Raw genomic sequence first — 141,385 nt, forward strand, 5'->3', positions numbered from 1 at the left:
TGGAATGAGAGGAAATTTAAAACCAAAAACATTTTATATATCAAAGACTTCCTATTTACTTCAAGCAAATGTTAGAGTTGCATCCATGGATTTTTAGTTATTTTGCAAAATAATTATCAAAACATAGTCTTAAAAATGGTTTTTAAATATTGTTATCGAGTATTTTAAGGAATAAAATTTTATTTGAAAACTTAGATATAAAAAATAGTTTTCTTATACTTATTCTCTATAAAGATACTCATATAATACAATGCAAAAAAAAAAAGCTTTTTCCACATTTTTATTTGTTGCAAATAACATCACAAAAGATTACCGAAAATATTATAAATTTTAGGGTTTAATATACTTTCCCCTCAATCTATTGCATGTTTTGTATATTGTCGTTTCTGATTTAAAATCGAATAAATTGTCCTCCAAACTTCTTAAATACTAATATTGTCTTTTTTATTGAACTGTACTAGTTTGAATAAACGAAAATATTATATATTATGCATGTGACTTAATAAAGATAGATTTGTAAATTGAATCACCAAAACAAAACTCTCCCTCCTTCTTCATTGTAATTCTAAAACCCTAAATCTTCAAACGCCCACAAGTTAATCTCAATCCCCAAGCCACTATGGATCTAGCAAAAGCTTGATGGCATAGGAAGTCATTGTCATATATTAATGAATATCTCCATTAGTGAATATTTCCACTAATGAATATCTCCATTGGAATGAGTTAATCTCAGTCCACAAACCACTATGGACCTAGCAAGAGCTTGATGGCACAAGAAGTCATTGTCATATGTGAATGAATATTTCCATCGGTTGGACATTTTTTGTGTGGAAATTGGAAAGAAGGTGTACTAGTTGAATTGGAAATTGGAACTGATTTTTTTTTATTCTTTAATGCCAACTAGAATTTTAAACAACTTTGTCTCATATGATTCTAGATAAACCAGAAACCTCTAAGCCCAATTGTGTTTCACCATGAAGATTTACAATTGGTCACATGCCTAATAATACCCAGAAAAACGATGAAAAAGACAAATAACAGGATTTCGTTTATCACTTCTCTTTTTCTTTAATTTCCCAACAACCAAACAAAGTTAAAGGAGATGAAAAACGAAAATTGTCTTTACCCAAAAACAAAACTGCCTAAAAAAATAATGAAAAAGACAAATAACAAGGTTTCATTTATCCTTTATCTTTTCCTTCAATTTCCTAACAACCAAACGAAGCAGAAGGGCATAAAAAATGAAAACCCCCTTTGTTTGAAAACAAAACTGCCCAAAAAAATGATGAAAAAAGACAAATAACAAGATTCCATGAATCCCTTATCTTTTCCTTCAATTTCCTAGCAATCAAATGGAGCAAAAAGGTATAAAAAACGAAAACCCCCTTTGCCTGAAAACAAAATCTAATCAACGAGTTAAAAGTCATAGCTCTGTTTTAATGATTCAATTTACAAATCTACTCTTACTTATTAAGTCACATACACAATGCATGACATTTCTATCCATTCAAATTAACATCGTCCAACAAAAAAAACATAGTACTAATATCTAAGAAACTTGGAGGGTAATTTATTTGATTTTAAACCTGAAAGGGACAATGTACAAAACACGTGATTCAAAAGGTAAAGTATATTAAACCTTAAATTTTATTTTAAATAGCAACATATTTTCATAATAAATTCTTACAAACTATTCAAGTGTCTTTCAAGGGCCTCAATATCTTGTTACTAATCTAAAAGAAAAAATTGATTGTGGCATCCAAGGGTAATAGCGTATACAAATACGGAGGGGATAATAGCAAAAAAACAAATTTAAAGAATAAAATCATATAACATAGGCAACTTCACAAATGGGCATTTGGTCTAGTGGTATGATTCTCGCTTAGGGTGCGAGAGGTCCCGAGTTCAATTCTCGGAATGCCCCTTCCAACATTTTTCTGCTTTCCCTCTTTCCAAACACATACTTCAGTTTTGTTTTCCCTTTTTCCCAAAAAACAACTTAAAAAATCCACTCCACACACTCAAACAACTTCAAGCTTCCATAGTGCGTATAGTACCTAACTCTTCAGATTTTTTCCCTTCTTCAAGCTGATGCTTCAGTTCCTGGTGTAGTTGCTCAACATTACTGCTTTCATTCTCGATCAATCCGTAGCTCTCATTGACATCTTTCCACTCATTCGAGCCCAGTAGGTGGCCATGCCGCCCCAAATATCTTTTTAGTTCATTCCGAATGTTCCGAATCGGCTACATTATTAACCCAGAAACAAATCAATATGGTCGCTTCAAACATGAATTAATTCATCAAAATGCTTGCTTAAATAAAAAGTTCCGTCATAATGTTAATCAAATGTTTGGAAGAACGTGGGTTTTCTTTTCTAGAAAGAAAAATGATAGCGATGATTGTAAGAACTAACAACTAATAAAGAAATTTCAAACCTCCGCTTTACACTCCAGAGCAAGTCGAAAAAACGCTGCTGACACGAAATGCTTCCCTAAAGATTCCGACAACTTGATCTGGGCCAGCCAATACGTCGCCGTTTCGAGCCTGTCGAACCGGCATTTGCTGCAATTCTCTGCTGTATGATACGGCGTGCCAACTTTGGGCTTGGCCGCCGGAGTTCGAGGCCCATCAGCATGCTGCTTTGCAGGGCTTTCCGCGACTTTCTCTTGAAAGCATACACTGTTTTTCTTCAATCTCCCTTTATTTTTCTCAGGTAGTTTCTTCTCTTCTGCGGTGGCGCGGGACGATTTTGACTGTTTTTGGGTGGCCCCGGTTGTGGGTTTTATCGCAGGCTTCTCAGTTTCAGTCTTCGCAGGAATGTTTGTGCTTCGACTTGTGCCAAAAGCTCGCTTTTCCCTGAAGCAGAGGAGTGGATAACATGTGTGAAGAAGTAATTCAATGCAAACATAAAAAAGAGAAATAAAAATCACCTGGCAATTGGGGGATCCTTGGAATTGTTTTTTCCTTCTCTGACATTTTTCCCAGCAGTTCTGGATTTCAAGGACTGAACTTTACCTGCAAATTTTTTGCAGCATTGGGTTTTTGAAGACAAATTTGGAAGACCCAGTACAGATTCGATGAAATTAGAGGAATGGGCCATAAAAAAACAGCAAAGCAAAACAAAGAGTACCTGCAAATTGGGTGGAATGAAGGTCCATAGAAGCGAGAGTGTGAAGAATATTTGTGGAAATTGGAAGAAGGGTGTGCTTGTTGAATTGGGTTAAGAGATTTTAAAATGGAGAAGAGAAGAGGAGAGGAGTGGAGGAGTGTAGAATTTTTTGAAGTTTGAAATTGAATTGAGGAAAGCGCGGCAACAGTTGTGAGTTGAAGCCGCTCCCATTGGGTCCCAACCATTCTATACTTGGGTTTCAAGTTTTGAGCCGAAGCCCATCCATGGTGGGCCAGTTGACAAAACAACATTTTGCGGAAAGCATCATGGAAAATCATTCAAAAAAATTGTGGGAGTTTTTTCTCAAACTTTTCCATTTTCCAACCCTGCTCAAGCAAGATGGCAGTCCATGGGTTCCATAGGACTAAACTCAGTGATAACATCATTCTTAGTTTTAACAATTTCTAGTGGGCCTGTTGAGTAAACCTTTGGGCCCATTCAACATTAAGCCCACTATGCTTACGGTTGCAGCCCGGATCTTATGATTGTCGACAACCCTTGTGGTGTGTTTGGATGTAGGACTACAAAATGTGATTTGAAAAGTAGAATAGAAAATGGAAAAGGAACATGATGCTGTTTCATTGGATTACCCTTACCTTGTTTAGAATAGAAAATACACAAGTCGACCATAGGTTTGCCGATTTACTTGCCATCCTTGATGAAATAACTTTTAATGCATTATTATTCAAATTCACGTATGACTTATTTTCTTTGATTTCTTCCTCCATCTTATCTTATAGCCCTAAGTCTTCATTCTTTAGTAATACTACTTATTGTATTGTCCTTCAAAATAAAGTTTTATTAAATACTATATTTCTTGATACATATCGATAATCAATTATCAAATTACAATATCACTATAAATTTCTTTTATTGTCTAAACCTGCAAATATATAACAAATTATATTTTAAGCAAATTTATTTTACAAGCAATTAGACATAAAAATCCAAAACATGAAAACAACACATCGTAAGTGTCATGTTCCGCAATTTCTAAACAAATGAAGCGAACTTTAATTTTTTATGTGATGACCTATTTAATGACATATATGGACTACCTTTTTGTTATATTGATACCAAAACCTACTAAGTAGCTTTCGACATATTTTTATAATATATCGATTGTTATTTTAGTTTACCCTTTTTGTTTTTGTCAAATCCTCGACAAGTTCACCATGGAGGGATTCGAACCCCTAACACTATGGTTCGAAGTCACATGTCTCCATTAGAGTTGTTCCTGAGGGTACCTAAAAAAAAAGAAAAAAAGGGAACCATTCCTCTCCTCAGACATTTCGGGTTAAGAAGATGTGAAAACGCGTTCTCTTTATAACTATAAAAAACGTGCATTCCAAGGTGTAAAGAGAGAGAAAATAGATGTCACAATTAGGTTTTGAATAAAACGACCACTAGATTCCAAAATTTCTCAAATATTTTGATAATTCATACTATGTGTACTACATATTATTTTTTTTGTTTTTGGTTGGTGTTGGATTTTCCTTTTGACTTTACCATGATTATTTAGATTTGTTCACAACTATTGAATTTTCAATTTCATATGGGAGTTGATATGTCCTATTATGCTTACACATGATACATCAAATCAGAGGTTGGGAGAGATGATAATTAGGAATTGATCTCAGTAGTAGGGCTTGTCTAGGAGGTCGTCTTGTTGTTCAGCGCTGAAGTTAAGGTATAAAGTACCCGTAAGCTTCGAGAACAAACTATAGAAAAAAAAAACAACTTTAAAAAATATTATAAATACAGTTATAATTGTAATATTATGAATTAATAATAATGATTAACACGTGGGGTTATTAATTATTACAAGCATCAGGTTTAACACATGAGATTAAAATATTTGTTGAAAAATTGTAGAGAAAAGGGTGGGTACAAAAATTCATAGCGGAGAGATCGGATGAAAATAAAGTAGTGGACATTAGCCTTATTGGACCAAAACTTTTTGTTTCAAAGAGTGAATCTATTAAATTTGGTCATCCATTTCTATATATATATATATATATATATATATATATATATATATATATATATATATATATATATATAGTGATATTTGAAAATATTTTAAAAAATTATTATTAAAAAGGGTGAATACAAAAATTCATAGTGGATATTATCTTTACTAAACCAGAACTTTTTGTTTTAAAGAGTGAATCTATTAAACTTAATAAACCATCTCCATATATATATATAGTGGTATTTAAAAATTGTTATTAAAAAATGGTGGGTACGAAAAATTATAGTGGATGCATCGGATAGACATCAAGTAGTTGATATTATCCTTATATGATCAAAACTTTTTATTTGAAATGATGAATCTATTAAACTTTATTAACCATCTCCATAGAACTATGTATAATATAAAAGTTTTAAACGTATTCTCTAAGATAATTTTAACTTCAAAATAACATGTTTTGAAATCAAATTCTTAAAAAAAAAAAACTCTTTTCTTTTAAAAGTTTTCCCAATGTAATTTCCTAACTTGCACAACTACTAATATACATTATAAAAAATCGTTTTTAAAAATTGTTTAAGGTAAAACCCTAAATTTTCATTTTTACTAATCATACTAAATAAGAAAATTTTGTTGAACAAAATTAAAGTATTGATTCAATACCTACCAAAATCTTAAGCCCTCTATTTTAACTATTTTCAAAAGTAATTTTGAAAAATAATTTTTTAGAACGATTTTTTAAATTTATTTTTTTATGTTTTATAAAATAAAAGTCTGTTTGAAAAGCTGAAATACTTTTAATCTACTTTTAATATTTTTGAAATATATTTTAAAAATAATTTTTATATTTAATGTTTTATTTTTAATCAATTTATTTTTTTGTATAATTATTTTTTAAAATAGTCTAAAAAAATAAAAATAATTCTAAGATGTTTTTCCAAAATATCTTATTTTCTTTTTCTTTTTTTAAATAAAAAATAATTTTCTTATTATCAAATCTATTTTCATATTTTTTTATTTAAGAGAATAGAAAACTATTCTAAAAAATAGTTATCAAATAAGTTTTTAATTTTCACGGTTTTTTTTGTATGTTCCATAAAATAACAATCAACATCACCAAACTACGAAAAACGAAAAAACAGACTACGTAGAAAGAGTACCAAGAAGATTACAAATGAATACAAAGTAATAAAATCTAAAGATAAGTTTGTTACAACCCTATCATGTAGCTGGACCCAATTATCCAAGTTTGTTTCTTTATCCTTTCCCACTCGACGAGTACCATTGCAGTTGGCACCGTGTGCCCATAAACTATTGCTTGCAGTGATCGACGGACACCAAAAGAACGCGCATTAACCCAAATTTCCACTGTGTTCACACTTATGATCAGCCTGTGTTTCTAAAAGTCTTTCACCATTTGAATGGTCACTATCAAACTATACATCCAAGCTACCACTTCAGACTGCGGACCGTCCAAAAATAGCCTCATTTTCCTACGATTTGGACCACTCCGAAGACCTCTACAGGCTACACCTCTTGAATTGTTTCATCATTCCACACTTTTATCAATAGGCTAAAAGAACTCCAGACGAGAAACCCTTTCTAAATAATGTGGAGACGGGAGATTGGGGAATCATACCGGTTAATTCAAAATGAAAGATGTGTCTGTGGATGAATTGGAAGAGAGGCCTGGAATCAAAGCGCACTTCTGGACCACTCTGGACCACTCTTTTTTCTGGTCCAGTGACATAAATAAAGGGTCATTATTGTTATTAAAGTCCATGGTCGATGACTTGCAATCAGCGGTCCAAATGGGTCTTGTTGGGGCCTGGGGAAGTAGGCTTGAAAATGGCTGCCAAAACTATATTGCCTAGGGTGGTACCAGTTCAATTTGTCTGGCCAGATTTTGAAGACCTAATGAATAAAATCGTAGATTCTAGGGATGTCTCATCCTGGGAAGGCTCTGATCAATTGTCTAGTTAGGGTGTCCATTATGTTCAATCAGTGCCATTTTTCATGGTCCTTTTCTTCATAATTATTGTTAACGTCTTGATATTAAAACCGAATTTTGACAAGCGTACCATAGTTTTAAAAATAATTCATAAATTATGATAATGGAAAAACTATTTCAAATCCATCGTAATTTTTGTCGGAAAGAAAGATCGAATTTGTAGTAATTATCTAAAATATATATATATAAAAGCAAAAATCATCTCTTAAGAAGGCAAATTCTAAAAATTCTTTAAAATAATTTACAAATTAAAATCATCTTTTAAAAATAGGATTTCTATTTAAAAAAAAAAAAATCTCTAACAAAAATCATTTCTTGAAAAGACAATTTCTAAAAAATCTTTTAAAACTATCATAATTTAGGATTTCACATAAAATTCATTTTTGAAAAACCCAGGTTTAATGTAAAACAAAAAAAAATTATATATTGTTTTTTTTTTTTTCAAATAAACCATTTTTAATAATTTTTTGAAAAAAATAACCCATCATATGATACACCACTAAGCAAGTTTATGGTGGCAAAAATAATCCATGGCTATGACAAACCAAGTAGACTGCCAAAAGATTGAATTATTCATATGATCATTTCATGTCTCCAAACGTGGTCTTAGGCTGATAGCTCATCCAGAAACGTTATGTTTCTCTAAAAGAGGTATCAATATTTAATATGTGAGAAACGTATTAATAGAAAATTTGACTAGTGAGATCATACCCTCCATCACCTTAATCTTCAACTGCTTATTTATTGATTGATTGAATCTCATTATCAAAGAAGAAATATGTGGCCATCCTATCATCTTTATCAATTACACTAAGTGCTTTTTTATAGCTTATAATATGTTGTCACAACTGCTACAACTCAAACAAGAAAATTGTAAAAAAATTGGAAAGCACTTATCAAATTATCCAAGCACTAACAACTTTGATTTGGAATGGATTTGCAGAAGACTTGGTCTGTGACCATATTATATGCAATCCAATCAATAAAAGTTTACATTAAACTAACCTAAAAGAATTTGGACTCACCCCAAAAACCAAACCTAAAAGTGAAAGTTGGTATTAGTAGAAAAGAAAATCAGTTTGTGTTTCTTTCCTTAATTCATGATTTAAGTAAAAGCATGTGTAATATCCCACATCGGATAAAAGAAAATGTTCCTAGCGCTATATATGTATAGGCTCGTCTTAACCCTGTAAACGCGTTTTAAAGCCGTGAGGGTCTCCTTGGGCCAAAAGCGGACAATATCTACATGGTTGGATGCGGGTCGTTACAGCATGCCTCAATGCCAATGATTTTGAAAGAATGTGAAATTATTATGATTTGAAATAAAATCATTAAAAAAAAAGAAGGAAAAAGGTCTTTTCCATGAATGAAATGGTTGAAGACTTGACAATGTGTCTTGTTTTATAATAAAGTTTTTATATCAAGGAATATCAATGAAATTAATAATATTGGTTGTTTATTATTTTCTAATTTTTAGCATATATTATTTAATTCGAAACTTCTCCTGTTGATCGGGATAAAAAATTTAAAAAATCATTAAATATGTTTCATCCAAGATGAAAACGGTGCATGATAGCAACTTATGATGTGAAGTCTTATAAATGAAATTATGCATGTTCTCAATTTTGAGAAGAAGTCAACCGAGTATATCCATTATATATAAATTTTTAAATCATTATAAGAAAATATTAAAGTATTTAATTAATATATACAGAACCTATGATGTAAAGTTTGATAAATGAATTTACGCATGTTCTCCATTTTTAGAAAGAGTCATTGTGTATCCATTATGTATAAATTTTTAAATCATTATAAAAAAAACATTAAAGTGTTGAGTTAATATCTATCCAACTGATAATCTTGATCTTGAAAAGTATATAATAGAATTTGTATTATTAAAATAAAGGTATAAATAAATAAAATTAAATAAAAAAAACCACTAATACAAACGACTGATATATAAATAAAAGTACTTTATAAAATTGTTATGTATATGACATATTATGATTTATTTTATTTGTCGGTTGGTATTATAACATAAATTGTCATTATATTCCATTTAAGCGTTTTTTTTAACATATTTCTTTGTCATTTGTGACCCTATTAGCCTATTAGGCTCAATTTTAGTAACTAAGGCACAATTGGAAGACATGGAAATGAGTATTGGCCAATTGCATGAGAACACGTGGATGAATTTTTTGGACTTATCCATGGCTCCATCCTCTAATATTACTAACATGATACAGATAAAGCCTCCACCAAACAGGCCCTCCAAAATCACGTTGCGTTGACTCCACCTCTTCCTTTGTGATAAAGGTTTCGGGCATACTTGAATTTCAATATGGTTGAAAAATTATATAGAGGGCATTCACTCATACCATCCTCACAAATCATATGATTCTTTTTGTTGTAGCCAATCACATGCAATGGTTTGACTTAGTGTAGTCCAGACTCCAGACTCCAAAGATCAAGCGGTGGGTCTTCCACGCCAGCATCATTGCCTAATAATCAAGTATTTGTTACGTGCGTGCATACACAAGGTATTGTCATTAAAAATGATATGCTATTTTTATTAAAATTTAGAAGAAGCCACGTGAGTAGGACGACGGAAGAAATAATTAAACAGCAAAAACTTATAAATAATGTGTTGGATCGTGTCAAAGTTTAGCACTAACCGTTTGAATTAATTATAAAGCGAACCCGAAACTCCTTATTTCTGTTAAATCAAGCTCTGATATCATATTAAATTATCAATTTTTTTAAAAATTTAAACTTATATAATTTTGATCGAACAATTCATATTTGGCTTTCCAAACAAACCAATTTAATATACATTATAAAAACTCATGGTAATATGTATGTGGTGATTTATTTGTTATATCGACTTTTTTTTATATGTTGTTTGAATACACTTTTTAAATGTATTTTAAAAAAGTAATGTAGTTCCTATGTATGAAATAAAATATAAAAGAAAAACTTAGAAACATTTATTAAAACAATCATAAGTTTTAAAACCTGCTTTTAAAAAACTAAAATATTGAAAATTTTTGTTAGCTCAAAATTTTAAAAATAATTTCTAAAAACATAAGTTAAGTTTATATTTTTCATATAAGAATTTTTATATTTTATATAAAAATTATAATTACTTTTTATTTTTAAATAATATATATATATATATATATATATATATATATATATATATATATATATCCAAGTAATTAAATTAATTTTTATGATATTTAAAGTTAAATTATTTATATTTTAAATTTTATAAACGTACCTCTCATTAATGAATCAAGTTATATGTAGTTCTATCCTATGACAAGAAGAAAACATTAGTACAAGTTCCACGACTTTATCTTTGTTATTGGTAATGGAATGAGTCAAGTTACTAGTACCTTGTCCTCTTTTCTTTAGAAGAGATTTAGTCTTTTCCCTTACCTTTCTCATTCTATCATTTCATTGATTAGCATGTGTTACACGTCTCAATTATAATGACCCGATTTTTTTATATTATATATATATATATAATATAATATAATTCAACTATGTAGTTCGATTAAGAGTGTGTTTGTCAGTGATTATTGAAAGTGTATTTAATATTTATAATATTTTAAAGATAAAAAATTTCAAATATTAAAAATATTAGAAATACTTATCAAAATCACGGTTAAACCCATTCTAAACTTAATATTTATTGCTTATTGATTTAAGTTGATTTTAAGTTAAAATATATTTAAGTTATTGACTTAAAACTTATTACTCGATTTTTACTATAAGTATTAAAGTTGTTTAATAAAATTAACTTAAAATTTATTTTAAATCATCAAATTAATATATTTATCTTCATAAATTATAAGTAAAACAAAAAAGATTGAGTAATAACAGAGATAGTAAAATAATAAAATAGATTATAAAGGTAATTATGACAAATGAGTAAAAATATAAAATAAATATATAAACTTAAGAATAGATTAACTATTTTTATTTATTACTTAAAATTATTTTTTACCTTAAAATTATTTTACAATACATATTTAATTTACTTAATAACTTAAATTAAGTTATTAAATTACTTTAAATTATCAATCATCCACTAAGACGGTGAAGAACTCCAATTCCATAAAGTCAAAAGTAATGTTTGGTCTTATATTTAAATTATTTCTGTGGTCCAAAAATTATATTAAAAACTGTGAAAATAAAGTTTGAACTTATGCTTGAATTATTTTCGTGGCCCAAAATTGTTTAGAGAAGAGTCTAATTTTCAGTAATGAAGATACGTATGGTACAAACAAACTCAAACTGTCCCGTTCCAACCTGGACAGTGTGGGCCAGTGGGTCCTACATGGCTTAATTAGTTTCTCAATCAGACTGCTAATATTTTCAACAGCGTTTGATCCTTCTAAATCAATATGATCTCACATGTGGGGTATAACCTTTCAATTATTAAAATGGGTTGAATTATTTTATGATGTTTTTTTTTTTTTTTTTTTAATCAAGAAAAGTTCCCTTACGATTTTGCATGGGACCCAAATATCGGGATGCTGACTACCCTGTAATAACCGACACTTTTAAAAAAAGTAAAAAAAATGTGTTTTCAATTTTTTTTATAAAGTATTTTAAGCAATAATTAAAAAAATTGAAAATACTTTGTAAAATTTTGCATAACTTTTATGAAGAAAAATTTAATTTTTTAAATAAAATTTTATTGTTAAAAACAATTTAAAACAGTTTTTTTAAGAATTCTAGAAAGCTAATTATTATGAATTATTTTTAAAAAATGTTACCAAACACCCCTTGGTTTCACTTTCCTAAAAACTTCTTATATGTTTAATAATATTTGCAAAAACAATTTTTAAGAGCACTTCTTAAAAATAGTTATTAATTACTTTTAAAAATAAAATTTTGTTTTCGGAAACTTTAAAAGTTTATTGTTTTTTAAATTTTCTAATATTGTTTGATAGTTATTTTTTAAAAAAAATTTAAAAGCAAATAAAATAGAGAATAATTTTTAGAAAATAATTTAAAGTTGTTTTCATCGATTTTTTTTAAAATGTAAAAAATAAAACAAATAAAATATTACACTTTTTGTTAAAGCTAAGTTTAATTCCTAGAAAATGTGAGGAAAAAAGTTTAATGAGGGAAAATAAATGAAAAAAAAAAGAAAAAAAATTAAATTGGACCATTATTTTGAAAATTAGTTCAAATTCATTTAATTTATTTTAACCACTCTGTATAAAAAATAAATAATTTTAATAATTAATTAGATAATTAATAAGAAATTAGTAATTGAATAGTAGGTGAGATTTTTAATTATGCTTGATTTCTAAAAATGATATAAATTTGTTAAGTTAGCATTTGCTTTTATGAAATAAATTTTTAGATCTATGGATTGGGATTAAAATACGTGTTCTTTATTATTCATATTAATTTATTAATTTTGGGGTTTTTAATTTATGAAAGACTGTCAAATCTTAATTTTGAGGGTGCATTGGGTCTAATTAAATCATAATTTTTTGTAATATGGATTAATGAAGATTCCAGAGAAAGAATAAAGAAAGTGAGGAACCAATCATACTTTTCTATAGCCGTAAGCCTGTAACAGTCAATATAATCAAGTGATGTGGCCGATGGATCGCAGGTTGTCTTCATTTCTTCTCGGAGATTATGCTAATCCTTTTTTCTTTTTCTTCTTTGTGCGTCCAACCACAATATTTAAATTTAAACATGAAATTGAAATTTAATTAATTATATTTTATTTCTTTTGATATTTTTTTTTATAATATAATTAAACATAAAAAAATATTTTAATTTTTTTTTATGACATAAATAACAGTATGTAGCATTCCAAAGCCTTAGTGTGAAAATAGGCATAATATAGATGGTGTCACGCGTAACTGATGGGTCCACAGAGAATTACCATATAGGCATGAACCTCACGTTTATAAAATGTACAATTTTCCTAATTGGCCTGCTCTATTATTGACCAAAACTTACACTTTTTCCATTTTTGAAATCATAGCGTATTCAATTTTTTGGTCTACCAATTTTGGATTGAATTTTAGGCTATTCGATTTCTCATCTAAAAATTGATTTAGGAGGTTGATTGGTAAAACTTAAAACTTATTACTTAATAATTTAAGTTGATTTTACTTAAATTATTAAATTATAATTTATTATTTAATTATTATTTTAAATTATTAAATTGTTATATTTATTTTCATAAATTTTAATTAAGGTAAAAAATATCAAATAATAATAAAGATTGTAAAATAGTAAAGGGGATCGTAAAGAAAATTGAGGTAAATGAGGGTAAAAATATAAAATGAAGATATAAAGTTAAAAATAAGTTAATTATATTAATTATTAATTATAATTATTTTTGAGCTTAAATCATATCATTAAGTAATTTTATGAAACATATTTAATTTATTTAATAATTTAAATTAAATTATTAACTTATGTTAATTTATTAAGTTGATTTACTAATTACATTTATAAACTAAAAGTAGGCTATTATTTCTATCATTTTTAGCAAACCAATCACAACAAATCCTGGATGAAAATTGAATCCCGCATCGCCATCTCCTTCTTAATAGAAAATTCGCTGTGACAGATGTCACTCTGCATATTCTGGACTTTTCCTATTTCAGATGTGAACATGAACATACACCTGTTCGGAGTTATGACTTATGAGGGACGACCAAAATTACCTTCTTTTCACATTGTTATTGATTCGATTTCACAATTGAATTAAGCAACACGGTGTCTTAATTAACTTGATTAGGAAATATTTTGTCTAGATATCTTGGTTTTAACCAAATGGTGACAGCCGGCGGATTGTGTAAATATTTAAGCACTTCATAATCTATATAACACCTCACCTTAATGTCACAATAAATAGATAAATAAAACTTTATCCTAAAAAAATATCCCAAAAATTGGGTATAGGCCACAATGTCGGTTCATCAATTATGGGCAGACCAATCAACCCATTTCACCAATCCTCAATAACCAGCCATCAGATTTGGAATCGATGGTCACTGATGGAAGCAGGATTTGACTTGGGGCTGTGATTAACGGTGAATCGGTGTGGATTCATGGGTCAATGACATCTGTGATGTTTGAATCGTTTGATTAAGTCAATCATAGACTCACACATGTGACATATCCGTACGTACATTAATTTATTTAATTTTCGGCCCTTTCTCTCTATAAAATCACTCTACGCGTCCGCAAAGTCAAAAGTCATCCCCATCTTCCTATCCTCCTATCGATCTTCCTTTTGTTTGTCTATATAGGCATACATCGAAAACTTTGTCCTCCGCATACCGTTCTGTCCCAAACACTCCTGCTTCAACCTCAGGGCTGCGTTTTCACAGCTTTTTGGGAGTCTGGATAATTTTTCCAGAAAATTTTGTAGCTTGTTGAGTTGTAAAGCCAGGAAATGGCTGGGGCAACCGGAGGAAGGTCGCTGGAGCAGACGCCGACATGGGCTGTTGCTGTAGTTTGTTTTGTTTTGGTGTTGATTTCTATTATCATTGAGTACATCATTCATCTCATTGGAAAGGTACATGCGGCTGATAAAAATCGATATCAGAGTTGATTTTAATGGGTATCTGAGCCTGAGTCGGAGTTCTAACTCGCCTTTTTTTTTTTTTACAGTGGTTGAAGAAGAAACACAAGAAAGCTCTATATGAAGCGCTGGAAAAGGTCAAATCAGGTGCACCCATCTCGCGATGATCATCGTCCTCAGTCTACTGTGTTCATGTTTGATTGGAACTCTATTATAATGAATCTGACGAAAAACTTTCTGGGTTTGTAGAGCTAATGCTGCTAGGGTTCATATCCTTGCTCCTAACAGTAGGACAAGGTCTGATATCGACTATATGTATATCAAAGAGTGTTGCAGCAACTTGGCATCCATGCAGCAAGTCTGAAGAAGAGACGAGCACAACGACTGAAGAATCAGACACCGAATCCGATAATAGACGGAAACTTCTCAGCATATCGGGTTTTGGTGGAGGCAGCCGACGCGTTTTGGCGGCAGCTGAAGAAGACAAATGTTCAGCTAAGGTATGACCAATTATATTATTTGCTTCCTTTTTCTGACATGAATTAAAATAGTGATTGGCATCTTACATTCCACGGATTCACACATTCTTTCTCTTGTCATTCAAACTCATACTTCTCTTCTAAATTTCTAATTAAAGTCTGTAAGCTATATTGAGTTGTTTGGAAACTAGGAAACAAAGATCTGAATTGGTTTGTGTTTGGATATGAAACAAATTTTCAGGGTCAAGTCCCATTTGTGTCGTCGGATGCTATTCACCAACTGCACATATTCATCTTCGTACTGGCCATTTTCCATGTCCTTTACTGCATCTTAACCCTGGCTTTGGGCACAGCTAAGGTTCGTACGTATTAGTTTTTTGCATATACAACAAAACATCTCATCCTCTTTTCTCCTGGAGACATAGAGGTTTTGACTCCAAACTTGGCTACAGATGAGAAGGTGGAAGGCATGGGAAAAGGAAACAAGAACAGTCGAGTACCAGTTCTCCCACGGTCAGTACTCCAAATTCCCATTTCAAATACATGGAATTTAATCACATCCTTAATTTCATAAAAATTCATGTAAAAAAAAAAAAAAAAAAGTTGTATGACGCAGTAAGAAATATGTGATGCAGATCCGGAGAGGTTCAGGTTTGCCAGGGAGACGTCGTTTGGAAGAAGGCACTTGAGTTTCTGGACCAAGACACCCTTTCTCATCTGGATAGTAAGAAATTAAACCTCCATAATTTTCGTGGAATTTTTTCAAAATGAATTTTGATTCCATAAACAAAATATGGGGATTCGTGCTTTTCTGATTGAGCTGATTAGCCAATAGCCAAAAATGTAAAATGTGGATACACTGGGACCATCACTTTCGTACGACTCAACATCAACCATCAAACTTCCAGGAATTCATGGGTGGGCCATACACACATGCAATTCACCTAGTACTGTCCATAGTCTAATTTTTTAGGCCATAGTTTTTTCTTGGAAGCTGGAGAAGGTAACCGCCCCTCATATATCATTCAAAAATTAGGCAGAAAGGGAGATGACGGTCAGAGAGCGGGGGCTGGAGAAAACGACGTCGCTTGATAGGGACGGTGGGGAGCACAATTTTGAAAATTTCGGGGTCATTTGTTTTGACTTTTCATTGTGCAAAAAAATGTTTTGTCTCTTCTAAGAAGTGCAAATTATTATGATGTGTACTTGAATCTTCATTAATGAATTTTCTAAGGTGGCCCTAGCTGTATGTGAATGCAACTTATTTGGCTTTCGTTTTTGTTCTCTCAGGTATGTTTCTTCAGACAGTTCGTTAGGTCCGTTCCAAAAGTTGACTACTTCACCTTAAGACATGGATTTATCATGGTAATTTTTTTTTTCCTTTTTGGTATTTCTCTTACGTAGACCAAAAAAATTAAATATTAAAAAATAAAAATAAAAATTAATATTATTAATTTCAGGCACATTTGGCACCTCAAACCCATGCAAAATTTGATTTCCAAAAATATATCAATAGATCGCTGGAGGAGGATTTCAAGGTGGTTGTGGGTATCAGGTCAGTTGTTCTCCCCCTTTAATTTTCCCTTAATTAATTTAATTTCATTTAAATTAATTTAATTTATTGTTTTTAATTTTCTCAGTCCACCAATATGGTTCTTTGCCGTGCTATTCCTTCTCCTCAACACTCATGGTGAGTGTGACTTGCAAATATTTCTAATAATATTTTTATATTTGAAAAAAAAAAAAATTGATTGAATTTCTTTGAGTAAGCTTTTTAACTTTATGTGGACAGGCTGGTACTCTTATCTATGGCTGCCATTCATCCCACTGATTGTAAGCGTCGCCTCCATGCAGTTTTAATTTCGTAATGAATTTGATGAATGTGAAGGATGATGATGATATATGCTTAAATGCAGGTTATCCTATTGGTGGGAACCAAGTTACAGGTGATCATAACCAAGATGGGGCTTAGAATTCAAGAAAGGGGAGAGGTTGTGAAGGGAGTGCCGGTTGTTCAGCTTGGTGATGACCTCTTCTGGTTCAATCGCCCTCGCCTCGTTCTCTACCTCATCCATTTTGTGCTCTTTCAGAACGCATTTCAGCTGGCTTTCTTCGCATGGACTTGGGTGAGGAAACTGATCATTAATTGTAGTTAACAAATTTGGCATTCATATGATGAAATTGTATTTACTGATTTGGTTTTTTTGCGGGATTTCCAGTATGAATTCGGGTTTAAGTCTTGTTTCTATGCACACACTGAAGATGTGGTGATCAGGATTTCCATGGGGTGAGTGTCTTCTTAATTGCCTTCTTGGTTCCTTCGGATTAAGTCATGGATTTTTGTAATTTTGTGACATATTTGGATGTTGTGATTTGCGCAGGGTCATCATACAGATTCTTTGCAGCTACGTAACTCTCCCGCTCTATGCCCTGGTGACACAGATGGGTTCAACCATGAAGCCAACGATCTTCCATGAGAGAGTAGCCACGGCTCTAAGGAACTGGCACCACACGGCTAAGAAAAACATCAAACACAACAAGCATTCTGGGCTAGCCACACCCATCTCAAGTAGGCCAACAACGCCTTCCCACGGCACGTCCCCTGCTTACCTCTTGCGCTACTACCGGAGCGACATGGACAGCCTCCAAGCATCCCCGAGAAGGTCCAACTTGGACATGGAGCATTGGGAGACTGATGGGTCCCCCTCCCCCTCGCACCCGCACCATGGTGACGGCTCCTCCTCTCACCACAACCAGCTCCACCAAGGAACGTCCTTGGAACATGATAGAGACATCAGCGCGCCTAGCTCCTCCCAAGTGGTTCCTCTTCCACAACCCACTCCCCACCAACACGAAATCGATGTTGTGCGCAAGGACTTTTCATTTGATCGAAGAGAGAGGACGTGATTGATGGGCCGTGGAGATTGAATTTTCCCCCACGGATACGAGGCTGATGGCATGGAATCATCAGAAGCCTTTGATTTTGCAACACCTTGTAAATCATAGCGCTCGTTCTACAGCGTTCAAGTTATTCGTCTTTTGCCTCTATTATTTTGTATGAAATTAATATACATATTTTGTTACTGTACGTAAACGACATTTCTGCAATCAAACGCAACGGTGAAATGTAGAAACGTTGTGATGACTAATATACATATATATATACATGAAATTCAAATTTTGAATTTGGTATGGCTCATCTAAGAAACTTTCAGTAACGGGATCAATTATTTTGGTGTTTATCCAGTCAAATCGTTACAGCCAACACCCATTTACTGTCGTGTGAAAGTGACAAGCATTTCCGCAACAATCCACAGATTTGCAATTTTCCAGCGGCAAAATGATGTGGGAAGTTGGGAATATTCCAGCACTGCCCCATGTTTCTGAAACCGGTCTTCTCTTTCTATATATATGTGCCCTTGGTTTTTACTTACCAAGTTCCAAAGTTGAAACCAACATCAGAGAGAGAGATGGAGAGAGGGGAGGGGATAGTAGGGAGGTTGGGTCGCCATTGCTACGCAATTTTCTGCTTGGGAATGATTCTCATAGCAGTGGCCATAGCTCATTACGCTTTTGCCGTGGGGGAAAAGGGCCCTTGTCATCCCACCGAGCCACAGCGCCATGCGCTTCTGCCTAACCGGAGCTATTGATTATTGAGGCAGACCAGATCATGTCTCGGATTCAGCTTCATCTGAGGGCAATTGGACCCTTGTTCAATGTTCCTCAAAAGTTTTCCCTTGTATCGTCTTTTTCTCGGAAAAATGAAAGAAAAAAAGGAGGGCGGAGACAACTGAGCTTCGCTGAATCATGATAGGCAGGGGTTGGGCGATTCAAATGTTGAATTTATGCTACTTATATTGTAATTTTACTCTTACAACAAGCGAAGTAGATACCTCTGAGCTCATAGCTGTTGGAGTTTTCTAGTACCTTAAATGTCATCACCAACTCTCAAGAGGAGACATTTCAACGAACATCATATGCTCATCTTAATGCTTCACAATTTAAGAAAAAGTTAACACGTGAAAATTTATTTTTACAATAGTCAATTATTTTTATTTTTATTTTTTTTCAAATAGTGACGTGCTGAAGAAATTGAAGCATGCATGAATCATAAATTTTGGCCTTCATTTTTCCAAGGTAGGAAAGGAGCTTGCCTCACATCATTATTCATCCTTGGGCGAATACTTACTTGACTTAAATTTTACATCATTAAATTGTGATGCAAGTTTGGAATTCAGACTTCAGAAAAAGAAAGCTTTAAAACATAATAATTATAAGCCAAAGCAAGTCACTTAATGGCCATCACAAAATGTGGAACGAAAAGCTGCAATATATCCACCCCCGTTCAACTCTAACACATCAATTTTGAAATAGATTAATCCGGATTTTGAAAATCAAACACCCAAACTAAAATTTAAAAAATAAGTAGGTGGATTTGGTAAAACTTAATAATTATCATTTATTGATTTAAAGTTGATTTTAAATTAAATTATATTTAAGGAGTGTTTAATAAAATTTAATATTTATTATTTAATAACTTAAATTAATTTTAAGTTAGATTATACTTAAAATTGTTCCAACTTAAATTGTTAATTTAAAATTTATTACTTATTCTTATTTTAAATATTACTATTGTCTGATAAAATTAATTTAAAATATTATTAGAATAAAAGAGAATAAGTAATAATAAAGGTCGTGAGATAACAAAATTGATTATGAAAATAATTAAGACAAAAGAAGATAAAAAGGTAAACTAAAACATGAAATTAAAAATAAATTAATTATTTTTATTTAATATTTCATATATTTTAATTCATATGATTGAGTTATTTTATTAAATATATTTAATTTACTTAATAATTTAAATTAAGTTAATAAGTTACCGTTGGTTTACCAAATACTTTAAATATTTTATTTTATCTTTTTGGCAATTACGAGATTATTTTAAAGTTCTGATAAAATAAGATATATGTATATATATATGTTTAAGTATTTGTGGGTAATGGAATTAAGTAAATGATTAGGTGGGTTTTTTATGAACCGTTGAAGCCTTCTTCACTGAGCCGATGCGGGTGAAGGTGTATGCGTAAGCTGAAGCGGAGATTCTCAAATACCCTTCGAAGTTCCACTTAATTACACTTCTACACTCCACATCGATGGCGAGAGGCTCTTCTCAGTCGCAGGCGTCGACGACCGCCACCTCCCGGCCCGGCCCTGTCGGCATGGCTCCGCGGGGGACGGCGGCCGCCACTGCAGGGATGCGTCGCCGACGTGTTGGAGGCGGTAGCGGAGGATCATCCAGCGGATACGGTGGCGGCGGCAGCGGAAGCAATATGCTGAGATTCTACACCGACGACGCTCCTGGACTCAAGATCACGCCTACCGTCGTCCTCGTTATGAGTCTCTGCTTCATCGGCTTCGTCACTGCTCTCCACGTCTTCGGCAAGATTTATCGCTACAAAGCTGGTGGCGGACCTTGATTTCATTGCTCGGATCATGATCGCGTCATGGTAGGGCTCTGTTGGATGTCAATCGGTATTTAAATTTCACGGATTATGACCTGTAAATTGTCCTAGGGTTTGGTTTCTAGGTTTGAACTCTGTTGAATTTTCGTTGATTTGATTCCACTTTGAATGAAGTTCTGGCCCTTCTTGATTCCACCTTTGAGCGATAAATAACCTGGTGATGAAGCTTTTTTGGGGCATGTATGTGATTAATTTAATGTTACATCAGTTAATCACATTTCAATCAGAAATATTAATGAATGATGTTTTGGGGTTGAATTTTGTGATCAAGAAATGAAGAGGTAAAGGATGTTATTATTGACGTGTTTTCCTCTTTTCAGACCAACTTGTGCTTCCGATGGTGTTGTATTCGGCATTGAACATTCCATATAAAGATGACCAGATAACAATTTGATATTTGTACCTTTATTGCTGAATTAAGCCAAATTTATTCATACTTTGAATGCTGAAATGAGTTGGGAAATATGTGCAAATGCCCCCAGGATCTGGTGGCTAAATTTTATATTTTCAGTCTAGCTGTTCTTGCAGGACTTCTACACGCATTATGCTCTCTTTGAATGTTGTCTTGTATCCGGTTGGTTCATTACAAAAATCAAATTTCTGTTGTATTAAAATTCAGTGCTTGTTGGAATATCTTTGCCAATGTTAGATGCATTCAGTGTCAAATATTCTGTTCTCTTGAGAATGGTATGCTGGAGTTCATTGCTCGATGAGATAGAGATATGATGCTAAACTTTTTGAGTTAATACAGAAATAATACTTCACAGTTTTTTTTTTCAATTCCTGTAGTCTTTCCATCTGAAGGGGGCAAGTGGTAATGGGCAGAGCTACTTATTTTTTGTTTGGTGGATTTGGAGCTTGATAGGATGCGATACTAGGCACCAAGCCACCAAGGAGTCAATATGTGGCATTTTGAACATGGCAAGACTGCCCCGTCCATGGGGGCAACCGAGGTCATGGCTAATGGCATGGTCCAGTGCATGCTGGTACCCCAGCTATGGCACTTTCCAGCCAGCAGCCAATGCCATGAATGATGAATCTCAGGAAGGGCCTGCCGTGTGTCTGGAGTGCAAGGCTGCCTCACTAGGACTGGAGTGCAAGGAGTCAATATGTGGCGTTTTGAACATGGCAAGACTGCCCCGTCCATGGGGGCAACCGAGGTCATGGCTAATGGCATGATCCAGTGCATGCTGGTACCCCAGCTATGGCACTTTCCAGCCAGCAGCCAATGCCATGAATGATGAATCTCAGGAAGGGCCTGCCGTGTGTCTGGAGTGCAAGGAGTCAATATGTGGCGTTTTGAACATGGCAAGACTGCCCCGTCTATGGGGGCAACCGGAGGTCATGGCTAATGGCATGGTCCAATGCATGCTGGTACCCCAGCTATGGCACTTTCTAGCAGCCAATGCCATGAATCTCAGGAAGGGCCTGCTATGTGTCTGGAGTGCAAGGCTGCCTCACTAGGACTGGTTTTTCCATTGACAGGGGAAGGGCCGAGGCTTCTTGGCATCTAGACTTTGTGACCATGACCTTAGGCTTAGGGGGGAATATATCATTGTTGCCACCAGGATGATTAGAACCTGTTTGTTACCAGCTTCTGAGAGGTAAGGGATAAAACATCCGTCTCAGTGGTGATAAAATATTGAAGATGGGCATGGAGTTTATTTGATTGATGTGGGTGAGAGGAATTATTGTCCTTAAGTAAAAGGGAAACAGACAGTCTACGCTCTAAAGAGGTTAAAATATAGTTTGTTTCAGGAAAATAATTCTGAGTTTGATGGGTTATATGGCACGGTTGCACATTACCTGTGTGTGTCTTGCTTGACAAATGAGTGTGAGAGATGAGACTAGAGGCTCTTTATAACAGGTGAAAGAAATGGTCTGTAGATGTCGTAGGTTTTTTCGTATCTTAAACTGAAGGAATGATATGATACTCTGCGTGATGAATGTTAGCCTTCATCATCAGTGAAAGAGACTGGAATAGAGGTTTTTTTTTTTTCGGCTCAGAGTGGAATAATTTGCAACACTGGAATAGGGTTGCTGTAGTTGGCATCAGACCCTCGAACCAAGGCTTTGATGCTGATGGCTGACGAACCATCTTGGATATGTCTAGTTGGATGAAAAAGGAAAAACCGGTATGCTTACTGCTTGTGAAATCTTATTCTTTCATACTCTTGGTTTGAAAACTTGGATCCAATTTGTTAGGCATGAGGAGGGGAAGGGAAAGGAGTATAGCTCTTTTGGAAGGAAGCTAGAGACTTCAGAGGGATGTAACTCGTGATACCATTTTCAACCTTGTGGTATGCTGTTGTCCTGCCATATGTTCTGCATTCTTGATTTGTAGCAATTTATGATGAGGGGGAAAATGTGGAGACAGAATCTGAAAGCTTTATGCACACTTCAGTGGCAATTCCAGATGGGTCAGCTCTATTGGTAGCTTCTTACTTCAAGGTTTAGAGCAAAGCTCAATTGCTCATGGTCACAGACTCTCAGTACTATAGTCAGATTGCAACCATGAACAATTTCTTTCTCAGCTGCAGTCATCTAACTGTTTTCACTAACTAAGAGTCCGTCTCTTAGTTTGGTGGTCATACGCGCCTGTAACCTTTCTAACGCTAAAATTTATTAAGAGGGGAGAATATTGTGCATAAGCCAAAAAATAGAGTTTAAGTATTTGTCAAACTAATCTTTTGTATCCACGTAAGCATCCACATGGATTTTTTTTTTTTTAAGTGTGTAAAACCATTGTTGATGACTGTGGTTTTAAAAGTTTAAAATATTTTTTATCATAATAACCATAAAACCACTTTTATTAAGGAATAATTTAAAATTATAATCATTGTCATTAATTTTTATATGAAAATATAAAATTTTAAAATAATATAAATAATTTATTTAGTTATTTTAAAATTTTAAAATAATATGAAAAAATAATTTTCTTTAATTCATATATGATAAAATTTATAAAATAAATAAATATTTTATTTACCATGAATATATAAATTTTTATGGGAATGTAGGTGAAATTATTATCTCAAAATTTTAAGGAAAATATGAAAAAATAAAGATAATATATATATAATTTTAAAACAGTAGTAAAGAAAAAATTTATTAAGGATAATTTGTAAATAAAAATAATTTTAAACTGATAATGGAAAATTGTAAGAAATTTTGAACACTCCAAAAAGAACTTTAAGAAAATCTGATACATCGTTAAGAAATTTTGGTACATCCATAATTTACACTAAAATTAAAAATAAAAAAGTAAAGTTTTAAAATCTCATATTTTTTTAGTTAATGTATGGTTACATGAGTTCCCTTTAAATATATTTGTGAAACCCCACAGTTAGTAATTGTGGTTTTAAAATTTTTTTTGTAAAACCACAGTCTATGACAGTGATTTTTAAGGATATTTTCAAAATTTCTTACAATTTTTCATTGTCGGTTTAAAATTACTTTTTTTTTACAAATTATCCTTAATAAATTTTTTTCTTTACTGTTTTAAAATTATATATATATATATATATATATATATATTATCTTTATTTTTTCATATTTTCCTTGAAATTTTGAGAAAATAATTTTGTCTGCATTCCCATAAAAATTTATATATTTATGGTAAATAAAATATTTATTTGTTTTATGAATTTTATCAAATTAAAGAAAATTATTTTTTCATATTATTTTTAAATTTTAAAATAATTAAATAAATTATTTATATTATTTTAAAATTTTATATTTTTATATAAAAATTAATATTAATAATAATGATTTTAGGTTACTCTTTAATAATGGTGGTTTTATGGTTATTATGATAAAAAAATATTTTAAAATCATAATACCATTAAAACATGGAAGAACTAAAAATAATTTTGAAAATTGTAAAACCACAGACTGTGGTTTTAAGGATATTTATGAAACTTTTAAAACCACAGTCACCAACGGTTGTTTTACACACTTAAAAAAAAAATCCATGTAGATGCTTACCTGGATGCAAAAAGATTAGTTTAACAAATATTTTGAGACGGGTATTATTTTTGCCATTTCTTTCTACCAATGGATTATTTTGAACTTCAACTCCAAAAAATGAATGGATATACGCAGAAGACTTAAATGTACACATGTGATATAGTTGAGTAGCGGGACCAATAGAAAGGACAAAATACATTAGATAGTAGCTGTAGTGGGTCACATTGAGTCAATAAGCTGACACTTGTTAATGATTGCATACTGAAATCAAATTAATTAAGATGACACGTCATTAAAAATCAAATTTGGAAATAAGATGTGCATGGGAAAATTGCTGCTCAAAGCTAATCAATGGAGTTGAATTAGATTAATTTTCGAAAAATAATTTAAACTGAAAAATCATAAGAATATTTATATTTTTGTAATTATAAATGTTAATAGCGGACCAACTCCAAGCTGTCCTCGCTCCTCCAGAGCTCCGAAACCGCTTTCTGCGCTCCACGGTTCGTTCCCGGCCATCAGTCTCCGAATGGACAGCGGCGAAAAAGAGGATGAGAGGAATAGCCAGAAAATTTCATCTCAAAATTTTCCAGGCTCATTTTCTAGGCCTTTTCCTCCAAACAAACGCAGGGAAAGATGAGCGTGATCGACATTATTTTCCGAGTTGATCAAATATGCAAGAAATTCGACAAGTACGATGTCGACAAGCAGCGCGATCTCAATGCCTACGGTGACGATGCCTTTGCTCGCCTCTACGCCAGCGTCGAAGCTGACATTGAATCGGCTCTTCATGTCAAGTCTTGAATCCTCTCGGTTGTCTTTTTGTTGTTTCTCAGTTTTGATTCGTTTCTTGGTTGAAAAAAAATGTAGATAAAAGGAAATCTTAGTTTTGAAGGTTGATGTTTGGTTTGGTTGCTAGGGCAGTGATCAGCTGAGGCTATTTCAACTACATCTTTGTTGAACTGCAATTTTAGAGTAGAAAAGACAACGAAATCTGTCTCTTGCATTTTATCAGCAACCAAGCAAAATGAGACGGTTTTGGAATTTGAATTTAGTTGTTTTATGATTTGATAAATTTGCAGAAATCTGAAATTTCTCTGATAGAGACGAATAGGGCTGCTGCCGTTGCACTGAATGCTGAGATTCGTCGAACCAAGGCTCGGTTGCTAGAGGAAGTTGTCAAGCTGCAGAAATTGGTGCTCAAAAAGGTGAAATCATTTTGGTTTACTTTCCTGTTTCACAAGATGTTTAAATTAGGCATTCGAGAACTGTGGTTTGATTTGATTTGTTGTTGGTTCTTTATGGTCATATTCCCATTATTTTGTTTGCATGATCTGTCATTACAAGAAACAGGATGAATAGTTTCAGATAATGAAAGTAGAGTAGGAGTAAATAGCGACTTAGAATTTTATGGAGATCGGCTATGGAATGCAATTCTTAGTAAAACTAAAATGAAAATCTGAGAGAACATTGAAAATTATAGGTGAAATAAATTTATCAAAAGAGAAGCTGAAGCTCATTATGGAAAGGATAGACAAAGGCCACAGAGTCTCAAAAGCAGGGACAACAATCTAAGAATTCCCCATAGCAAGGCCTAGCAAAAGAAAGAGATGTCCAAAGAAAGGAGGTTCATTAAAAATGTCTCTTGAGCATCAAGATGAGAAGAAACTTGATGGCCAGCACCAAAAGCAACCACGGATCAGGGCAAGATGGGTGATGTGGGGAAGTTCTGGAATGTTGTCTGATTCCTATGTACTTAAAAAGTAAAAGACAAGTTTGATAGGATGGGTATAAGGACAGTCATGTTTGTGGAAAATGATGGGCAGTCCAGTAAAACGAGTGTAACATAAAATAAGGAAGTTGGGCTGGATGGGTGGTCATATAAGAATATATGGATAGAAAATGCCTGAACATTGAGAATATGGACATACCATCAACCATGATGAGATGAAATAACTTCTCCAACACGATTTGTTCTTGTGCAATGAGGACTAGAGACTTCTCTTGTGAGGAGTAACATGATTTAAGTGGGCATAGTTACAAAACATCAATCAATACAAGTGAAAGGCATCAGTATGTGTGATATGACAGAGAAAAATGGCCCTCGAGAGAGTTGAATGGCAAAAGGGTATCTGTTAAACTAACCTTGGACAGTTGAGATAAATGCGTTGTTATCGTTTAAAGAATCTGATCTATATCCTAATTAAGGCAAAAAAATGAGCTGACTATGGCTTCATTAGTTGCCTCAGCAAATAGAAGAGCCTTTTTTGGACTTTACAATCAATTGAGGGAGTTCATAAATAGATTGGGAAAGCAGCATTGGGCTTCTCTAGTCCAATGGCTGCATTTGCTTCTCTGGCTTGGTATAACTTTGCCTTTTTAGAGTTCAAATTGGATACATCTCATTTTTGTGCAAATATTTTTCTTGTGCTGTAAATTTTAGAATCATTGGAGTCAATAAAATCCTCAGCAAAGACTTTCTTTGTTTTGCTTCCTTCTTGGCTCCATTAGCATCTTTATCTCTTCTCCTTATGCTGTAAAACATGTTTTTGGCTTGCTGTAGTTTGGGTATGATTACCTGTCATCATTCTGGCTTCTAGGTTTCAACTCGAACTTCTTTCAGTCTATAGAGATGGATGGATGATATAGTTGTATACTTGTATCATATAAACAGACATCAAGCACCCTACTCATGGAGTGATAGCAGAGGTGGGTGCATGACATGAGTTACTAGGCATTAAATTTAGGGAGTTATGAACAAGCGGCTTCAAGTAAACTAGTGGTTTCTCATACCCTTGGGTTTGAAGCATGTTATTAAATTTGTAAGTTCATAATTATGCATGCATTTTCAGGAGCATTATTAATATACTGAAACCCCCCCCCCCCCCCCCCCCCCCCCTCCCCCCCCCCACCAACCATAGCCAACATCCACAATGGCATTTATGTGGTGGTACTCATACTGAAACAGCTTCAGAAACCTGCCTTTTGCTAGGGGTTGTTGCATTTTGATTTAGAGAACCCTTTCCACCTTATGTTGTTGCAATGAGGTCAAGGTTGCCTTCTCTGCAACTCATTTCTTATATTACTCTTAAGATGTGGGATTGGCTTAGCTTTAATATTACAACAAATAACTTATGTGCCTAACCACCAGTATTGATCTGACAACTTAAATTTATATCTTTTCATCCATTTGGATCTTGAGTCATGGCTTCTGAGATCCCAGATTTTCCTACAGCAAGTTCTGTAAGGATCAGCTCACCAGAATGCAGTCCAGTGTGGGAGTGCTATTCCTCATAGAAGGTTTGGGCAATGATCAGACCCATGGCAATAATCTAACACTTATAAATCACTCATCAGCTGTGTGATTATAATCATTTTTAGGAGCATGTGTTGCAAAACCTGATGTTGGAGACTCCCAACATAGTTCTATAGTTCTTGAATGTTAGTATCTTGAATTAGTTTTCATCTCCTTCTTACCTTCCAAATGACATGGAATGAGTAAGCTGTCCTAATTTTGATTTGCAACATTCTAATCAGACATCCTTATTACCAGTCATGCAAAGCCATGAGGGTAGCAAGGCTGTGGAAGCTTTGTAATAGCAATGTTATCTAATCACAGGTTAAAGGGCTCAGAAAAGAAGAACTAAGTATCCGTAATGATTTGGTACTGGCTCTACCAGAAAGAATTCGAGCAATACCAGATGGGAGCATGGCAGGAGCCAAACAAACTGCAAATTGGGCAGCTTCGGCCTCTCATAAAAACATCATGTTTGACTCATCAGGTAATCAGTGTTACTCTTTTGTTCAAAATTCTTATGAATGGAAGCCTATTCATTTATATAATTCACTTGCATTGCTTCACAATCAATTACAGATGGAAATTTTGACAGCGAGTTTTTCCAACAAAGTGAAGAATCAAGTCAGTTTAGACAAGAATATGAAATGAGGAGAATGAAACAGGCAAGTAATATATCTGATTTATGCCTAGTTTGTAATCAGAATGACATGGGGAAGATAATTTCATTAGGTTTCTGGGCCTTCGTCACCTAAAGCTATGCAAGGGCATCAGGAAGATGATTAGTTTTGGTTACTGGTGCTTGGTCACCTACAGCTCTGCATTTCATATGATGTAGTTTGATATTTGTACAGGATCAAGGTCTAGATGTTATATCAGAAGGTTTAGACACACTGAAGAATTTGGCCAATGATATGAATGAGGTTGGTTGATGTCCATTTTATTCCTTATGGTAATGCTATCAGAAAGGAAATAGGGATTTTAACCATTTCTTGCATTATATTCAGGAATTAGATCGGCAAGTTCCACTGATTGATGAAATTGATACAAAGGTAACAACATTTTATATCCAACCCCTTGCCATTTCAATTGGTTCAGAGGGTGAAACAATGTTGAAAAAGTCCATTTAGTATATTACATAGTTCTGTTTTTGGTGCCTTTACAGGTAGACAAGGCAACATCTGACATTAAGAATACTAATGTTAGACTCAAGGAAACCGTTACCAAGGTAATTGATCTGCATGCTGTTTAAGTTTAGGTTGCCTGCTATGTTATCCCTTGGAATCTGTTGCACTTTCCTACATCTGGCAAGATTTGCATGGTTCTAATAAATTGCATCTTTGGTTATGTCACAGATGAGGTCCAGTCAAAACTTCTGTATTGACATAATTCTTCTGTGCGTAATTCTGGGAATCGCTTCCTATTTATACAAGTAAGCTCTGCATCTTTCTCTTTATTCGATTGAAAATGTGCTGTGAATATTATATTTATATAATTTCGTTGCTTCTTGATTTTTTATATTCCCTGGGCAAATGATTGTGTTCATCCTCCTTTTTTTGTCTCCACTCAAATGTGGAATACTTGTATTGGTCCATGTACTTTGACTAAAAGCATTTGACCAATAAAAGATCAATCATGGAATTTTAGTTGTACTTATTGAAGTAGTGGGTAGCATTGATCTCAACCCATCTGGAGTTGGTGATGTGAATCTGCTTCTGCCAACCAGAAATTTTAATTATCTCCTCACCAATTGGGTCATAAGTATCTTTATCATTTGAAGAATCTGTAGTTACAATAAAATGTGCTTGCTTTGGACTTGCTTCCCATTTCTTGTACAAGGACTTCTGCGTCAATTAGTTAGTTCCTTATCATTTTTGGTCATCAGTGTCTTATCACTAGTGCACAGCATGTTCAGGCCCTTCTTTTGGTGGTGGTACTAATTCTGGTTTTATGTTATTTTCTATCGCCTCTTTGTTGTGGATTATTTGTTATTCTCTGCCAGTGGTAGATGACTTCATAGTTCCTGAGACATGGTTAAAATATGATCCTTTACTTACCTTAGTAGTACTGGTTATTTCAAACTGAAGTGAGTGGTCCTGGGTCTCATGTTTTCTGATATCAAGAAATTTGAAAAAGAAAAATGGAGTATCTTGTGAAGGTATGGATAGGCCCAGATAATTTAATAAGAGAAGAGGATGCACCTAAATTAATTAGGATAAAGTACAAAGAGAGGACATCTTTCAATTCCATGAAATTGATAGCCTCTTGCTGCTATTTGGTTGGAATGTTCCATGAAATTGATGAATGATTCAGTCTCTCAGGAAAGAAATCCAGCCTAATTCTGCTAGGCAGAGCTTTCAGTGAGGCTTCCCTTTTTATAGCTTTTAAATGAAAAGAGCATCTTGATGATGTAGAATGTTTCACTGGATTATCTCATACTTAACAGATTAGTCTCAATCATCATGGATAGCTGCTCTTATTTCTTACAATGATTGCTTCTGTTATTTGCTGATTCAGCATTCCTCATATGTGCATTTTTTAATCTTTGGAAAATTTTCTAATGAAATCTTGCCTTTTTTTGTTCTTTGATTCAGTGTATTGAAATGAAATGACCAGAAGACCGCTTTTACTGCCAGTTTGATCATAAGGTTGTCTGGTATTTTCTCTTTCCATTATTTGACGGCTTCCTATGTATGTTTTGGTTCATTTTCTCTCCTGTACAATCCCCAGGACCTGTTTTTTTCTTTTCTTTTGGTGATCTGGCCGGCAGATTACTCTTATCAAAGTTTTAAGCTTATAAATAAAGATATTGAGAAAAACGGTCCTTCTGTTATATAGCATTACTCTTTCGGCTGCTAATGATGGATCTGGTTTTCCAGTTTCTGGGGGCAATAAGATCATTGGTTTTCATGTATCTTAGTCCTTTAGTAGTAGTTAGTAGTGCCTTAAGAATGGTTGTGTAGGACTAATCTTAGATATGTGATGCTACATCCACATTGTGAGGGTGAGGGATGTGTCTCTGGATTCTACTAAACATGCATGCATATAGTTTTTATGAATTTATGATTCTTAGATAGCCTTTTTAATTTAGAATCTCACAACTCTGCCAATATAGGGGTTGAAAATGAGAATTGGGAACATTATAGCTGACTTTGTTATCCAATACGAAGGAATGAATCTTGTGGGGTGCATGCAGAAAATTCCTTTTTGTTTCTTTGGGAAGATACCAGAGTATTGTTAGGCTCAAAAATTGCCACATGAAAGAATATGAGGGCTGGCCATGATTTTTAATTTTTTTATTTATATTTGTTCCACAAGAGAACAAAGTGACTTCAGGCCCGAAGTTACCCTGTGATAGAATGTGCTAGTGTTGGGCCCCATCGGCCCCTGCCATCTTTGGTGCTGCATGTGTAAGTATCATCCTGTCTTTTATCAATATTTAGGTTTGTAGGAAGCCCCTCTCCCGAAGATGCCTTGATTTATCTACTTCATCAGGTTGCCATCAATGACATCATGCCATCTAAGAGCCATATCAATTTATTGAAAATAGGTTGTGGGAATTGGAAGAACACCTGGGTAAAACTCAATATTTGACTTATGACAGAATATCATTGAAACATTTTCTTAATAAGAAGCAGTAGTTGGCAAAACTAATGTTGTTTTAACGTTATCTGCCCATAATTCAGTATTAACTGTTTTACATAGAGGGAACTTTTGAGTTTGAGATTCTGTCATGTTCTAGCAAGAGTTTCTATGTCTAGCCATAGGATTACTCTTATTATCACTATTTTAAGTTAACAAACAAGTACGCAAATATACATTAAACAATCCACACTTGGCTTTACAGAGAAACACTTACAAGCCTTACATATCAAGCTAGACCAGTAAACATGGTTGCATTCACTGCCATTAGCATGGCACCAGGAAAGTTGATCCACCTTGTGCACCAATATCTACATCTTATGCTGTACAGTCTACTTATGGGGCTCTTGGCCACACCACTTCAGTTAAGAACCATTACCTTCTGTGAAGGGCCAGTTCATTACTGTAGATATCTGTCTGTGAAGCACATGATTAGGCTTCTGTAAGCAGATGGGATTTGAGGGATTAGAATTGATGATGCTGACTTGAGACTGGCTTTGGCTATGGAAATTCATATGATTGTTGGTTGATGTCTTGTGAGGTGAAAGACTCTCATCTTCATTGTTGCTAGTTAGCATCTTCTGAGATGGAGGGGGATTTTCGTACCTATGTTTCTCTGTGGAGTTCCCATTCAATGGGTTGAAAAAACTGTCAAAGGAAGAAACTGTAATTGGCAAATTCACTTTATCTGAAACATCTTCATGAACTGAACCATGGCTATTGCTGTTGTTGCTCCCTTTGAAGGTTACATTAGAAATGGTTTCATTATGAGGAAGAGGATGACCAGCAAGTATGGAAGCTATTAATTGGCAATGATTGTAGAGATAACCTGTGTCCATGTCATTATGCTTTGTATGCATAGGTTGTTGCTCCTCAATCTTTGGTAAGTAGCTTATCAATTCTGTGCTAGGACTGTCTTGACCTTCACATGTGTTCTTTGGCATGTTGCCTTTATGGCGGACCCGGCATAGTACCCAATCATCCAACTGTGACAACAAGAGGCAATTTGTTTTCATGAGTTGAGTTTCCTCTCATCTCTTGTTTATAGCACAGTTTATCTCATACCTTTAATGCAATTTAACAACGTTGGTAGTCTGCAAATGTTGGTGCAGGGTCAAAAACATAGGTGAAAGCAAAAATGAAAAAGAAGAGAAAGGATCGTTGTAGAGAAACCAAGTTGAGGGTGAAATAGGTTATTTTTCAGGCATTTGGTTTCTTTACCATGGAGTGTGCCACCTCCAAAATCTGTTTTATGCTACTGTAGGTTTATTTGTATGTACAACTTTGAGTTTCTTAAATTTTGATGAACTGTTTACTCCCCTCTAGAACTGAGCTATACTTTTGGATAGGCTATATCTTGTGTTTTGTAGGTAACTAAGGAGAGCTGCATCCACAAAGTAAGCCTTTGTTTGTAACCCTTTCCAAATCACATCTACAAGATAATTTCAAATCTTATCACACAGTTTTAAAAGGCGCAAGGCGCACCTAAGGCACAAAAGTCTGCTATAACTTAGGCGCAAGGCGCAACACAAGACGCACACTTGAGTAAAGTGTTTAAAAAGGAAAAGTAAAGGAGACGAGGCGCTCCTTTTCAACAAGACGCATCTCTTGGCAAGTAAAGCGCTTTAACTAGGGAGGGGTTGCGCCTTGGGCCTAGCTGCACATTAAGCACACCTTTTAAAACTATGCATAAGTATTTTTTTTGTTTCTTGTTTCTTCATGCTTTTATGTATTTGGTTACATGCATCCCCATGGAGATGTTTTCAATGCAACAGAAAATAACATAGGAAGTTCTCCAGAGAACACTAGGTTGTGGAACAGGTGAGAATAAAAGAGGAGAACTACTGACAGGAAGTTAATCATAACCCTCACTGTCGTGCTCATTAGGAGGCTATTTTGGGTTGTTGAATTCTTGCTTCGGCTTTTAAGTAGCAGCGTCTAATTCCTTTAGACTCAAATGGCTTGTGTCTAGACCCAAGACAAATTGTGTGTGTCATGTACCCCATTTTATTACAGAAGAAATGAAAAATGAGGGGTCACTGTGGTACACCATTATTGCCGTACTTACTCTCATGGATCCTTTTGACCTTGACCCTGGTCGGTTCATTGTGTTGAGCAATCTGTACTCATTCATGATCCATTCAGTCTTCACTCCCCTTGGAGGCCGACCAATATAGAAGACCAAAGCTTTCTTCACCCCAATGCTTTTTGATCCACAGGAAGTAAGAATAGGCTTGTCAGTTCCAGTTGCCTTCCAAAAACCTGAAGCTGCTGCTCTATTAGGCCTTACTCCGTTTGGGTACTTACGATCTCTTGGACTGAAGAAGTACCATTCTTCTTCTCCAAACAAAGCCTTCTCTGTAAGAATAAAAAGGTAGAACAATAGATAATGAAAACCAGTTCTATACATCAGTTGATAATCTGAGAGAAAAAAAAAATGGACAAGTGAATAGATGGTGCAGGACAGACTAGGTAGCTCCCATGGATTATACTTATACAGATCTATCTCAGCGATCACGGATGCTGGGAGTGGATGTGACGTTACTTTCTTTTGCAAGTAATGGACTATCAGCTCTTCGTCAGAAGGATGGAACCGGAAACCAGGGGGAAACTGGAAACTTGAATTAGGTTCTCTCTCCATGAGAGAAGGCCTCGTTTGATCCAAGGGAGATGATAGAGGGAGTGGGAGCAATCAAGAAAGTGCGATGATATCGATTCAGCTGTTCTGTGCCGAGGCATTATATTGTGAGAGTGCATGCAAGATGTGGACATTGATTAAAATAATAGATAGAAAAGAATAAGACGGTTTCACGTAGGGGTTTAAATAAACTGATTGGGGAAGTGACGCCGTCCAACTTATTTGTTGGAATTGACATTCCTCCGTGGCCCTTTGATTGCTAACCTTTTCGGCAATGTTTTCGTTGCTTCAGGATAAAGTGGTGCACTTCAGCAAATGGTTACACTTTTTACATGTTTCATGCATGGTCATGTTGGTGGCCAAGGTGCTTTTAATATGAAACTCTACAATTGCTCTTTTAATGGCTGATTGACCTGGGAGGAAAGGTGAATCAGAAGATGAACTGCCATGCCCTTGCGTCACCAAAACAAGTCAGCTGATCGAATGGCTTGGAATACTGAATACCCAATTGAGGGTTAGGGTGGGAGTGCACTATAATATCGCCCTAATCATATTTTAAGCTAATTATTGATCCTTAACGAATACTAATTCATTTAGAGTATCTCATTTGAGATATATGATCATCCTGTAGGGGGAAGAATTTAATAGGATTCTGCCGGGTTTGGGCTAAAATGTATTTGTTCACAGTGGCCGGCCATGCAGCTCATGACTGCAATACCTCTTCTGCGGGCCTGATTGGATTTTGGAAACAGCAAAAGAACGAAGAAAGAAAAAGATCAGAAACACCCACGAAGACTTGGGTGTGGTGTTCAGAGGATCAAGGTGGATCTATTCAGGCCTTCTTAGCTTCATTACCATGGTTTAGAGTCAGAATGCCCTTCCTTCTTATTGACCACACGTTTGATTTTCCACCATCACCACCTATGTTTCGTTTCAAGAAAATTTAAGAGAAATTGTGAGTAAAGAAAATAGAGAAAAAAATGAAAATGATAAGAAAAAATGAAATCAAATATAATAAAATCATTTTTTTTTTTTGGTTTTTAAAAAGTTTGAAAGAAATATTTAAAAGAAAGAAAATATATAAAGAAAAATTATTTAGAAAGAAAAAGTGAAGAAAAATAAAAATAGATTTAAAATTAATAAATTATTTTTATATATTAATTTAAATTTATTTTATTTATTTAATTCTTTTATATAAAGATTAAATAATTTAAAAACATATAAAATTGTTATTTATTTTAATTAAATTTGATTTGATTTTATATTCTTTATGATTAAATTAAATATGAAAAAAAATTAAAATATTTTTGACAAATCAAATATTGTCTTAATATTTTTAAGGAACAAATATAGTCCAGATAGTCATCCTATTATTATAAAACACTCATTTTGCTAGAATTAAAATTCTGTTTGATAGTGATTTTAGGAAGTGTTTCTGAACTTTTTAATATTTTAAAATTTATATAATTTACGTATTAGAAATATTATAAACGTTTTATAAAATCACTGTCAAACACACTCTAAATCTTGCCCTATATACTTAAATACTAAATGCTTATAATAATTTGGTCGCATCTGCCAACCTGAAAATGCTCCAGAGAGGAAAACAATGATAGAGCCAAATCACGTACATCTTCACTTCTCTGTCCTTCCAAAAAATGATGAACTTGGCTGAGTTTGGTTAAACTCTATCGACTTAGTCCGGCAGAAGTTAGGAGAAGACAATGTACATAAAAAAAAAAAAAAAGGAAAAGAAAGGGAAGTGGGTCAGTCCCAATTGCGCAAAAGAAGACATGAACGATGAGATAACAGCAAGTAACAACACAGCCGCGCATATAATAAAAAAAAAAAAAAAAACTAGAGGAGAAGATAAAAAAGAAAAGAGAACGAGAATGTAAAAATTGAAAGATGCCATTCTGAGCACTATTCCGCACATGACCTAGATTTGTCCGAGCCAAGATCCCCGGAGACGACATAATAAAGCCAATCTGCCAACCGGGATTTCCTTGTCTCATCCCAATTTCCATGCTTTGCCTTTGATTTTCCTTATGACTTTCTCTTGTCTTTGGAGATTTGTGGTTTGGTCGGTGAAGAAAGCTCCTCCAAAAGTGGTACTTTTTGCTATATGGATTCTTCAAATCCCTTTCTCTTCTTGATAATTCCAATCTCGTATTTTGTTACGTAGTCCCAAACTTCCCATCCATACCTCTGCACTCTCTGTGTTACGAAAATAACCCATTTGTAGCACGTAGGGTCGTCATTCACTGAAAGGAAAATCTGAACAAGAATGATGAACTGTTTTATTGCTCTTATTTACAATATTAACCATTGGAAAATCAAATTACTAAAAGTGCTTCTAATCATACCTTCTACCCACCATTACCAACCATTTGAAATTTACTAGGATTCTATCACTATCAAAAAAAACTTCAAAATTATTACCAAATTTCACTGACCCTAATAATAACTAGGCAAAACCCACGTGAAACTCATGGTTTCTCCAATTCCATTAAACAAGTTGGGAAAAGGTCTTAAAATTTAGTCTGCAAGAAGCCATATAATCAGTATCCGTCTGAAGAAGCAGGGTATGTGTGGTCTGACAGGCGAGCAGTTAGGATTGGGAAAAGGCAGATGAGGAAGCTTCATGGAAACACACAAACCGATGATACCCATGTGTGGATTTTGTCTGGAAATGGGGATACTTTGTTTGTAAGGACTAAGGAAAGAGCATTGTCATTGTTCTCCACGATATAAATTTCGTGGATAATGATGTGGGATCCAATGTGTTTTTGGACAAACCTTTCATCCAAGCTCTGCCTACGTAGTCATGAGATTCAGTAGAGAATTAAGCTGTAGTTTTATATGCAAATCAGCCATGTTTTGGAGTTTCATGAGGAAGGAGCTATGCAGATTCATGCTCATGTTGGGTCCCATTAAATGATTGAAATCACGGGGTTTCTAGTACAAATGCATTTCCCCTCATGCCCCATTATTAAAGTCAAATGTGAAATCAATCAACCCCCCCTTTTTTTTTTCTCTCTTTTTGAAAATAAATGTGGGACATATGAAAAATCAAATATATGGTTGAGTTTAATAACCTTTTTTGCTCGTCTTTTAATGTTATTTGATATGTTTAAAATACTTTTTTTTTATATATACATTTTTTATTTTTTAAAGTAAATTAATAAATTTAGAGTTATTTTTATTTCTACCCATGAACATTATTTGCTTCAAATTTCATCGATAAATGCTTTTATATATATAAAATTTATTTTTTAAAAAATAATTGTTAAAATACACCTACCTAAAATCCTTTCACTTAATTTTTTTTTTAAATATATTTTTAGGAGTGCTAAATAACAAAATTTGAACCAATCGATGCTTAAGGAGGTCTTATGATCGAAATTTTTTGATCGAAATATTTTAGGATTAATTTCAATGTTTAAAATGATAATAAGCTAAGATTGCTTAAAAAAATATAAATATTAAGATAGGGTTATCACTTCAATGTTTACACATTTACTAAAATTTATTTTTAGGATTAATTTCATTTACTTCCTAAGGTTTTGACTAAATACATTTAACCTCTATAAATTTAAAATTTTATCAAATACCTCCTTTATTATTCTCATTTCTAATTTTCATTCACATTCTTTCTCATTTAGAAAAAGGAGGTATTTGATAAAATTTTAAATAAATGAGGATTAAATGTATTTAATCAAAATCTGAAGGAGGTAATTGAAATTAACCTTTATTTTATTTTTTAAAATTAAAATATCAAGCATGCTTTTATAAAGTGCGTGACGTCATTTTCCATATAAACTTATACGGGGACAGATATATCCAAGGTTTAACAACCCCGAGCCCAAGCCTGATTGCATCCAATGTGGGCTGGGCCCAAGTGGGGAACTCAGCCTTTTAATTACCTCATCATGAGTTGTCAGCCACTAGATGATCCAGCTGGATACAGTCGACGGCGGATGTTGAGTGGATATGTTCTGTTTTTATCCGCCAACGAAGCAAAATATATTATCTTATGATATCGCTGTCGCCGTATAAATCAAGTTAGAGCTGCGTCACCTCTATTATTTTTATTCCCTAAATAAAAATTTGTGTAATAAAATTACGGAATTTTTGGCTATTAACTATTTTTTTATATTTTAAAATTAATTAAAAATAAGTATATGTTTGAATACATGTCTTATATCTTTTAAAATCATTTTCAAAAAATTTTAAATTTGAGATATTAAAAAAAAATTATATTATTATTTTTTTCAATATAACCTGTCTTATATAAAAATTATTTTTATTATTTTTCGGAAGAATTACTTTGTTACAAATAATTTATTTTTAAAATAATTTCTAAATTTCGTGATTTCAAAAGTGCTTTCGAAACTTAAAAGTGCTTTCAAATTTACAAAACTGATTTTTTAACTTTTAATGAAGTAAAAAAGAAAGACTTTTTGTAAGGATATCTAATTCCTTTTTGGACGACAGCACCTAATTTAAATAAGACATGTGGGGTTAATTGCAGCAAGTAAATAAAGCAATAATAAAAAAACAAGAAAATAAACCCAAAAGCAAACTATTCATATATGTATGCAATGGTCAATCAAAGGGTACATCCGCATCTTAATTAAGTGTCCCACATCGGAAAAGGACTGCAACACCCCACTTTGAAAAATTCCACCAAACTCTCAAAGCTGTACTTCTACTTCCTACCCTTTCCATGCAAACAATATTACATTTCTATTCCTATATAAAATAATTTATTAAATAAAATAAATAATTAAAAAAAAAAAATCAGCTCTCTCTCTCTCTCTCTCTTGAATATTCTCTTCTCAATACCTAAACCCAACAGTGATTAAATTTAAAGCATATGCTCTTGCATTGGAGGGAGGGATATTCTATTCCATGACTTGGATAATCAAAAGAAAGAACAAAACAAGGAGTTAAAATAAATAAATAAATAAAATCTTGAGTTTCCCAAGAGAATTAGGGTTTTGGGGTATGAACACTTGGGCTGTGTGTTGTCTTGTGTTTTCAGGAGGATCAAGGAGATAGCTAGGAAGCATCCATGTCCTTCCAAATCAATGCCCAAATGCATCACTCCAAAAGTGGTTGAATTATATATATGCCCTATGGATATATCAATCAAGTATGCTTTAATTCTTTTTTAATTAATTTCAGTGGAGGAGTAGTACTAGCATGACATGATGGGTGATAGGTGTAGAGGAACAACCAATCACAGGAGGCCACGTGGGATTTGCTAATTCTGAAATTTTGATTCTAGGGTTTTAATACTTTGGACATGCAGCCCATGCTCTGCTTTTATTAAATTTGAATTAGGGTTTTGGTGGGGTTTTAGGTAAAGAAAGGAAACGTAACTGGAAGGGAAGGGAAGGGAAGGGAAGGGAAGGGAAGAGTAGTCATGGGGGGTGTGATTGAAACATAGAAAGAGGGTTTGAATCTCAGGATCTGGAAAAATGGGTTTGAATTTCAATTTCAAACCCCAAATTATTGAATGAGAACTTAAAAAAAGATCCAGGCCTGTAATGAAAAAGAGGAGCCATGATTGAGAGTCAGAAAAAGGAGCTATCTAGTCCTCCTCTATTAAACAAAATTGTCCTTTTGAATTAAATCTGAATAAATTCAGTTCCTACTACTTCTTCCAACATAAATTTCACTAAAGAAGTTAAAATTTAAAATAAAATAAGTTAAAAACCCAAAGAGATTATTATTAAATCCCACCATAAAAAAATTTATATTTAATTACATTTTTTTTTAAAAAAAAATTAATAATAATCATAGAGTATGAGAAAATGAAAATATGGTGTGAATTGAAGAAACGGTGATAAGGGAAAGTAATACTTTAAACGTGTTGATTCAAAACTGTGGCCATGCATGATTTGGGTGTCCCCACCTTATATGCCATTCAAGTACTATCAAGCTTACAATCTCACCTAGCTGGACTCAACTTTTGAGCTTCACAATTCTTTTATCATTTTTTTATTTGACTCCAACAATTAATTTCATTAACTTTTTTTAGTAATAGTAATAATTATTATTATTATTTTTTTTTGTGAAAGGATGTTTCCGGACAAGGTAGGAGGTGTTTATTTGTTTGTTTTCATACGAGTGAAATTATCGTTTAATCTAAGAAAGAAAGTAACATATTGACATGGTGACGAGTTTGGTATGGTGACTTGTCGTTTTCTAAAATTATGAAAAGTATACGAAGATTAATGTTAAAAATAAAGGATCCAACAAGATTAACTGTATTCGAAATGACAATTATTTAATGCTTTTATTCTTTTCAATTTGTGGAAATTTGTGGTTGAGAAGTAACATAATTGTTGGAGATCTTGTGGAAGATACCATTCTTGGTGTATATTTTACCTCCGGCAAAAGTAAATTGGACAAAGACTTTTGCAAATAAATAGATTATGTTATGTATAGTTGATTTGATTTGATTGATGTTTTGATTTTGATTTTGATTTTTAGGCCTAAGAGCATATTCTTGAAATTGAGTGAGTTAACAAATGATTTTTTTTTTTAGCCTTGAAAAAAATAAATTTGAATTTAGAGGTGGGAAATTTAACTTTTTTGATTTATGAAATTTGTCTCCTTTATATGAAACTTTTTAATAGAAATATATTTTCAATTTTCTCTCTCTATCTTTTTCCTTTTTGACTTTGATTTTATCATTTATTTTTTTATTTTATTCAAGGGTTGATTTTAATAATCTTTCAAATCTAGATCTATGATCAAAATTTTGATGTGTACAAAATTAAAGAATAAAAAACGAAAAAAATCAAAGACCAAGTATAAGAAAAGTGATGATCCTTTATTAGTATGAAGACCTAATTGTGATAATTTTGGCTTTTGATGAGCCCACATGGACCCCAAAAAATTGTGCTCCATTAATCTAATCCAAAAATTTCTTATTGTGATTGGTTGAATTTGTAGTATCATAGTTGGATATCTGGTTGAATATCTTATCCATGCAACATCCACCCTCTTACTTACACATCAAGAAAGAGAAAAAACAATGAAAATGATTTAAAATTAGGTGTTGGGATAAACTTTAGATTTATTTCATTTTGTAGGATATCAATACACAAATTTGGGAGGACAGAAACCCACATTAATTGTATGTTATATGTTCTAAATAATTAAAATTAAAATTTGTTGTTGGGTATAATTCAGTAGTATTTTGACATAATGCATACAACCATGAACAATGTTTGAAGATGAGAAATTAGGGATAATTCAATTTTGTGGGGGACCCCGACACAACTAAATTGAGGGAGGTGGTAGGAAATGGAGGAGGAAGTGAAGGAAGGGAGAAAAGATGCCTTTGAAATCCCAGGGAAGCAGCGGAGGGGAGTAGAGTGATGAGTAGGGGGGGAGCGAATTTCTAGATAAATGTGTGTGAGTGTCCCGTGGGGTGGTGGACACTGGACATATCAAGCGGTACCAGTCATCTCTGTCTTTGTATTATCAACTTTCCTTCTCTCTCTCTCTCCCTCTTTCCTCCTCTCTCTCTCTCAGTCCTCACTGCCACTGACACCTGGGTCCACAGCTCCTCCTCCTTAGTCCTTACTCGCCACCACTCCCCTAACTCTACTTACCACTCTCAAGGTGTCACGGACGCCACCATCTCAGCCACATCACCATGCCTTTCTCTCTCTCTCTCTCTCGCCTTTCATCATGCATCTTACAATTATAACATAATCATTTTTACCTGATGAATGGCTGGCTGTAAAGGCATTTCACTTTTTCTCTCTCCCTTTCTTACCTTTTTCAAATCCAGTTTGATTCTATCTTTTACCCCACTTTTCTTTCTTTTTAATATTGGCTTTTTTAATTATTTTTTAATATTCTTCTCCTGCTATAAATAATACAACATTGAGCTCATCGACCACGATAAGACCCACTTCACACCTTACTGAGATATACGTGTAGTTGCACAATACTGTGCTCACATATCACTACTGTTTGCCGTTGCTGCTCCTTATTCACTTGGTAAATTTTCGATTTTTTTCCCTATATAGTCTGGAGAGAGAGGAGGTGGTGGTCCAGTTGAGTCTATGGCTGACCGACTTTGAGAGAAACGTGTTAGATAAGGAGAGAGAGAGAGGGAGAGAGGCAATATTCTCTCAAGCTTTCATTTTTTTCCTTCTTTGGTGTTCTTTTTCTGGGTGTTAGAACAAAGTGGCGAAGATCTTCGATTTATAGAGTGGGGAACTAGGTCCAATTGGTTCCCTCTTTTTTTCCCTCTCTTTTTGGTTCTTCTGGGAAGTGGCTGGAAATCTAGTGAGATTTATTGGGTTGTGTTCATCAGCAAAGGTTTTGTTATTTTGTTTCTATTTTTGGGGTTGTACTGTTGTAGCTTTTTGGGTGGTTCTTCTGGGTGTAAGTAGTTTAGGACATACCCAGTTGCTTGAAATTCAGTTGCAAATGATGGCTGAAGATGGGCTCACACTTCCCTCTTCCATCAGAGGTTTTGTTCAAGAACCAAATTCAAACCCTAACCCTAACCCTAGTGCAAATCCAGTGAAGAAGAAGAGAAATTTACCAGGAACGCCAGGTAAGAATGACTTCACCCTCCTACTTCATACCTTTCTTCAGTTCTTTTGTCTGCTGAGTATGTGGATGGGTGTTTTTACTTATCATCTTAATTGGGTGTTCATATTATTATTATTATTATTTTCTGTTTTGGACAGATCCAGAAGCAGAAGTCATCGCTCTATCACCAAAATCACTCATGGCCACGAACCGATTCATCTGTGAAATCTGCAACAAGGGTTTCCAGAGAGACCAGAACTTGCAGCTTCACAGGCGAGGCCACAATCTTCCATGGAAGCTCCGGCAAAGAACAAGCAAGGAGGTCCGGAAGAAGGTGTACATATGCCCGGAAAAGTCCTGTGTGCACCACAATCCAACCAGGGCCCTAGGAGACCTCACCGGAATAAAGAAGCATTACAGTAGAAAACACGGTGAGAAGAAGTGGAAGTGCGAGAAATGTTCCAAGAAATATGCAGTTCAGTCAGATTGGAAAGCTCATAGTAAAATTTGTGGCACCAGAGAGTACAAATGCGACTGTGGAACTCTCTTCTCCAGGTAACACTCTTGAGTCTTTAACATCTCTCTCTCTTCTTTCTCCTTCCAATATTCAAATTCTCCACTTTATATAATTAACTTGTTCAAGAAATAAATGCTCTCAAGTAGATTAGTTGAATTTAATGCGGTCAGACCAAAGGGTTAAAAACTTAAACGTTAACTATGATGTTGAGATGGGTTCGATCTGTGTGACTTGAAACAGGAAGGACAGCTTCATCACCCACAGGGCCTTCTGTGATGCTTTAGCTGAGGAAAGTGCCAGGCTCACTTCAGTTTCAGCACCGAATCCAATCTTCAGAAATGAGTTGATGAATGGGAGCATTAGTAACCCACAAGCCCACATAATCCCCCAATTTTCCTCAGTTTTTCGACCTGAATTTGTGGGCTCGGAGCAGCTGGTTGGGCATCTCAATGCAGATGGGCAGAAACCAAGGTTGCCACTGTGGCTGGACCATTCCAATTCCCACCTCAACAACCCCATTGGGGTTAACACTAATGGTTCCTTTTTGGCACCGACATCCGCTGGGTTGCCTGAAATGGTGCAAACAGCGCCCATGAGTATGTATGGATCACCGGCATCATCACAGAATCAGTGGCTCCAAAGGTGTTCAGAAGCGTCATTTACTTCATCCACATTGCCACGGGTGTTAAAGGAGGAGGAAGAGAACAAAGGAAATTTGTCTGAGAGCATAACTTCCTTGTTCTCAAGTAATCAGAATCAACAAGAAAGCTCGGCTCACATGTCAGCAACCGCACTCTTGCAGAAAGCTGCCCAAATGGGGTCTACAAAGAGCAACTCAGCCTTCTTCGGTAATACAGGATTCGGTTCCATCAACTCATCCCTCTCCAATGCTACGCCCTTCAGCTCTTATCCCCATGGCAGAAGCAACAACCAAGTCCACAAGTTTCTTATCAGGCAGTCAAACCAATCCGACAGCATGAACCAACTCATCAACTCAACATCACCCTCCTCCACCATGGGAGATGGACTGCTGATGGGTGATATGAACTCAACCCCATTAGTGGACACTGCCAAGAACAACATGGACCATTTTCTGATGGTCCCATCAAATCCCAAGCAAACCCAACAGATTGCTGGGAAGTTCCATGCAAGTTCCAATGAAGTTGAACGCGGTCTAACCAGAGATTTTCTGGGTGTGGGAAGTGATGCAAGCAGACCCTTCTTGCAACAAGAGCTGGCTAAGTTTGCTTCAATGGGTTCAGCCATGGGCATGAGCCAATACAGTGGAAACCACTGAACCACATAGATATATATTGTAAGAGACTCTCCTTGTATTCCAATCATAAACTATGAAAACTAGCTAGTTTAAGATCAGCAACATACACTTAGAATCAAAATCAGAATCAAACCCTTTGTATTGGTGAAAACAACACCGGAGGGAAAGAGAGAGAAAAGCGACTTTGCAATTGCAGGGGATCGGGAGAGGGAGAGAGAGTGAGAGCCGAGTTCTGCATGTGAGTAATTTTCTTACTTTCACTGACGTTGATTGCCTTATCATCACTGTACTGTGACTGTTTCTTGACACAGCCACATTTGAGCCGTAGATTTGAGACAATAATGGTGTCATGTGGTGGGACCTACAATGTATGGCCTGCACTTACTTTGTACCTTCACTATAAATTTGAAAGGGCCGGTGACCCAGTCTGTTTTAGCGTGATGCTTGGGTGTTTCTCTCATTTTCTGTCTAAAATGGTTGCCATGAGAAGACCGCACGATGTGTTGACCTAGGTCAAACCAACTTGGTGTTCCACGTCAACCTTTGTGGGCTGCGGTTCCCACAAGTCACTCCCATCCGCAGCAGTCCTAATAAGTTGGCCCAAAATATCTCATGGTTCCACCCACCTTAATTTTTGTTTTTGTTTTTTGTTTTTGTTTTTAAATGAAAGGCACTTTTCATATCATCAACGTTTTAAAAACGCAGACACAATAAATACCATTTAACATTTATGTATATTATTTTTAATCTTTAATTATCAAACCACAGAATATAATTCTCATTAATTCAGAAACAAGGCCTCATTCCTTTAGTCCCAAGCTTATGTCAAGCAACCTAGAATGTCAACGAGACTTCTGTTTTCCCAAGCTTTTGTGGTGATGTTTTAGATATTTAGAAGTAGCCAGAGACTAGGAGATAAAGAAGCAGGAGGAAGCAAGCAGAAGAAGCCAAAACAGATGATCTGCCATGTTATTGCCTTGGTAGAACTAGGCAAATTCTTCTCAAAAATCAAGCAATAATTAATGAGAAGCAAATCTCAAGGGGATTTCTGCCCTAGGCAAAAACCTGACATGAAGCTATGAATTTTTTAAAATTGAAGAGGGGGATCCATGAGTTGAGCTGTGGTAGGATATCTGAGTTCAAGTTCTTTTAGAAGATCAAGATGGTGCCACGTGTACTATCACAGTCACTAAATTTATTAGCAAATATTTTGGATTATGCGGGTGCTTAGAGGCCCTACAAGACAACCTTTTTCAAACCCAACGAAAGTACGAGTACTAACACAAAAAAATACAACTTAGTGAAAAATCTTGACTTATATTAACTCTCAAGTAATTACAATGATATAACCATGACCACTTTAATAAGATTCTCACAACTTCCCTTGGTGAGTTTACATAGAGAAGGCCTAGTAAGGCATAATTGATATAAATACCAACTCTACCCACGTTTTAGGAATCAATATCCCAATCCTACCCATATCTAAGTAATGGTTCATCTCATTTAGGCATTGCCATTTGTCATGGTAGTTTCATTGTTAATTTGCTTCTACTCATATCATATTTATGATGCTCAAATGTCTACTCTTATGGTCATACTACCTTTTATAGGTCTTTTTGCACCCGTCTCATCTACCCCATCATTACAAACATTTCTTGGTTTATGTCACGTGTCTAGAAAGTATCTTATGTCATCATGTGTCCCATGTAGATATCATGTAACATCTTATGTCAAGTGTCATCTCCTTGATGTGTCGACAACCCTTCACATGGGCTTCCTTGAATGATAAGGTATAATGTCCTTATGTCTCTATGATCATGCTCATAGTGTCCAATAACCGTTGCTTGGATTTTGATCTACTTTGAGTGTTATGTCATGTTAAGCCCATGTGTGCTATTCTTACATGTATGTATAAGCAACCTATATCTATCAAACTCTCTTTTGACTTATACCCTTGCTACAAAATTATCTGTGCTAAGCCTTCTTCTTAGCCTATGACCTATATTCTTTGCATTGTTGGCCATATATGTTAATTCCTTTTATCTGAGACATGTATTACTGATTTTGTATGTCGTAGCCAAGCTTCGTAGCATTGCATCCATGAATTGCACCACACTTTGGACATATATCCGTACATGTGTGCTAGCAAGTCTAATCATCATACCTTGCTTGACTCACCATCATACCTTGCCCATGTTCTATCACCATGCATCATAAAGTCATTCCCCTTTAAAGAACATTTTACATTACATGAGGAGACATTATAGATGCTTTTATAAGTAGAATCAATTTTTTTTTAAATATAAAAAATCCAAAAAAAAAAAAAACAAAAAAACAAAAATCCATTACTTGGAAACTCCTTCTCAAAGCATACTTCAAACAACTCAATAAAATTTGACATTTAATTTTTTTTGTTAAACAAAACACACGTGTTGGTATCCTTAAGTCACTACTAAGTCATCACCTAACACCCCATAACACTCATCCTCTTCACCTAACACCCCATAACACACATGTTATTTAACCTTACAAACATCTTCAATTATTATCTTTTCTTTAATATCATGTCACCTCACATAGTCACATGTCATGATGCTCACCTGCTAACATAAGGCCTTTGTCTCATATATAGTCAAGGTGCTCACGTGTAACTAAGTTATTTAGCTCCTATAAAAAATGAACCTTGGGAAATAAAGAAAGAATTGACCAATTTTCTTTTTTCACATCTTAAGACATTTCCCATTCTTGGTAGTTGGGATACTTAGAAGCTTTTCAACAAGTTCTCAGGGGGATCTTTCGTTGGTAAACATTTTTTTATTATTATTATGTATTCTTTATGTTGCAAGATGCAATTTTTTTTTTCTCTTGTTTTAATTTCTTGCTAGTTGATATTTTGATCTTCTATCCATTTCCTTGAAGATCTTGATCAGATTATTTTCTCTTTCTTTTTTAAATTATTATTTAGGTTGGTAAGAAAACAATCATTTCATTTGTTGAGATCCCATGATATGTTTAATGGCTAAATTTTCCATTATGAAGAGGATGTTGATGGGGCTAAAAGACTTAAAGACCAATTGTTTTCAAATAAATTAAGGAGTAGAATTGCTTTAATCATGTCTTTCGTATCTATTCCAAGGAGTTTAGAATTGGGTTAAACTTGAATCCTTGGGCCTTTTCAGAGGATTCTTTCAAGCATCACTAATGCTTATGCTAACCATTAATTATGGGTTGCTAAGATTGATTTTAGCCTAAAGAAGCTTTTCACATGCTAGTTATAAAAAGGAAAACTCTAGGACGTGACTGAATTCTTTCTATTTGATAAAATATGTTTAGAAAAGGAAGTTCATGTATTGGTACCTCATACATGAATTCTAATTTTTTATTATTAACAGGGTAATTATTTTCGAAAACAATTTTTTGTTCTTTAAAATAAATAAAAAAATAGAAAAACATGTTTAACAATAAAAAAAAAATATAAAACAGTTTTCCATTCTTAAAAACAAACAATAAGAATTATTTTTGAGAACATTTTTTATTCTAAAAAAAAAATACAAATAAAAAATACAAAAAACACGTTTGATAATAAAAAACTGTTTTATGTTCTTAAGAACAAAAAATATTATGTTTTCAAATAACATATTTTAATTGTTTTATGTTATTTTTATTTGTTTGTTGATAGTTGTTTTAAGAAATAATTATAGTAATATGTAGAATAATTAAAAATAAAATACTAAATATATATAAAAATTATTTTTAAAACATATTTAAAAATGTTAAAAATAGGTTAAAAATATTTTAGGTTATCAAATAGACTTTTGTTTTACAAAAAAAAAAAAATTCAAAAATTATTCTAAAAAACTATTTTTTTATAATTGTTTTTGAAAATAGTTACCAAATAGGCCCAAAGATGTTTTCAAATAACATCTTTTAATTGTTTTAACTTGTTTTATCATAATTGTTTTAACAAATAATTATAAAAATATGAAAAATAATTAAAAATAAAGTTCTACATCTTGGAGATATTGTTTAAAACATATTTATAAATATAAAAAATAAGTTAAAAATATTTTAAGTTTTTAAACAGACATTTATTTTACAAAAGATTATAAAACAATTTTCAAAAACAGTTTTTTAAAATTATTTTTGAAAAGAATTACTAAACATAAACTTAATAATTCTCTCCTACAAAAATCAATTGAAATAACTTGTTTAATTTTTTATCTTCATTTTTTTTTAGTCTTTCCTTGGGATTGATCCTTGACCTATCGAATATTATTACTTGATACTGTATATTGGGTTTGCATTCACATGCACAATTCAAGAGAGATCACAAACAAGAGAGATCACATACGATTCTTTTCATTTTTCTATTATGAATAGGTTTAATCAAATCTATTCATTTTTGAGTTAATTTTCTCTCTAACAATCCAAAGCTCCCTTAAATTAAAGAATTTGATGATGAAGACTTAAACAACTTGTTGAAGTAATCAACAATAATCTTGCTAATAACGTTCCTTATCCTAGCACTTGTTGTCAAAAAATGATTTGATTTTGCTTCCAACCATATCTAACCCTTGGTATAAAGAATTTTTTTTTTTTATTTCTTACAAATTAGACAACCATTTAATTCTGCTACCTTCTTTGTTGGCTTCAAGCTCCTCTCCAATTCTAGTAATTTCTTCTATTGAACATCTTGTTTTCTCCTTTATTTTTAGTATGACTACTCGGATTCTCCTAATTTCTTCTATTAAGCACCTAATTTTTTCCACTGAATTGGAGTTGAATTTCATTCTCCACCCAATGACTTCTTTCCTAACACCCTTTATTCTCCTAACATCTCTAGGCTCTCAAGTGATACTTCTACCACACCAAAAGTCCCATCATTTCTTAACTACTTAATTACAAATTCTTTAATCATAGTTAAATTTAAATTGGCCTTGTAACGAAACACACCCCAACCATAGTCAAATTTAAATTGTTGTGTAGCGAAACACACCCAACAATGTAGACGTAAATATTATTTACTTTAGGTTTCAAGGAACTTTTATGGTTTCAAAACACATCTATATAATTAAAAGAAGTCTATATTTATATAATATCATGAACTTTCTTTTCTATACGATACAAGATATTATATGTTGTTTCAACATCCTAAAAATAGTATTGTTCTTGAAGTGAAAAACCAAAAGTTTTTAAGTGATTTTTTGAGTTGCCTAAGAATATATCTCGATTGATAGTGGATGGATGGTTTCACTGATAAATTTTTTTATCTTGAATGGAATTACAAATCACGAGAATTACCCTATTTTTTAAAGCACAAAAACTTAGACCCTTGTTTTTACAGAGAAATTAAGGAGAAAAACAAAAACCTTCAAAAGGGTATTATGTTAAAAAAGATGAATAATATTCTTTTAAATTTTCTTAGGAAAATATGTCATTTTTATTTATTTATTTATGGTGACAGTTTCAAAGTAATTAGAAAATCCCTTGAAACTGTTCTTCCATTTTTTGTATTTATCGTGTTGGGTCGGGTCAACCCATTTGAACTAACATTTTCAATAATTCTCTAAGTAAATAATAAATATATTTCACCATATACTGCAGTACAAAAAGAGCTTATTTGAATTGGTTTTAAATAATTGAAAACTCTTTTTTAAACTCGATAAAGCACTTTTTTGAATAATTTCATTAAAAGAGTACATGCATGGCTTTAGCTAAACTCGAAGGCAATGATTATCTCAGATTTTTATTTTTTATTTTTTTTTAATAAAATATGTTTTTATCTCTATATAATATTACATCTTTCGAAGTGGGAAAAAGAAACAACAGAAATTCCTGTTCCATGCCACCGGATAAAAGAAAATTCACGGACTTTTTCATATCTAAACGCCCTTGCCTTTTGCTGTATTGGGTCTCCCGTGAAGATAGAATTGCATGCCCAGAAGAAACCCATGGCTGTTTGCCAAAAGTAAACTGTACATTCGTGACATCCTCGGATTTTGGACCCCTTTTTAATAGGGTGCACATGATCATACAGAAGCAGGTGCAGTTGAGGGAACCACACGACCTCCATTTCCGAAGGATATGACTATTCATCCCCGTGTCAAAATGGGCCTCATTGTATAACTAGAGAGCCTACCATGGAGCATTTTGGCAGGGGAATTCGTGGGGGTTCGTTGACTACGTTTCCCCAAATGAAAGCAAGCACACTTGGCTCCCTGTCCCTTGGAGCTTGCTTTAAACTATAAAGGGTGCCTTTTTTTTTTTCTTAAATAAAAGACATGATTAAGAAAAATATTATTAGGAACTTGGTGCTATTCAAAACATACATTTCTTTATATATTAAGTTCAATTTGAAATAAAATGTAAAATTATTACAATTGTTTGTAAGGATCATCTAATTCTTACCATATTAGATGGATTACTTATAATTTGGTATGAGGGATTATGAATAACAAACTTTCACTTCTTTTCAAGTTTCTCTGTTGAGTTTTTCCTTGTGGTGGTGGTAGAATGAGGGGTGAGTGTTCTTTCTTTTTCCCGAGCTTTTCCACTTCTTGTTGTTATTAAGCTAAATTAATCTTCAATTTATTCAACTTATTTTTCATAATTATTTTATCAACTTTATAATACTTTTCTAGAAAAGATGAATTAAATTAATAAAAAAGGATGTGAATGAACTCTTCTATTATAACTTAAAACTTAATAGCTTTTATAATAAACTTATTATGTTTTTTTTTTGTTTAAAAAAAAAACATAACTTTGGAAAAACCTTTAATAAGTTCGTATTCATTTAGCTATATAATAAGGTTTATGTTCACGTATCCTAAACTTCTACCACATAACCAATCCTTATCATGCATGATAAAGAAGCAATGTTTATTAAGGTCATTGTGGAGACCATTTCATATCCAAATCCTAGATTAATTCTTTTGTATCTAATCACTAAACCAAAATGATAAATAGGTTAGGTCTTTAGTTTGTTCATTCATTTCATTCCTCTATATTGTAGATTTGACTTTATATATAGTTAATCATGGTATATTAAAATGAGTTGACTAGTAATCATAGGATGTTCAAGTATATTATTAGTACCTCAAAATACATCTATGGTATTGCATCTAATCTAAACCATATAGATGATTTATTTATTTGATATTTAAACAATAAAACCCTAATTTACCAATCCATTATTATAATTTTTATTTCTTTGTCCTATTCTTCCAATTTCATGCTATATCTCCAAAGTAAAAGATTTAGTCTCTCATGGAGTAGTTTTCACACACAAATTCTGAAAGAAATTAAAACTAAAAAAAGTATATATTCAAAAGTAATGGGAAAAATATCCATGTATCAATGAGAAAGAAAAAGTAATTAAAATAAATTGTTCTTCATAACTTAATAATGTAAATTGTTTTGCCTGGTAGTTCCCATATTAGTTTCAATTGAAGAAGAAGATGATGTGGATCTTGAAAACCTCACAATCTTTTGCCTTGTAGCCCCTTCACCTTGGCATGTGAGAAAAGTAGAATCTTTCATGTAAGGATGGTAGCTAGGGCTTTCTTTTTCTAAAAAACAAATAGATCTCATATCAAGCCCTAAACTCTAAGGGGTTTTATATAAGCTTGCTTTTAGGCTTAGGTGATTTGAGCCATGTTAGGGTAGAGTCCTTAAAAGTATGACATGAAAAAACAATAAATAAATGTTATTATTTGTAATATCATTCTTGTTCCCCAATTTATCTATCCTATCTGTAAGCATTATATTATTAGAGCATTCAAGTTTAACACCTTTTGCATTGTACATGACTTGAGTGTATTAGAAATTGCATAAAAGATTTAAGTTATGAGTTTATTGCAAATAGATGAGTTATTCACAATTGGTTCATAGACTTAGATAATCAATTTGAAGTTGTAATGCATTAATTCCTAATTATAAAAATGACTTGTCTTGGTTATTGAGATATATTTCACATGGTGGGTGCAATAATGTGTATGGTTACACATTGGATAAGACTTATGATGAGTAATGACATTGACTATTGATAATCATAATCTTACTAAACTACTACATTATATGAGTTCTCAACTTTGAGAGGATACTAAATTAATGTTGAAGTTTTTAATGATTTTGACCTACAGACGAAACTTTAAAATGGTTATACATTCTCTATAGAATGAGTCATTGTTGATTGAAGCAGGTGACAACAAGTATACTCAATATAGATATCATAATATCTCATGAATTTGAGATGGTGTATTTCATTAGGTGATTCTAAAAATATGTGGTTGTAGTAATTCCTTAAGCAAAATTTGATACATGCTATTCGAGAGCTTGAGTATATCAGTTGAATACATAATTGAAGGATTTGAAGCACAAGAATCATAAAGATAATCTTGAGATTGATAGTGTTCACCTCATTAGATTATGAATACACACATTATATATTAAATATATTCACCTCATTAGATTATGAATATACACATTATATATTAAATACATTGAAAGACAACACCTACTACACTCATCCCATACACAATGATCGTACCTTTATATGACAAATGTGAACTCTCCAAAGGGCCTAGTATATGAGCAAACATTCATGAGAATAATAGGTAAAACAGAAAAATTAGGAATCAAACATCAAGATTAATGTCAATAGCTAAGTCCAAAAAGTAGAGAAGATAATCAAATAAGTTTTTTCAAGTACCCAACCTAGCTCACCCTACCCTTAAAAGGACGGGTTTGGGATGAAAATAAATGAGTTAAATGAAGGTTTGAGATTTTCTTAAAAACATAGAACTATTTTGGCATAGGAATGAATATTGGATATGACTTGTCTCGCCCCTATATATATATATATATATATATATCATTTTTTATATATATAAAATAATAATAAAAATCTACTTCTAAAAAAATGATTTATAATATTTATTTATTTATAAAACATATTATTTTTTAATATAATTAAAATTTTATGTTAAAATATTTTATAAATATTAAATGAGGCAAGACAAGGCAAGTATGGAAAATCCCCCCCTCTCTCTCTCTCTCATTTTTGTTTAAATTTTTAATTAGAACATGGATGAGAATAAGTTTCCATAAATAGGATGGGGTTGGGATGATGAGAATTCATTCGGAATCCACCCCATTGCCTTCAAGGATTAGAAGGTTTGAAGGTAATACAAAGAAATTTGTGTTTCCTCATAGTTTCTTATCGACCATGAGGCTGGTTTGGGATGAGACACTCTTATCCCATTCCCATCCTAATTATATAAGGCAAGTTGATTTGTTCCCATCATGTTAATGAAAAGATTAATAACCTCATCCTTGTCCTACCCTGGATTTTCATTTCGTCAAATTTGGCCAAGTAGGATCAATCCAAGCCTTAACCCTATTTAGTAATAAGTAGACACCATACCTAATTGCACTTTTTTTTCACTAGCTACAAAATAAGGAGATTTTGATAATCTACCAAATATGAAAGAACAATGCCAAAGTAAAAATTAATGCCACAATTATCAATAACATTAAGCCTACAACTAGCTTAAATAATTGAAATTACTAATTCAAAATACCAAAAAAAACATCTAAACAATTCACTAGAAAACAAAATGTGCAATGAACCAAATAGGAACATGGGTCTACATGATCAACCATGGATTTGGATCCTTCTCAATGTCAATCTTTAAACCAAGACTTCATCAAATGACTACTTCTTTATATTTCTCAATTTCAAGGCTTTTGTATTCTTCTTGAGTTGTGCTCTCAAATAAAGACTTTGAGGTGATGTTCTAGATGATTGCGTTCTTTGCACATATTTAGGGTAGAGAGATTAGGGAATATTAAAGATGCCAATAATGGGTATGACATTGGGTGGTGAATGAGAACAATGTGACTTATGACTAGTTTGATGTTGCCACGAAGGATTTTTGGGCATTGAAATTAAAGCAAGAGCAACATAAAATTGATTTGGGAGAGTATTTCAATTGGTATGAGGGAGGAAGAAGACCTAAGGATAGGGTTTCAAGTGGTGCATTAGAGGAAGAAGAAAAAAAGGGCAATTGGAATTAGGGCAAATGTGAAACAAGAAGTATATAAATAGTAGGAGGTTTTTTTTTATTATATATTTTAGTAGTATTTGGAGGATAATTTCATAAATTAATATTCGGAACAAGATGAGATGGATTGTTAGAAAACCCATATCCTAGTGAAATCTGGTTTGAGGTTTCTAAAATATCCCCAGACCCGTCGCATACCCGATTTTTATATTTTCATGCCCATCCTAATAGGGGCGAGCGTGCCCAGTCGCCCTAGTAGCCCACAAAATTGTCATGCCTAAAAAATGAAGACACTAGCTCCGCCAGATTGAATGCTCACCACTCCGTTTCTTCTGTTTGTAAAATTCAATAAAGTAAAACAATTAATTAACCGAAAATCAGGATTCAGACGAAATGACACTTTTCGTTTCAGCAATGAAAATAATACAAAATTTGTCATAGAAAAAGAGGAAGCAAAGAATGAGAAGAAAATTAAAAAAGAAAAATCACAGAACTGGTTCTTATCACAAACTGGCATTATACAATGGAACTGAGACAAATTGCAGTTATTCCCAAGCACTCACCGCCTCCATCATCACCATCAATTCACTCTGACTCGGCAAAATAATGAACTACTAGAAGAATTGGACCCCATTCACCAACTGTGTATCCAACTGGTGAAATCATCAATCCTCCTTCGTTACAAGCAAAATGCAACTATCACAGCAACTCCAAAGGACACTCCCATCGCACGCCTCATCAAACTCACTGCATCAGAGCTGTCCAATGAAGCATCATCTGAGCTTGGACTGTCTGCAGCATCTGCCGAAGCTTTCTTCTTAGACTTTGCTGGCGCCGGTGCCTCTGCGGGAGAAGGTGTTGCAAAGATGTCGAGAGGGAGAAGAACCTTGTCCACCTGGTAAACTGCAAGCTGGTTGTCTGTGTAGACGGTGTTGGCCACAGTGGCATCCACAACTCCGGTTGATACATTGACCTGGTTGCCTGAAGTTGTGACATTCAGCGGAAACTCGCCGTTGTTGCTGTTTCCGGCCTGAGTCCTCAACGGGTTGCTCACAGTTTGGAACTGGGAAATAGAGAGAAAATTTGGGACAACATGGAACTGAATCAGCTGAACCTTCTGCTGATCAGTGAGGGAATTGAGGGTTCCAGCTTTGAGGGTGGAGAAGGCGTTATCAGTGGGTGCAAATACAGTCAAACCCTGGTTTGAATTGTTGAGTTGGGTATTGATCTGGTCTGCCACTTGGGTGCTCTTCATAAGCCTGATCAGGATGGTATACTGACCAGCCTTCTCGAGGATCTGGGTAATGTTGGTGGGACCAGAAGGCGCCGGAGCCTGTGATGGCTGGGCTAGGGTTGCCGGGAAGTGGAAGAAAAAGAAAACAAGCGAGAAGAAGAAAGCACATTGCTTCATCATATTTGCAGTGAGGAAGGTGGGTGGGTTGGGGTCTTCTGCCTGAGAAGAGTACTGTAAGAAGAAAAGAAAAGAGAAAGTGTTTGATGAAATGAAGGTACGTAGGAGGGGTTTTATGGAGAAGAAAGAGCCGAGTTAGGTAAAGTGGGTGGAATGGAATTTAGTTAGATAACCTTAAAATCTTAGCTTTATTGGAAAGGTGGTGGACTGAATAAGAGAGAACACTGTTACAGCTACCAGTTTGCTTGGAAATGCAGGAAAATCACAATGGACACACATATCATGGGGTGTCGGGAAAATAAAGATACATGAATGATTGCTTTGCCTTCACTTATATTTGTAGGAAAAAACTAATTTGATTGCCACAACCTCACGAAAGAAGCTTCCGCAATTCTGCATTTGCAAGACCATTTCGGTGAGATATTCATGATTGCGGCGTTTGGGTTGGGGCCAGTTCCTCCCGGTTGGTTACCCTGTAACCATTGCTTTTGGGCTCCTTCCATCCAGTCATTCCCCTTACTCATTTGAAATGGGCTGGAGAAGATTACACTCTGTAACAAGACTTTCCTATTTTACAATATTGGGAAAATGACTCATCCTCAAGGATTCATCTGAGCTACTTATGTGACATCACAATGACATTCCAACCGAGCCTTCGTCATTGAGGGAGAAATGATTCAAACCAATTAAAAGAGCTTTTGCTTTCTCATTGGTTGATCCAAACAGGGCATTAATCACTCTGAAGCACGTTTCAGCCCACCACCTTCCTTGCCTTTGGGGGCCCATTAGACAAGCATGGCCCAGTTTTAGACCATTCAAGATAACTCCTTCCCGCCCAATGGTAAGAAAGAGGAAGCAGACAGTACTGGGCCCAACTGGCCTGATCACTTAGTGGGCAACCCAAATCCTTTAATTGTTTAAGGATTCAAGTTGGGCCAGCATTGGAACATCTCACCCAAATCTTGAAGTGGACCTTTCCTTCCTTTTGGCCTCTCCTTCCTTTTTCTGCCATTTGTAATATGTCCCTTGCTTTTTTTTTTTTTCTTTTTTTTTTTAAACGTAATTTTCTGAACAAAATAAATACATAATTTCTATATTAAGATAATAATAATAATAATAATAAACCCACAATTAACAATTTTAATTAAGCGGTTATAAAATTTAAATATATATTTGTATGTATATTAAATTATTAATAATATTATATCCATGGCTGAAATTCTGAAATCATCTTTAGCCATGAACCGCGAAGCACAGAATCGGGCGCTCTTGATCTGAAAGTCATTAGCAGAAGAGGCAGAGAAGAGAGGAAGGGAAGAAGGGAGGAGGATTTGGATGCGATGAACTCATGCTTCACCAGCCATCACAACCGTCGATATGATCAACAGCAGCAACATCAACGGTGGGATGTCGTCGCCGTCATCGTCGTCTGTCAACCCTCGTTCGCCGGGCCTTAAGACCTACTTCAAAACGCCCGAGGGCCGCTACAAGCTCCATTACGAGAAGACTCATCCCTCTAGTCTTCTTCAATACCCTCATGGAAAATCCGTCACTCAGGTTTTTTTTTTTTTTTTTTGCCTGTTTGATTGGTGAGAAATGTAGGAAATTACGGGAAATTGAAGGTTTAGATGTTGGGTTTTTTCGTTGTTTAGGAGCTGAGGAAGGAGACACCTGAACTTTAACTGAGGATGATGCAATTGTTTGGGATTCAGTGAAACATCATAAATGTTTATGTTTCTTTTGTTTTCGTATGTTTTCTATGCAATCAAAGGGGTGACTAGGGTTTCGTTCTCTCTCTAGAAATCGATTTTGAATCATTGGCACAATTAACTAGTTTTTAAGCTTTCGAGTAAGAAGTAAAATGAATGTTGGATTCAAAGTTTTGAGTTTAATTAATGTTTTTGTCTTCTAGTTTCCTCAGCAACCAAACGAAGGGTAGAATTTTTCTCTCAATAGAAATGTATTTCTAATTATCTTCATTTGGTTGTGATTTTCAGGTAACCCTTGCGTATCTGAAGGAGAAGCAGGCACAGCTGGCGCCAACACCAAGCTCGAGTATGAGTGCCTCCAGTGGAGTGAGGTTTGCAGCGGCCAGGTTCTTAGGGGGAGGTAATGGTGGTCGAACTCTTAGTTTCGTGGGAGGGAATGGCGCAAGTAAATCGTTTACTGGAACCAGTAGGAGCAGTTCATTGGGAGGTTTGAGTAATTGTAATTCAATGCTTACTTCTAATTATGATGGGAAAGGGACATATCTTATATTCAATTTAGGGGACACAATCTATATCAGCGATTTTAATTCACAGGATAAGGTAATTTGGTGTTCTTGAACTTTGTTCTTTCACATAATATTGGTTGTTTGGTTTGAAAGTTATGTTGAGGAATTTGGTTTTTGTGATATAGGATCCTATAAAAGCAATACATTTTAGCAATTCAAACCCTGTCTGCCATGCATTTGATGCAGAAGCTAAAGACGGGCATGACTTGCTTATTGGATTGAATTCTGGGGATGGTAAATGTTTTCATTTTTTTTTATTTGTAACTTGTTTTTAGAAGAATAAGGTTGTGACATGCTTTGTGTGTACTTGATTTTGTAGTCTATTCGGTCTCTCTGAGGCAGCAATTACAAGATTTTGGTAAGAAACTTGTCGGTGCCCAGCATTATAACAAAGATGGTTCTGTTAGTACCAGGCAAGAGTTAATTTCATTTTCTAGATTGCTTCTTTGTTTCCTTTATTCTTTGTTTTGATTGCTCAATTCAAATTGCTGGGTTATGTACCTCATATAACTGTGTCCACTTTGCCCTTGTTTTGCTGGGTGAACAATTATAATTTTATATTCAAACCTTCAAATTTTCCCTTCTGGTGAGAATTGTCACATATGGGTTTCTTCCCAATTGGTATCCATTTTTTCAAGCATTTCAAGTTTGTTTCTGCCAAGTTAGATCAGATGAGAATATTCCTCTGGAGGTGGGAGATCATAATTTACAATAAACCCATTTTCATTCTCAGCTGCCATTAACTGCTTTTCTCTTAATATCAAATTGGTATGTAATTGGTGATTGAAACTAAGCAATTGTTGTTGTAATGATGGGATTAAATTAGAATTAATTGTAGTCACTTTTGGGTTTGGGAGTTTCACCCAACGTAAAATATTCCTGCAACAAGGGCAAGATCAACACATCAGCTTTTATTGATGTCTATTTCTGAAGAATTCTAGGGAATCATTTTGCTTTTTTGTTTCAAATTGGAAAGACATCTTACATGCATGCCATTCTCATGATCTCTTATGAAGTCTCTGAATTTGAGGAATATCTCTTGTTTAACCTAAATAAAATCTTATATACTTGTTAAAAACAATGAGGACCATGAAGGGGAGCTGCAAAATTGAGTATGGTAGAAATTATTGTGAGCAGGGTGAAAATAATGAGAACAGTTTAAGCATTTTCATCTTGTTATGGTCTTTGAAATTTAATCAATTTGTGCTTTGATCACTGTTACAAACATATTTTAAGCAATGTGGTATTAAAAGGGAATGTGAATGCACAGTCAGTGGTGTAGTTTATCAAAAAGAGAACAAAATAAAGAAAACACAAACAGTATGGCTTCTCATTGATGCTCTTTTCCAATTATTTTATGCCAATCAGACTCTGGATAAATTGACCTCTTGTTGACTGCATAACCTTGTTCTCCACTTTTTTCCTCAAATCTAAACATAACAGGGAAGCATTTTTTTTTTTTTATTTCTTTTTTATTTTTTTAATAGGTATTACAGGAAAGTATTTTTGTTTGCTAGTATAATCTGTGATTCCACCATTTATGCAATTAGTTTGAAAGGCATGAGCTTCAGTCAGCTGACTGGTTATGGTTACATGATTTAATGTCTTAAATTGTGACATTTTTAGAATTATTATATTTCATTTGAATTATATGTTTTATATTGTGACATGTAGATGTTGGCTTTTACATCTTGTTAATAGTCTGAATATGCAAGCAACTAGTTGTTTTCAACAGTCGATGTACTAGCATTGCTTGGATTCCTCAAGGCGATGGTGCTTTTGCTGTTGCTCACTCTGATGGAAACTTGTACGTGTATGAAAAGGCAAGCCTCCAATTTCAATTGAAGCACCCATCTTCTTTCTGGCATAACTGTCATAAATAAGTGTAATTTTCTTCTTATTTCATTTTAGGGTAAGGACGGAACAGGTGATTCTTCCTTCCCAGTTATCAAGGATCAAACTCAGTTTACTGTTGCACATGCACGGTCCAGTAAGGTAACTGAAAAAGTTATTTCTATTGGCAGTCTGGAACTATTTGGACATGTACTTCATCATGCTACTCTATCATTTACTTGTTCTAGTTTGTAGTAGGTGTTTAAGAACAGTTGTGAGCACCAATAATGGAAAAATGAGTAGGTCTCACCTTTTAAGCATGTCTTAGAACAAAGTAGTTACTGATTAAATATTTATAATTAAAATGTCATGAGTGATTTTTAAGATTTTATTAAATTTAAATTCCATTTTTACCCTTCAAACTAAATTCTTTTTAATACTCATTCCCTGGAATAAATTTCACTAGCTAATAAACTTTTAGTTTTTTGGACACCAGTATTTCATTTTTTCCCCTTTTTGATTATATAATTAAAAAAAAAGGCTTTAATGGGGATGATTGATATATTTTAGATTTTATAGCTGGATTTATTTATTTTTTTAATTGTTTATGTACATTGTGAAGCAATTTGAGTCTCCAACGATGCCCAAACTCCTCTATTACATTAATATATCATCTCAAAATTAATAATGATATTAATAATAGTAGAAATGTTGATGATGATGATGACAACGACGATGACAACAATGCGTTATTATTATATAAATTATAAACTGAACTCATGTTATATTAAACATCAGTTATTTGAAAATATTTATATGACTCATTGTTATTTTAAAATTTCATGTATAAATGTGAAACTACGAATTTGTTATCGCGATTAAAACAGAAGCTTCTTTTCTGACAGAAGCTCTTATTTCTTTGAAAAATCTTCTTAAAATGTGTCTTGAATCGATTTATGTAGCTCAAGCTATTATTGTGTCAACATGGCACAAGTTTTAATGATTCGTATATGGGTTAAATCATAAATCTGTCAATGCAGCATGTTAATTAAATAAATCAAAATAGGTTAAATATGTTGAAACCCTGAACCTGAACCCAACTTGTTTAAATATTAGATTCATGTCATTTTTGAGTAATGTTCATAGGTTGTGTTAAGAAGTTTCACCTTTAGATGTTAAGGACTAGTTTGTTAATAAAATGTTTTTAGACAGAATTAGCACACTTAGAAGTAAAGACCATTTTTTTAAATAGAGGATAATTTTAATTTCTTTGTTTATAAACAGTTAATTCTGGCTATAAATTTCAGATGATATCTTTCACTTGTACACCATTCAAAAATTATAATTCGATATTAATATTTCAACACTTAATTTTTAGTTTTATCAAATACTTCTTTACATGAGTTCAATGTAAATTTTGGAATAGCCAGCATCTATTAATTATTAAACAATATAAAATTTAAGTATGGTGTTTGAAACATCTAAAACTCAGGCACTCTCTGTAAATGAACTCTAGGTAATAAACATCCATAGATATGACTAATCAAATAATACTGGAGCTGATTATAGTAACAAGTGTTTTAGACTTCTTTTTCCAATTTCTTCCATGATTACTTCTTGAAACTTCAATCTTATACTATCAGGTGGATAGTGATGAAAACAAGAGTTGGATGAGCATTTCAAATTAATCTGCCAACCCTATGTCTTTCAGTTTCTTAAATGGCATACTTTTACTCCCAATCCTGACTTTTTTTCGGATGTGATGCAGTCTTATGTGTAAATGTGCTCCCTCGCTCTCTCTCTCTCTCGTGTATATATATATATATACATATTCCTACGAGAATACACTTTTCTTGTATTAAATCAAACCAGTACTTTTCAGATCATTGTTGTTAAAGGTGTGTCTTAGGTCGGCCTATGCCCCCAAAGTGCAACCACTTCCTAGCTGTAGTGCCTTCTTTGCTGAAGCATGCTCCTCCTTGGAGAGGCACAACTAATCTATTTTCTTTCTTTGTTTCTTTCTTTTTTTAATCCTTTTTACACTCATATTCTTGAAATTTTTGAATGAACATTAAAAGTCCGCATAATTGCATTACTTTTTGTTTGATACTTCTTTTAAATGTTTGATATCTTGATTTATTTATTGCTGAGATTGGAATTTTGATGATGCATGAATTAAAGCTGAATGTTTGCATGTCCAAATTTACAATAATTTATAAAATTGATATAAAGCGTAGGTTGTGCTTTACTTCACTGAGGCATGCACCTTAGATTGTGCATTGTGCCTAAACCCTAGGAGAGCCTTGCACTTTACGACTTTCAGAACTATGAATCGAATGTGTCCACAACATGTTTGTTGAATACCTGCCATGTGTATGATGGCAGAATATGTCCAAGCATGTCAGAAGGGTTTAAGTTTAGTTTTAAATTATTGAAGAAAAAAGCCAAAGCCATCTAGCAAGAGTGTTGCATATATGTTGGGTTTTGATTTTCTATGATTTATTTGCAGAGCAATCCAGTTGCCAGATGGCATATCTGCCAAGGTTCAATCAATAGCATTGCTTTCTCATCTGATGGGACATATTTGGCAACTGTTGGTAGAGATGGTATTTGTCGATGCGATATTCTTCTGATTTCATGGATAAGTGCTGACAATATATAGATGCTGAAATCAAGTACCAAATGTAGGTTATTTACGGGTATTTGACTACTCAAAAGAACAACTAATATGTGGTGGAAAAAGTTATTATGGCGCTCTTCTGTGTTGTGCCTGGAGGTAAATAAAAAATAAAAACTTCTAATGCTTTCATATGCAGATGATACCAGTTTGTCAATATTTATTTTCTAGAACATTTTATCACATCTCACATACATCATTCCCTAGTCATTTCCCTTTAATGGACCATTAAAAGCTTTGAAACAAGATCATATTTGACATTTACATGCTGTTCCCCCAGCTTGGATGGTAAATACATTTTGACTGGTGGTGAAGATGATCTAGTTCAAGTTTGGAGTATGGAAGATCGGAAGGTAGTAGCATGGGGCGAGGGGCACAGCTCATGGGTAAGTGTTGTACTGAACTACTAGCATTCTATTTAAAGCTTCCTCCGCATGGCCATCTTATTACTTTAGATTTTATGGTCCACAGGTGAGTGGAGTGGCTTTTGACTCATATTGGTCATCACCATCTTCAGATGGCACTGGGGAAAGTGTGATGTACCGATTTGGTTCTGTTGGTCAGGTATGTCCAGTTGTCTGTTTTTCTTAGCCCATACAATTAGATGCATAATTCTTTCTTCCTCATCTTTGTACTTTTTGCTCTTTGTAATTCCTCAGTTCTTTTATCTAATGCTTTGTTGCTGCACTAACCAGTTCTTTAAAGTAGCACTACACTTAAACCATATAGGAAGATTTTAGCTAATATGTGAATCCATTTATTTCAGTTGTTGGAAAGAAACTTTACTGTTGTAATTTAGGAGATTGGACTGCATGGGAAATGACTGTCTCAACAAACCCTACTATCAAGTCTTGTAAAACCACTGCATGTCAAGGATTATTGACTAGTTCTTATTTGGGCAATATTGCAACCCATGTTTCCCATGTTGGGTATCAGCATAAGCTTAAAATCCAGGGGCAAGATTACAAATACCTTTAGATGTTGAAGATCTTGTTTCCGCCAAAGTTCTAAAATATTCAAGAGATGAACTGGGATTGCTATGGGAGGGTTTGTGGGAGGTTCCAGGTTCGAGTCCCAATGGGGAACAAAATTTACTTCAAATAAAAAATAAAAATAAATAAAAATAAAAAAATAGAAATTGGCATTGCTTGGAATCAAGTGAAATTTCAAAATTTCACAAATCTTGTTAAGTTTTGAGGCCTATAAACCAGGTCATGGACATGCTAATAGATAAACTATGACAAACAACATTTACAGCTTGCATCTTGTGTTCAGGTTATACAAGTGTGAATGAAAAACTTAACTAAAACCTTATTAATAAACTTTATGGGCATCCAAGAGAGCCTGGGTCATGTTTAAAGGAGCTAAAAATCCAACTGCATCAAATCTTGGCCCATCATTTACTGATATAGATGTTCCAAATATATAACTAGGGAGAGAATAAAAGCAATATATTACATCTCATGTGATGGTAACATCTTAAGGCTACTAGCCTATTACATTATGGAATCTTTAGATCTGATGACAGTTATTTTCTATTTCTTTTTTTTTCTTTTCCTTACAGATATTTTTTTCTTTGTTTTTTTCAATTATAACCTTGACAGTTAATCCGTAGAATGTAACATCCTCTCCCTTTACAGTGCAGTAAAAAGTCAAAAAGCCTTTTGAAGAAAAAATAGTCTATTGCTTTGTTGCTTTCTTCTAAATATGAATGTTTATTTGATTTTCATTTAATGAAATTATCATTGATATTCATGCAACTTTTTGTCTGTAAGCAGGACACTCAGTTGCTTCTATGGGACCTGTCAATGGAGGAGATTGTAGTTCCACTTCGCAGGTGTCCCCCTGGTGGTTCCCCCACATTCGGCAGTGGAAGCCAGTCATCTCATTGGGATAGCATTTCTCCAGTGGGCACTCTCCAACCTGCTCCAAGCATGCAAGATGTTCCAAAACTCTCCCCAGTAGTTGCCCACCGTGTCCATTCTGAACCTCTATCTGGCTTAATTTTTACCCAGGAATCTATTCTCACTGCATGTCGAGAAGGGCATGTGAAATTTTGGATGAGACCCAGGTCCTCTGAAAGCCCACCGAGTAACTCAGAAGGTCTTTTAAGTACTATTTCAAAGGAGAAGCTGCTAATGCCTGGCAAGGTTGGCGGATCTAGTTTCAAATAATTTAAGAAAAAAAATATAAAAAAAATAAAATAAAATGAGTTATTTCCAAAAGCACTTTCCACGGAGTTGATTCTCAGTTTGAAAATATGACTATTTATGCCTTTCTGCCCAGTTGGTTCCTTCAGATTGCCATGTGTTACAAATGTTGGGTTGGGTCATTGAGTCAATCAACATGAGTATGTGCAGAGAGATTAACCAACTGGTTCTGCTGTATATTCTCACGGGTGACATTAAATTAATGGCACTGAGATTGAGAGATAGAGATGTTTAGTGAACATACACAGGCTATACGAAGTGACCCCTTTTTGCTGCGATGTTTCTAATTATAGGTAGTAATAAGGGAAGTTGTTCCATGGGAATCTCTTTTAAGGCTTGTATTTGAATCCCACTTTTCAAAAGACATCATGAATACAGAGGGATTTCTATTTGCTGTTTAATGTTCTTCTGAATTTCCAAATTTTGCCATGTTGAACTCTCTAAATTTAAGTTCCCAAGTAGAAGGATTTTGTAGGCCTAGTTTGTTATGCCTCTTAAGTGGGTGTTTTTATACACTGCAGAGTATTTTTGTGTTTACTGGCTTGACTAACAGCTAAATTTTTATTACATGTATGGTAATATTTGGTTGTTGAAGATGGATTAGTTGATTGGTTCCCTGGATGCACTTGTTTTTTTTGCCCTCGGCCATTCTCAGTGTAGCTTTTCGCAGGAGATTCAAGGGTACTGCAACTAGCCTAGTGAAGAATTTGAAGATACTGCAAGTAGCCAAATGAAGAACTTGATATTCAGCAAAGTAGTTAGGAGCCAAAACCTGTAATTTGAGTTGTCCAACTAGCTAGTCTATATGCCAAAGTGCAACACCTTTAATTGATGTTTTGAGGAGACCATCACAATAGCCTTCGACTCGTATTAAGCCTGTTGGGTGGCCCTTTGAATTGATAAATGTCCAGTAAATACAGGAACCTTTTTCAAGAAGAGTAAGTGCTCTCTCAGCTTAAGATTACCTATCGACCTTGGGGGCCTGATTTGGAAATCCAAACTAGCCGCCAAAAGCTACTCTTCTTACCCCTTTGCCCAAAATAAAAAACCTGCTGAATAAGAACCTGCGGATTGGTCAATCATTCAATGAATGTGAGCAAGTTCTCTAAGATAAGTGATCAGGGCATGAATCCAATCAGCTGATCTGGATTTTTCACTTCAAAACATTCCCCCCTGCTGAAGGAATGAACATATAGCATTATTTGATAAGCCATGATTTACCCAATATAAAAGAGGATAATTAGCCTTTCCCTGCTATCAGGCCAGTTCATGGCCATCTAACAGAAATACACACAAATCCACCCTTACCATAATTGAGGCTAAAATATTAAAAATTATTGTTCTTCAATGAAATATGCACTTGATACAACAAGCATAGAAACTGCATCAATTAAATGTTGTGTGGTCCACCAAAACTGAGATCCTTCTGAGCTACATGGAAATGCACAAAGGAAATTTTGTTAATGCATGAAGGAAATCTTGTTTTTGCTCATCAGCCAGATCGCATACAGATAAAATGCACATATTTGATGGATCTTTGAAGGCCCAAGCTCATGTCTTAGCTGATCTCTCTGCTAAAGCCTTCTCAGCAGATACTCTCTCAGGAACAAAATCTAAATGCACAAACAGTAAACATTAAAAATAAAATAAAAAACAAAAAAGGGGTAAGATAGGCTAAGGCCTTGTTTGTTTTAATACTATTTGCTTTTAAAGTTAAGTCCTATTTTTAGATCTATTATGAATACAAAATGCAAAAGATTTAAATGTACCAAACTTACACATGGGACTTAGGTGTTAAATGGAACAGGGGCAAGAAATACCTGATAGAAAGTCAAATCTCTTGCATTTGCTAACTGCTGATGCTGAAAAAAGATATACAAAAAGAAGCACTTTAGGACTACTGTTAATAATATATTCCCAACACTACTGCTTCTGATTTTGAGAAACAAACTTGCACAGCTAGTTATTTATGAAAGAGTGAAATAGTTTGAAAGAAAAATATAGTTGCTTCAAAAGCCAGTATAAAGACATGAAATCATCAGGCCTCCACTATTTCCATTTCAAACCTTCTAGGGCATAATGTACACTAAAATACAAAATATTTTCTATGCCTTAACTTCAAATAAGGTCAAAAACAGAAAGAGAATTTACCTATGTGCTTGTAAGAAACATAATTCTTGCGATCCTTAACTGAACATGCATATGCATCATTAACAAATTGTTGAAGGAACTCCTCCTGTAAACAACATAGGAAATGAGGGATAAATAATAAGAATGTACTGGAATAGTAACTACAAAAGCTAAAACAGAAAACAGGAATCATTGTTTCAAGATGGAGATGCTAATCTCTAGTACCCCATCTCTATGCACACACAAAACTCATCAAGTACAAAGATCAGGAAACATCTTTTGTTGAATCCAGCCCAGTGAAAGTTACTGTTCTCTAATTATTTTCCAGAAAAATCAACCTCAAATTAATGGGGAAATGAATCTGATAAGTAGAGACAAACAGTACAGAAGTTCAATAACCAATCAATAACAGAGGAACAACATGCAACACAATCATAGTACTTTTTATATCAGAAATTGCTCTATATTTACTTCCTGGAAAATATCAACCTTCAAAGTCAGTTTTCCAACACCTCCAGTCTGAATAACAATGTAGTGCAAGTATACCAAGAGACTGGAGGATAACTTAGGATAACTTCTTCTTTTTTCAGTGTCAAATAGAGAAAACCAAACAAAGCAGAAACATCAACACCCAAACAACCTTTAGACCATAGATACAGGGAGTGACTGGACATTTTTCAGAGATTGAACTGATAGGCTCCAACCTGTCAAAGGCCATACAGTTCCTCTCTGGCCAAATGGTCCAGAACAAACAAAGAGGGATCATTTCCATACTCTAAATCTTTTCTTTCCCACAGAACTCCTATGCCACCCCAAAAAAACATATCTAACTGACCTTGACAGCACCCAGGAGAGATCAAAAAGCACAAAAATCAGCTGCCATAAACTTCCTGCTTAGTCAGAATAAAGAAGGATATGGTTGACTGATTCCTCATTGATTTTACACAAGCAAGACTAGTTATCTTCTTCCAAGTGGCCTCCCAGTCCCATGCAAAGAAACACACTTTTGTGGGGATCATTGAGCCCCAAACTTCTTTTTCTGGATAAGGAACCGCAGATGTAGCTTCCAAAGAACTAAAAAAAGATTTGACCAAGAAAAACCCATCCTTAGAGCCTTGCCAGACCAACCTATCATCATAGCCCCTAGAAACCCACCACTCCTTGAATCTGCCTACTAACCTTGTGGATATGTTGGTTTGAGGTGACAAGAGAAAAGGTGCTTCACCATCTGAATGGGGAAAAGTTAGAACAAGGAATCAGCTCACTTCCATCATCACTGAATCTAATAGCATTTTTATAATGTTACAACTTCCCCTCCAATATCACCAACTAATTTTCCACTGCCTGTCCACTAAAAGTTACAGGGATTATTTCCAAACTTCCAATTCTCATGCTCAATATCCATATTATGCTTTAGAGAAGTAGAATAAGGAATCAGTTTGTCTTGCATCATCCTTATCTTCCTCACTGAACCTCCACAATTTTCCATCGTCAATTTTCAACTCTTTTTAAACTCCCATTGGTCAGTAACAGTTTTAGGGATCCTATTCCTTTTTTTCATGTTGTTTCTGACATCCACTTCTCTTCCTAGTATTAATTGAACAAATATATTAAGAGATTCCCCTCATACCACCTACCAAGCAAAAATTCGTCCAGCGTGATAAGAAGTAAGAATGACTAATAACACTTAATCTACATGGTTCATACATAAAATAGGTTTCCTGATTTAGTTTATATATAAATCCCAGGTCACTCTTTTGTTTCAAGAGACCATGAGTAAACATCTATGATTCACAAGCTTCTTGACACATTTACAATATTTTGTTATATGTTATACACTTGTTTGGACGCTCAAATCTCATTCCATGGCTTCATAGAGATAAGCAGTTAAGCACTATGCAATCAAGATCAGAGTTGGAGTTCTTGGCAAAAGTGAGCTTATTCCGGTGGGTTGTGTAAATAATGTAGAGGAGTTGGCTGCAGCTATTTGTTGTAAGGTTGGAAGTCTCCCAACCACTTATCTAGGGTTGCCTTTAGGTGCGCAGTATAGGTCGCTGGCCGTTTGGGACGGTGTGGAGGAGAGAATGAGGAAAAAAATTGGCTAGATGGAAGAGCCAATACATATCCAAAGGAGGCAGGATTACCTTGATCTGGAGTACTCTAGCTAATATGCCCATTTACTTTACGTCCATGCTCTCTATGCCTAGAAAAGTCAAACTGAGGTTAGAGTAGATTCAAAGGGAGTTCTTATGGGGAGGTGGAGCTCTTGAGAGGAAGATTCATCTTGTTAGGTGGGAGTTGGTTTGCCTTGAGAAGGATAATGGGGGGTTGGGGGTCAAGAGTCTTTCTATCCTCAATAAGGCTCTTTTATGTAAATGGAGTTGGAGATTTGCTATTGAGAGAGAGGCTTTTTAGAACCAAGTGATTAGGGGAAAATATGGGGAGGAGCAAGGGGGATGGAGTTCAAAGGAAGCAAGAGAGGGGGGGTGGAAAACTCTTAGGAAAGAATGGGAAGTTGTGAAAAGTAGGCTTTGTTTCGTTGTGGGGAATGGGAAAAGGATAAAATTCTGGAAATACATTTGGTGTGGGGATGAACCCCTTTGTGTTTCTTTTCCTTCTTTATTTGCATTGGTTGTTTCCAAGGATGCTTGGGTTAAGGATGTTTGGAGGTGCAATGAGGGTGGGGGAAGTTGGAGCCCGCTGTTTTCTAGACCGTTTAATGATTGGGAGTTGGAAGAGGTGTGCAGTTTTTTTGTGGCCTTAAATAGGAAGCAAATTCAGCATGGGGTGGATGATAGGGTGATTTGGAGAGAGACTAATTGTGGGAAGTTTTCGGTTAAGTCTCTCTACAAATCATTATTATCAAGCCATTCAATCTCCTTCCCTTCGTCGGCTATTTGGAAAGTTACGGTGCAGCCTAGAGTGAGTTTTTTTGGGTGGGAAGCAACGTGGGGAAAGGCTCTCACCTTGGATCAGCTTCAAAGGAGAGGTTGGGCTCTAGCGAACAGATGTTACCTTTGTCAAAGGCATGAAGAATCAATTGATCACATTCTTCTCCATTGTGATAAGGCAAGAACTCTTTGGGTGCTGCTTTTCTCAATGTTCGGGGTGCAGTGGGTGCTGCCAGCCACAGTTAAGGAGACACTTTCGGGGTGGAATAGGTCTTTTGTGGGAAAGAAGAGGAAGGGTGTTTGGAAAGCAAGTCCTTTGTTCCTTTTTTGGACGGTTTGGAAGACAAGGAACAAAGTTGCTTTTGAGGAAGAAGTGCTGTCAATTCAAAGATTTAAGGCTTCTTTTGTTTATTTTCTTTGGTCGGAGATGAAGAGGTCTATAAAAGATGGTCCCTCGACCTTAGTTGATTTTGTTGGGTGGGTGGCTTCCCGTTAAGGGTGTGGGTAGGGTTGCTCTTCGATCCTTGGCATTCTGCCAGGGAGCGTGGGGTGTTTTTCTTTTCCTTTTCTCCTTCTTGTACTTTTAGCCACTGCTTCGGTGGTTTTTAATACAATCTCTTTATTTATCAAAAAAAAAAATATCAGAGTTGGAGTTCTAGAGGCACTTATTGTTGCCTAAAGGTTGACAGAAGAACCCAAGGTCAGAGATCCAGAGGAAGGGTAATCACAAGCCAGTGTGCCACAATTCCTGAAAAAGGATGCAGGTGCAACATTGCAGCATCACTTGAAAGGCAGATCGAAAGAGCTAGGTAGAACAGCACAAAGATGTTTGATCACAATAAGAGACAGCTTATGTTGGTAGCAATGGAATAATTGAAAACTTAACAATCTCTACTTACAAAGATTGGAATTTCAAGTTTGCTTCTGAAAGTGCCACTTATAGGATATGACTGCAATACCAGAAATGAATGCACATGCGTACTTTGGAACTTAATATAACAATGTCCCAAATAATCTATTGCTTGCTTATTTATCAAAAAAAATATATATATAACAATGTCCCAAAAGAATTTTTTTTATTCTTTATTTTTTGATAAGTTACAATGTCCCAAAAGAATTGGGTATGCTTCAAAGTATAAATTCACTTGTGTTAAGTTTAACTCAAGTTATATTAATCATGGTTGTCAACTCATAAATCCTATCATAGACCGTTTCCTGTTTTCGTTCCTGTCATTGCAACATGCATCCTATCTACTGAGATTGTGGCCCATAATCTATTAAGCTCCTTTTAAATTTTTTATTTCCTATCAAAACACGTGTAGAATAATATATAATCAATTCCTTGAAATAATACTTGTTATTAGCCTATCAAAATGGTATAGAATAAATTTATTGAAGAATGCTAACCATCAAAGAGGCAAACATATGAAAAAATTTAATATTATACATATAAAAACACTAAACACTAGAGTTTAACAAAATTAACTTAATAAAATATAATATTTTAAGGCATAGATCCCCGTCATAAAATCTGAAAAGAAAAGTGAAGGACAGGAATGGGGCCTTTTCCATCAAATCTTTTATATTCCATTTTGGAGCCAAGGCATGCAATTCCTTTCCTAGAGGCCAACATTTGGAATTCATGAATACCATCATTAATGTGTTATTTTGCTTGGGAAGCTAGTTAGGGCAAAGTGTTGACTGGAGATCGGCTTCAAAAGAGAGACTGGTTGTTGGCAAACAAATGTATAATTTGCAAAAGTAAAGAGGAATCAATAGATCACATCCTCCTTCATTGGGCCAAAGTAAAGGTTTTTTGGCATCTTCTATTTTCTTTGTTTGACGTTGTATGGGTCATTTCTTCTACCGTCAAGGAGACTCTTTTAAATTGGCATGACTCTTTTGTGCATAGAAAATATAAGAAGTTTGCAAAACCACTCCTTTATGCATTTTTGGATAATTTGGAAGGAAAGTAACCAAAGGGTATTCAAAAGTAAGAAGCAATCAATTCAAGAGCAAAAACGCATTTCCTTGGTAATCTCGTATCTTGTGTTAACTTGTACATAGAGGAAGGCTCAGTGCCTTTAGTTGACTTTGTAAATTGGGTGGGCTCTAGATGAGAGAGGGAGTAGTGATTTTTTGTGTTATCTCCATTTTTGTTTTTGTTTTGTGGTACCCATTGTATGCATCCTGTGTACCATGGTGTATAGCTTCCTTCCCTATTGTTAATAATATTTTCTTGCTTACTTGTCAAAAGTAAAATAAAATATGAAAAATAAGTATCTAATAAATACTGTTATTCCAAAATTTCTAAGTTTCAGCAAGTCCCAATCAATATGCCAAAAGGGCCTATGTATGGATATAAGTGTAACTACACATTAGAAGGGAAATATAAATGTTTATATGGCATATCCAAAGATTAAAGTTTTCACTCATTGCCAACCCTACGAAGGGAAATAAATCTTTTAAAAGAGAGAAACTAATGTATAAAGCAAAAGGCGCGTTTAGGATCATCCAAAAGGCACGTGTTGCATTTAAATAACACCTCCTCCTTAATATTCATCACACTATTAATTATACAAGCTCCAATATTCACATTAGCCTTTGACAACGAATATAACAATCCAGCATAGGATCATTCTTGCCCCTCCTTTCCATTTTTGTCATCTATTTTTTGTTTAAAAAAGAAAGACAAAAGACAAAGTACAACATGATGTGAGATTATAAGAGCCCAAAAAATAAAAAGGGAAATCTTTTCCATGCAAACGCATGAGGAAACAAAAGAGAGTTTTCAGACATTTATTTTAACATTCTGGTAACCATAGAATCGAATTTAAGATACTTTCACTCCTTTCATGTAAGAAATTAGATTCATTTTTTGGTAAAACATTAGTCGTTTTCCTTCCATTTTACAGGATTCAGGTAATTGATTTCTTAATTCAGCTGGTTCCACTGACTATAATGATAGTGTGAGAAAGCCATCTGACCCTAGACAAAACAAAGCAATATGGCAAATTGCTCACACAGTCTATAGAGTTCAAGATTCAACAATAGAATTTCAGCTATAACTAGATCAAACTTGTGCTCAGGACTTTGTGTTTGGGTTTTGACACAAACACAGCATCATGCATTGTTTCTAGATTATGCAGAATGAACTTCCATGCATATTCCTACCAGGATCCTTCTCTGTTTGTTCATTTTTGTATTTGTAACAAGGGATTGGGCTTTCAACAATATATATATATATATATATATTTTTTTTTTTATTCCATACATAGTTTCATCGTTTGCACAACACCACTCGAGAATAGGTTTTGTAATGGGATCAGGGAATGATGCATTCAACCTAAATCTTCAAACAGAACAATGAATAAACAAAAATTATATAATTGAGAGAGAAGGGTGTAACACAGAAACCCTAATAGCAAATGTTCAGCAAGCAGAGCAATGAAACCCCTTGGAACAATACAAAACCCTAAGAGCGTAAATAGGAAAGAAAAGAAAACGGGAGAAGACGAAAATATACTCACAGAAGCTTTGTTGATGAGAAAGAGGGCTTCTTGGGAGATACGGACATCGTCGCAATCGCTCCGTACAATCCTCTCTATTCTGCTCATTGGAAAATTGTATCCACAATGTGCCCCGCCCTTTTTCTTCTTCTCTTCATCCTTCTCATTCTTCTTCTCATTGCTCTTCAAATTCGCCAATTTTTCTTCCTCGTTCCCCTTATTCTCCTTCTTCTTCTTCTTTTCATTCTTCTTTTCATTGATCTCTAAGTGCGCTGGTGTCACTTCCTCACCCGCCTTCTTCTGATTCTCCTTCTGAGTGGCAGCGCCCTCTCGCCCTTCCCCTTCCCCTTTCTTCTTCTTTTTCTTCAGATTCGCCTTGCTGCTCTCTCCCTCCCCCTTCCCCTTCTTCTTCTGATTCGCCACGCCCCCTGTGTCCTCCTCCTCCTTTTTCTTCTTCTTCAGATTCCCCTTGTTCTCTTCCTCCCTCTTCCCCTTCCCCTTCGTCTTCGGAAGCGTTACGCCCTCTTCCTCATCCTCCTTCTTCCTCTTCTTCTTCAGAGTCCCCTTGCTCTCTTCCTGCCCCTTCCCATTCTTCTTCTTAGGTGCCACACTCTCTCCCTCTCCCTTCTCATTCTTCTGCCCTAAGCTCCCTTTCCCCGCTTCCTTCTTCAGCTTCTTCTTCTTATGGGCCACGCTCTCTTCCCCCTTGTTCTTTCTCTTCTTCAGATGAGCCGCGCTCTCATCTTCCTTCTCCTCCTTCTTCTTCTTAGTTTCCACCTTCGCCCCCGTCTTCTTCTTCGTTTCCACCTTCGGTTCCTTCTTCTTCTTCTTCTGGTGCAGGAGGGTCTCGTCCGCCTTCTGGTGCAGAGAAGTGGTGTTTGCTTCGTCGTCGGAGCTGGAGGAGGGGATGGTTACGATTTCTGTAAGTTCATGGTTGATCTTGCTGATGCTCAGCTGCTTGCCTTTTCTTCTTCCACTGGGCTTTTCGATGAGTCGTCTGCTTCTCATCTCGCCAAGCTCCAACCCCAACTCAGACACACTCGTTGGCATGTCTCCTAATGCTTGGTCTCACTGCACAATATCTGACTGGGCTTCGCTCAAACTTCCTCGCTGCAATCGATGTGCGATACGATATAATGTAAGGAAAAGGAAAATGATAAGTTACCATAGTGGTGCCTAACCTATCGAGGCATAAATATGGACCGTTACAATATAAAATTAATTGATTAAAAGGGTAATTTAAACCTTTTTTTAAAAAAAAAAAATTATTTTTTATTAAAAAAATACTCTTAATTATTTTAAATATTTATATATATATATATATATATATATATATATATATATATATATATATATATATATATATATGTATGTTATAAAAGAAAGAGTTATTTTTTATAAGAAAAAAATGAAGATAATTTTATCACAATGAAAGCCAAAAAAAAAATGAATGATTATGACTTATTTGATAATTGTTTTAAAAAACAATTCTGAAAAATTGTTTTTAAAATTTGTTTTCTAATTTTTGTATAAAAAAAAAGTTTGTTTGGAAATCTAAAATGATTTTAACATGTTTTTAATATTTGAAATATGTTTTAAAAATAAATTTTATATTTAATATTTTATTTTTAATCATTTTACATGTTTATATAATTATTTTTAAAACAATCATTCGAAAACAATAGAAAACAACTAAAGAATATTATCTAAAAACACCATTTTTTTGTTCTTAAGAGCAAAAAATAGAAAACAATTTATGGTTGTCAAATAAGTTTTCTGTGTTTTTTGTTTCGAATAACATAAAAATATTTTCATAAAACAGTTCCCAAACAAACCCTTAAATTTCTAAAATTAGATTTTCAATTATCATTTTAATCAAATAATCCTAAAATATGTATGACATCTAAATCATTGAATAAGGGTACAAGGAAATGGAGGTAGAAGGATATAAACAAACGAGATTCTGATACAAAATCATTGAACAAAGGCAAGAGGAAATGAAAGTAGAACGATATAATCAAATAAGATTGTGATATAAATAGAGTTTAAAAGTTTGTACATTATACCACTTTATTGATGATGTCTTTTTAATTGTTATCAAAAATATACTTGATACAATAGATGAATACAAAATTGTATTTCAAACTCCTAATTTGATAATACATATGAAGAATCATTGTTTACAAAGAATTTGTTACGATATGTTCCTTCAATAGAAAACTAAGCCTCATTCTTCAAAATATTAATAATAGAATAAACGAAAGAGGAAACTAAGGGTTAAAGGAAAATTACTTCAGAAATATATATATATATATATGTTTTGATATATTTTTTCTATTTTTTATTTTCAAAATAAGAAAACAAAAGTAACTTTTATGTCAAATATAAGAATTTTTTAAAATTATATTGAAAAATCAATGATTTAAAAAATTAAGACATCAAAAAAAATTATTATCTTAAATTTTTAAAAAAATTTAAATTGATTTTTAAAGAAATAAGATAAATCTTTATTTTTTGTACAAAATATTATATTTTTACATAAAATTTTTTATTTTGAAAATAAAAAACAAAAGGTTTATCCAAACCAACACTATGAAATAAAATAAATTATATTTTAAAGTTTTCTAGAGAGAATTATGTTTCAAGATCACCATTTTTATAGGAGGGTGTGTACTTCTTATGTCTCATGTAAGTATTGTGCTTATAGCTCGCTTAAAAGCAACCAAACACAACACCAAATATTCTGCTTATTAGAGGTAGAATACAATTGGCAGACTAGATAAATAAATCTTCAACTATTGGAAGGAATCTTCACATTCTTACATCCAATCCGAGTATTCTCTTTTTCATGAGTACTTTTGCAAAAGAAACGTCTATCGAGACTTCTTGATATGAGGCCTCCTAATGTGACAATCCTCTCAATAAGTTGCTATATGTCCTTAATTGTTTGAAGTGCATGGCATCATATCTATATTTTAGTTAGGCAAGATTCATATTAATGCCCCTTTGACTAACCATGTATCCAATAAAATTTCCATTTTCAACACTTAATATGCATTTCAAAGCTAAGACATAGACACAAATCATAACAATGTGAATTTTCCTTACTTTTAACTAATATGTCATCTATATAAGATTGTTCTCCCTAACAACCTATCAAACATCTTAAAAACCGATCATTGATAAGTTACCTCCACATTTTTAGTCCAAATGGCATAATTAACAAGGTAGCAAAAGTTTCCATTCTCTAAATGAATGCCATTTTCTTTGCATCCTTAGGGTTCATCTTGATCTTATTGTATCCAAAGTAGATGTCTATAAATGACAACTTCTTATAACCTTTCAAAGCATGAAGTAGGTGTCCATAAATGACAATCTCTCTTGTAACCTTTCAAAGCGTCAACTAGTTAATCTAGGTAAGGAAATGGGAAGCAGTCTTTAGCTAAGCCTCGTTTAAGTTGGTATAATCAACACATACTCAACATTTTCCATTTTTCTTAGGTACAACTATTGTGTTTGCCAACCAAGTTGGGTATTAAGCCCCTTAGATAAACCCAACACCAAAAGCTCTTCTATGTCTTGATTGATAATCCACATTCAATTTGTGAATTGCTATAGTTAGATAAATTCTTATCATGTCTTGAGATTTCTAAGCAAAGGCAAATTGATACTCTTTAAAAAATGTTAACTTAGAAAATTCTCCATTCACAAGCTCCCTCATATTTTATAGTGGTTTGACACAATCCCAACTTTAGTTAATCCTCCTTAAGCTCTGATCCAAGATAAGGGTTCCACTAACTTCAAACTTTTAAACCATATCATACGCTTATTTACACTTTCATTCTTGGAATTTCAAGAGACTTTCAACAATCAACTTCTAAGATTTACCTCATTCTTGAATCCCTTTGGAATGTTTACAATTAAAGAGAATAAATGGACAAGATCTTGGCAAGAAATTTGGTTCAACAAATATAGTAGAAAGTTGGGATTATAATGGTGCACTAAGGTATATGCAAATTTTGGACTAAAATCACTAAAAAATTAATGCAAAAGCTCTTACCGTCAAGGAATAGTCAAATCAAGTTGCTTTCTCAGAAATCAATGAAGTCTAAAGGTCTTTTATATGAGTTCCAATCACAAAATAACCATTAGACACGGTTTAAAACTCAATCAATTGACCTAACGATTAATCAATTAACTACTTGTTAGTGGCAAAATAGTACAACAAGTTGTTGTTGAAAACTACACACCTTGAACGGTTTACCTTGGAGATTGATCGATGACTTGACTGATTGATATTCCCAACTCAACTAATGGGCACTATCAAATTGCATACCAAGCCACATCAATTGATTGACCTGGGTAGTTGACCAATCCCTTATATTTTGACAAATTTGCAAATTTCTATATTTCAACTCAAATTAAAGGGGATAATCTAGATATATGAACTCATTATTTTGAAAAACTTCATAAAAATATTCTTAAACAATTTGAAGTTAAAATTTACTTTAAAATAATTTTCTAGGGTTTCTCAAACACTTTTCCCCATCTATCATTGGCTCACATAGTAATAAGAGAATCCATGTCTTTTCTTTTATAGGAGGAATGTGTATATTGATAGATGAACATGGTGCATGTTAAATACAATTATTGAAAATATTATGGAACCAAATGAGAGTGAGCCCTTGTAGGCTTGAAGGGAATGTATGGTAGAGAACAACATCATTCCCTTGCATCAAAGTTATCAACTAGCAAAAAATGCATTAAATTGTCCACATAGTCCTTTATGCCATTGTAAATTTGAAACTTAGGGAACACAAACCTTGTGGTACATTGGTCTTCAAGACATTTCTAGTGGATGAGCTACTCACTAGATTGTGAGCAAACTAGTTAACAAAATGATGCATGTTTTTTTCTTTCATAGAATCTACTCTAACCTTTGTTAAGGAAAACTTATTAGAAGTTAAACCAATTATAACTATTTTTAAGGTTGTTATATATGGTAGAATACCATGTACAATCGTCACTAGACTAAAGGAGTTATTAAAAGATGGTGAGAGCTTAATCTCCTATTTAATCCCCTTTTATGTAAGGTTTTTCAATATTTAATGAATAATTTATTTCAAAAATCAGTTTCATTTATAAAATTAAGATGGTATCAAAGAACTCGTCTTACAATGGAAAGCCCTTTGGTTTCCATCATGGGAGCCTCATCTTCATCTTCAAAGTTTGCTCCAATTTCGTTCAATCATTCCATCTACGACAACAATTTCCCTTTGTGGGGAAATCAAGTTTTTTCATCAATTCATGGTCACAAATTACAAAGTTACATCTTCGAATCAAGACCTATTCCAACAAAAATTTTGAAACCAAGCAATAAAGAACTAGAGAAGATCAATTCAGAGTATGTTGATTTAGAGCAATAGGATCAACTTCTTGTTTCATGGTTACTTTCATTAATGTTCGAGGGAGTTCTTTCACAAATGGTGAATTATGAATTTGTAACACAAGTTTGAAAGACCTTGGAGGGATTTTTCATTTCACAAATTTGAGCCAAAACTTCACAATTTAAGATTCAATTAAAAAATACTAAGAAAATTCTTTGTCATTGAATGATTTCTTGTTAAGATTAGGAATTTTGTTAACCTCTTTACTGGGAACCCCAAATTGCTTCGTTCCCTAACCATGGATCAATAAGGTGCATGCAATTTATGATTAGGCTCTTTAAATCTATCATAGCAAAAAACTTAATATCAAAAATCATATTAAAACCTAAATTTAGAGATTTAGAAACCATACTTGCAATTTGGGTATTCCCATATCAAAACCAATCCAAAAAAGTGTCAAAACTGCAATATTCATCATAGATCTTGTCTACCCAATGATCTCTTACCTGATCTCTCCTTATACGAAACAAAGAAAGGTAGACTTCTCTTTCTCTAGGGTCTCTCTAGAAAATCTCTCTAGAAAATAAGAGTTAAAAGTCTAAAGCTTTAACCCTTAAGGGGGTATTTATAGGTTTCTTTATTAGCTTAAATGACTTGAGTTCAAATTGGGTTTGGGTCACCTAATCCAACCCACTTGGATCCTAATCAATTAATTAACCATATTAGGCTAATAACAAGTGGTCACAAAATAACAACCTTTGGAAGTGATTCAATTAATAATGCTTAGATGTATAGAAGTATAGTTGGTGCACTATAATATGTGACCATTACTCGGCCAGAAATTTCCTATTATATAAATAGAGTTTGCCAATTCATGAAAAATCCCACTAGAGTCACATTGACAGGTTGGTTTACATCAGGAAGTCAACAAGTTTGACTTGATTGGTTTTTGTGATGCATATTAGACTATTGACGTAGATGACAGAGGATCATCCTATGGCTTTTGTGTCTACTCAGGTTCTAATCTAGTGTCATGATTTACCAAGAAACAACATATGATCTCAAGGTCCTCAATTGAAGCTAAATTTAGAAGCCTAGCTAACATAGTTGTAGAGATAACATGGTTATGTTCTTTATTAGGAGAACTAAGAATAACAGTTTCTAAACCATTTGTTGTATGGTGTGACAACCTCGACATTATTCTATGGGCAGTTAACCCAGTATTACATGCTCGGATAAAGCACATTGAATTGGATCTATGTTTTGTTAGAGAAAAGGTGTTGTAGAAAAAAGTTTAGTTTGAATGTGCCATCACTTGATCAAACTATTGATATTTTCACCAAGCCTATTTCAAGCTATAGAATATTCTCTCCCTCCTTAGATTATAAGATTCATCCAATTTGAGTTTAAGGGGCTACTAAGGAAATCAATTAATAGCCAAACCAACTATAATTAGTTTCCAGGCTATTATTTATGATAGAATTCATTGTGCATGTGTCACTAAAGTAACGGAGTTATTAGAAGGTAGTGAGAGCTTAGTCTACTATTTATTCCCCTCTTATCTAAGGCTTTTCAAGATTGAACAACAGATTTGTTAAACTGGAGCCTCATTTTGCTAAGTTAGGGATTGGAGTTTTCGGTCAAACTCTTGTTGCTACCACTCTGGTTGCCAATAGGGATGGCAATGGGGCAGGTTTTTTCGGGTACCCATCCCGCCCCGCCCCATCCTTAATGGAACAAGGTTCAATTTTAATAAACAGGTTTGGGACGGGTTTATGATTTTTTTTTTTAAATCCGGGGTAGGTTCGAGTATTACCCCGTCCCAATTATATATGAAATTAATTTTAAAATTAAATTAAAATTAATTTAATTTAATTTTTATTTTACTATTTTTAATATATAGATAATAATAAATAAGTTATAAAAATATAATAATTAAATTATTTATAAAATATATTTATTTTAATATAATTAAAAATTTTAAAAGTAATTTTTTAAAATATATAATAAAATTAAAAAAAAAAAAGTTAAACGAGACAGGATAGAACGGACGGGTATGAGAATTTATCATACACGCCCCGCCCCATTTATTTTTTAAATGGGATGGAGATGAGAATATTTTTGAATAAACGGGATAGGGTTGGGATATGGACGACCAGTCCCGAACTCGCCCCATTGTCATTCCTAGTTGCAATGAGTGTTGGCTTTCATGAATTTCCTCCTTGTTTGTTACCACAGGCCGTGCATGCTCCACCACGCTACATTTTGCTTGATTATCTTGTGTACGTGAAGTATGAGCCAACCTAAAACAACTGGTTTCAAATTGATTGATAATTAATTTTGGGAACAAAAAGGAATTGAAGCGAAAAATAGTTGTAAGAGCCCACCTACTTCGATGCCGGGTTGATCAATCACTAATACAGCTGGAAGCCTGGAACATGATTTATCATTCATTTAGCTTGGTTGGTGTTTATTTTACTTCACTATTCTTATAAGTTCTGTTTGTTCTCGTTGGAGTTGGAGTCGGTGTGTATATTTACTGTAGCTGAATTAGACATTATTATCATGTACCATTTGGATTTAGTGCGTGACAGCAAACTAGTCTTATCAAAAATTAGAACGATGCTATATATAAAATTGATATTTTTCCCATAATTTGCATTAACCTGAATTTTCAATTGGGGATTATTTTGGCAATGTATGTACAATTTTTAATTTGATGTGTGTTGAGCTTGATTTGATGTTAAAATGGAGGTTCTATTAAATTGAAAATTAATTATGTAAAGAGAATATATGGTATTCCATATATTCCAACATTTTCAATACTAACTTAACAAGTGAAACAAATGAAAATTAATTGAAGTAAAATGGTTAAAAATTATAATGCTACGAGCAAATTTTATTACAAAAATAACAATTAATTTCATGGTATTCCATAAACAAGCACAAAACTAAAAAATGCTTTAGAAAAATACTAAGATTGCGTTAGATTCTAATATGTATATCCTAAAATATCATATTTCATTTTTGTAGGAACTACATGTTTTTTTTAAATATATATATAATAAAATAAATATATAATACATGAATATATATGCCATACATCTTAACTTAGGATTGACATATCCTATTTAAACGGGATATAAAGAAAAGTTTGGATAATATATCTCATAATTTATCTTATATTATATTTAATTTAACATATGATAAGATAAATGATGAGACAATTTATCATATCTTATCACCAATTAAATATGACATAAAATACATTATTCACTTTTTTTTTTATCCTTATGTCCAATTGATTAATCTTATCTAAAAGGGATATAAAAAAAATGTTGAATAATATATTTCATAATTTAATATATTTTATATTTAGTTTAACATATGATATGATAAATAGCGAGACAATTTATCATATTTCATCACCAATAAAATAACTCATCTTATTTTATTATCAATCCAACAAGAAATAAAATATATTCTTTTATCTTATACTATATCCAATCCACTAAATATAGTTTAAGGTATTGAATTAATTTCTATCCAACTTTTTATCCCGTAAAATCCAAGTTGTTGGATGTTAAATGAAAATTCGGTGCAAAACCATCAAAGTCAAAAGTGTACTACATCAAAGTCAAAAAATATTAGCTTTTAACATACTTTTTTCAATCTATCCAAACACATTTTTTTAAACCAATCATTCCCTTCTCCTTTAACTCAAATCATTTCCTCCCTCTTTTGTAATCTAGTCATCAGCCAGAAGTGAATAAGAAAGCAAGACACCGCCGAACGTGGGAATAGCTAAGCACTCGAAGTCAACACCCCAAAAGAACAAAAAAAAAAAGAAAGCGAAAAATATTATCAAACAAATTTGGTGATGGAAAAATGAGGACGGGGACATTAATGAGTAGATAGCCTAATTCATATTCTTCGTTTGGGTAGTTGGCCTTATTTATTACTTTAGTCTATTAATTTGAATATGGTCCATTATAGGTAATGCTGGTCCTTATATGACCATCACCCCCATCCCATATTTTCACACCGCCCAAATCTCTTAGCACTGGGTCAATGATTGGTGCGCACGCCTGAGCTGCGTTCAGCCACATCTAAAGTCTCTCATCCTGATCATGAATTTTGAATTTTTGCCCTCGTGTTTTTCTGGTCTGTCACAAGTGTCATGCTCAATGACACGTAATATATAGATGGAGTAACACATTTTATAACCCAATATTTTATTATATAAGTTGAAAAAGAGGCAGGGATGTGCCTCTCGAGTGTGACCATGGTCGTGGATTCGATTACAAAATAAACAACAGCACGCGCTTTTGGGATGCGATTGCGAGTCGAGGCTTTGGGGAAGGCGCGTGGTGAAAGGACAACCATAGGTGATAAAAGGCAGATGGGGTCTTTGTCCTGCATGGAAATTGGGAAGAGGTGAGTGGAATGAGTGAACTAATGCACTCATCCATACCATATGGAATAACTGCACCCACTACATCCGCACCGACACCTCTGTCATTCGCTCGCTTACGGCTTACCTCTGATTCCAAACAAACCTCATCTTTACAACGAATACAAATTTGGCTATATCCAATCGTCGAAGATGTGAGATCGATCAATGACGTCACCTATATGTATTTTGATTCCCTTATTTGATGACATTGTTTGTACCCGAAAAAGTTTTCAGAAATAATAATTTTCTTTTTAAAGAATAAACATTTGTTTAATGTTTTAAAGAGTAAAAATTTGTTCTTCAGTTGTAACTTGTAAACGGTATCAATTTAGTTTTTTGCATTTTTAAATATTCCTTAAAAATAGCCTTTTATTTTTAATTATTTTTCGTATTTATATTATTAATTTTTAAAATAATTCCCAAAAAATAATTAAAAAGGTTTTCTACTAATATTCAACTGAGCACCAATAATTTGGTTTTTTCCACAAATTTACAAGGAGTAAGAATTCCGACTACCAATAATTGGCTGGAACGCTTATTTCTCCGTGTGTTTTTTTACCGCTGGGAACACTTTGTCCGCTTCGCACTTCGCTCCGCACTAAGTCAGTGTGAAACGAGCTCACAGGAGGAAGAGGAAGACGACAGAGGAAAAGCTCGGAGGAGTGGAGTCGAGAGATGGCGTGTCGTCTCCGGCGTACGATAGCTTGATCCTGTTCCATTTCTCTTGATTCCCTTCCTTCCAAGCGTTATTTTATTGCTTTAGCAAAGCCGCCAAGCAACGCCAAATTAATGAGAAGGATGAGCCAAAGCAAACAAATGTTTTTGCTTTAAACTGTGTTTTCAGAAAACAGTTCTGAGAGTAGAGGAATCATGAGAGGCGTAGGATTTGTGTTTGTTCTTGTTTCGTTACTAGGAGCTATCGCGACGACGTCGTTTGCCTCCACCGTTACCTACGATCACCGAGCCTTGGTCATCGATGGCAAGCGCAGAGTCTTGATCTCGGGCTCCATTCATTACCCTCGCAGTACTCCCGATGTCTGATCTTCTCTCTCTACAACTCTCTATTACTCTATACAGCTCTGTATCTGTTGCTGAGTGTTTGCTTTTGGATGCAGATGTGGCCGGACCTCATTCAGAAGTCTAAAGATGGAGGTTTAGATGTGATCGAGACCTATGTTTTCTGGAACTTGCACGAACCAGTTCGTCGTCAGGTTTGTTTTCTTCTTACTCGCATTGTTATTTTTGCATTTTCTTGTTTCCTTACTCTATACTCTGTTTGGTTGCCTAGAAACAGAAAGAAAGTAAAATAAAAAAGAAAGACAAGGAAAAATTCATTGTCGAAGTGTTTCATTAGATATTTCCCGGTTCTTGATAAAAGAAAAATGTGAGGTAATTATATTTGACTCAGCTGGTTTGATTCTACCTTTCCCTGTGTTTCCTTTTTCCCTTTTTTTTTTTTTGGCCAAAAGAAAGGGGAAAATGAGGGTTTCGAAGTTCATTTTATTTTCCTTTTTCTCGTGTTTTTATGGCAACCGAACCGAGGATGATCTTCCTCCCACTGAAAATTATTGTAATCTTGTGTTTAATACACTAAATAATACCCGAAATGAAAAAAAGAAAAAAAAATGAGAACCTGCTTTTCGTACTTACACGGTTAGCCAATGTCCAGTATGATTTTAAAGGAAGAAACGATCTGGTTAAATTCGTGAAGACCGTTGCAGAAGCTGGATTATATGTTCATCTGCGCATTGGCCCTTATGTATGTGCAGAATGGAACTATGGGTAAAGGTTTAATACTCTATTGTTCAAACGATTTTCTGGCATTTTCTCAGAATAATTAATCATTGCTTACTCTTTTTTCGCCTGATATCAGTGTATGTGTGATTTTAAATTTTTTATCAGGGGCTTTCCTCTTTGGTTGCATTTCATTCCTGGAATCCAGTTTCGAACTGATAATGGGCCGTTCGAGGTTTTCCTGCTTTCTCTTTTTAAGCCATGAGTAGTTGAATTTTTTGTATTGTTGGTATTTTTACAGTTTACATGTTTAATATGAAGGTTTCTGTTTCAGGAGGAGATGCAGATATTCACGGCAAAGATTGTGGATATGATGAAGAAGGAAAATCTTTATGCATCACAGGGTGGACCCATAATCTTGTCTCAGGTTGATTTTTGAGCACTAATGACTCAGGGTGATTTGTAATACTTTTTTAAGTATTCCTTATATGAATTTCCCAATTGTAAGTACTCTTAAATTATTATAAAGCAATAATGATTATCTTTCTACCAGATTGAAAATGAATATGGAAACATTGATTCAGCATATGGGTCAGCTGCCAAATCCTATATCCAATGGGCAGCATCCATGGCTACATCTTTGGATACAGGAGTTCCCTGGGTGATGTGCCAGCAAGCAGATGCTCCTGATCCCATGGTAAGCTTCATGCTATCAGTTTATGTATTAGAAATCCAGCATTGACATATTTTAAACGTATCACAGACAAGTTAATTTTCCAATTCAAAGGATTTCTGGTAACATTTTTTAATGTTGTGTTGGAAAATTTTCCCTCTTTGATATTTCAAATGCCTCCAGATTAACACCTGCAATGGATTTTACTGTGACCAATTCACTCCAAATTCTGTCAAGAAACCCAAAATGTGGACAGAGAATTGGACAGGATGGTAAATGTCTACCTCCTTTACTAGACTCATATTGCTTGCCTGTTCAGCCTTCAGATTTTATCTAAATGTGTCTTCATTTTGACTTTCTCAAATATTTGGAATATGCTAGGTTTCTTTCTTTTGGAGGTGCTGTGCCATACAGGCCTGTGGAAGACATTGCATTTGCCGTTGCACGCTTTTTCCAACTAGGTGGAACTTTCCAAAATTATTATATGGTACTTAATTTGTATTGGGGATTTATGTTTACAAGGTTTTATGAGGATTTCCTGGAACTCCATAGCTTCCACTCAGTGTCCCAAATCAAAAGGATGTTTATTTACATATTATATATTTCTGTTTGCTCCTAATTAGTACCATGGGGGGACTAACTTTGGCCGGACTACTGGTGGACCCTTTATTGCTACAAGTTATGATTATGATGCCCCAATAGATGAGTATGGTATGCTTCTTATCCATCTAAGTACTATACAATTTTCATTGCTTGTTACTGCAGTTCTCACAGTCTACAAAATTTAAATAAGAATCCAGGTTGTCTTTTTTTTCATTTATTCCTTTTTTTCCCTGGCAAAGATAAGAACCAGGTCATCAACCGCTTGCAACCTAAATAACTTGTAGCCAATATAATTCTGCAACTTACTAGAATCTTTGAGAACTTGTAATGCTCTTACATTGTCATCTGTAAATAGAGACATTTTCTGTGTACATTGCAGGACTTCTCAGACAACCCAAGTGGGGTCACCTAAAAGATCTGCATAAGGCCATAAAGCTTTGTGAAGCAGCACTGATCGCCACTGACCCAACAATTACTTCTCTTGGTACAAATTTGGAGGTATACTCTTTACTCCTTAATCAAGGACAGGAGCACATAGTTTCTACTCCGGAAGTGCATGGTTTCTTCTTCCTGACGGATAGATACTTACTGTTTGACGACACCATTTCTTTCCCATGATTAGATGCTTCAAGGATGCAAAATGCTCTGATCATAATCATATGATATTAATTGCAGTGCCAAAGATTTATTTGTGGAGTTGCATGCAAAAATATTTCTTACTGTGGACTTATTCCCATTTCAGGCCAGTGTCTATAAAACAGGAACAGGGTCATGTGCTGCGTTTCTTGCCAATGTGCGCACCAATTCTGATGCTACTGTGAATTTCAGTGGCAATTCATATCACTTGCCTGCATGGTCTGTGAGCATCTTACCTGATTGCAAGAATGTAGCTCTTAATACTGCACAGGTTTGCCTCATTATCTTGTGTTTCATGTATAATGACTTGTCTAGGCATTCCCTACATTTATTTGTACAGACTGTTAAGACTTTTTTATACTCAAAGCATAGACCATGACTCTGTGTGTCAATTGAAATTAACTAAAATTTTCCATTGAGCTATTCTTTGGAAGTGCATCAAATCAGTCAGCCGTTTCCTGATCCTAAAAAGATTTCAACCTTTCTTAAATCACCTCTAACTCTCTGTTCCTAGTCTTAATTTGCTTGAATATGCAATTTTTTCATGAAACTTCTATTGGATTCAGGTACATTTATTTAAATTATACACATTAGAATTTTTTGGATGCTCAGTTTTCCTTATTTTATTTGGATTCATCTGCTTGTGAAATGTTGAAACAAAGAAAAATTGAGAACTAATTCTTTTGCAATGCATGAAAGTAGTTATAACATGATTTCTAAAGAAGGAAAAAGGTCATCATGGATGTAATCCTTTAGAAGGTGAAAAAAAAACGCATAATTGTCATCATGAATGTAATCCTTTAGAAGGTGAAAAAAAAGTAGGCATAATTGGCCATTTCTTTAGACATTGCATTATAATTACTTCCAATTAATTGGTTGTTGTTTCTTTTATTCAAAATTTTCATGAGAAAGAAACTATCAAAATAGAATTATTTTTTTTGTTTTACCTCAGAGCAGCATAAGCAGGGTATACTACTTTTCCTTGCAGATTAACTCGATGGCTGTGATGCCAAGATTTATGCAGCAATCTTTGAAAAATGACATTGACTCTTCTGATGGTTTCCAATCTGGTTGGAGTTGGGTTGATGAACCTGTGGGTATCTCAAAAAACAATGCATTTACTAAACTCGGACTTCTGGAGCAGATAAATATTACAGCTGATAAAAGTGACTATCTGTGGTATTCACTAAGGTATAAATTTTTGGGGAATAGATCCTAAGGATTAAAGTTTATTGTTTGCACTTGTTCCCACCATTTTTTCTTCTGAAGCTATAAATATTTCAGAAACTTTTCCTGGTTGTTTGTTGTAGCACTGAAATACAAGGTGACGAGCCTTTCCTTGAAGATGGATCACAAACTGTTCTTCATGTGGAATCACTAGGCCATGCCCTTCATGTTTTTATTAATGGGAAGCTTGCAGGTTAGTGTAATATTCTTGCATTTTTATTGCCCTACAATCCTGTATTTTATTATGACTTTGGATTTTTCTTTCCTTCTTTTTTACCTCTTTAAGAGGTCATTTTTTATGTTTCCTTTTGTTGTACATGTGAAATTTCTACTTCTTTCATATTAATCAGCCTTCTTATAGAAAGGGAAAAAAGAGGGGAGGAATCAATGATACGGCTTCATTGAGCTATGTTACAAAGTGTCTCAAATTTTATTTTGGATCATAATAGTAGAGAATATTATATTAGATATTTGTTTTGTTAATATTTCCTTATAGAAATAGATGTACTTATTGCATAAAAATAAAGAAAGGTGTTAAACATTATAGGTTTTGAGGAAAAGGTCTTAAGATTGAGATAAGTTTGTAAAGGCTATTCTAGGTTTTTTGTGATGTATTTTTGTTGAAGGAGGTGACCATGTGGATGGCGAGTTGTCCCAATTCAAAGGAAGAATAGAGCGGATTAAGAGGAAGCATGAGTAGGAGCAACTAGCAGTAATTTTCAGAGAACAAATCCCTTAAAGAGATTTTTTCAGTCCTTTCAAATGGTGGTCCTTGAGGTCTATTTATGGGGATTCCTTTTTATAAGATGCAACTAGATGACACAACACAGACCTGTGAAATGGTGCCGTGTATACATGGACTAACAGGGTGATACGATGTGTTTGTGGACTAATAATATGCTGCCACTTGTGCACCTAATAGATTCATTAGAGAAACATACGATGGTGATAACTACATGTATCCCGCTGAATGGTCGCCTTTTAATTTAGTGTTTAAGGAGATGGTTGTCCATAATCAAATAGGTGGGATAGGGTTTTTATTGTTTTGAGGTTTAAGAAGAGGAATAAGGTATCTCCCTTTTATTTTAGGGTTTAAGGAGAGGGTTGCCTATAATCAAATAGATGGGCTAAGGTTTAAATTTTTTCAAGGTTTAAGGAGAGGAATATGGGATAAAAGCTTAAAGCACCATAAAATTGTAGAGAAAAAAAATAAGAAGATGAAGGAATAGATACCTTAGATTCGCATGCCTTCTAAGAGTTTTACCTAGAAGAAAACCAATAGAGTTTCATCATTAAAAATTACAAAATATGCACAAAAAAAAAAAACATAATATTATTAAGCATCAATTAATACTTTGGTTTATATGAATTAGCCTTATTTATAAGTTTTTCTAAAAAATTGAAAGTTTACTAGGATTCTAAGAACCTATTATGACTTTAATTATAATTCTCTTATAACCAAATTAACTACTCCTAATTTGACATCGACAAATACTAATCCTAATTTAATTTCAACTAATACTTATGTCAATCCTCACTCATTCTAATATCTTTCACCTCTCAAATATTAGTTTCAATTACAATTAATAATTTATCATAAAATATTTTTTAAAAAAAAGTATTCAATTGTTAAGGATGTTTACCTACACAATAGTGGCACAAGGAGGATGAAGGAAAGATCTAATATTTATTCATTTATTAATAATTAATAAAAGTGGATAAAGACTCTTTCCATTTAGGGTAGGTGGGTGCTTGGTAGCATAGCCAGTTGAATTAGGTGGACCTGAAAACTTCTTGATATTTACTAAAATAAACTATTGGGGAAAACGTGAATTTAATTTAACCTTGAAAAATAAAATGAGGGTGATAACATGCTATCCAAAATTTTAGTAAAAGTAGGTGATTTCTTTGAAAAGAAAAATAGTTTGCTTTCAAAAGTTAAGAAGGAAGTGGATTTTTGTCTTGGGGACATGCCTATTTTTGGGCGGTTTTATAAATAAAGCAAAATATCATCTGAATAGCATTAAAGACAATTCACTGAATAAACAAAAGTAATGCTACCATTTGGTTTACATTAATGATATTAGGGTGGCCCAACTTTAAATGTCTACCTTAAAGGGAAAAGGAAAAGAAAGAAGGGGTTAAGAAATGATTAAATATTTTAAGAAAGTTGAATTCTTGGGATCATTGCATGTCAAAGTGTCGAAGTGACAGGACTTTTTCTTTCTCTGTCGTTTGAAATGATAGAGACTCATCAAATGCTTCAGGCCTTTTATGAAAAAATTTGTGGTTTGAGAAATGCTCACCAAAAAGATAAGAATGATGTTCACTTTTGTGGATGAACGATGCACTCTGCAGCCTGAACTGTGACAACAGAACTGACTTCTTGTATTTGTAAAAATTTGAGCATTTTTAGGGAGTGGAACAGGGAACAGTGGCAATGCTAAAGTAACAGTGGATATCCCCGTGACACTTATACATGGAAAGAACACAATTGATCTCCTGAGTTTGACAGTAGGACTTCAGGTTTGGCTTCCCTGCTTAATAAAGCATTGCAAGAATATTATCATCTACAATTCTCAATTAGAAGTTTAGAACTACTTGTTATCTATTGGATGAACAAGTTATGGCGTTCAAAATATAACCGAGAAGAAGTGCACACTAATGCAAGTCATCTACATTTTTCAGAACTATGGAGCATTTTATGATAAACAGGGTGCGGGAATTACTGGCCCCATAAAACTGAAAGGATTAGCAAATGGCACCACTGTTGATCTCTCCTCGCAGCAGTGGACATATCAGGTCAGTTCTCTTTGTTCTTCACAATGTGCTGCTGTCTATTTAACAGTATGTGGTACGCTACTCAATAGAAGAGATTATCAATTCTATTGTATGTAAATAGTTGTCTTTTCTACATTAAAAGATCTGCACATTCTTACAATCTTGGAAAATGGAGAAACAAATAATTATTTCGTATTCTAAATGAGCGAAGTACATAATCCTTGACAGTAATTCCAGCCTTTCTCTAGGTTGCATGCTTGATTTTTCATTTTATTTATTTATTTATTTATTTATTTATTATTCTAAATGAGCAAAGTGCATAATCCTTGACAGTAATTCCAGCCTTTCTAGGTTGCATGTTTGATTTTTTATTTTATTTTATTTTATTTATTTATTTATTATTATTATTATTATTATTCAAGGATTATATGCAAAAAATATTCAGTTTTTCTCTCGTCTTTGTTTCCATAAGCACAGGTTGGCCTGCAAGGGGAAGAGTTAGGCCTGCCTAGTGGAAGTTCTTCAAAGTGGGTTGCTGGCTCTACCTTACCCAAGAAGCAACCCTTGATATGGTACAAGGTAGAGGCAGATTTTACTATTCTGATTCTTATTATGAATTACTTATTGCATTGCAAGGCAATCATTCAGTGATGATCTAGTTTCAGAATTTTTCTAAACATTTAGAGAGGATATTGGATCAGGAATGGAGACTATCATGGGAGAGGTAGGATGAGAATACTGACAATGTTGGAAATTATTATTGTAAGTGGGAGTCTGTTGATTTCACAGGTGACTAGAAGTTGCATGTCTGACAGGCTTAGTATTAGAGTTTTTTGGTAGCACTGGAATGTGAATTGAGAATGGAAATACCAGGAATTGCTGCCTCAGCTAGTAAAGAAAATAAATAGGAAAAGGGTGTTGTGGAGACGATTACTTCCACCAACTTAGAATATTATTTTATGACTCTTATAATTAAGTGCATCATTGAAGCATAATGATATAATGTCTGTACTAGATATGCCATGTTATTGTTTCATCTCAAGTCTGATTTGCATTAATATATGACTAAGCTATAGATGCTTATGTTTGAATTGAAATTGGTCATAATTATTTGATTCTATAGGTGTTTATATATGTGGTTTCATTGAATGGAAGCAAAATAGGATCTTTGTATGTGGCCTAAATAGTTAAGATGAAGCTAGGTTAAGGTTCCTAATTTAATTTGAAAAGAAAAATGGAAAACCAAGAGAAACAAAAAGGAAAAGGACAGAAAATTCTATGTGCCAAGTTGTAAATGTTTTAAAAAAATTTGGACCTGGTGGGCATGTGAGCAAATTCTTATGAGAATTTGAGATCCATGATTACTTAATATAAACTAAAAAAAATAAAAATAAAAATCCTCATATGGTCTCTTCCATTTGTTTGCTTGTTGAGTCCAAAAATACTTCAACCTGTGGAGTCTCCTGGATAGAGTTGGAGAAGGCACTGTTGAAGATAAGATTATAGGTCTTATTTATATGCATGTACATCTTAGTAACATGACCTCGTGTATTTAAAATTATTTTATGAGTAATAATTTTGAAATTTTCAGCATTGCATTTCAGAGAAGTTTGTATGTTCTCCATCTGACAATGATATGGTTATCTATTTCCTTGTTTATCCTTCTTCTGTAAGGGCTCAACCACTCATTATGATGCATGAGTAGATCATAACAATGCTGAGGACATAATTCTTTAGATACTAACAGTGAAGAATAATTGTTAACCAGACAACATTTGATGCCCCGGCTGGCAATGATCCGGTTGCACTAGATTTCATGGGGATGGGGAAGGGTGAGGCATGGGTGAATGGACAAAGCATTGGGCGTTACTGGCCAGCTTATGTCTCTTCAAATAGTGGTTGCACCTCCTCCTGCAATTACAGAGGACCTTACAGTTCAAACAAATGCCTCAAAAACTGTGGGAAACCATCTCAGCAACTGTAAGTTTGAACATTCTTTAGTGATGAAATTTTTTAAGTTAAATTCCAAACATTTTGGTTCTGATCCCATTGATATCACAGGTACCATGTACCTAGATCATGGTTGCAACCAAGTGGGAACACTCTTGTGTTGTTTGAGGAAATCGGTGGTGATCCAACACAGATATCTTTCGCTACAAAACAGGTGGAGAGTCTGTGTTCACGAGTGTCTGAATATCACCCACCTCCAGTAGATATGTGGGGCTCAGATCTAACCACAGGAAGGAAGTCAAGTCCTATGCTATCACTGGAATGCCCATTTCCCAATCAGGTCATTTCCTCAATCAAGTTTGCAAGCTTTGGGACTCCACGTGGGACTTGTGGGAGTTTTAGCCACAGCAAGTGCAGCAGCAGGACGGCTCTTTCAATTGTACAGGAGGTGCACACTTGCTGACTCTTTTGATATATACCCATCCACTTAATGTTGGGTTATACTAACAAGGACTCTTTTACAGGCTTGCATTGGATCAAAGAGTTGCAGCATTGGAGTATCAATTGATACATTTGGCGACCCATGTAGCGGAATTGCAAAGAGTTTAGCAGTAGAAGCTTCTTGTACATGAAGAGAACCTGGTGGGTAAGAAATAAGAACTGGCTGTGTTTGGGAATAAGCAAAAGCTTTGTCCCCCAAGTAGCTGTGTAAAATTGAGTATACTTTTGACTGATTATGGAAGTAAAAATAAGTTGTTACCGTAAAAACCAGAGAAAAAGATGCATCTAATACCATGTGGTATCATCTTCCTTGTAAAAAAAATAAAAAATAAAAAAAGGAATTTTCTGCTTTTTTGATAACATTTCTTTATCATGTTTGAACTTTGTACAATCTTTGCAAGAAAAAGGAGGATGTGGCATTTTCAAGAAGGCAGATACCCAACATAGAAAGTACATGCATGGTTATAATGATATGAACTTTATTTGTTTGTTCTTAATGATTTTAATAATCTGCATTAATAATTTGAATTGTATTTGTTTGTTCTAGTTATTTTAAAAATCTTAGTGACAAGGTAATACTTAATTAATATTATAAATTTTAGTATTTCTTTAAAATAAATTTAATAAACCAAACCACAACTTTGGATGAAAACAAAATAGTTTTACAAAATGGACAAGTAAAATAGGAAATATTAGGGTACGAGAAGAGAAGATGCGATTTGAGACATTAAAGGAATAAAATGAAAAACAAATGAGATTAAAATACAAAAAAATGAAATCAAAGTGAAAAAAACAATGAGACTAAAGTATAAAGCATGATACCTAAAGTATAAACCTAATTGTTGACAGATCGGAGGGTTGATCGCGTCCATCAACTCCCCTTGTGTTCGCCGTGAGCGCTTGGGTGAATGCACTATAAGGTTAGGGTGTGCGCTTTCCCTAACAACAATTGCTTTTAGGAGAGTTAGTAACGTCTAGGGTCCTACAAATGGTATTAAAGCTGAGATCACGGGTTCAAACCCCAGGGGTGTCGTTGGGGGGGAGATTGTTGACGGATTGGAGAATGCACTATAAGGTTATTATATGGTGTTTTTCCTAAAAGCAATTGCTTTTAGAAGAGTTGGTAGCGTCTAAGGTCCTACACTAACATTATAAAAACAAATGAAACTATGATATAAAAGAATGACACCAAAGTAAAAAAGCAATAATACAAATCATGATATCTAAAGTAAAAACATAATATTTTTCTTTTTAACATGTGTGACTCTATCGCAATGAATAGTGCAATAGATGTTTGACCTACCATTAATATCAATAGTTTATAAATAAATGCCCTTTTGATATACAAATCATGATAGTGCATTTTTTTCTACCATTCACCTATTATATTATTCATATCAAAGTCATCTTCTATCTTTCAATGATACCAAATATCAACTAGTTTTAAAAAAATTAAATAAATAAAAATTATAAAAATACTGTAGAATTGATATTACTTTTAGGTTAATTTTAGATCCAATCATAAAGTGGTTTGGTTGGATCCAATTTTGTAAGTGGGCATATTAAAAAATAACTATTATTAAGCATCTATTGTTTATTCTACCCAATACTCTTGATTTTACACAGTTATGATGTCCAGTAAGTACATATTGTTTACCTAAAGACTTCGCAATATCATATAAACCAACTCATTGTCATTTTTGTTCTAATTTTTTTCAAATGAACCAATCCAAAATCTTCTACTTCAACTTCATAAATATTAACTTTTAATAAGTGTGACAAATATTTTCTTTTAATATATATAACTCAATAGTAGTGGATTGTATTGCAGATGTTAGAACTACCATTAAAAAAACTGAAAGTCCTTCAAAAGGAAAAATTATTATACAATGATAAATATAATATTGCTTCATTAATTCTACTTCGTTATTTATATTAAAATTATCCTCTAGCTTCGTCAATAATAACAAATATTGAATGTCTTCGAACATGTCACAATAAAAAGAAAAATTAAATAAAAAAAATGTATCAAATAAAAAAAAAAGTAAAATGTTATTATAAAAATATGATAGAATAAATATTAACTTTAGTTTAACTCTAGATCCGATCATAAGGTGGTGTTGTTGGATCAAATCTGGTAGATTGACATGCTATTAAAAAATAACTACGATTTTAGTTATTAATCTTGATTTTACAAATCCATGATCAACACATCTTTATCCAAGGATCTTTTGTTACATTTTTTGTTTCAAAGCAACCAACCCAAAATCTTCTCATTTAGTTTCATAAACATTGTTTTTTTTAACATGTGTGAATATGTCATATTGGATAGTGTTACAGATATTGGACTTTTCATTAGTATCATTCCTTTTTAAAAAAAATTAAAAAGTCCTTTAAAAAAATTATTATACCAAGATAAAAAGAAATTTTATAAGAAATTTTGTAATATGTGCTATTACTATTAATCCTATGTATTTTTAAGATAATTTGAAAATATAATATTATATTATAATAGATAATATTGTTTTTTAAGATAATATTGCTTAGATTTAACTGTCACCTTCCTAATATATTAACATATGCAAGTATTGACTGTTTCTTAATTTAATATATGTTTTCAATATCACATGTGAAATTTTCCTCGAATACTAGTTTTTGATATTAAAATCATCCTCTAATTTCCTCAATGATACAAAAAATTGATATAAACTTTGGGTTAACCTTATAATTGATATCAATTTTAGGTTAACTCTACCTCCGATTATAAGGTAGTGTTGTTGGATGTTGGATCCAATCTCATATGCTGACATGCTATTAAAAAAAATAACTATGATTAAATTATTACTCAATTCAACAAATTTATTAGGAAATATTGTCTTTTAACAAATATGATTATGTGATAGTGGATAGTGTAATCTTTTCATAAATTAAACCCATATTTTTATAATAATTGATACTTAAAACAATCTCTGATTATCTATTCAAAATTTATTAAACAGAGATCTACAAGAAGCATTAATCATGATTCCAACAAAACTAATCCAATATTCACTAAGAAAACAAAAGAAAAGTCTTAGTTCTAAAATTTTAAAAACAATTACATTAACTTTTAATAATCAACACCTAAATTGACAAATCTCTAATCATATGACAATCCATCTGGAATTTATTAAATAGAGACCTTCATGAATCATCAATCTATGATTAAAATCAAAACAAACCAAACATTTACAGAGAAAAACAGAGGAAAAGTCTTAGATCCAGAATTTCAAAAGCTATTATAAACAAACTGTAATAAAAATGGTACAGAGACTGCATAAGATGCAGAGACCTCCAAAATTTCCAATCAATAACAAAATTCCAAAATAATTTGATCCAAGCCCAAAAAAAAAAGAAAAAAGAAAAACAGAGAATCACGATCTTGATTAGAGAAAATAGAACCTGAAATGAAGACGAGGTGTATCAAATCAAACAATCAAAAGCTTTAATTGCCCTCTGATCCCTGCCAGAAGTTCTTCCAGATGATCTCTCTCAACTCTCCTTCTTTTTCTCTCAACCAAGACCAAAAAAGTCACAGCCAACAAAGATTGCTGCTCTCTCTCTATTTTCTTTCTCGCTTTCTCTCAACAGAGATCCAGAATATCACCGCCAAGAGGCTAACCCTTAACAAAGGCGGCTTTCCTTGCTTTTATTTTATTATTAAAAATTATAATAATTATAATTTATTAATTTATTATTATTATATCCCATTACCCTACCATTTCGAATTCTACCAGCTCTCAGTAGTCACCACATTCTAGATTCTAGCAGCTCTCATCCGATACTAATCTTATTTCTCGATCACTGTTCACCCACAGCTTTCTAAGGCAACAATTTTATTTTTTTTTCCATTAGTTTCTGCAACTTTAATTTCGAAAAAAAAATTATTTTTGAGATCAAACATACATAGCATCTTATTGTTAAATTTTTGAAATCAATTGTGAATATTAAAGGATATGGGGTCCTTTAATATTATTGTTAAACAATTTTATAATCCTATTGAGTTGTATATACTTCTCAATTATTTTGTCTCTTAAGGATGCATTAGTAGTGGTTCGAGAAGCGATATATGGTCCTAAATATTCTAACTGGTTTCATTCAGTCCACAGATTTTATGATATTCTAACATGCTACTATTGTTTAAGTGTCTCATCTGTTGCTTCAAATTTATCTAATCAGTGCAGATGGTTTTTCATTTTGAATGTTTGGAGATTGGTGCTTTTAAGATTGTAGCATATTCAATAAGTAAGAATTCTCACATGTTATCATTCGTGTCTTATTTTTAGCTTCAAAATTGTCTATTCAACAAAGATGAATTTTCATTCTGAATTTTTGGGTGTGGATGCTTTCAGGATTAATGGAGCAACTTCAATAGGTAAGAATTTTATCTTGTTTTATATAGCAATATTGAAATCCCATGTGGCATGAGGATACATTAATGCACCACCTCTTAAATGGTATACATCAAATGTTCATAATAATTTATAAAAATTCAAGACGAAGATTTCCTATTTCTAATTATACTTCATTAGTTGGTTCTAAGGTTCATTTGAAATGTAATTTAAATTATATGTAACCTTTTGTTGTGATGTTTGAATATAGCTTTAAATTAATGCATAGACTATTCTTGGTCTGAGTACTTAATTTTTGTAGCATAGCATGGTTTCTCAAATTTAATATACGCACGTAGTCTCTACACATTGCAAAGCCCATACCCCTTAGGAGATGTCTTAAAAGTCTAACAAATTAATTAACTTAATTGATCACTTTTAATAGGTTAATAATAGGTAACACACATATACAATTAATGTTAATACGTGGGCTCATAATTGAAAATTTTTTCCAACAAAACAAGCTTTGCTTAAGAAGCCCAAGTATGACCACTATGGATTTCATTGTTTTCTTCCTCCGTTTTTGTTGATTTTAAGCATTATTTGTTGATTGATTGCAAATATCAAATGTCCATACATTGCTTGTTAGACTGGATCTTGCTATATTCATCGTTTGCATCTTTGGTTTTCTTTGAGATATATCTTGAATACGATTCAATTTCACTATGTGACATATGAGAGTCATGTTTCTACTCTATGTTTATTTCACCTACTCTTGTCCTTTGATTAAAACATGAAAAAGGACCTTATTTAATAGTTTGTTTGCTTGTTTGGCTCTTCTTGGGTTATGCTTTGTTTTCTTTTTGTGTTTTTCTCTCTCTTCATGGAGGCCATGGGTCAAGATTTAAAATCAATTAAGTTTGAGGATATCTTGAGAGGAGGACGAGGTCCATTTCTTTTGTCACATGATGCTTTCAAAGTGGATTGTGAAGGTAGTAAAAGTTCAGGTTCAAACTCAAACTAGTTTTGCTTAGAGGTCTATTAAATGGATATCCCAAGTTTTGCTAGAGGTTTGTTATACTCATCAATGTATATGGAATTTGATACCCCTAAATAAAAACAAAACCCTTGTACAATCTTAAAGCACCTTCAGATTTAACGAGCAAGACCCTTGAATATGATGTGTATGGAATCTAACATTTGCCAAAAAAAAAAAACAAGACCCTTGTACAATCCCAAAACACCTTCAAATTTAACAAACTTGGGATATCCATCTAACATAAAGTACCATATTTTCAAATCTACAATAATTAGAAGAAATCAAATTAGAAATTGTGTTTAATTTTGAAGTTGTCTTTTGAAATTGAAATTATCTTTTCAAAATCCAACTCCATATCGATATATCAAAAAGTATCATACATTTGAAAATAGTTTCTGAACTATATATTTTAAATTATTTCATTTTTTTTCAACATCCCTTACAATTGCTTCATACTTGAGAAATTGTCACCTTATGTCATGTTATATATTATATTTGATTGCAATAGAATATTGGCATAATCCAAATAGTCTTTATTTTGAGAAAATTTCAAGTACAACACCATCGAAGAAGTAAGGAAAATATTACAAAACACACCCAAATGAGTTGATAAGATTAGAAAATTAAAGTTAGTCTTCAAACTCTTGCACCATGGTTCACGGAGAGCAAAATATGTTAAGAAAACTGACCTTATTTTTTGTTTTATTGTAAAAACATAAAAGTAAATAAAATATAATTAAACTTAGTTAAAAATATTACAAATTATTTAATCTTCATATAAAAAAAGTCAAAATAAGTTAAACGAGTTTAACGTAACATATAAAAATTATTTATTGATTTAATCTTTTCTTAATTTCCATTCACTGTTTCTTTCTTTTTACTTTTTCTCTTTATTTTCTTTCCTTTGTATTTTCCTCAAATTTTCCAAAATCAAACATAACCTTAGATTTGAAAGTTTGAATATGAAAGTCTTGAAATTAACATCTAATTATTTGTTGGGACATAATGAAAAAGAATGTTAAATTATGTTAAAAAGAAAAGTAAAGAAAAACCTACTTTTGTTGGTGCATAAAGAAGAAATGGGGAAGAAAAATACATGATAACAAGACATTAGAGTAAGCAATCATACATGTGGATACAAAAAATGTGTTTGTGGAGTTTGATGAATTGCAAAGTGACCATAGTATTTTTAAGGATACATCCAAAATTCTAATAAATAGTAAAGATAAAGTCGGGATTTATCAAAAAAAATAGAAGACATTAATTTATTTCAAATTTCATTCATTTCTTATAAAAAAAATTATTATGATATTCGCATAAAAATCAAAATCTCTCAATTAAATATCAATATGTCGATTTAATTGTTAATACACCAATAAAAAATTGAATAGCTTCATTGAACATTGAAAATGATATCACAAAATGTCTGAAATCTTGTTGGATATAGCATTTAAGATTTAGACATCTTAATTTTAGAGGATTTAAATTGTTAAACAATAAAAACGGTGAAAAGATTGTCCATTATAGATCAAGAAGAAAGCAACTAGAAGAGTAAAAAAGTCTTCAGAACTCTTTCATAAATCATGCCCAAGTTCTTCTGATACGGTAGTATGTTTCTTGACATCCCCAGAGTAGAAACACAAACATTCAATATCATGTGCATTAGAAGATCTAAATTCACGTCCATCATGAGTTATGCTTAAACCCATCTGATTAATTAAAAGAGGATTTATGGTGCATTTTGCTGGTGTTTGTTCAACAAAAAGATCAGTTCAAGGAGCTTCTACCTTTGAAACTGCTTCCTGTTGTAAACATACATACATACTTCTTACATGAAACGAATACCCAATGGGCATTTTAAGAGCCCTTATTTTTGTAAACAATCCAAACACAAAGAGCATTTTTCTTATTTTTAATTTTTTCTTTGATAGAATATCAGTATTCAGATACACCCTGAGCGGAGGTGAGACCAACTTGTGGTTGGAACCTGCAGAGCTTGCAGAACGGTGAAAACAGGGATGGAGTTCTGTACTTGTCTTCCCCACCCATCACGGGCATGGGGACCCCTCTCTTGACTGGGGAAACATAGCCTGGACGGTAAGTTTTGCCCAACACCCCCTCCACGTTTTCTGTCAGGTTTTTAAACCTAAACTGCGTTTCCAAGTGAGCAAACGCATCGTCCGCTGGTAACTGGTAGTTGTGGACCCGGTTCTCGTCTGCTCCAACGGGTGTCACCCTCACATCCATTTCCACCAGTCCACCCACCGTCACCCTTACACTGTTAGTATCATCAGTTCTTTCCACCACCACTTCTCTCTCTCCACAATCCACCCTCCACTCGGCCTCTCCATCTGTGGGAATGGTAACTGTCTCCCCATCCCACCTTACTATGAGGGCATCAACGTCATCGTCCCAGTGAGAAACCCTGTCTGCAGCAATGACGAGAGTGTGGGTGTCGAACATGACAGAGAGGGCTTGGACCCATGTAAAGTCACGGGTTCTTGTTGCAGGTCGGGTTCCGATGAAGTGTGCGTTGATGTGAAGGTTATCGTCTGATACAATGGCGAAGTCTCCTCCCTTTGCGCCATGGAAGTAGAACATCACTCCATCACCCCCAATGAAGCGAGGGTCATAACAGAGAGAGCCATATCCAGTACATTTTGCTTTTCTATCTGCAAAAAGGCATGGATTCGTAATGTCAAACACAGAGAAATAGGAAATGGTTTTTGGTATATGGGACATGAGTACTTGTAGGGCTGGAAGAACATCATTAAGTGAGTAGATAAGTAGGCTTACACTTGCAAGTAACTTCACACTTGCTACTGCAGTCAATGAAGCAACCCTTCTTCTTCCTGTTCTTCTTGGGCTTCCGCTGTGGGCATTCTGTCGGACACACGAGGGTCTTGAAGTAGCAGGCTCCTCTGGCTCTGCAGAAAGCGCGCTCTTGCCCTTTTGCTGTTGATGACAACATTGTGTAATGAGTTGAAGCAGCTTCCTGGGCTGCCGTCCTGTTGTTTGAGTTTCCATTCCCATTACCGTTGCCTTGAGCCAGGACAAAGGTGGCCTCTATGGCAGCGAGTACAACAAAGAAAGCCACCAAAAGACGAGGATTTCTCCTCTGCATCTTCATGTTTATCACGCAACTAAAATTCTCTCCTTTATGTCCCTTCTCCAGTTGAATTTTTCAGGTATTCTACAAGAATGGAGAAGAGAGATGGAAAAGGGAAGAGCCCAGAGGCAAATTTTATAAGGGGGAATTAGTGAAATCCAGGCCATGGAGTGCTGCACAATTCTTGTAAATCCTCTTCTCAATATGAATAACCAGTTGAGAAACAGCTCTTCTACCATTATTCTATGGATTTATATGTATTTTGTCATATATATAGACTTCTAAAAGCTAAGAAAGTGTTTGCTTGACTTTGATGGAAAGCGTCAAGAAAGCTTCCAAAAATGCATTACAGCCCCTGCTTTAAAAATTGTGACTGTTTGATTATTATTCTCCTTTCCAAGAAGGGACTACAAGTCGCCTGAATTTTAAAGAAACCTATTCAGCTAGTCCTGGAAAAATGCAAGGGGCAAATGGGCAACTGGTTGTGAAGCTTGCCAGCCCTACAATTATGGATCCTTCGGAGCCATGGGGGACACAAACCTCGTTTGTAATGTATTAAGTTCCGCTACTGTTAACGTGTGGGTGACGCAGCTTTCATGTGATTAGAACCCAAAACCACTTGACTGATCATCAAGATTAAAGTACTTCCTTTGAGATGAAGCTCTCAGAATTATTTATGGCATGAACCCACCCCAGATATCAAAATCAAAGTCAACTCTGGTTGATGTAATGACACTCCAACCTGTCGACTGGCTGACCCGGCCTCATGGCACTGCCGAGGTTACCTTCCCGGTGACATTTGCTCTAGTAAAAGACACCATTGAACGGTAATGAGCAAAGAATGGACCCTTGTTGGATCATACCTGAAGGGCTTGTGCCATGAGAATGGACCTTGCTGAGAGTTATTGCTCAAATTCCTATTTGATAGATATTCATTCTAGTAAAAAAATATTATATAGATTATTATTATTTTCTTGTAAAAATATATTTATTTTTATTTGATAAAAAATTATCACAAAGATTTTAAGCCATGAAAAAAAAATTATGTAACCAAAATGAAAACGTAAATTGGGAAACAAGGAGAATTCATGGTTCATGATATAGATATAAAGGATAGAACTGAAAAACTTTAGATGTTTTAATGCTCAATAATTGTATCCATTTTTTATCTCCTATTAATTGAATGATTCTTCTCATCCATTTTTGTAGGTACGATTAATCAAATCATATTAAAACTTAAGTATTTACCTTTTTATATGAATGATTTTATGATTCTCTTTTGTTCATCAACCTGAATGAATATCATCAAACAGGGGTGCTAAATAAGACCTTGAAAATCTCAACTGCAAAGATGACCTGTTACACTTGGACCATCTTAGATTTTTGTGTGTAGATTGGTAATGGAATGGGATTAGGACTGCCCAAAACCTTGATGAGGTAACTCAGAAGCTCAAACTATAGCACCTCGAGCATTGTAAACTACTGAAATATTTACAAGCCCCATCTAGTAAACATAAGAGGAATCCACTTAGAAACCAACCCACCAAACAGAATTTTCCAGTCAAATACGGACTGACCTATTACAGAAATCATAAATATTCAAATATAGAAGGCAACTATAAATTTCAAAATAATAAGGATGTTGCAAAGATAACTAGTTAGTTTTCTCATGGCTACTATTGATATATAGGAAGATCATTCCCCAATTGCTCATTGGAACTTGTGTCCTCACCTCCAGCCACAGAGATACTACTTGAGGCCTCTTCTCTGACCTCACTCGTCATCTTCAAGAAGTAACTGTGCCTGCACAGACAACTGCTTAGCACCATGAATGAGATTAGGAGATATATTTACTGATGGAAAAACATTTACCATCGGGTATCTGCAGTCAATTCAGGATGGAAGGCAGTCCCTAGCAAGTTCCCTTGCTTTACAGCAACAATCACCTTCTTTTCAGACCCAGCATTCTCCTGAAACACAAACCAGAAAGAAATTAATAGAAAGATAATGTCAGAATTAAGTTACATCCTTGGAATCAACAGTCATTTTCAGGGGCATATTATCTACTATTTTATGTTAGCTAAGAGGTGCTCTAGTTATTTCCAAACCAAATGGTTGCACTTGGTTATGCCACAGAGACTTCAGCGGCTGTTCACCAAAGCTCATTGAATTAGAAGTTGATTTTCACTACAAATTTTGGTAACAGACAACTGCACCCAGTACATCTGAAGCCAGGATCGGAACAGCCTCAATATATCCAGAGTTACAAACTGTTGGGAACCACATCCTAGGACAGAAACAGGCCTTTTCCTACTTGTTTAAATTTTTGACATAATGCTAAGATGGGTTTCAAATTACTAAACCTGAAAGGTGATCTACATGATTATGATAAAAAATGCAAAATAGACCACATGAGAAATCCTTCTTCCTGTAGGATTGGAAGTTACCATTCCAAGTTGGAGCGTTGATTCCCGACAGGTTGAATTGGCGAAGGCATCTAGTGCCTCAGGTTCTACTTTTTCCATCAGATTCTGAATTTAATCCATTTCAATAAAAACTTATGGAGCCAGCACAGCCATTCCATTCCTGTCAAGCATCTGTTGCCTTGTAGGAAACTCATATTTCAATTAATGGCAAGTTCTTTTCTTTTCTTTTCTTTCTCTTTTCAACAATGGAAAAACCCCAAACCTCAGCTATTCTTTATGCTGCTTGGGCACCAAAATCATTAAACACCCTTAAGGACTTTCAAACTCTCAAACTCACCATACACAATAACATTTTCATCAACCTTTTCCAGGTATTGGAAAGAAGAAAAAAACAAAAGACTAAGTAAAAAGGGAAATTATATTTGCATCCACCCTATTTACACATCCACCTAAACATTAAAAACTTATTAATACATCCACCTTACAATTTAAAAATACCCAAAACACCATTCCCATTATTCTCCCCCTAAACTCATCTTCTTCTTCTTCTTCTTCTTCCTTTTTCTCTCAACTTATTCTTTCCAACCACAAAACCTAGCTACAAATCATCTTGTTTGAAGCTGATTTGATATTAGAAGACTATTGTAGGTATATTCATAGCTAATTTGAATTTTTTTATACATTTTTATTTGAATCCATATAACATACAACAAGGATATCTTTTAGGGCTTATTCATATATAATTTTTGACAAAAAGCTTGTTAAAATGGTTGAAAAGCAATTAGAAAGAATTTAAAAGTGGTTTAAAAGTGAAAAATTGTTAAAAGGTGCAATGTAAATGGAGAAACACACACACAAAAAAAAAGCAACTCATGGTGTCTGAGCCTAGAAGGTCGAACATTGCAACTATGTCCGATCCTAGAAGACCAGACACTCTTGCAATGTCAGGTTCCCGATGTCTAGACATAGAGTATATGTCCGGCTCTAGAACTTTGGATATAGGATAAATGACCGATACTAGAAGACCAGACATTTTTATGTTGAAGGGTACTTTAAGGATTTTAGCAAAGGGCATTTGTGCCATAAAATTTTTCATTAAAAAGGCAGATAAGTAAAAATCTCACATTTGAAACCAAATCATCAAATTCCAACTGTGTCATCCAAACAAACATATATTACTCTTCCACATTCCACAGTACATAGTGTATTGCATAGACATTTCCATTCTGCATGAAACAGCAATTGGGTTCCTACATATAGCTCTCCTGAGGCTTTTTACATGTTTGAAAAAAAAATATAAGAGAGAGAAGCTGGAAGAGAAATTAGCACTAAAGACAAAATATGCATTTAGGAAACACCACCTGGTTTTAGTTCAATAATTTTTTGTCCATACATTAGAAGAAAACAAGTTATGGCCTGTAATAACAACCTCCTTCAGGTTTCTTTCAAAGTTCTAGAGATTTGAGGCAAGAGGATCCGCTTTTCCCCATCCATTCATTCTTGTAAGGGAGGTGTCAAGTTGCTTTATTCAAAGTCAGGTAAAGAAGGCCTCAACTTGGGTTTCAAGATAGGAGTCAGAGGTGAGAGGGTGGAGATATCTTTTGTTCACAGATGATACCTTAATATTCTGAGGCAAATAATGAGCTGCCACCACATGATAGGTAGATTCTCCTTTGTTTTGAGGAAGTATCTGAATTGAAGATTAACTAGGAGAAAAGTGAACCCATCCTTGATGGAAGGGTGGATGGTATAGAGAGATTGACTAATCATTTGTAGTCTAGGAAGGCTTCCTTCTAAGTGTTTGGGATTACCTTTAGGTGCTTCATTCAAGGCAGCCCCGATATGGGTCTCTATTGAGTAGAGATTCAAAAGCAAGTTGACTTGTTAGAAAAGATAGTTTTTATCTAAAGGGGGAAGATTAACTTTGCTAAGAACATTCTTCCTTGTCTGTTAATCTAATATATGTCAATTTTTGTAATTCCTAATCTACTAATTAATCATATGTCAATTTTCCCAATTCCTAAAAAGTTGAGATGTGATCTAGAGAAGATCCAGAGAGACTTTCTATAGCAAGGTGGCAGTTTAGAAAGTAAGATTCATCTAATTAAGTGGTTGCATGTATGTTCAGAAAAGGTTTTTGAAGGTTTAGGCATTAGGATCCTTGTGCCTCCTCTTAACAATGCTTTGATGTGTAGGAAAGTGACAGTTTAGAAAGTAAGATTTATCTAATTAAGTAGTCCTCTGTATGTTCAGAAAAGGTGTTTGAAGATTTAGGTATTAGGATCCTTGTGCCTCTAAAACAAGGCTTTGATGGGTAAGTGGCTTTGGGGATTTGCAATTGGGCATGATAGCTTTTGTAGGGAAGTAATTGTTGGAAAGTATGGGAAGATGATTGTAGGTTGGTGCTCTAGAGAGAGTAGAGAAGCTTGTGGGACAAGTGTTTGAAAAGCCCTTAGAAAGGGTAGTGAGGATTTTTGTTACTCCAAAAAAAAACAAAAAGATTTTCTGCTGGTAACAATGTTTTAAAAGGGCTAAATTGAGGCATTTCAATCAAATGAAGAAGGCATGAACCTCAAGTTGTCCAAAAAAAAAAATCTCAAAAATTAGAAAAAATATTAATAAAATAACATAAAAACAGAGTAATAAGAAAATCATAAAATTTATAATTTAAAAAAAATGTATTGTTTGTCATAATAGTTTCTACATTTTCTTTTCCAAAATCCCACTCTCTCATGAGTCATGGCTCCATCAAATTAGTTTTCACTCCTTAGTATCACCATCACTGTCACTAGTGGGATCATCTAAGGAATCATCATCATATATAATTGTTTTATCATCCCCTTCATCAATGTCTATTTCCACCCATTCTTCTTCTTTATCCACCAATTCTAATGGTATGTTTAGGCTTTAAACAAAGCATGCCAGTAAGGAGGCAGTACAACAGCCCCAGTAGCAAGGTAGCTCTTCTCCAAAAGCAAAAACCTAACACCCAGCAGCCAAGAACTTTTTTTTCTTTGTCTAAATCTTTTTTTTTTTTTCACTCGTTTACACCGTGTTTATAATTACGGGATTTTGATGGAAAAAGAAAAGAATTGATTTGAAATCTTCAAATCAAGTGTTTGGAATTGAGAGATTCATAAAGGGAAAAAGACAAAAAAAAAATTCAATTTTCAATTCCTTATAAAAGGGGTGGAATTTCATAAGATTTGGACTTCATTAAATTAATAAGTCACAACTTTCTCTTTTCCAACACTGCATTTATCTTTTATCTTCATTCCTACAACTTGTATGTGTGTGTTTCTTTTTGTCTCTCTTCTTCTATTTATTTTTTCAATCACCATCCAACATTTTTTATTTTTTTTACTTTCACAAGTTTTTAATGGTAGAATCTTTTCAAAGAATTTATTTCAAATGTTAATATATTTCCTTTAAGTTTTTTAAACAACATGAGTAACTTTTCCTTGTTTAGTAAATTAAGAACTTCATATGAGTTATATTTCTTCTATTTTCTTAAATTAACTTATTACTTTCACAATTTTGAATCAATTATATTTACAATTAGGTTAAAATAGTAATATATATAATATGCAATGAAAACATAAATTATGCCAAAATTCAAAACAAATTAAGAGAAATAAAAAAATACACCAGATACTTAATAAAGGAATTTAAAGAAAATGAACATAAAACTTTATATTACATAACTTAAAAAACATACATATTAGGAGAAACAAGGATAACGAAATATCTTACAATGGTAGGGATAGGAAAGCTTTGAAGAAGGCTTTGGGCTTGAAGACTTACAAGATGAGAGAGAAAGAAGAGAGATGGAAGAGCTTAGGATGGGAAGAAGAGTGAAAAATTGATTTGTGTTTACAATTGAGGATCAGGCCTCCTTAAATAGCTGAAAAAAAATCATAAATAGTACAAAGTGGACAACAGGTCACTATGCACCATTTGACTCCAGCTGAAAAAAGTAACCATCCGTGAATGAATAGTGAATAGTAAAATTAACTTTTCACTATAGCAATCTTGACTTGTTGGTAGACGAATCTTGCTTTCGACAGAGGAAAGCTAGAGTACCAGGCTGGTTAAGAACTATAGAGTCACATGCTTGTTAGACAAAATTGCTTTTGGTACTGACTGCTTAAAGCTTGTCGGTGGAAAAAAAAAATTTGTAGCTGGAGAGTCAAAATGAGACATCAAGGGAGAATATAATCTATTCGATGCTCCATAAGCAGCTAGATATCTTTAGTAGCAAATTTGGTTGGTAGAGGATCAATCCTCTTACTGCAGAAGATCTGATGAAAGGAATCTACAGCAATAAGATAGCCCATATTCTTCGAATAAGCTTCAAAATCTCTGCTAATAATCCTGACTCTCCAATGCTTGATTTGTTTGATAAGATGGCTCGGCACAGATATCGGATTGTTCAAGAGGGTTGGATAATAGAGTTGGTCTTTTGTTTTGGTAATAGAAAGAAATATAATGCTGTGTTAGGAGAAGACTACCATCTGAGATCCATTCAAGAGCTTTGCCGATTATGATGGTATCAGCAAACTTCTTGTTCATCTTGAAACCTTGAATTAGTCCCAAGGCTACCTTTTTTCCAAGTCAAGATTGCTACAGTGAAAAGTCAATTTTACTATTCACTATTCATTCACGGATGGTTACTTTTTTTAGCTGGAGTCAAATGGTGCATAGTGACCTATCGTCCACTTTGTACTATTTATGATTCCTTTTTCAGCTATTTAAGGAGGTCCGATCCTCAATTGTAAACAAAATTCAATTTTCCACTCTTCTTCCCATCCTAAGCTCTTCCATTTCTCTTATCATGTAAGCCTTCAAGCCCAAAGCCTCTTCAAAGCTTTCCTATCCCTACCATTGTAAGATATTTTGTTATCCTTGTTTCTCCTAATATTTATGTTTTTTAAGTTTATATAATATAAAGTTTTATGTTCATTTTCTTTAAATTCCTTTATTAAGTATCCGGTGTATTTTCCGATTTCTCTTAATTTGTTTTGAATTTTGGCATAATTTATGTTTTCATTGTATATTACCTCATCCTGGGTGTCTATCTTCTCTGTCTCTTTTTAACACCAAACAAATAAAAGAATTATTTTCATTTCAATTCCCTTCTATAATAAACAGGATAAAGGAATTAAAATCCAATTCTTTTCATTTCAAGTGGACCTCGAGTTTATGTTCTCTAGTTTTAACTTTGTTCAATGTCTCCTAATTTCTTCCTATTCAATTAGAGACATTTTATTCAGTTTGCATAACAGTTTTGTTAGAGCTGATCTAAAAAGATACGAAGGTTTATCCCTTTGTATTTTTTTTGGCCTATATGAGAAGATCACAAAAATAGATTATTGGAAGGGATAGAACAATCAACTTTGGCTTTAAAAGATCTATTCCCAAAAACCTTGTGCATGAGCATAGATGGTTACAAGAACAATGTAAAACTTTATTTTGTAGACTTTGTAAATAATATGGAAGTTGTCTAATTGGTATGAGTTGTGCTAGCTTAGTTTGGTTTGCATAGCCTTTTCTCTGTGTGAACTGTACACATGTGAATATGGGTTGTGTGGCTTATGCCCCCTTTTCATTAGGCACTTTGTTATATATTTACTTTTATTCTGCCTATTGAAAAAAAAAAAGACATCACCATGACCAAGTACAACCTGAATGAAGAGTAACGGGGCACTTATATTCCACTAAGAAGACAAATAGGATGTAAAAGGTTATTGGTTAGCACACTGAATTTCCCTTTTATATATTGCAGGCCAAAAAAAAAAAATAGTAGAAGGAAGAACGAACCTGTGGGGCTTCTAGAGCAGATATTGAATCCAACAATTTGCCAGATGGGACAGGATAATCAGCCAGCACTTCAACTTTCGGCCCTACTTCAAGGATTGCAGGAGCGCGGATGAAAACTCCTCGGAAAGTTTCAGGACCACCTTCCTTGGCTGCAAGTTCAGGTACAGAAAGCTCTGTCTCAAAACTCTGAATCTGAAAAAGAAAAAACATGGGATTTTTCTAAGATCGTAAATCAATTTGGCAAAAGTCCACTAACGGCTAACCAGAATAAATACAATTCAATTATTATTACTAAAGTAGGTCTAAAAACAATTTGGCCCCTTGCCAGTATATGTCTTTTACAAACTACACATACAGTCTAATAGAATTCAAAAAGAATGACATAAAAATATAAAGTGAAGACCAGATTCATAAAAAAATTTACAACTGTCAACAATTGTATTAAGTTTCCAATAGAAGAACTCACCAAGCAGCATCAAGCCTAAAGGTATCAAGTAATTCATTAAAAAAATTGTTTTTAAATCTAAAACTTTTTATAAAGAATTTGTGTGATATCATATTCTTTAAATGCATTGTCATTTCCTCAATTCCTAATAATCCACAATTTATGAATCCAACTCTCCATGCATGTGCCATATTCATGTACCTACATTGCATAAAAGCAACATATCAGTTTGATTTTTAATTTTTTTGCATGTTTTCTATACAACATTTTATCTTTGTGACAGTAAGACGAAGTCAAGGACACAGAGTGTATATCATTACCTGACTGCCAAAGAAGTTCCGGTGGACTGTACAATCAAGGCCCCCAACTAGTTCCTGCCCACCTGTTTTCTGTCCTGGAAAAAGGTTCCAACATTTCAATTTGAAAAGTTATGTGCCATTTTGCTTCTTAAATCATTAAAAATATTGAAAACCTTATGTTAAAAGAATTATAGGTGCATTTCAACAAGCAGAATAAAGAAAGGAACACCCACCAACAGCCTTATTTGCCAAGAAGATAAGTCCTGCACAGGTTCCCCAAACAGGCTTCCCAAGTTTAACAAACTCTCGCAAAGCAGGAAACTGGAAGCAAAAAAAAGGTTAAGTTTTGTTTGGCTGCTGCGAAAGGTTAAAAAAAAAAAAAGTATTCGACTCATTGCTTTGGAATTACAGAAAGAATCAGCTGTACAGCCTCTACTCTACTCAACTGAGCCTACCACAAGTACCTGTCCAACTTCATTTGAGTCCTGAGCAACACATCTATTGCAAACCAAAACAAAATGCAACGTACCATCCAAAGTTTTGTTTTTTTTTTCCATTTTCTCAATAAACAAACAGACCGAAAGGAAAAAAAAGTTGTCTTTCTCGTTGCAGAAACAACGAGAATCTGTTCCACAAATCACGTGATTCACCCAAAATAAATAAATAAATAAGGAATATGTTCTTCCGGTCCTCATCGGTACCCATAAGCCGAATTAAACAAATATAAATATATGAAGAAAGAGAGAAAGTGGGAAGACCAGGTTGTGGTATTCAGCGAGCTTGGCCATGGTGGTGCTCTCTCCACCAGGGATGATAAGGGAGCCCACTTGCTCCAGCTGTTCCGGCTTCCTTATCTCCACACCCTTAACCCCCAGTTTCCTCAGCGCTGCGAAACGTAAGACGAAAAAATGAATCAAAATCCAGGAAGAGAAACATTAACAAAAGAAACACGTTGAGAGCTTTCACAGACAGAAAGAACATCACGAAAATAGAGAGAAATGCCTGCTATGTGTTCGTTAAAAGACCCCTGTAGAGCGAGAACACCCACAGCCATGTTGGCGGCAAGTGAGAAGCACAAGCCGGCCCTGCGAGACTGCTGATGTTGAAACAGAGAGAGGAGGGACGCCAAAAGGAAAAATTAAAATACGATCCCAATTCCCACCCTTGGGCCTTTCGTTTCCTATGGTGGTTGGTATGGAATATGAGATAGCGGCTGAGGCCCATTTATGTGAGTTTAGAGCGTGGCAATGTCTGCGCCACATTCCGCCGCCGGGCCCTCAAAAACTTTCCCTTTTTCCATTTTGGAAATTGGGTCGTTTTCATTTCTCTCTTTCTTTTTTCCAAAAAAGAAAAATAGAAAGAAGTGCCCAAGATTTTTTTTGTACCTGCTTCACATTCACAATGCACACTACGTCAAAGGAAGATGAAGGAGCATGAGGATTAATTAGACGGAGAAAGAGAACAAGTGACACATTTACATTAATAATGGTGCAAAGATTCTCTAGAAATAGAACTATGGTTGAAAGTATGGAAAAATAAAAAGAGGAAAAAAGGGGTAGTGTTTGAGGGAAAGATGGACGTAAGATATTTTTTTTCCTTGAGAAAGTGAAAGTTATTTGTGTTGATATATGATATTAGGTCGATAATTTTGTTTCATAATTGCAATTAGTCTAATATATCTTATTTCTAACGGTCTTGTGAATTAATAGTTGACATCAAGCTATTTCAAAGTAAATTCACGTTCGAGATATGGATGCAATCGGTGTTCTTACAGAATGAGAAATGGTTATTGTAAGAGTAATAAGTGAAATTTTTAGGGAAATATCAAAAAACAGAGGTGAGTGCAACAAACAAGCTATGAACGGTTGAACATCATGCGAGATGTTCAAACATCCTCCAAATGTTAAAAAATCTTGCTAAAGATGTTTGAAAATCTGCCTTAAGGCATTCAAATGTTGGGTTATTTTCTCAACTTTAGGGATTTTTAAAGGATATTTTGTAATTTTTCTTATAAAACGATCTCAAAATTATCTTATAGGTTTGAATATAAAAGTGACTATTATTCAGTTCAAAAAGGATATAAGAATGTAGTCACTATTCTATCTTATTTCTCTATAATAAAGTCTTAAGTCTTAGATCGAGCTTTCACCATTTAATTTGAAAATCAAATGAGTATCCCATGGAGGTAGATCAAAGCATTTTATGGCAATCAACCACCATCATTTCATAACACATCATCATGCTCAAGAGAGGCTCGAACCCATGACTTTAATTCTGAAACCAATTATTGGATTGGGTTTTGGTCAACTCATCAAAAAACTAATTGGCGTCTAGTGAAAGTAGATTAATCTTTTTATGACGTATGATCGCCATCATTTAGGTAACTCGTTCAAATGATTAAGAGCAACATTGTTACAGCCAAGTATTAAGCTTTTAAGAGCTATTTTGATAATCTACTAACATCAGCATAGAGTTAAGATATCCATTAAGGCATGGAGTGTTTCATTGAAAACAACGTTTGAACTCTTGAGAAGAGTATAAATAACTCAAAATTCATGGATTTGATAACTATTTAGGTCATTTACATTTGTTATATATATATATATATATGCATGTATATTTTAACTATATAAACTCAATTATTTTTAGGTTTTAAGAAGAAAAGTTTATTTTGGGAGTTGTTTAGTGAGTACATAAGAGAAAACATTAAAAACTCTTTTGGTTTGGATTTTTTTTTATGAATTAAATCTGATCATCATTTCAAGTTCTTTTGATTTAATAATGATGTCTTTTTTTTCTTACATAGATTATGTAAGTGATAACATCTCCATAAAAGGCCAAAAGCCATCTTGGGAAGTGAAACATGAGGACCTAAAGTTAAAGAAAATGGAAAATAATGGGTAAATGAATTAACAATGGAATTAAAGAAAGGTCTAAAGCATAAATTACAATATTAAAATACTCCCCCATGGGAGTTTGAAATAAGAGATGGTATGGTAGTATGTTAGTGATTCTTAGAACCCCTTGATACTAGTTGTCATGGTTATCTTCAATGTGACCTACCCTAGGACAAATCTAACAAAGTAGTATGAATTGAAACTCTAGGACATGAAATTAATTAATTTTCATTCATTAGATGGTAACTAAGAATCTCAAATAATAAATAAATAAAATAAAAAGGCTTCAAATGCAAATCTAAGTTCTAGAACTTATGTTGATCTTGAGTAACCAAAGATCTTAAGAACTCTAAGATCACTTGAATCAAGAAACCTTTGTTTGTTTCAAGGCTCTATTCTTGAAGTTGGAGTGTGGAGCCCCTAAACTTGAATCAACTAAGTTATAAATCAACATCCAATTTGTTAGTAATTAGTTTTGTTCTAATCCTCCTCACTTTATTTAAATTAAGTCTCAATATTTTTACTTTAGAGTTTAGGTAAAAGTAAATCACCTTAACCTAATACTAACAATTTTCATAGGTCGATCTTTGAAGACAATACTTAAAGTACTATAAAAACCTTAGTGACTTTTTATCCGAATTTTCTTGGCTAAAGTTGCTATGAATTGAAGCTTAGTATTTTAGACAATAGAAAATCATGGTCAATCATCAAACCAACTTAGCTTTTAGGCACATTTGGGTGCAATATATGTTATTTGACTTCTTATCATACCCAAATCCATTGTTCTATTGCTCATTTCATCCACTATGTACTCAACATGAGGGAGATTGAAATAGGATGATTTATACTTGATGTTATGGAAACCTATACCATTAATACTCATCTCAACAATCTACCATTTCCTATTATCATTTCTAGGATCCTTTTAGAGCATGGACCTAAGTTCTACAATGGATTTTTTGTCCTTCGTTACTTATGCCTATTGACCAAATGTCCTGGTCCAAGCGTGTAAGCCAAATTTCTCCACGTAAGGCAAATAAGGATGAGAAGGATAAAATTTATGTTATTAAGTAGCATTCTGAGAATGTTGGACTTTTCAGGAGTCACAGTCATGTATCTTATAAAGTCAATCTAATCAATTCTATGATAAACAACTAAGAGAGGAGGTGAACTAAGTGTTGGTCTTCTTCACAAATTTTACCAAATTTTAAACCAATTACAATAAATGAATGAAATTGAAAGATAATTAAAAAAAAAAAAAAAAGATAGAGAGATGGAAACAATGATTTTTCAGTAATTCAACAATCATTTACGTTTATTCTCGATCTCTCACTTGAACCCATGCTTGAAGTATTCCATCATCACCAAGGCTTCCTTTAACCCAAACCTTCGATCTTTTACACTTGGATTCTTTGACTCTAATTCACCTTAACAATTCCCTCACCCTCACTCATGACATAATTTTTCTCACAATACAAAGATAATAACTCAATAACAATCCCGCAAGTTAAAGATTAAGAATATAGAGGAATATCTAAGTTTTGATGGCAATGTGCACTCAAGGCATTATTTAAAGCTCAAATAATAGATATTGCAATGATTTGAAAAGTTGGTGACATCATAGATGAAGTAAGATTAAAAAGGTGTTTTTTAATAAAACCTATCTATTAGATACATTTTGTACAAAACTAACTGATCAAGCGATTGGCTAAGTTAACAGTTATTAAGAGAAAAAGTAAAGTTGCAAGTAAGTATTGATGTAGAAAGCTTAATTGATTGAATGACCACTCAACTAACTCTTAACCGGTTGAGGTAAAACCTTAGTTGCTTACAAGATTGGAAATCTAGAACACACTACCAAATGGGATCACTTAGACTAGCTCAATCGGTTGGGCAAGTCTCAATTAGTTTTTGACTAATTAAGATTTTCTCAACCTATTAAGCAACTAGTTGAAATTGCATAATAAAAACACTAAATTTGTCAACTAGGTGGTTGATTAATACCCTATTCATCTTCAATTTTGAAAATCTGCATTTTTAGCTTATAAAAACTTAAGAAAATTAGCCAGTCAAGCTTTTGTTAATTTTAGAAAACCTTTTAAAAGATGAAGTAAGAATTTTATTTAGTTTTCTACTTCATCCAATTAGCTAGTCAAGCTCGTGTTAATTTTAGAAAACCTTTTGAAAGATGAAACAAAAATTTTACTTAGTTTTCTACTTCATCCAATTTTTGAAAAAAAAAAAAATTAATTTCATTTAGTAACACATTAGATGAAGCCTTTAAGAGATAGGTGGTATTAAAGATGTATGCATGCAATCCAAGTTATTGTTACATAAATTGATCCCAACAAAACAGTCTTCAATCTTGATGGATCCTCTATGGTGCCATGGTTGATTTCTTTAATGCTTTTGAAGGTTTGATTTTCATACAATTGAAATAGAAACACTTAATGTGCAATTATATTACTTCCTTTTGTTTTGTTAAAACTAACCTTAGGAAAACCCTGTGCTAACATTTCTCATGGTCAAGCTAGGAGTCATTGGTGTGGAGCAGCTCTTATGCATATTTGCTCTAATCCTTTTGTTAACCCTATTGCTTATTCAACACTTCTTAATGATGCTTCCATTGGTGATCTACTACAACAACTTATTCAATCAAATGATAAGGTTGCTATGAGCACAAGATTTATTGACTTACACATGAGATCAATAAGACTGGATTCTAGAGCATGGATGAGCATGTTGCAATTGTGAAGTCATGTGTAGCAACCCAACTAAGACCTAGCTAATGTCTATTTCCTCTTTCATATAGACATGTAGATATTCTGTTTGGTGTGTTAAACATGAAAGGGAGTAATTTTAGCCCGTACTTCAATTTTTTTGTTCACACTCTTGATGACTTTTGGGATGTTTTGGGAGATTACTTATATTCACATCTCTATATATATTTCTGAATATATTTAGTCTAGAGATATTTTATGTTTTTATTGCCTATCCATGCATGCTCCTACTTTTTTGCTTTGTCATTTTTGTGATTAATAAAGGACAATAGGCATTAACTTTCAAATTTTGATGTGACATCACTTTATTATTGTTTTTTACAAAATTGTTGATTGACTTCAAAATACATGATGGTAAAGACCACTTTATTTGAGAAATTGAGTGGTCTCATTGTAATCTTATGTTTTGCCATAATTTTTTAAAAAGGATATTTATTGATGTATTAGACTAGGTTGAAAATTTTGTTTCATTGTTCCACCAAGTATGATGTATTTTACCTTCAATGGTCATCTTATTGATAGTGAACTTCACGTTGCTTCGTAGTTAATTCACATTTGAGATATGTATACATTGGGTGTAATTAGAGCATGAGAAATGGTTACTACATGAGTACTAGGTGAAATTTTGATATATATATATATATATATATATATATATATATATTATAATCAAATATGCTAAATAGGGTGTGGACATTTGAACATCACACATAAGACTTTCAAATTTCTGAGGGCAAATCAACATCTCATTAACGTTCAAATGTCCTTTTCAGGGTATTTGAATAGCGATCAATTTTTATTTTTTTTATTTTTTTTGTATTTTCAATCATTTCCAATACTTTTAAAAAACATTTTGGTAATTTTTCATATAAAAAAAGCTCTAAAGGAATTGAATTTTTATTGAGTTCAAAAGTGACATGAGAACATAGTCAAACCTTCCATAATAGTTTTTCATCTCTTAAGCTGATCTTGAAAGGGCTTTAGTAAAAAAGATGGTGAGATTGTTGTACTAGCTTTGGATGAGGTTTAAGTATTTGCTAAGGAAAATGTTATATCAAGGATAAGAATAATCGTATTGATTCTAATAGACATAAAACCACTAGGAAATAGTAAGTGTATATAAATTAAGTAATTTTGTGTACAACCTCTTTTGTATTTAGTAGACTTATTTGCAGTAGTTCATCCTATGGTTTTTATTTTTAAACATTTATAGAGTTTCTAGGAAACTTTGGAGGAGAGTTAACATTTATTGTTTTTTAATATTATATCTAGTGCTCTTGTTTACGATTGATTTTCTCTCTTCGTTGCTCAAATCATTAAGTTATTCAATCTGAATAAATATTAAAATTTGGAATAAAATTAGTTGGACTACCTATTCAAACCACCCTAAAGTATTTTTGTGTATCAAGGTACAAACTCACAATTTGTGACTATTTTATTATTTTCTGGTTGAATATTCCTTTAAATTTTTATTATTATAAAAGAAATCATACAAAATAATTTTTTATTAAACTTTAAATATTATTTTTTTATTAGTAATTTATATGGTGATTTAAAGCAAGTATTCATACATGTCATATTTGCATGGATTGTAATTGTTGATTATGTAATTATGTAATTATGTTTGAAATTAATATCCTTTTTCTAAACAATAAAACGTTTGAAATTAATATCCTTTTTCTAAACAATAAAACGAGCTTCGATGCTACATAGGAGGGGATTAGTTGTGGTATCATAAGGTGCTTATTCATAATACTTTTTTGATCATGTGATGGAATTTTGTGAATGTTTTAAAGATTTCAGTTATATCATCCAATGACAATAAGAGCTCGTTTGATAGTAATTTTAAGAAACGTTTTTAATATTTTTAATACTTGAAATTTTTTATCATTCAAGTGTTAGAAATGTTAGAAACGTTTTATAGAATCACTTTCAATCGCACTCTAGGAAGTGTTTCTAATATTTGTAACACTTGAAAATTTTGATATTTCAAGTATTAAAAATACGATAAAGATTTCATATAATCACTGTCAAACGCACTTTAACAATGATTATATGAAAAGGAAGTGTTTTTAGATTTTATAATACTTGAATAATAAAAATTTTCAAGTGTTATAAAACTCAAAAATACTTCTTATAATCACTACCAAGCGCACTTTAAAAGCATATTTGGTAATGATTTCAAAAATTATTTCTAACATTTTTAACACTTTAAAATTTTTATATTTCAAGTATTCGAAAAATTAGAAGTACTTTCATGAATTACTGTCAAACATACTCTACACTCTAAAAGAATAAAATATGACTTTTTTAATTTCATTAAAAAAAAAAATACTCCTCAAATGTTCTATAAAACTAATTAGTATTCATTGTGATAAAAAGTTACAACTCGATCATGCTATAATATACGTATATGATTAATATGATAAGTTCAAGCTACATAACCCAAGACTTAAGCAAGTGTCTTATTTCGTCCTAACACTTCAAATAGACTCTTCAACTCTAAATCAAGAACATATTAATATAACCTCAAGCAATATTACTAAAGTAATCATTAAGGACCATCACAGAAGATAGGAAGATTGTCATGACTAATAAGAGCCTATTCAAAAATCTCCTAACATCCAACTAGAACAGTGAATCAATACTTTTATAGTAAAGAATCATCATCAAAGCTTGTCGCATTATTAAATTTAATCACTAGCACGCAAAGTCCAATCAAACTCGTATGGGGATCTCCTAGTTCTAGGTCTAGAGCAACAAGTCACATCCTTGATATCATTATAGAATGGACATGGTTTGTTTATAGTTCAATTTTGAATCAATTCAAGAATCAAATCAAATTGAAAGGTTTGATTAAATTGCAACTAATTAGAAACAGTCTAGACTCATAAGAGTTTAACATTAGTTCAATTTGATTCTAGGTGAAAATCAAACCCTAACAACCTAAAAACCATATTTTTCATGCTAAATAGCTAAATAAAAGTTTTATTACATGATATTAAAAATATTCTAGATAAATATTCATAGTAAAAAAACCTTCTTGTTCTTGTTGGAAAAAAAAAAAGCAACCCGAGATAACTAAATTAGTATGTATTTTAATTTAAGCCAAAATAACCCCTTTTTTTAGATAGATAATGCCATTTGTGAACACTCTTTCAAAACTTATGTTCAGTTAGCACCTTTATATCCTGACATGTTATTAAAAGGTACCTAAAAATGATATTTGTTTTTCCATAAAGACTATTTTAACCCCAAACTTGATAAATATTAGCTTTTGTAAAAAAAAAAAGGCTAAAAAAATGGTAACTTATTATGGTATGGTTCAATTTAAATTAATTGAAAGTTTTTTCCTACTTAAAAACCATACCAATAATTTTCATTTTCATTGAATTAAATTCATTAAGGTGAAAGATTTGGCTTAAACCAATTCAATCCAATTCTTTCGAGTTGATTAATTTAACTATTTTTTTGTCATCCCTAATACTATTATAATCCATCCCACAATATTCAACGGTCCACACATTATCTCTCATGTTACATTATTGGTAATCTCAATCTCGTATCATCAAACAAGTGAATGGTTAGACCCAATAAGAATTTTTTATAGTCATAGATTATAGATATCAACGGACATATTAGACTCTACCTACCACATGGTATGGGGATCTATATTATAAACAAGTAACAACCATTAAGCTGACTTAAATGTTATAGTTTTCATTTTCCATTTCTACCAAAACGCATACAGGATATATATTTATATATATATATCTATCAATTCATTCAAAATATGCCTTCATGCTCTTTGGAATATACCTGAGTCCATTATTTTTACGGCGATGAATACAGTATGGATCTTTTAAGGCCGAAGAGGGGAACCACCGTCACTAGTTTCTCTCTGGCAATGGGAAGTGGGAGAAATTAGGGTTTTGTTCGATTCAAATATGTGACATTACAAAATGAACAGACCCTTGACCTTTTATACCCTCCTGCCTTATGGACCATACCCATTGGACTATTGGGCCTTACGAGTCTTAGGTCCATCATCTAAGACTCGTGATGGCGTTTAGGCTCTACACATAGGTGACCTATACTCTTGAACGAACAGAAAACAAATACTGTAAGAGGTAAATAACTTAGTCATGAATTATTGTTAGATATGTGAGTTCATATCTTAACATTAAAAACTATGGGTCCAACTCAATAAAAGCATTTTTAAACATTTTCAATAAATCATATCACATCATAAAATGCTTCCCATTAAAATTCAACATAAATGTATGAGTTTGAGATGATGGGCAAATAGGGTTACTCTCGATTTGATCGTTATTTATTTCAAATATTTTAGATAACTACCTTTATCTATACTATTCATAAAAGTATGAGATATTTTTCATATTTTCTTGCCAAAACTACCCTTATCAATTTTTTTTCCTCAAAAATACCCTTCAACCCATCATTTATATCGGGTGTTTGTCAAGATCTACTCCCCCATAATTTGTAAGCTTACCCCATACTTAAATCAAATTACCCTAACCTAATATCAATACATCAAAATTATAACTATGCCCAAGCCCGACCCTTAAAAAAGAAATAAAAATAATAATAAAAAAAACCAATAATAACAACAACTTATCAATTTATCCCAAACACCACCACCGTCAAACCCAACCGAGTACCCCTTTTTCAGCCACCGCCCCTATCTCAATTCATCATCGGGGTGTTTGCCCATAGGTCAACATATGTGTACATAAATTAATTAATATATATAATATGATTTTTTAGTATTTACAATATTATATTTTTTAGTCGCATTCTCAAAATGAAAATGGTAACACATAAGACAAATATAATCAATACAAAATTGAAATGTATTTTCATTAGATAATATAATGAACATGTCCTATGTTCCCACATGACAACCTAATGACCTATATTTCAAAGTAAAATAATAGAACAACGGGAAGTCAACTCACAAGAAAATGTCATTAACTTATTCGCTAAAAATATTAATATTTATTAAATTAGTTGGTTGGCAACCATACCAAGAGCGATTTTTTTTTTATTTAAATTGAAAAAAAAGGAATTATTACACGTCCTTTTCACATTATCTTTTCTTTATTTTCAACAAATTAAAATAATAGTAATTATTTTCTCTAGGAAATGGGAAAATTCAAAAAGTTGGTTCAACAAGTTCAAAAAAGTATTCATCAATATACTTATGGTAGAAGGAAAACGTTAATGGTGGTCTTTTCAGCCAAGCAATAATGAATGAAGTGATATTGAAATATCAGTAGGAATTAAGACGGGATGTATTTAAGAATAATTCATGGGTCCATGGATATGCAAAATCTTCTCACCCAATCACAAGAATTTATAATGTCGGAGGTAGGTTTGGTGGTTGTCTCACCTCCATCCAATAAATAGAAAATACGGACCAGTTTTTAAGAGTTTTTAAACTAATTAAAAATAATAATTATTAAAATAAGAAAAAAATTATATATCTAAGAACACATTTTCTCTTTATGAGAAGACATTTCTTTAAAAAAAAAAATGATATGTTTTCAATTGTTATCTCCTTCTTTATGAGAAAATTAGAAAAAAAAATATTTTTTTTACTTTGTATTATTTTGAATTTTTAGAATATATATATATGTTTTATTATTTTAAAAATTTTATATTTTATTCGTAATAATAAAGATAAAAACACTTGTATCATGGAAATAAAGTAATTTCATATTTGTAGTTCAATTCACGACTTGAGATGAAAAAATTGATGATAAAAGACATATGAAAATTATTTTGATAAGATAATAATAAAATTAAAAAAGAATCACTTTTTTATAATTTCAATTTATTTTTTTCACATGTCACCTTAATTTACATAATTTTTACTTTGTTTTATTGTATTGACAAAATATCTCATCATAAATTAAATAATTTAATCTTGATCTAAATTTATAATATGTTTGATAGTGATTTTAAGAAATATTTTTAATATTTTAAAAATAAATATTTTTAAAAATTATTATCAAACACATTTTTAAAATATGTTTAATAATAATACTAAAAAATATTTCTATAATTTTTAATAGTTAAAAAAAATATTTTTTAAATATTAAAAATATTATAAATTAGTTTGTGTGAAAAAAATTGAATCGTAATAAAAGAAGAGGGATAAAGTGACAGTTATTTTAGTTAAAAATACATTGTCTGATGTCATTATTCTCCGCAAGAAAAGATGTACTTGGTTGTGCTTTTTCTGCACCAAAAAATGTAATGATTTTTTCGGTGGCTTGAGACCCGGCATTCTAACCATCAAGTCAGAAAGGGAATCATCAACTGAATTTCTGGATCTATTGGACTGTTGAAGTGGGCCATCTGTGCCTCCCCCACTCCCCCCGTCCTAGCCATGGGCTGAGAGAATCTAAATTGGCCCACTGTACATCACCCGAGTTGGGCTACAGTGAGCATGAAGCAAGCCCACTTAGGTCACGACACGTGGCTCTTCCAATATTTCAAATTTTCTCACTATATATTTATTTTTTAGGTTTAATTTCACTTCAATCTTTTTCGAAATTTTAACTAAATACAACTAACCCTCGTTAATTTTAAAATTTGTCAAATACCTTCATTATCTTGAATCAAATAAGAGGTGAATGAAAATATAAAACAGGAATAAGGAAGGTATTCAGTGAAATTTCAAATCAATTGAAACTAGACGTATTTAACCAAAAGCTTATAGGAGGTTAATGAAATTAACTTTTATTTTTTAATTTAATGTATTGTCACCTATCGTAATGGTAAATGACTCGTCTTATCGTGATCTTCTCTTAATTTCTCAAAACTTTTATCGCTCCATCGTGCAAAGGTATGTTACGTAAAACTCTAAGGAAATTGGAATAAGAGGACACTCATACTGGGTGAGCTTATTAATAAGATGCTTTCAACAATAAATTTTGGTTACCCAACATTTATTATGAGCACAATAATATATACCAAAGGTGCATCATTCTGAATTCTCTTGTGTTGAGAAAAGGCCGATTATAACAACTCTTTCTCCATGTTGCATTTTTTAGGAAAACACTCATCTTGGGGTGGGCTTATTAATTAAATGCTTTCAACCGCTACACTTGGTTACCCAACATTTATTGTGGGCACGATAACTAGTATACCAAAAATGCATTATTCTAAATTCTCTTGTACTAAGAAAAGGTCTTCTACTATCGTAGCAACTCTTTTTATATATATATAAAGATAAAAGATGTCACGTCTTATAATTTTTTATTAATATATTTGTTTCGACATAATTCAAAAATTTAAAATATGGCCCATACCTAAAATCATATAGTAATAGTCCTAATGTTTGTGATTTTGCATAAATGTTTCAAAGACAAAAAAAAATCATGTAGTTTAAGATTTTATTTAAAATATTAATAGATATTTTCTTATAAACATATAAAATGTATCATTAATCATATGCCACGTGAATATCTCTTATTTGATCATACTCTTATACCTAAATTATATTTGTTTCCATTATCAGTCAATAATTTAAATTTCAATCATATATTCAATAATCTAAATGAGAAAAATATAATAGACACCGATTTTGTAATTTAATGTGTTATCACTTATCGTAATGATAAATGACTCATCTTATCACGATCTTCTCTTAATTTATCAAAACTTTTATCGCTCCCTACACGGGTAAAAAACTCATAATTGTCTCAACTATGTCACGGGAGATTTTAAGGAAGTCGGAATAGGAGGACACTCATGTTGGGGTGGGCTTATTAATAAGATGCTTTCAACGATTACAATTGGTTACCCAATATTTATTGTGGGCATAATAACTAATATACCAAATGTGCATCATTCTGAGTTTTCTTGTGCTAAGAAAAGGCCGATTGTAACAACTCTTTCTCCATGTTGTATTTTTTAGGAAAACACTCATCTTGGGGTGGGCTTATTAATTAAATGTTTTCAACCTGTTTACCCAACATTTATTGTGGGCACAATAACCAATATACCAAAAGTTGAATTATCTTGTACTAAGAAAAGGTTTTCTACGATTGTAGCAACTCTTTATATATATATATATATATGAGAAATTCTTTTTGAATTTGCTAATCCTGTCACTCTTTGTGGTCAAGATATTAATCTGGTTAAAATAGATCCACCTAAGATTTTAGGTATATATATATATATATAAAAAAAAAAAGATAAAAGGTGTCATGTCTTATAATTTTTTATTAATATATTTGTTTCAACATAATTCAAAATTTTAAAATATGACCCATACCTAAAATCATATAGTAATAGTCTTAATGTCTGTGATCCTACATAAATGTTTCAAAAGACAAAAAAAAATCATGTAGTTTTTACGATTTTATTTAAAATATTAATAGATATTTTTTTTATAAATATATCAGATGCCACGTGAATATCTCTTATTTGATCAGACTCTTATACCTAAATTATATTTGTTTGTATTATCGGTCAATGATTTAAATTTCAATCATATATTCAATAATCCAAATGAGAAAAATCTAATAGACACCAATTTTGTAATTTAGTCACACATGGATGAACCAAACAAAGAGCATAGGTTTAAATTAATTATTTTAAATTTGAATTTAGTAAAAGTGAGGGGCAATGGGGGACGTTGCATGTGAAGAGTAGGAAGAAGCCTTTTATGACTTTCATGTGGACATAATAAAAGGCCCCGAGGAATGGAAGGTGGAATCACGTGGGGAGAGAGTGCACCTCAAACAACCAATCTTTTCCAAAATCAGACCAAATTCATTATCATTTGCCCTTGGTTTCCTTAAACCATACTTGTATTTATTTAAGTGGTGAGTGGGTTTCAAGGCTTCGTCTCACTTTTCCTTTCATAACCTCTATTTCCATGAAGCATATAATATTATAATATATGCTTTTAAATGTAAAATAAAGTATATAATTTTAATATTAAGTTTTTTTGGAAGACAATGGAGAGTTGGGGGGGAGGGGGGCAAAACCCTAAAATGGCTCAAGAGTGACACTCAAGGCGTGGGATGAGCGTACGGAAATGTCAAAATAAGGGCGACCACGCTGTCTCTCTCTATAACTTCGCCACCTTCCTCCTCTCTTTCCCGCTTTGTCCGCTCTCTCTCTCCGCTCTTTCCCGAATTTTCGTAAAAACAATAACCCAAAATTTCCCATTTATTCCCGCCTTTGATTCCAAATCTCTCATCGCCTCGAACAACCCCAACTCTCCAATTTCACTCACCACCGCCTCCCGATTATCGCCGCGGATCTAATCTAGGTTTCCGATGAACTCCAATTAGGGTTTCCCTAAATTCCACATTAAAAAGGAATACTTCTTGGAAATTTTTTTTTTTTTGAAGTTTGAATTTTGAAACTCGGTCTTGGATTCGTCGCGAGAGATAAGGTGTCAAATCGGGCGAGTCATCAAGGTGAGTTTCTGGATATATTTATGTGCATATGGTTCGTGGTTGATGGCGTCTGAGGGTTCTATACGACTTTGTCTTTTATTGAATATTCAGCTGTATTGAATCTTTTGTGGTTTATTTTATTTGTTTATTAATTAATTTTTTATTTTATTTTGTGTGTTATTTTAGATAAGGTCAAGGTGTTGTTGGTGGGGTATTTGAAATTGGGGTTGGGGGAAGCTGCATTGATTGGTATAAAGTGGAGTTCGAGAGATGTTGGTGTTGAATCGAAGCGGCATCGATTTCGTGAGGTGTTTCTTTCATTTGGCTGAATGGCATCCGGTGGAATAGCGAATCGAATTGGGCCTTGAAGCCCCCTTACTCATTTTCTTCATCAGGTTTGCATGAATGGCACAACCTCAATTGCATTTGCATAGATAGGTTTTCTGCATGAATGAATCTGTGTATGCAAAAAAAGAATTTTTCATAGCACAGATCATATCAAAGGGGTGTAGTGGATTTAGTAGAATTTACAAATTTTAAACGTGAAATTAATATATGTGTAGATATGCCCTCCAATTTGATATGATTGATCCTATAAAAGCTACTTAATTGGAGCTTTAACTTGAGGAGTTTTAATTTTAAGGATTCATTTTGTCAAATTGTAGAAGGTTTACAGTTTTATAGGGTTTTGGGATTTTATTTTATTAATTCAAGGTTATGCCCTTTTACAGGTTTTTAGGGTCCAATTTGTATTTTGTGGTGTGAATTATAATTACTGCCCAAGCGTTCAGGTTTCTCATGTTCAGTAAGGACTACTCTATTGCTAGAGTGACAGAAATGGGCTGCTGTGGTTGCTTTGGATTTGTGAGAAAACCCAAAAGTTTATCAAGGCCTGGTTCTGGCTCAACCAATTGCCTTTCCCAGGAGTTTTTGTTGGAAGAAGATATAGAAGAAGTTGATGATCGATCATACAATGGTGAGGTTTCTGATACTGCACATGGAGATGATGGTGAGTTGCAAAGCCGTGTCCAACGTTCTGAAGAAATTCTTATGTTGAGAACTCAAAATGGAATGATTTGCCGTGAATTTCCCGTCAAGGAAACACACAAACTTATTCGCTCAGAGGATTAAACAGGGTAAAATACAAGAACAAATTTTAGGTGTTTTTATTATGATAATTTTCTCTGTTTACAGTTTAACTTTGGGAGTAAGTTGTCAAAGCCACCTGCCAGAACACTAACCTAAAGTATCTTAATCTTTCATATGTTAAAATTAGATATTGTATACAAGTGACTTAAGTTACTCCATCATCATGACATCTCAATGGTTCTCACTTTCATGTTCTAAGGACTACAAATATCTAGCCAAACTGAGTTTTAAGGCTGTTCTATAACTTGATGAAAATGTGCATAGTCACACTTTTTTTAATTCATGTATTGTGCGTGTTTTAGGGGAACAATTGTTGCGTTAGATGTAGAATTTGTTATTTGTTAAACATTTTCTCTACATTGATAATAATTTATTGTTTTCTGAATGCTGTCAGGATGAAAATGGGAATAAGATGATCAATGAGTATGTTCGTGAGTACAAGATTGGTTCTGGAAGCTATGGCAAAGTGGTAAGCATGGTGCTAATGGCATTTTATTCTTTAATTGCTCAAAGAAATGGTTTCTTTAGCTTCCTGTCCTGCACATGCAACAGGTTCTATATCGGAGCCTCAAAGATGGGAATCATTATGCAATTAAGGTACTGCCTTTTCCCCACTTGATTTTGTGGAATGTGTTTTCTTTGGAAAATACTCTTGTTGTCAGTTTCTTTTTGCCTTTTTGTGGTTAGGATATTTGCTACTTCAAAACAAAGGAGATTATCTTCTGCTGGCAGTTTAAACTTTTAGTTATTTTGTCTGGTTCATATGTGTTTTCTTATTCTAAGGTACTTATATTATTTTGTGCTGCAAAAAGGATAAAATTCCAGCTGTTTTACTGTTAAACTGATTTTACCACATGGTAGGGTGATAAGCTGGGCTTATTTGTCAACGCACAAGTGGCTCATGCGGTGTGGTTTTATTTTATCATTCTTAGAAATGTTAAAATAAAATACGTGTAAGAAATGATAGGTCTGACTCTGAGAACCATGAGAGGCAGAAGTTTTCTTGATAAAAGAAATTGGTTGGGCTAGTTTTCTTCCTCTACTTTCTTGGAGGGTTATTTTGTGTTTGATTAATTTATGCAGGAAACTGGGAAACACTTTTTGGTGATGTGGTCTTAATCAAGTACTCAATTAATTAGGGATGTCTTAGAAACATAATATAGGTATTTTATTGGATGTTTTGTGGTTCGTATACAATGGAGGTTTCAGTTATTATGTATGAATGTAATTTTTTGAATTGTAGGCCTTTCACAAGTCTCATTTGTTAAAGCTGCGAGTTGCTCCTTCAGAAACAGCTATGACTGATGTTCTTCGGGAGGTATACACTCATTGCATTATTATTACAATTATTATTTTTTATCTTATTGGAATACTACATCAAATTGCTCCAGCCTCCAGGCACTGTTATTTTTAACTTGGATGTTTATAAGCGAAGTTAGACAATAGCTAATTTGTAACCTCTACGTGCATTTTTTTGGTAATAAACATCATCTGATGTTTTTTTTTTCCTGAAAAAAGAAAATTTCCCCATGTATCAAAGTTCCTAAGGGCTTTTTTGGCAATGTCTTTTAAAACATTTCTCAAAAAACTGTTTTTGAGAACAGTTTTTTCAAAACAGTTCTCAATTATTTTCATCTATAAAATTGTATTTGAAAATTCAAAAATAAAAAATAGTTTTTTTGGCTTCTTTTCCGTGATGGTACCATACATTTATATATAGTGCAAAAGTTCCCTAAGATTTTTTTTTTCCATGTTTTTAATTATTTCTCAGAATACCCTAGAAAAAAAATAATTGAAAACATCTCAAATTTGTTTTAAAAAAACCTATTTTTAGAAAAAATTTCAAAAATTTATTTTCAGCCAAAAATTTGTCAAATGTGTTTTTTTAGTTAGGAAACTGTTTTCTGCTCTAAAGAAAGCTCTAGGTCTTTTATTCCTACCTTTTTTTTTTTTTTTCTATTGATCTAGCTTAGGGCATATTTTTCTCCACACTTAAGCTTGTGATGCAGTGTGGATCACCAAATCTGGTAACATCTTTTACTCTGCCCATAGAAATGTTTGGCATGCCATTTACAAGAGCTAAGCATTGAGCATAGTGGGGTTTTTCTTCGTTTATTGGGTGAATGACACTTTTTAATGACATCATCAACAAGTTCTACCTTGATAAAGGTTCAATTTATTCATATCCTTTGCGTTGTAGGTTTTGATCATGAAAATGTTGAACCATCCAAATATAGTCAATCTCATTGAGGTGATTGATGACCCAAGCACAGATCACTTCTATATGGGTATTTATTGCCACTTTCTTTCCCTTCTTTGTATGCATTTTTTCCCATCAAATTATGTGATTAAGTATGTTAACCTTTTCTTGCATGAAGATTTTATTTTTTTAAAATTAGCAAGTTAATTTACTGTTTGACTGCAAATTCATTTTTTTTCTTCAGTTCTTGAATTTGTGGAAGGCAAATGGGTATGTGAGGGTTCTGGTCCCCCAGGCGGCATAGGAGAAAATACTGCAAGAAAGTACTTGAGAGATATAGTCTCAGGGCTGATTTACCTCCATGCTCATGTATGACTTTGAAGTTTGCTTTTATACAATTTTTCCTTATGACTGATGACATATGTTTCTCTTCACTCCCTCTCTGTTTTTCATAAGCCTATATTGTTCATTTGCTATAGTTCTGGTAATATGCAAGCATTTTAAAATAGGTTCTTTTTTCACTAGGTATATTTGAACCATCTGACTTCTGTATATACATCTCATTTTTTCAGTAACACACAGATCTATGGATCATAGGATGAAAAGCTCTGGAATGTTCTATTGTAAGAGAGTTTTAGATATATTAAACAAAATTCTTAAAACACTGGTCATGAATATGAGTCTGGAGTATTCATCATTGAATAACATTTTTAGATGGTTTTGAAGTGTTTTTGGATTCAGTTAAAATTTATAACATCCTCTTGTAATATGTTAACCAGTGATTCTTAACCAAGAAATAGTGGTTTTGAACCAACTTTTTAATTGATGAATAGTTTGTTCCTAATGATAGTGATTTTTAGATCTTTTTTAAATTGATAAATACTTACAATAGAAATCTGCAAGCCAAGTCGAATCAAACAAGAATATGTTATTATGGAATGTGTTGCTGATTCCTGTTTCTTTGGTGGTAGGCTCTCTGGCCTTCCAAATGCTAGTTTATCGACATTAAGTTTTGGCTATTGGAATCCTAAGTGGATTTTAGATTGTGACTAGTCTATCTACAGTGAATTTTGTAAAGCTTTTTTGGATTTTGGCTTATGAAAAAATGTTTTTTGATCTTGTTTTTCTTAGGTTTATGCCATTTGTCTGAATAGTTCTAGCTGGTATAAAACTGTTTAGCATGCAATTTTTGTTTCTTTCAATGAAGTTGTCTACTGCTTGCTTATGGATGGCACCATCTTGGTTAATGTATACTGTCAAGTGCCATAGTTGTTTGCACATCTGTCTGCGTTTTTGGTGCAATTCATGAATGATGTTACCTTTTTTCTTTCAAAAAGATTAAAATCTTGAAAGCTAGCGGATACTTCTGCCACTACTACATGTGTGCTGGCATGAGGATAAAAAACCACAAGGCTGGAACCCCAAAAACAATATGTGCATATCATATCATCTCTTCATGAGCAGTTAACCTGGATTTCAGCTATAGTCTTCCATTTCTTGCCTTGATTTCAATTACCTTCCCTTTTTGTTACACTGGAAGTGTGTAGCTATCAATACAATTTGGATCTTTATTGCTTTTCTCCTCTTTAAACAACAGAATATAGTGCATGGGGACATTAAACCAGACAATCTTTTGGTTACTCGCACTGGTACAGTGAAGATAGCGGATTTTAGTGTCAGCCAGGTATTTGAGGTAATGGAACTTCTTTGAACACCATAATTTGGTTGAGAATAAGAACTCATGCCTATATTCTGTGACATTTGTTTTTCTAGTAATGAATGATACACATGAAATTTAAAACATGTAAACTAATCCCTGTTTCCCTATTAATTTTATATTGTGGAAGTAGCCTTTTCCTTAGTTTGTGTTGGTGTTCTTAGTTTTAAATATGTAAGATGTATCCATGTTTCCTATTCTTTTGTCTATTTTTTCAAGTCTTCCTTATCTCATGTTGCAAATTGGTGTTCTTGTTTCTAAAATTGGGCTGCCGTAAACATTTACAACTTATATATTAAGGGTCATTTTTGTTTAGAAGAATTGAAGCATTCATTTAGATAAATACAAAAGGAGGTTTTGGTGTTTATGGGTATTGTGATAAATTATGTTTTCCTAAAAATTAGGTGAAGATGTGAGGGGGTTGATTTAAATAATTGATCTGTAATTATAGATGTCCATGAAACATGAAAAGAATGGACCTTATTGGCCACAATGCTAACAAAAGACACCTTTAACTCAAGGGTCCACAATTCCTATATTTCCAGTATGCCCAAAAAAAGGGACCCTGGAATCAGCAAAAAAAGCTTATTCCTCTTTTTCACTAACCTTGCATACAGTAAAGAAGTACCTACCCTGCAATGGGGAACAATGCCAAAGCAACTCCTCGTAGCAAAGCAATGGCCTTCTAAGAGATGGATAAGGAGCAGTGAATTGACACCTACTCTTTGCACAGTTTACATCTCTCACAACAACAATTAGGCAAGGTTAGCTCATATAGGATGGACTAAAATCTTGTGTGCTGAAACAAAAACAAAATCTTTGAAGGTAATTCAGGGTTTGTCATAGGCTTATTTGGAAAACCAAAAGGATTGGATTCAGTGGTCTAAGTAAAAAAGGACTTGTTCAGAGATGTGAGTGCACCATCCATCACCCACACTCATAGCAGCATGTATGCTTGCCAGCCTCATTGTGCAGTAAAGACAGATGCATTTTTGCTGCCTCTGCCTCCTTATCATGAACCTTAAAGAATGTGGATGAACAGTTCAGCTGGGAGATACTGCCATATGATGGCAAATGTGCTTACATGAAAGAATCTGAAAAGGCTGCATCCAAAATTTATTTTGCAACATCAAACCAAAACGGTAATGCAGCTGGCATCCTTATTGCTAACACACTTTTCTAGAAAATTCTGAGTATTTAAGATTGCTTTTGATAAACCGTGGCTGAGTATTAGTCTATTAGCAAACCATCCAGACAGGTTTGATCTATACTAAGCTCCTATAATAATCCTTAAGAGACTATCTTATTCCTCTGTAAATCTATGGAGCCATTTACCATGCATAGCTTTATTCATGGTTTAAATGGGCTGAACTGGACATTCCCTCTATATTCAGGAGAAAGGAAATCTTGTTTGATTGGAAAATATTTTCTAAATTAATTCATTTGTTTCCCATCATATTTCATGGCCAACCTTATTTATAGGCTTAAAAAAACCTCAGAAACACATAGAAACATACTACAACTCTTCTTGAACAATATAGGAGCATGCTAGGACTTGTATTTCAAAAGCCATTAAAAACTTCTAACCATAAAGTTATAACATTAAGCAAAAAAAAACTCCTAATATAACTAAACTAATAAGGATAATGTCATATTCTTTTGGGCCTTGTGTCAAATAAGGTGCATCATCCTCCTCACCCCAAAGCACCTTCAACATGTCAGGTGGAGTTAAAGCTAACCGTGAGGACGGTGCAACTGCATTGGGCTGAGGAATTCTATTTCTATCTATGCAGTATCAATGTTTTTGCCTGCCCTCAAATATTTTTTGGTCAATTGCTCTGGGAATATTCCTGTAAGGATTCTAGCTGTGCAGCATATATATTTTAACCTATGGTAAAAGGATGGAAGATGCAAGATATGCCTTTTTTGCCTTGTGGGAGGAATTAGAGTATTTCTAAGGCACTGTTTTTGATATGTCAGTTTATTTTGTTTAAATACTTGCTACACAGTAGTTACAAGACATTGAATTAGCTTAGAAATGGGCACATCTTTTGCTATCTCCTACAATCTGTTGATCCCTGGTTTCACTGGAAAATTGGAAAGTGACAAATCAAAGTGTGGTTCTCTGGGGAGGCATAAGATGGTGCTGATTCTGATGTATCTGATTTCTTTGACCTTTCCTTTTTCCTGTACCCTCTTTGAACAGTTTTTTTTGGGCACTCAAACAAACTGATTAAAAGTAATTTGATGTTTTGATTCTTAGTTTGGTGGTCAGTTACACATGAAGCCCCAAATCAAGGTCAGGCTTGCATGTTTGAAATTGGAATTCTGGCAGCCAAATCCTTGGAAATAGATTTTGTAACTTGTATTTCTTATATATTGATACTGAGTTTTAGATTTATTTACAAGTTGGAAGTTGATGTTCTGGTTCCTACTGTAGTCTCTGGTTATTCAGGATGTGACCTGTATTGACATCAAGGTTAGATTACATGTTTGAAACTGGAATAGAAGAATGTTGTGATCCTATGACCTTGTACTTGAGGCGCCATATTTCTTTGTGTTCAGAGTTTTTAAATTTGGTAGTGGAATACCTTTTAGTTTTAAGGCGTTGAATGCAATTCTTGTGCCACCTTGTTGAAATGGTTTCTTATGCAGGATGATAATGATGAGCTCCGCCGTTCTCCTGGCACTCCTGTTTTTACTGCACCAGAGTGCTGTTTAGGTTGGGGATCCCTTCTACTGGAGAATCTCTTTAGCATAATTAAAATCATGCAGGACATCAGAAATATTTACAGAGCATGTGACTTTTCCTGTTTATTGACAGGTCTTACCTATCATGGCAAAGCTGCAGACACATGGGCTGTTGGAGTTACCTTGTACTGTATGGTGCTTGGACAATACCCATTTCTTGGAGAATCGCTGCAGGATACGTATGATAAGGTGTGTCCGCCACAGGCATTGCCATTTTTTTGGGGGACAATATTGCTTCCCTAGCCCTTCATTGTTGATTGGTTTATTTGTTACTGCTGCTGATCCTGATACCGTCCCTTCTGTTTTCCAATTCTTTTCCTCCAGTATTCATTTGTAAGTGCATTTTCTACTTTACTAAGCATCCAGTTTTTACCTTCTCCAGATTGTCAATAACCTATTATCTCTCCCGGATAACATGAACCCCCAGTTAAGGAACCTACTGGAGGGGCTTCTCTGCAAAGGTCCGTCTGTGAACCTCTTCATAATTAATTCATTTTTTTTTTCCTTTTTTTCCTTTTGCCTCCAGGCCAGAGTTTGTTTCTGTTTTTCCCCTGTTGAAATATTGTGTCATGCAGACCCAAATGAAAGGATGACGTTGGATGCTGTTGCAAAGCATGCCTGGGTTATCGGAGAAGAAGGGCCAATTCCTCAGTATTTGTGTTGGTGCAGGCGAAATATATTGCTAAGGGAAGATCCTGTTGGAAATGGGAAGAGTACTCTCACATGAACCATGCTGACAAATGTTTTAAATAGTTTGGATTTGTTTTGTACAGTAGAAAATGTAGAGTTCTTGAAGCAATAGGGGGGACCCTCTCAGAGCAGAGAGAGAGAGAGAGAGTCGTTTGAGGGAATTGATTTACAGTATGGAAGGGGATTTTGATTTGCGAGAACTGGTGGGATGGTTTTTGATTTGTGAAAGAGTTGGAACTTGGGGATTTGTTTGCTGTTATGATTTGACGACCAACAATTTGTGTAGCCAACCCCAAACAATTTGGACAAGGCTTCATTGAATTGAATATTGAATATGAGATATGCTTATGTTTCAGTCCGCCACTTCATACTAAGCGCTAGGGTTATGCATCTCTCTCTATCCTTCTCTCATCTTTGTCCAAACTACCACTTCCACTGATATGGGTAAAGATACGGGAGATTGGTTGCCTGTTAGGATATTAATCACATTGACATTAGTCGTTGCGGAGGCAAATGCAATGGTTCTCGGGAGCATCTGTGGCTTGTGAGGTTTCTTGTGCATTTCAAGAGAAATTTAGATTAGTAAATGAGAAACTCTGAAACCACTAAAAAAGGGGAATTGTGAATGACTTGATATTTGTCTTATAGATTTCGGGTTGATTAAGTAAGGTGACGTGATTGGGCTCAGGAGTGACATCAGGACCACTGTTTTTTCAGGGCATCTTTTGGTGGGGGGAGAGAGAGAGATGGATTATGGATGAGTAGGATGAAGCAGGAGGCAGGAGGTGGTGGAAAGGGAAAACAAAATCTGGAAAGTAGCGTTCACGTCCCCCTGGACAAATGACATCATGCCACATGCCACAAAAAATACAAGCATAAAATAGTGAAAGCCAGATGATTTTCCTCATGTGCGATGGCATCATTGTACAGGTTCCTGATTTGGATGGGAAATGTGGTGGAAATGGAATTTTACCCTCAAAAAAACAATTCCCCTTGTCAGACTGAAGTCTTTGCTTCTGTTTCTTCTTTCTACTCTCATACCTTTTCATTGGGAATCAATCAGCTTCCTCATGCATCTATGCAAACTACACCAAACCCCCTTTTTTTGTGTCAATATTCATACTGTTCCATGCAATGATTCTCCTTCCACCCATCCAACCCTCGGCCCCTTCACATAAGCCGATGTTCCAAAATGTAGGAATGAAAAATTAGTTCCTTATTCTAAATATAATCATTTTTGCTTGATAAACTATAAATAAAAAGGAAATTCAAATTATAAATTAAAAATCAATTTCCCCCCTTAAATTGCTTCTAACCAAACCCAAAAATCATATGTTGGTTTGCAGAAGTAAGGTATAGGGTTAAAATGAAGGAGTCAAGAATTGGTAATTACAAGTCACTACAGCCATAAAATCTGAAAATGACTTATCATAATTCCTTTTGTGACAACAAACGAAATAAAAAGTAGAAACAATCATATAATTGATCTCTTTTTGGGTGGGAGCTGGTGGAGGGCATGATGGGAGTGTCAGAGCTGTGAATCTAACTACTTGGATTTTATCTGACAGGCCACAGAAAATAGGTAGGGTTGTGAAAAGTAATAGAATTTTTTTTTTTTTTTTTTTTTTTTTTAGTGGGGCCTTTGAATCGAAGAGCAGAGAGCATGGCCCATTTGTTTGAAGGTAAGGATTATTCTATTCTCTGCTGGGAGGTCTGCCTCTCCTCCCCACCTTCATGCCTCCACTCTCTTCACTTCACACTCGGATGCGTAGGGATGGCAATCTCGTGGTTGCTCGGTACCCCTGCCCCAACTTTCAGACAGATATTAATGGATCATGGCGGACTTTTTTTAGAAGGGAAAATTCTATTTTCTCATCTTAGGTATTAAGCTATGGGGAGTCTTCTTGTTACGACTTTTACTTTTCAACTCTCTTTTTTGAAAATAATCTTCCCATATTTTAATAAATTTTTTTTTTTTCTAAGTTCAAGTCAAATTTTCGGGGTGAGTTAAGGTATTGTCAAATAAAAATATAATATTTAAATAAAAAAATAATATAATATAAAATTTTATTTACTTTAAAAATTATTTTTAATTTAAATATAATTAATTTAAAATTAAGCTTACACGAATTTGAAGTGGGTTCAACCCATCTCCCCAACCTCTTCTTCAAATTTGGAATGAAGATGGAAAAATTTTAAATAATGGAGGAATGACCTGTCAGGACTCTTTCCCCACTCCAAAGCTTTCAATCATAACCAAAATAAATAAATAAATTATGGACATTATTTAAAGAACCAATAAATATTAAAAGGACAAGGAAAGTTCTAGAAATCTTCATAGCAATTTACACTACCAATTCTGCAAATATTAAAGGAGACAAAGAAAGTTATTACACTACTAATAATAAGTAACAAGAAGTAGGGGTTGGCTTGAATATATTTTTTATTTTCTATTTTTAAAATAATAATAATAATAATAAAAACCTTTTTATGAAATATAATTTTTTTAATTAAAAAATACAGTTATAAGATAATGATTTTTAAAATTAAATTAAAATAATTGGGATATTAAAAAATTTCATTATCTCAAATTTTAAAAATTTTGAAAATAATTTTAAAAATGAATAGAAAAAAAAAATTAAAGTATTTAACTTTTTCTATTTAACTAAAAGTAATATCTTGATATCAACTTATATCGTTAAATTAAAATTCACTTCAATTATATTGATTGATATGAACATATTACTTTTAGTAAAATATTTTTATTTTTTCTATTAAACTAAAAAATAAATATCATCTAAGTTTATACTTTTTTTATATAAAAGGTCTTTTAAAAAAAAAAAAAAAAAATATAGGATGTATATTGAAATGTAACATAGGTTTTTAGATTAAATTTGTGGTTTACTTGATTGATTATTTAAACAGATACAATGTAAAAAAGTCATTGATTTTTTATTTTTGTTTTAAAATACGATTAACCAACATGTTAACTAATCGATTACGATCAATTGGATCGGATTTTATCATTTCTTTTGCAGGACCTTATCATCTAAATACTTTATTATATGGATAAAGGATCTAAATCTAATTGATAGAGAAAGTACTGATCAATTAACGAGATTAACGAAAAAAGTGAAGTGCTAAAACATCAACTCTATATTGTTTATGATTATTTTGTCTTTTTATTTTGTTAGATCATTTTTATCTCTCGGAAAAAAAAAAAGTAAAGGAAAGAATAAAAATCATGAGAGCTGATAAATTATAGGAAAGGAATGAGGGTTTTGAGGTTGACAAGTGGCACAGCAAGGGCTGTTGGCTATTCACATGGGAAATGGCCCTATGAGGAATAAAGAAAAGCAATAGATTCTCTTCCATCTTTTCATGTTTTGTTTTTAATATTTACCCTTGAATTATTTGAATTTAATAAGAATATTTATATCTTTATTTGGTGGCAATGACAATGAGCAATATTTAATTCATAATTTCTCTGTGGAAGCATTTTTTTAATACTAGAAAGTGATTGGAGATTTATTTATATTTTTTTTTGTCAATGGATACTTATTAAATTTGTACTCCCCATCACTATGATTTGTGAAATTATATTGACTTTATATAGCTGCCATGAAAGTCATCTTTGTCTAAAGGAAAGATATGGAAATTTCTCTAACTTCCAACATATTACTTAACATCTACTCAAGTATTCATGGAAAAGTTAGAGATATAATTCCACACAAAAATTTTTCTTTCAAAGAGGGTCAAAAAAAAGGAAAAAAAGAAAAGTTCTTGTATAATTTGATTTTTAAATAATTTATTTTAATAAAAAAAAAAGTAATATTGTTTAGCTCTTATTTGAAAATTTTAAAGTTTCGATAATTTTTTATCTGTTTTTATTTGAAACATGGTGTGAGCCATGATACGATATATTTGAGAGTGATATTGGAAAGATTGTAGAGTCATGATACTCACTATAAATTGATTTTGATTCGATATTTTAATGCTCTCCTCTCAAAATGGTGTGTGGAGGTTATGAATGCCCAATTTGAAAACCAGATAACGAAATGGTGTAATCCAAGATGTTTTTGTGAATATGCTAGTTAATTGCTCAGCGAAAGGAGGATAAATAATTTGAATAAGTCCTAGTTAAATTTTTTGGTAAATGAGATGACAACTAATGTTAGTGTGCTTGGTACACTCATGAAAAGTAGGATTGTGAATGATATGGAACGTCATTCTTTTGTCACTAAAAGAAGAGTAGGCTACACATTAGAGACGTTGAGATTGAGAAATAAAATTTTTAACTAAATGATTTCATAACAAACAATGGTCATTAGTTAATATTCAACATCAATGAAGGAACACGAAATAGTAGCTTGTTTCTTTGATTACCAATAAATTGGTGAATCCTCAAACAAAACACTGTATCCTGTGATCGAAGACGGGGCAACCAACTAACTTTGAATCATTGCAAGCATTTAACTCTAGTGCATTAGAAAAATAGAGAAGAATTCTTGCCCAAGGCAACCTTTGAGATAAAAAGGACAACAAGTGAAATTGTCTTGGCTAATCCAAAAATTGGCTTAACACTTAAACACTATAGGGGATATCTAGATGAGTGATTGAGAGATATAAAAATTTGCCAATTAATCTACAATAATGAGAAGGACTTGATAGTAATTTATCATTGAATTTGTCCAACTTAAGATGATGTTTGGAAGAAGGCTTTGAAAGTAAGAAGGTGAGATATTCAAGAAGCTCCAAGGAGTATTTTTTTTTTTATTTATTAAAAAAAATGTCATGCTTTAAGTGAGAAACCTCAATCCCAAGGAAATATTTGAGGATTCACAAATCTTGAATGTGGAACTTAGTATGCAAAAATTTCTCAACACTGTATATATATTTGGAAAGCAATTTAAGACTATTTGAGCTAAGGTGTCTTAGTGTTTGGTGCCATGAGGTGAATACAAATGAAGTAAAATGTAATAAAGAAGGGGATTGAAACTCCAAATATATGAAGAATAAAGGTCATCATGTGATTTACCCACTTTAATTGTCTTGCTTTGGAATTGGTCTTGTAGAAAACAAGAGTCAATAGAAAAAACAAGTAATTTTCATGATGAACTAATTTACTTACTAAACTTAAATTGAATCGAAAGCTTGACACACAAGTAACATTAAATAAAATGATAAAAGATGTTAATTGCATACTCTCTATATGTTAATAGGGGCATTTGTTCCATTTGGCAATTTCACAATTGAAGAGATTAGTTTGGTTTGAAAGAAACAAGATGGAGAACTAACCATCTGATTCGTAGCTTTGGAGTTTATGATCTAAGAACTGGTATAAGGGGAAAAGACATTTAGAATAGTACATTTTAAGTTGCAACGGGACCAAAGTCACCTAAATAATTTTCTTTGGATTGTAAAATTAAATGCAACTGTTCACATTGTTTTGATGTCATTGGCATAGGCTTTCAAGAATCATTGTCAGGTGGTTGGTCATAGATCACAAATTTGTGACCCATTAACTTTAGAACATCTTTTTTCAAGATCCAGTTATTTATGATGAAACAACATTCATGATCCAAGAGAAAACCATGTCATCACATTGTTTTCATTGTTCAAAATTCGAACCTATCATCAATGATTTAAACAATTTTTCATCCACAAAACATATTTAAACATGACTTTACTCTAAACAATATGGTTTTATCCATTTAATGACAAAGAAACCAAAATTGTCCTTGGGGTATATGAGGAATGAGGATGATAATGATTCATAGATTCAACTTTTATGAAAAAGTCTCCATGATAAGAATGAATAGTGGTGAGCGAACGATGCTTGAATGAAGAATAAGAGAAAAAAAATTTCAAAACCGCTTTGATACCATGATAAAAAAGATCAAACAAAACAATATTATTGATTTAGTATCACATTACTACACATACTTTACTTACAATTAAAGTCTAGTATTATGAAGAATTATAGGGAATAATAGCAAGTATTGGTTTTTTTATTTAAATCAAGGATTAACTTTCCATCCTTTCGTACATGCATTCTTTTCATACTCATTTTTAAGAATCTAATATTGATTTTATCCGACATTCCAATCGTGATCAAATCTCGTAAAAACACTTTGAAAGAAAAGTGTAAAAGGGGTAAAAGTGATTTCATCGAGCTCCACATGAAAATAGATTTATATAAGAGGAAAGAAACTCCCATGTGATTAAAGGATGTTACTTGATGTTTTTAACCTTTAATTAACAGCTTAGGCAAAGTTTGAATTTTTATCTAATGAGTGACAAGGGTCTTAGGTTTCGTACTTTTTGATTCCTTAGACACTACTTTTTACAAGTCCACCATGTACTTACACATTGGTATTGTTGCATTCCTATACTTTCTTACTCCCTAATAAACCCTAAATTGATTTATTGGACTTGATTTTATTTTTATATATTTTTTAATAAATTTCTAAAGGAACAAAAATAGTGAATAATTTTGAAAGATTTATCATCCATTTGAGTGATGAGTGAGCAAAGAAAGACATGCATGTATGATTTTTCAAGCAAATGGTCATAATAGTCATTTCCATTGTTTTTCTATAATGTTTTTTTCTTTCTAGATTTGTAAATTTTATTATTAACCTTTTAGATATAATATTAC

At 33.4% G+C, this 141,385-nt stretch overlaps 13 protein-coding genes, 2 long non-coding RNA genes and 1 other non-coding gene across 18 annotated transcripts; 9 read left to right on the top strand and 7 right to left on the bottom strand.

The window, feature by feature from the left end:
- Nucleotides 1-1,663: 1,663 nt before the first annotated feature.
- On the bottom strand, nt 1,664-3,301 carry LOC117916608. 2 transcript variants are annotated; one of them, XM_034832727.1, is made up of 4 exons: nt 3,132-3,301; nt 2,932-3,016; nt 2,437-2,857; nt 1,664-2,244 (listed from the first exon to the last, which is right to left on the bottom strand). In XM_034832727.1, the coding sequence occupies exons 1-4, from the start codon at nt 3,157-3,159 to the stop codon at nt 2,032-2,034; spliced, it is 747 nt and encodes a 248-aa protein (XP_034688618.1). In that variant the 5' UTR covers nt 3,160-3,301; the 3' UTR covers nt 1,664-2,031. The 2 variants fall into 2 exon arrangements, with proteins under 2 accessions (XP_034688618.1, XP_034688617.1); XM_034832726.1 differs by lacking the exon at nt 3,132-3,301 and having other exon boundaries at nt 2,932-3,125.
- TRNAP-AGG lies at nt 1,853-1,924 on the top strand. Its single transcript has one exon. It is a non-coding gene; the product is annotated as a tRNA-Pro (tRNA).
- Nucleotides 3,302-14,414: 11,113 nt separating the features above from the next.
- Nucleotides 14,415-18,396, top strand: LOC117916920 (MLO-like protein 6). Its single transcript, XM_034833156.1, has 13 exons — nt 14,415-14,723; nt 14,819-14,876; nt 14,979-15,229; nt 15,450-15,566; nt 15,661-15,721; nt 15,844-15,932; nt 16,499-16,573; nt 16,669-16,763; nt 16,849-16,898; nt 17,001-17,041; nt 17,125-17,334; nt 17,428-17,495; nt 17,590-18,396. Exons 1-13 carry the CDS (start codon nt 14,601-14,603, stop codon nt 18,113-18,115), a joined length of 1,764 nt encoding a protein of 587 aa, XP_034689047.1. The 5' UTR covers nt 14,415-14,600; the 3' UTR covers nt 18,116-18,396.
- A 1,860-nt stretch (nt 18,397-20,256) lies between these two features.
- On the top strand, nt 20,257-21,364 carry LOC117915756 (protein transport protein Sec61 subunit beta). The gene is made up of 2 exons (XM_034831435.1): nt 20,257-20,718; nt 21,054-21,364. The coding sequence occupies exon 1, from the start codon at nt 20,365-20,367 to the stop codon at nt 20,686-20,688; it is 324 nt and encodes a 107-aa protein (XP_034687326.1). The 5' UTR covers nt 20,257-20,364; the 3' UTR covers nt 20,689-20,718; nt 21,054-21,364.
- Nucleotides 21,365-25,157: 3,793 nt separating this feature from the next.
- LOC117916864 (syntaxin-71-like) lies at nt 25,158-32,992 on the top strand. Of its 2 annotated transcripts, XR_004651616.1 has the most exons (10): nt 25,158-25,494; nt 25,785-25,910; nt 28,322-28,484; nt 28,577-28,662; nt 28,852-28,920; nt 29,005-29,049; nt 29,163-29,225; nt 29,353-29,429; nt 30,592-32,657; nt 32,752-32,992. XR_004651616.1 is itself a non-coding variant. In XM_034833061.1 (9 exons), exons 1-9 carry the CDS (start codon nt 25,339-25,341, stop codon nt 30,602-30,604), a joined length of 798 nt encoding a protein of 265 aa, XP_034688952.1. In that variant the 5' UTR covers nt 25,158-25,338; the 3' UTR covers nt 30,605-32,992. The 2 variants fall into 2 exon arrangements, 1 of the variants encoding a protein (XP_034688952.1); XM_034833061.1 differs by having other exon boundaries at nt 30,592-32,992.
- LOC117917084 (NAC domain-containing protein 68-like) lies at nt 32,005-34,280 on the bottom strand. The gene is made up of 3 exons (XM_034833312.1): nt 34,109-34,280; nt 33,708-33,997; nt 32,005-32,625 (listed from the first exon to the last, which is right to left on the bottom strand). Exons 1-3 carry the CDS (start codon nt 34,278-34,280, stop codon nt 32,005-32,007), a joined length of 1,083 nt encoding a protein of 360 aa, XP_034689203.1.
- A 7,936-nt stretch (nt 34,281-42,216) lies between these two features.
- Nucleotides 42,217-45,082, top strand: LOC117916604 (zinc finger protein BALDIBIS-like). The gene is made up of 3 exons (XM_034832721.1): nt 42,217-42,870; nt 43,007-43,403; nt 43,606-45,082. The coding sequence occupies exons 1-3, from the start codon at nt 42,741-42,743 to the stop codon at nt 44,660-44,662; spliced, it is 1,584 nt and encodes a 527-aa protein (XP_034688612.1). The 5' UTR covers nt 42,217-42,740; the 3' UTR covers nt 44,663-45,082.
- Nucleotides 45,083-55,088: 10,006 nt separating this feature from the next.
- LOC117916512 (fasciclin-like arabinogalactan protein 11) lies at nt 55,089-56,201 on the bottom strand. The gene has a single exon (XM_034832588.1). The coding sequence runs from the start codon at nt 56,117-56,119 to the stop codon at nt 55,385-55,387; it is 735 nt and encodes a 244-aa protein (XP_034688479.1). The 5' UTR covers nt 56,120-56,201; the 3' UTR covers nt 55,089-55,384.
- Nucleotides 56,202-57,336: 1,135 nt separating this feature from the next.
- Nucleotides 57,337-65,648, top strand: LOC117916130 (WD repeat-containing protein 20-like). Its single transcript, XM_034831992.1, has 11 exons — nt 57,337-57,673; nt 58,114-58,425; nt 58,517-58,625; nt 58,711-58,804; nt 60,127-60,214; nt 60,303-60,386; nt 62,734-62,830; nt 62,913-63,000; nt 63,182-63,287; nt 63,373-63,465; nt 64,680-65,648. The coding sequence occupies exons 1-11, from the start codon at nt 57,494-57,496 to the stop codon at nt 65,073-65,075; spliced, it is 1,647 nt and encodes a 548-aa protein (XP_034687883.1). The 5' UTR covers nt 57,337-57,493; the 3' UTR covers nt 65,076-65,648.
- Nucleotides 65,649-66,398: 750 nt separating this feature from the next.
- Nucleotides 66,399-74,784, bottom strand: LOC117916131 (cilia- and flagella-associated protein 251-like). Its single transcript, XM_034831993.1, has 4 exons — nt 73,663-74,784; nt 67,263-67,347; nt 66,932-66,973; nt 66,399-66,724 (listed from the first exon to the last, which is right to left on the bottom strand). The coding sequence occupies exons 1-4, from the start codon at nt 74,689-74,691 to the stop codon at nt 66,663-66,665; spliced, it is 1,218 nt and encodes a 405-aa protein (XP_034687884.1). The 5' UTR covers nt 74,692-74,784; the 3' UTR covers nt 66,399-66,662.
- Nucleotides 74,785-84,052: 9,268 nt separating this feature from the next.
- On the top strand, nt 84,053-94,018 carry LOC117916051 (beta-galactosidase 8). Its single transcript, XM_034831859.1, has 19 exons — nt 84,053-84,519; nt 84,600-84,695; nt 85,154-85,266; nt 85,387-85,453; nt 85,553-85,645; nt 85,772-85,915; nt 86,075-86,163; nt 86,273-86,378; nt 86,515-86,602; nt 86,874-86,992; nt 87,237-87,401; nt 88,119-88,321; nt 88,441-88,550; nt 90,774-90,883; nt 91,046-91,159; nt 91,616-91,717; nt 92,907-93,118; nt 93,200-93,536; nt 93,613-94,018. The coding sequence occupies exons 1-19, from the start codon at nt 84,355-84,357 to the stop codon at nt 93,718-93,720; spliced, it is 2,541 nt and encodes an 846-aa protein (XP_034687750.1). The 5' UTR covers nt 84,053-84,354; the 3' UTR covers nt 93,721-94,018.
- LOC117916052 lies at nt 86,681-88,194 on the bottom strand. Its single transcript, XR_004651499.1, has 2 exons — nt 88,078-88,194; nt 86,681-87,452 (listed from the first exon to the last, which is right to left on the bottom strand). It is a non-coding gene; the product is annotated as an uncharacterized LOC117916052 (long non-coding RNA).
- Nucleotides 88,575-90,640, top strand: LOC117916053. Its single transcript, XR_004651500.1, has 2 exons — nt 88,575-89,447; nt 89,507-90,640. It is a non-coding gene; the product is annotated as an uncharacterized LOC117916053 (long non-coding RNA).
- A 6,669-nt stretch (nt 94,019-100,687) lies between the features above and the next one.
- Nucleotides 100,688-102,221, bottom strand: LOC117916824. The gene is made up of 2 exons (XM_034833006.1): nt 101,795-102,221; nt 100,688-101,670 (listed from the first exon to the last, which is right to left on the bottom strand). The coding sequence occupies exons 1-2, from the start codon at nt 102,126-102,128 to the stop codon at nt 100,934-100,936; spliced, it is 1,071 nt and encodes a 356-aa protein (XP_034688897.1). The 5' UTR covers nt 102,129-102,221; the 3' UTR covers nt 100,688-100,933.
- A 1,319-nt stretch (nt 102,222-103,540) lies between these two features.
- On the bottom strand, nt 103,541-112,274 carry LOC117916825 (probable pyridoxal 5'-phosphate synthase subunit PDX2). The gene is made up of 7 exons (XM_034833008.1): nt 112,100-112,274; nt 111,856-111,983; nt 111,331-111,418; nt 111,119-111,192; nt 110,354-110,545; nt 103,980-104,077; nt 103,541-103,910 (listed from the first exon to the last, which is right to left on the bottom strand). Exons 1-7 carry the CDS (start codon nt 112,149-112,151, stop codon nt 103,784-103,786), a joined length of 759 nt encoding a protein of 252 aa, XP_034688899.1. The 5' UTR covers nt 112,152-112,274; the 3' UTR covers nt 103,541-103,783.
- A 13,518-nt stretch (nt 112,275-125,792) lies between these two features.
- LOC117916172 (serine/threonine-protein kinase GRIK2) lies at nt 125,793-135,092 on the top strand. Its single transcript, XM_034832069.1, has 13 exons — nt 125,793-126,238; nt 126,404-126,612; nt 126,949-127,342; nt 127,761-127,835; nt 127,919-127,963; nt 128,610-128,684; nt 129,567-129,654; nt 129,811-129,935; nt 131,164-131,259; nt 133,939-134,005; nt 134,108-134,223; nt 134,417-134,495; nt 134,610-135,092. The coding sequence occupies exons 3-13, from the start codon at nt 127,016-127,018 to the stop codon at nt 134,759-134,761; spliced, it is 1,245 nt and encodes a 414-aa protein (XP_034687960.1). The 5' UTR covers nt 125,793-126,238; nt 126,404-126,612; nt 126,949-127,015; the 3' UTR covers nt 134,762-135,092.
- Nucleotides 135,093-141,385: the final 6,293 nt, after the last annotated feature.

This window comes from Vitis riparia, chromosome 6 (assembly GCF_004353265.1).
Source record: "Vitis riparia cultivar Riparia Gloire de Montpellier isolate 1030 chromosome 6, EGFV_Vit.rip_1.0, whole genome shotgun sequence".
NCBI classification, from domain to species: Eukaryota; Viridiplantae; Streptophyta; class Magnoliopsida; order Vitales; family Vitaceae; genus Vitis; species Vitis riparia.

Coding starts and splice junctions, on each gene's coding strand:
- LOC117916172 (XM_034832069.1), top strand. CDS start 127,016: ATGTTCAGTAAGGACTACTCTATTGCTAGAGTGACAGAAATGGGCTGC. Junction 129,655..129,810: donor CACAGATCACTTCTATATGG/GTATTTATTGCC, acceptor TTTTTTCTTCAG/TTCTTGAATTTGTGGAAGGC. Junction 129,936..131,163: donor TGATTTACCTCCATGCTCAT/GTATGACTTTGA, acceptor TTTAAACAACAG/AATATAGTGCATGGGGACAT.
- LOC117916512 (XM_034832588.1), bottom strand. CDS start 56,119: ATGATGAAGCAATGTGCTTTCTTCTTCTCGCTTGTTTTCTTTTTCTTC.
- LOC117916130 (XM_034831992.1), top strand. CDS start 57,494: ATGATCAACAGCAGCAACATCAACGGTGGGATGTCGTCGCCGTCATCG. Junction 63,001..63,181: donor CTTCTGTGTTGTGCCTGGAG/GTAAATAAAAAA, acceptor CTGTTCCCCCAG/CTTGGATGGTAAATACATTT. Junction 63,466..64,679: donor GATTTGGTTCTGTTGGTCAG/GTATGTCCAGTT, acceptor GTCTGTAAGCAG/GACACTCAGTTGCTTCTATG.
- LOC117916825 (XM_034833008.1), bottom strand. CDS start 112,151: ATGGCTGTGGGTGTTCTCGCTCTACAGGGGTCTTTTAACGAACACATA. Junction 111,419..111,855: donor TCGCTGAATACCACAACCTG/GTCTTCCCACTT, acceptor TTTTGCTTCCAG/TTTCCTGCTTTGCGAGAGTT. Junction 110,546..111,118: donor GGAACTTCTTTGGCAGTCAG/GTAATGATATAC, acceptor TTTCTTTTTCAG/ATTCAGAGTTTTGAGACAGA.
- LOC117916864 (XM_034833061.1), top strand. CDS start 25,339: ATGAGCGTGATCGACATTATTTTCCGAGTTGATCAAATATGCAAGAAA. Junction 25,911..28,321: donor AGAAATTGGTGCTCAAAAAG/GTGAAATCATTT, acceptor ATCTAATCACAG/GTTAAAGGGCTCAGAAAAGA. Junction 28,663..28,851: donor AAATGAGGAGAATGAAACAG/GCAAGTAATATA, acceptor ATATTTGTACAG/GATCAAGGTCTAGATGTTAT.
- LOC117916131 (XM_034831993.1), bottom strand. CDS start 74,691: ATGCCAACGAGTGTGTCTGAGTTGGGGTTGGAGCTTGGCGAGATGAGA. Junction 67,348..73,662: donor TTCTCATCAACAAAGCTTCT/GTGAGTATATTT, acceptor TGTTGTTTACAG/GAGGAGTTCCTTCAACAATT. Junction 66,974..67,262: donor TGTTTCTTACAAGCACATAG/GTAAATTCTCTT, acceptor ATCTTTTTTCAG/CATCAGCAGTTAGCAAATGC.
- LOC117915756 (XM_034831435.1), top strand. CDS start 20,365: ATGGCGAGAGGCTCTTCTCAGTCGCAGGCGTCGACGACCGCCACCTCC.
- LOC117916051 (XM_034831859.1), top strand. CDS start 84,355: ATGAGAGGCGTAGGATTTGTGTTTGTTCTTGTTTCGTTACTAGGAGCT. Junction 84,520..84,599: donor ACCCTCGCAGTACTCCCGAT/GTCTGATCTTCT, acceptor TTTTGGATGCAG/ATGTGGCCGGACCTCATTCA. Junction 86,379..86,514: donor CTTTCCAAAATTATTATATG/GTACTTAATTTG, acceptor GCTCCTAATTAG/TACCATGGGGGGACTAACTT.
- LOC117916608 (XM_034832726.1), bottom strand. CDS start 3,101: ATGGCCCATTCCTCTAATTTCATCGAATCTGTACTGGGTCTTCCAAAT. Junction 2,858..2,931: donor AAGGATCCCCCAATTGCCAG/GTGATTTTTATT, acceptor CCTCTGCTTCAG/GGAAAAGCGAGCTTTTGGCA. Junction 2,245..2,436: donor CTCTGGAGTGTAAAGCGGAG/GTTTGAAATTTC, acceptor TTAATAATGTAG/CCGATTCGGAACATTCGGAA.
- LOC117916920 (XM_034833156.1), top strand. CDS start 14,601: ATGGCTGGGGCAACCGGAGGAAGGTCGCTGGAGCAGACGCCGACATGG. Junction 14,724..14,818: donor TCATTCATCTCATTGGAAAG/GTACATGCGGCT, acceptor TTTTTTTTACAG/TGGTTGAAGAAGAAACACAA. Junction 15,722..15,843: donor CGAGTACCAGTTCTCCCACG/GTCAGTACTCCA, acceptor TATGTGATGCAG/ATCCGGAGAGGTTCAGGTTT.
- LOC117916604 (XM_034832721.1), top strand. CDS start 42,741: ATGATGGCTGAAGATGGGCTCACACTTCCCTCTTCCATCAGAGGTTTT. Junction 42,871..43,006: donor AAATTTACCAGGAACGCCAG/GTAAGAATGACT, acceptor TGTTTTGGACAG/ATCCAGAAGCAGAAGTCATC. Junction 43,404..43,605: donor TGTGGAACTCTCTTCTCCAG/GTAACACTCTTG, acceptor GACTTGAAACAG/GAAGGACAGCTTCATCACCC.
- LOC117917084 (XM_034833312.1), bottom strand. CDS start 34,280: ATGGAGAGAGAACCTAATTCAAGTTTCCAGTTTCCCCCTGGTTTCCGG. Junction 33,998..34,108: donor TAATCCATGGGAGCTACCTA/GTCTGTCCTGCA, acceptor TTATTCTTACAG/AGAAGGCTTTGTTTGGAGAA. Junction 32,626..33,707: donor GGTCAAAAGGATCCATGAGA/GTAAGTACGGCA, acceptor TTGTTGTCACAG/TTGGATGATTGGGTACTATG.
- LOC117916824 (XM_034833006.1), bottom strand. CDS start 102,128: ATGAAGATGCAGAGGAGAAATCCTCGTCTTTTGGTGGCTTTCTTTGTT. Junction 101,671..101,794: donor GTGTGAAGTTACTTGCAAGT/GTAAGCCTACTT, acceptor GCCTTTTTGCAG/ATAGAAAAGCAAAATGTACT.